Source organism: Falco peregrinus, chromosome 4, assembly GCF_023634155.1.
Source record: "Falco peregrinus isolate bFalPer1 chromosome 4, bFalPer1.pri, whole genome shotgun sequence".
NCBI lineage: Eukaryota > Metazoa > Chordata > Aves > Falconiformes > Falconidae > Falco > Falco peregrinus.
This window is the reverse complement of record NC_073724.1, coordinates 99,393,328-99,536,493: the sequence shown is the minus strand read 5'-3', so window position 1 is coordinate 99,536,493 and position 143,166 is coordinate 99,393,328. Positions and strand designations below refer to the sequence as shown.

At 43.6% G+C, this 143,166-nt stretch overlaps 4 protein-coding genes and 1 long non-coding RNA gene across 13 annotated transcripts; 3 read left to right on the top strand and 2 right to left on the bottom strand.

Annotated features, from left to right (window-relative positions):
* The first annotated feature begins 3,299 nt into the window (after positions 1 to 3,299).
* Positions 3,300 to 8,655, top strand: GTF3A (general transcription factor IIIA). 2 transcript variants are annotated; one of them, XM_055802273.1, is made up of 9 exons: positions 3,300 to 3,588; positions 3,966 to 4,066; positions 4,580 to 4,676; positions 4,866 to 4,954; positions 5,904 to 5,977; positions 7,223 to 7,306; positions 7,710 to 7,939; positions 8,034 to 8,090; positions 8,349 to 8,655. In XM_055802273.1, exons 1-9 carry the CDS (start codon positions 3,397 to 3,399, stop codon positions 8,508 to 8,510), a joined length of 1,086 nt encoding a protein of 361 aa, XP_055658248.1. In that variant the 5' UTR covers positions 3,300 to 3,396; the 3' UTR covers positions 8,511 to 8,655. The 2 variants fall into 2 exon arrangements, with proteins under 2 accessions (XP_055658248.1, XP_055658247.1); XM_055802272.1 differs by having other exon boundaries at positions 3,302 to 3,588; positions 8,031 to 8,090.
* MTIF3 (mitochondrial translational initiation factor 3) lies at positions 8,550 to 14,066 on the bottom strand. 2 transcript variants are annotated; one of them, XM_027781561.2, is made up of 4 exons: positions 13,948 to 14,066; positions 11,538 to 11,998; positions 10,129 to 10,241; positions 8,550 to 8,851 (listed from the first exon to the last, which is right to left on the bottom strand). In XM_027781561.2, the coding sequence occupies exons 2-4, from the start codon at positions 11,995 to 11,997 to the stop codon at positions 8,687 to 8,689; spliced, it is 738 nt and encodes a 245-aa protein (XP_027637362.1). In that variant the 5' UTR covers position 11,998; positions 13,948 to 14,066; the 3' UTR covers positions 8,550 to 8,686. The 2 variants fall into 2 exon arrangements, with proteins under 2 accessions (XP_027637362.1, XP_005244739.2); XM_005244682.4 differs by having other exon boundaries at positions 10,129 to 10,274; positions 13,948 to 14,065.
* Positions 14,067 to 14,724: 658 nt separating this feature from the next.
* Positions 14,725 to 43,632, top strand: LOC114011166 (uncharacterized). Of its 2 annotated transcripts, XR_008746862.1 has the most exons (5): positions 14,725 to 14,993; positions 21,831 to 21,885; positions 23,641 to 23,711; positions 41,300 to 41,429; positions 41,839 to 43,632. It is a non-coding gene; the product is annotated as an uncharacterized LOC114011166 (long non-coding RNA). The 2 variants fall into 2 exon arrangements; XR_003552993.2 differs by lacking the exon at positions 21,831 to 21,885.
* Positions 43,633 to 51,939: 8,307 nt separating this feature from the next.
* LNX2 (ligand of numb-protein X 2) lies at positions 51,940 to 117,234 on the bottom strand. Of its 5 annotated transcripts, XM_055801445.1 has the most exons (11): positions 116,521 to 117,234; positions 109,377 to 109,485; positions 80,663 to 81,184; positions 71,592 to 71,830; positions 70,316 to 70,515; positions 66,322 to 66,693; positions 64,649 to 64,795; positions 62,178 to 62,355; positions 60,177 to 60,405; positions 58,513 to 58,671; positions 51,940 to 54,316 (listed from the first exon to the last, which is right to left on the bottom strand). In XM_055801445.1, the coding sequence occupies exons 3-11, from the start codon at positions 81,061 to 81,063 to the stop codon at positions 54,181 to 54,183; spliced, it is 2,061 nt and encodes a 686-aa protein (XP_055657420.1). In that variant the 5' UTR covers positions 81,064 to 81,184; positions 109,377 to 109,485; positions 116,521 to 117,234; the 3' UTR covers positions 51,940 to 54,180. The 5 variants fall into 5 exon arrangements, with proteins under 5 accessions (XP_055657420.1, XP_055657419.1, XP_055657422.1 ...); XM_055801444.1 differs by lacking the exon at positions 109,377 to 109,485; XM_055801447.1 differs by lacking the exons at positions 109,377 to 109,485; positions 116,521 to 117,234 and adding an exon at positions 94,140 to 94,229.
* A 105-nt stretch (positions 117,235 to 117,339) lies between these two features.
* LOC101923171 (uncharacterized) lies at positions 117,340 to 136,820 on the top strand. Of its 2 annotated transcripts, none has more exons than XM_055801448.1 (3): positions 117,340 to 117,519; positions 126,931 to 127,005; positions 135,442 to 136,820. In XM_055801448.1, exons 1-3 carry the CDS (start codon positions 117,494 to 117,496, stop codon positions 135,710 to 135,712), a joined length of 372 nt encoding a protein of 123 aa, XP_055657423.1. In that variant the 5' UTR covers positions 117,340 to 117,493; the 3' UTR covers positions 135,713 to 136,820. The 2 variants fall into 2 exon arrangements, with proteins under 2 accessions (XP_055657423.1, XP_055657424.1); XM_055801449.1 differs by having other exon boundaries at positions 117,386 to 117,519; positions 126,935 to 127,005.
* Positions 136,821 to 143,166: the final 6,346 nt, after the last annotated feature.

The following is a 143,166-nucleotide window of genomic DNA, read 5'->3' as shown; positions in this document are numbered from 1 at the left end:
GGAAATATCTGGAAGGAAATACTTGTTCTGAACTTCCATGAACTTCTAGACAAAATGATGTCGAGTTCACATTACCATCACCCATTGAAAATATCAATACGCTGTCGAAATCAAAACATTTGAGTGCAGTACATGATTTTTATCTTTTCAACTGTTGGTATTGCACCCCCCTTACAGTCTTGGAAGTAACCAAACAGACAACAGTATATTCCCTTTTTGACTGTGTAAAAATGAACAACTACCACAAAACCTTTGCTGTTTTCGTGCTTTGAGTTATCTATTGCTGAGACAGGGAAAAGCTGGTTTCAGCTATGTTTGCTTTCTCTGTGAGAGAGGATCTAATATATTGCTGGTACACACACAGGTCTCTTCCTAGAAAGATGAATTGTCTTACCTGTATGTGGAAAACATTATTGCTTTCACAATCACATAATCCATTGGAGTGATTATGGGTCATAGGTTTCCAACACATCCACCACAGCAATATTTTCACATTTCTACTAACAAAAACCTCAAAGTTTCACCTTTATAAGAAATGCCAAAATCACTTACTTGCTGTATTCCACTTCCATCCTACCTTAAATGTGACAGCTCACCATACTTAACCGAAGAACTTCCCCACAAACTGCAGGAAGTTTCCTGACAACTACTGCCAACATTATTGAGCTACCCAACACCATTTCTCCACTTACTCTGGAAGGCAGAAAGTCTTTTTTTGTTTTGGTTTGGTTTGGGGTTTTTTTGACATGTGTCTAGAGTCATTGCAAGATTGCTGACACCCCAATTGCAGTCACGGTCACAAAACTTGTAGGGACCAGGTAAAACCACATAAATAGTAGTTAGCCTCATCCTTCAGCCCCAACCACTCTGCATACCACCTCCACTGCTCCAAGCCAAAAGACCTTAGATATGGTGCCTCAAACAGCCAATATTTAGCTTGCCACAAATCTAAAGGAAAAAGTAGACTTCCAGTTTGCAAACTCTCTCATGTGGTGGAATAGTTCCTGCAATTCCACAGCTACTCTGTAAGCACATTTAATTTATCTGCACTGCAGTACACATTAAAATAATTTCTGTGTAATGTTCATAATCATAAGATCTTTGGACTTCAATTGTGCTGCATAAAGAGAAACTACTTTTCTTGGAGAAAAGGTAAGCATGACTTTGCTTACAGCAGAACAACAGGACTGGGAAATAAAACAGCCTTTGGTAGAAAAAGATATGTGGCCCATTCACTCAGCAGTTCTTCAGAGGGAAATGAGTGTTCACAGCACTATGTGTAGTATTTCCTGGATTGATACTTAATTCTGGGTAGATCCTGCCCACTTAAGGAACAGCTTTAATCAGAGTCTGAGGGATTTACTACCCTGTGGGGTTTTTATGTGTGTCAGAGCGAGCTGTGTGTTGGTTTTTTCTTCAGGTAACGAACTACCTCAGTTTTCTGGTTTTTTGCTCCCTTTCAGTTTCCAGATTATTAAAATTTAACAGTGGAAGTATGGACCTTGTGTTGGAAACATTAATCTTCAGACTTAATTTTTCTCTATTGCATGTTTACCTGCTAGAAGGTTCACCTTCCACCTCCCACAATGCAAAATGGTAAGATCAAATCTGAAAGGGACACCACTGCTCCTTCCAGCTCCACTAGAGGACTCTTCAAAATCCTCCCTCTGGAGTCACCTCAGAAGACTTTAACAGCACAACACAATGAGGAGCTCTCTGGCCTGGAATCATCCTCTATTTATATATTTCCAATATTGGATTAAAATTCCCAGAGGACTCTGCTGAAATCTCTAACTGGCATTGCATAGAGCAAAAGCCTACATGATTAATATTTGTCCCTTGTCTAGCCAGTAGTGAAATTTTCCAAAGTTTTCTCCCTTGCAAGCTATTTCCTTGCCTGTGTTAGAGAGGCCTTGGGCAATATTGTGTTTCCTCATGCAAAGTCTCAAAAAAAGATGTATATCTTCTTTTTTATATTTCAGAGGTGGGTGGGTTATTGCAATTCTGAGACAAAGAAAAAAAACCCCAACAACTTTTTCTTCTAAGTGTTTTGGTTTTAGTTAGTATGAGCTGAGATATTTTCAGACTGACTTCCCTTTCAAAAATAAGGCGATTTCTGGCCATTGCTTTATGAGGGTCTGATTGATTCAGCCCTCCCCTTAATCCTGTTACAGGTGAGTGAGGTAAGAGGCATCTCCCAGAGCCATGGGGATCTGCTTCTGGCCAGCAGCTTCCCTCCCTGAAGCATGCTGTGGCACAGCCGTTCTGTAACCCTTCCTTCAGCACTCCTGCCATCTTCAGGTGTCCCTTCTCCTGTCCAGTCCCCACGCACTTGATTCCTAGTCCTTATTCCTCTGTTTCCTCCTCCATTTCCCTAGCCTGCCCCAAGCACCGCCATCTGCTCAGGCTTTTCCAGCTCTCAGAACACAAACAGAGATGGAGGAATAGGAGGTTTTTCTCCCCAGGATGGTTTGCTCGTCACAGTCCTGTTCCAGCTTTCTCCCCCTGTCCCTCACACTTCACTTTGTGTGGAGAATTGCAACAGAGGGGGAACATCTCCTAAAATAAAGCTCAGACGATAGCTCAAATAGCCCAAAGCAGAGCAGGTGATGTGATACCTCAGTACAGCAAGTCAGGTACCAGGGAGGTGCTGAGCAAGACACCACAGCCCCTCAGCTCAGTGAAGCCCCATGTCCCCTTCCCCTATCTGTGACCTCAGGCAGCCCGAGGGAACAGCACGCCCACAGGCCAGGGTGGCAGGCCACCGCTGCCACAGGATCCCGGACAGCAGGGACACCTCCGCTTGGGCTGCAGATGCCTGGGCTTTGGGGCAGGTGGTAGGGAGCGTGCAGCAAGATGCTGGGTGCATAAGAACGCCCTGGCCTGGGCCAGGGGCCAGCTGGCACCGTGCGGTCCTGTCCGCTCCTCTGGCAAGGCAGGGACACAAACCAGAACTGCCGGGTAGGACCTTGGCCTGGGACATGACATGGCACCTGGAAAAGCTCCCTGGGGAAGCAGCTGAGCCCTTAGGTCCCTACAGCCCCAGAAGGGCTGTGCTGTGGAAGGACCCAGAGTTAGGCCTTTTGGGCCTTCACACCGGGCAGCAACGGGGGTGCTCTGCTCTCTGGTGCATGAGGTAACGCAGCCGGGGCCTGGGCCGCTCCCGGGACAAGGCTCTCGGGTGCGGGGAAACTGGCGCTGTGCGGCTCTGCGGGCGGAAGGGCGGCCGCGACCCCCGCGGGCTGTGCGTGCAGGGCGGCGGGACGGCGCCCCGCCAAACCGCGCATGCGCCCGCCCGGCGCCCGCCCCTAGGCCCTGCGGCCGGCGGGAGGGAGGCGGGAGCGGGGCTCGGGCGGGGGACGTTCCCCGCTGGGAGCCGGTGCCGGGCCCTCCCGCATGGCCGGCGAGCGGGCGGCGGGGGGCGCGCAGGAGGGCGGGGGTGCTGCGCGCGCGTCCCCGCCCGCCGCCGGCGGCAGCAGCGGGAGCGCGCGCCCTGCCTGCCGTTTCATCTGCTCCTTCCCCGACTGCGACGCCGCCTTCAACAAGGCCTGGAGGCTGGACGCCCACCTCTGCCGGCACACGGGCGAGGTGAGCCCGGCCGGAGCTGGGCCGCCGGCGGCGGGCTGAGGCGCGGGGCTGCCGCTCGGGGTCCCGTCGGCAGGGGGTGGGGGATGGGGGATGGGATGGGATGGGGGGGGTGGTGTGACTGAGGCGCGGGGCGGCGGGCGGGGGGCGGCCTGCGCGTCTCGGGGCCGGAGCTCGCCCGGGGCCCCTGCCGGCGTTGGCCCCCTGGGGGGGCTTGGGTGCCCGGCGTCGCCTCATGACGGCGGCCGTCGCGCCGTGGGGGTCGGGGGGTTGTGCCTGCAATCCCGCCGCCGGGGCGGCCTGCTGAAGGGAGGCAGCCTTCTGGAAACAGCCCGGCCCCGGCGGCTGTCACCGCCTCAGAGCAGCCCTCTCCCCTCCAGAGGCCGTATGTCTGCGATTACGATGGCTGTGGTAAAGGTTTCACCAGAGATTTCCACCGCGCTCGACACCTTCTTACGCACACCGGGGAAAAGCCGTTCGAGTAAGGCCGAACTTCTTCAAGTGGGTTACGCTTGTCCTCATGGAGATGCAGGGGAGTTACAACCGATGTGAGGGTGGCATAGAGCTGCAAGCCTGGTTCTGGTATCATGTGTAGTGCTGTAACAGCCTGCGAGACGTGGGGAATCTCCTGAGCCTAAAACTCCTGTCTGGCAGTGATCCGTTATAGATGCTTAAAGGAAGGGGCAGATCTCTCCCTAGAATGCAGAGTTAAAAGAAGGATGGGCAGTTATCTCCTGTTACTAAGCCCTTAATAGCTGCATGTCATGGATTAGGAGCTGGGAATTCCTATGTGTTTTATTGAAAATCTCTTATGCTGTGTTTTCATGTGGCTTTTGATTGTAACTTAGCCTCTGGCTTTTTTGTGTCTTTAAAGCAAATTTTTATATTTGGGTTGTGAGTTTCAGTTATTCCTCATGTATTCCTCTTGTGCAATGATTTCTGTATCTGCCAGTGAAACAAGTCACTGATAATAAAAAATGCAGTTCATTTGCAGGTGCACAGCTGATGGATGCAATCAGAAATTTGGAACAAAATCAAACTTGAAGAAGCACACTGAGCGCAAGCATCAAAATCAGCAGAAGCAGTATGTGGTGAGTAATTCTCTTTGATACTGTAAAGTGGAAGCTAAACAAGCTCCTTTTTATATCTAGTGAAATACTTAAACTTGTTGTTATGCTGTACTTGTGTGAGTTCAAATACTGTGGCTGGGATTTCAGCAAACACGTGTCAACTGGGCTGTCATTATTTGGCCTCTAATGATAACTTAATTTCCTAAATAGTGCGACTTTGAAGGCTGTAACAAGTCTTTCAGGAAACATCAACAACTTAAAGTTCATCAGTGTCACCACACCAATGAACCTCCCTTCAAGTAGGTGGATAATTTTAATAATGAACTTTTAACAATTCCATTTAAACACTGCAGATGAGAAAAGGTGCCTTTTCTCAACCTTTTGATTGATGTGGCATTTTAAAAAAATGAAATTAATTAATCTGTCATGGCCACAAGTACATTTCTTGTACTAGTCCTTTGCTCAGTAGCCTGTTTTGAGCAGCAATCTTGGTGCTCTGGAACTTGAGCATTCCAGACTTTTTCTTAAGGTTTATTACAGTTTCACAGGAAAAATAAACACACCACACACCCCCAATTTTTTAGTTCACACACTCTGAAATACAGGCATAGGAGCTTGCATGGTAATGAAAAATGCAGCTACCTCTGTTTTCCACTAAAAAGCAGTGGCTTGGCTAACACTGAAGTGAGCAGTAGCTTAAAAAAGGTAGAGGCTTGGACAGCAGTCTGAGAAGCTGTGCCTTGCAACTCTGTTATTTACATGACACATCAGTATAGGTCTGATGAACGCGAAGTTCAGTCTTATTTCTTACAGGTGGAACACACTTAACAGGAGTGTTCTGCTTCAGTGCACTAGTATGGCTGGGTAGCAGGCACAAAAACACTGTCAGTGCTCTGCTGCTGCTGCTCTGGCTGATAGGTCTGTACAAGCCACTTAAACCCCTCCACTTTCTGTTTTATGTTTGAAGAGCCTGCTGTGTAGGGATGATATGGGGGCTTGATTCTTTAGCTAAATCTTAACTTGCTGTAGATGTGGAAATTATAGTTTTAACTCACAAGGGGAGCAGAGTCCTGTATTATAAACACATTATGGAATTTACTTTTACAAGGTGGGGCGGAGGGCGGCACAACAGATCTCTAGGCATGGGGAAACTTGGATTATTTTGTCCACCTTAATTGTTCTTGACTGAAAGAACAAAATACGAGTGGATGCAGTGAAAGAAATTAAACTAGTGGGTTTTATACCTAGATGTAATAATGAAGGATGTGGAAAGTGCTTTTCTACTCCAAGTCGACTAAAGCGGCATGAGAAGACACATGAAGGTAATACGGTTTTTCTTGCTTCATTTATGTTTTAGCAAGCAAAAAGGACTTCTACCAGTACAGGGAGTATAACAACCATGAAAATATTCTGGGCTTAGTGATCCAGAGAGATTAAAAAAAGAACAGGGGTTTTGAATAGTCAAATGAGATACAGTTGCAAGGCATTGCAGTCTTCACTTACAGTGTACTTGTGGCAGGCTGAACAGAGTTTGGGATTCCTCCAGTCACTTTTTTTAATGTGCTTCCTTGTCAATAATTGGTCTTCTGGGCAAGGGCTAATGGTTAAGGCACTAGCTTACACCTCTAGAGGTTAGGATCAGTTGCCAGTTCTGCCACAAATTTCCTATGGAGCCTTTGCAAAACATGTAGACTTGCATTTTTAAAGTTATTAATGTACCTGTGTATAAAGGTATGTGAGTGGAATCATCAGGGGGTTTGAGCTATGTTTGAGCTAATCCTGCTATACTCCTATCCATTCTTCCAGTACTATTGACAGCTAACCTGCTTCCCAGTGTTAGAAAAAAAAACAAACCCAAGGGACTAGGAAGAGTATCCAAAAAGCTGTGATTCATATTATGTTCCGTTTTTAAGACATGAACTTGTTCATAGTTGTTTGACCTTTCCAGTCCTAGGATTTAAATAGTGTTGCCTTTCTGTGGTTCATTTAAAAACTATCCTGTCTGCTTGATAGAATGGTAGAGTCTCTTTAGACTCTGGAATACCACTGTATGGTCAAGATCTTTTTTTTGGGTTTTTTGTTTGTTTTTAATATGTGATAGAAATATTTACACAGAAATAACATGTTACCAGTTATTTGCATCTATTTGAGTGAAAGTGAGGAAGTAGCTTTACTGAAGCAAGGAGAGAGAGAGTTTCATAAAATCATTCAGGCTAGAAAGGACCTCTGAAAGTGATCTGATCCAGATCCCTGCTCCTCTGCTTAAGGCAGAGTCAGACCAGGTTGCTGAGGTCTACATGAAGTTTTGAATGTTTCCAGGGTTAGGGATTCCACAGCCCCTCTGGACAACTTGTGTCAGTGATATGAGGTTTCCTCGTTAAACCTGTTAGGATTTTCTCATGTTCTGATTTGTGTTCAGAACGCTTGTCTCATCACCATGCAGTATGGCAGGAGAGGAGGAATACTGGCTTTTTATTTTCAAACTCCAGAAGTGGAGTTACCCCATGTAAAACTGAACCATGTTTGTCAGAACCTTTGCGATTGTAAACATCTGTCCTGTCCAACAGGCTATGCATGCAAGAAAGAAAATTGCTCATACACTGGAAAAACTTGGACAGAGCTTCTGAAACATAATAGAGAAAGTCATACAGGTAAACTCCAAATGCTTTAGTAAACAGAACTTTTGATAGATAGGAAAAAAACCTGCTATTTTGAAGAGGAGTCCTTACTGAACTCATTTCTTCAACTTGTTGTGCCTAGACAAACTTGTTTACTAACACTTTATCAGTAAAATGGTTATCAGTCTGGCTAGACCTTTAACTGATGAAAATGCTGCTCAGTATACTAACTTTGCTTTGTGATCCTGTTGATGGAAAACTGTATAATACAGGATTTCAGATCTGGATAATTCGTGCTGCATTAATCTCTTCCAGTCTCTGAGTTGCTTGCATTTCGTGTGGATTTTAGCATTGTTCTAGAGGACTACTAGGTTTTGATTCTGAGCTCCTGTAAGCAGCTGTTAACTTATACTCTGCCTGTCTGTCTCCCACTCAGAGTCAATAGTTTGCAGTGAGTGTCACAAAACCTTTAAACGGAAAGATTACCTCAAGCAGCATCAAAAAACACATGCTGTGGAGAGGGAAGTCTGCCGATGCCCAAGAGAAGGATGTGGGAGAACTTACACAACTGTATTTAATCTTCAAAGCCATATCCTCTCTTTTCATGAGGAGAAAAAACCATTCTCTTGTGATTATCCAGACTGTGGAAGAGTGTTTGCAATGAAGGTATATATTTTTTAAACTCTTCAAATCTAAATCACATAATCTGAAAGAATAAATGTAACTTTTTTTTTCCCCCTGCCCTTTGTAACTGTAGCAGAGCCTAGCAAGGCATGCGGTTGTACATGATCCTGAAAAGAGAAAGCTGAACTTGAAAGTAAGTTAATACTCTTGAAAAAGTCTTCTCAACCATACCCTGTCACTTCAGAGGAGGGTAAACATTATGTGTTTTAGAATGTGACTTAAAGTCAGAAAAAGGCCAGTGATCCACTTAATTTGGAAGATTCTTGATTTCTGAAGCTCCTTTAAATAATGCAGTGCTGGCCTATTCATTGATTTCTTCTTTCCTCACCACATTAGTAGTCTTTGCTCCATAGATATGTTAAGTTGCTAATTCTGGATTTATTTCTGCCAGGCAAAGCGTTCTTATCCTAAGAGGAGCTTAGCCTCTCGCCTGAGTGGCTACATTCCTCCTAAAACACAGCCAGGAAAGGATGCAGTTGTGACAGAAAGCAAGACAATGGATAAACCCATGGAAAATGAAATACCAGCTGTTGAAATTCTGACTCTGCAGTAAAGGTTAATGGAGACAACATTCTTCATGGAATGACCAGCACAAAGCTCAACAGTAATTTATTTAAAAATAAAAAAACAACCACAAAACTATAAACAATAAAGTTAATGTTGTTTACACCTTTTCATAAAGTCACGGATGCAACTCATTTAACTTCAAATCTTCATTTTCATCTTTCTTTACTGTACTGTTTTTCTGTCTTCCATCTTCCGGTATACTTTCAACTCTTTGTCAGACATATGTCTGAAAATACAGGTACTAACTCCTTCTCTAGTAACTTTTGGCTTGGAAAGATAGGTGGCTTTCTCCGACACAGTCTCCAAAATCTTATCAAAAAGCATGAACTAAAACAAAGGAGAAAAATAGGACTAAATGCACAAACACATGTAGAGAACAGCCTGAAATATTTTTCTAACGGCACAGGTTTAGCTATTAGTTGAAACAAGCTAGCTGCTTTAAGCAGTTCAGTTTGTCCTCTCCTAACCATTTGTTCTTTACTCATAAGCAGGTTTAGGAAAGTCACCAGAGGGATTCAGCCATTTCCTAGCACTTGGGTTGAATTTGTGACTTGCCTCGTTTTGCTGTTTAAAGGTGTCTGTGAAAGCAGACTGCATCTGACTCTCATCTCCACCCTCCTCTTCCACTAGATTCAGGCATATTATTAAAGGGCTTCCCTCTTAAGGGCAGTATTGTTCTAAGGTTATAGCAGAATGTGGTAATATTGAACTGAGTGGTGCACTGCCTTCATATAACAAGCTGAACACTTAAGCTCGTGATTAAGCTTTTAAATTTAAGGACAACCTAAATCTGGACCGTGTCATGAAATGTCCTGCTCCCTCCCATAGCCAGTTCTTCCTCCTGCTACTCTTTCCCTGTGAATTCAACCAACTTCCTATAAAAAGTTTTGTTCCTTTTGGATGAAGTGATAACACAATTTTTTCCAGCAACTTGTAGAGAGAACGAAGGAAACCTAATTCACTACACACATTAAAAGGGGGGGAAAAAATTGCTTACACGGAATCTTTATAAAAAAAGACATCTATGCAATGACAAGTCTCAAGGCCCTGCATTTATATTGGTGAGCAAGTTGCCACCAGCTCCCTAACATTTTTATAGATGTTTACTTTTCCAGTCTTCTAGTCTTACTAACTTTAGCCCCAGTTGCACAAATGGATATTCAGAAGGACAGTTAGGTTATTCAAATAAACCAACTAAAATACAGCACAATTTTTTTTAAACCATACCATTAAACTTTTCTGTGGGTGAACTGGCTTAAGGCATAGACAGGAAAATTTCACCAGCCCAGTTAATAAGGTGGTTGCTGCAAAGGAGTAGGAAGTGCTCAGACTTCACTGTCAACGTCAGTATTACAACTTTTCTTAGTTCTTAAGAAAGCATCGTATTTGAATTGCCTCCACGGCACTACTTTTCTAGAACAGTGGTGTTTGAACAGATGTAGCTTAAGGTGAGGCAACCACTACCTTCACAGGACCTAGACCTTCACTTATTTTAGCAGTACATGATACACTAAAAGACCATGGCAGTACTGAACGGCGGAAGTTAATATTAAGTAAAGCTAGATAATGAAATTGATTGGTCCAACCTTCAGGAGTCCACTTACCATGTCTGTATTGCTATCTTTTGCTTGCCGGATGGTAACTTTGACATGGTATTTCTTTTCAATCCACTGTGTTATTTGTTTTGTCTTGGTCTCTAAGTCATTCTTGGCAATAGCTGAAGAAAAGGATAACTCCTTCTGAACCACCCCTGTTTAAAACAGAACTAAAACTGTTGGCTTAACATCTGACAAACCTGTGTTACTTGCTTTCTTCCAACAGCTTATGGTGCTTTGTCTACTTAACACCCTTCCCCATGCTGCTTTCCCATACACAAAGCATCCCGTCTCGTCTCAGCATGCACTACACTCACCTTAGAAGGTGGCTACTTGGTATCTCACACTTGCTGACCTAATTGGGAGACTGAGTTGCATGCTTGAGGCACGCAGGGAAGTCTCTTCATGGTCAGAAGAAAGTGTTTTTATTTTAGTTAACAGTTTTGTTCATACCACCCACAGTGCAGGTCTAACAAAGATAAACAGGTAAGCATTGCGTCTGGAATTAGAGACTTAGTGTGTAAATTCCTACGTTCTGTGCGTAGTATAGCTAAATGCAGAAGATCTGAAGTTAGATAGCTCTTCACCTTGAGCCCATTTTCTTGACTGGTGAAGTGCAATATTGAACTGGAAGTACAATGCCTTGTAATATATTTGAAAAATTTGTGGTCTCTTCCTCCTTAAAGATTCTCTAAAGTAGTTACTATTTGCATAATCTTTTTGTAGTTGCTTGGAACAGAAAAACTCACTACCATGATAGTACTGTCCTCTAAATCAGAACTCTACCCAAAGCACAGATACTTTCGTTAGTGCGAGGATAAGGAAAGAGGATACAAGGTCAGATGCCTTTTTTAAAACCTCTCTGTCAAACTCAGTTTGTTAACTGCTGGAGCAGGGCTGACTTAAGAAAAAACACTAAAAAAGCATTCAATATTGAAAAAGTGGTTCTCTTAGTCAGTAGAAGAAAGGGCTCCAGACTTTGTCTTCCTAGCAGCAAGCCAGGAAGAGAATGTTTCATTGACTACTGGTGACAAAATTATGTAATTGTATTGATGTATCTGCTGCTCAGTTTGTAAAAACTGCCTGTTGCTTTATAATAGAACAGAAATTCAGTGTACCAGCATCTAGTTATATTCACGTGTATACATATATATATATGTATATTAAAAAAAAAAAAAAAAAAAAAAAGCCAGCAGATGCCAAAATAGTAAATCCTGAGAAGGCAATAGAAGGCTTCTCTGGAAGACTAGACTAATCCAAAATTTTATTTTTACCACTGCAAATCCTTAATAGCCTGGACTGCAGTGACATTGCTTTGGATTTACACAAATGCAAGTAAGAGGATTCATCTGCTGGAACCACTTTTAATGCAGCATTTTTCAAAGCGCTCAGTGTTGTAGTGTCAACAATGTACGTACCTGGGTTTGAATTTTTTTTTTTCTTTGCACGTTTAAGCTGTTCTTCGTGAATCTGCTGCCCAGTCATTAGTCTGTATACAGGAGGTTCTGCATTCTCATGAAGAAGAACTAGTTTCAGGTCATGTTGATCCATAAGTTTGAGTGCTTCTGCTCGGTGCATATTTCCCAAGCTCTCTCCATCCTGGTTGATGACATGCAAAATCCGATAGGGAATTCTTCGCCCAACACTTCCAAATGCTGTTTTCTTTTTTGTTTCCATGTGAGATTTTTCAGCTGTACAAAATGGTTGAGGAAGTCCAAACACAGTTGACTTTCTAGGGTCAGGTACCACCATCCAGAATGGAGAAAATACCCTCTTTTGCAGTGTTTGTGTCAGAAAAGTACCAAAGAATCTTTCTGCATATCTCTTCTGATTTCTAGTTGCTTGACATAAAAGTTTCATTGTGCAAAAGGCAGTCATTCTGAGGGAGCAGGGAATAAGAAAAAACAAGTTACCTCTATCAGTCTGATGCTTCTAGTTATATTAGAAAGATTTTATTCCAGTTCAGTAAACACCAGTCCTTAAAACTCTTTTGAAAAGATTTATGGTGTTACTGTGCGGAATGAGCAATCAACAGTAATTTTACAATAAACAGAGAGAGGGCTTTAACCCAGAGAGTCGTGAGAGAGGAACAAAATTTATAAAGAGTTGATGTTACCTTCAGAAAGCATGCACCTAAGTATCATTTTGCCAGAATCATCTAATAGAAACACCAACGATGGTATTTTTATTATTCTTGAATGATGAAAAAAGCTTGCAGGAAAAAAAAAAAAATCAGAAAAACAAACACAGGTAAGATTTGCCTGCAATACATGGACTGGCAAATAAGCAACAGATTCACATGCCTAAGATCCCCACTTGCAAATTAAAATTTAGATAAACTGTCACAGGCATCTATCCCAGCATGGTATTCGTGAGGCTATAAACTTTCAAAACAAGCCTCAAAAGCACAGAATGGTCAGGGTTGGAGGGGACCTCTGGAGATCATCTGGTCCAACCCCCTGCTAAAGCAGGTTCTCCTAGGTCAGGTTGCACAGAGTCACATCCAGGTGGGTTTTGAACGTCTCCAGAGAAGGAGAGTCCACAGCCTCTCTGGGCAGCCTCTTCCAGTGCTCCGTCACCCTCAAAGGAAAGTTCTTCCTCATATTCAGATGGAACTACCTGCGTTGCAGTTTGTGCCCATTGCCCCTTGTCCTGTCACTGGGCACCACTGAAAAGAGCCTGGCCCCATCCTCCTGACATTCACCCTCAAGGTATTAGAAGACATTGATAAGGTCCCCTCTCAGTCTTCTCTTCTCCAGGCTGAACAGGCCCAACTCCCTCAGCCTGTCCTCATAAGAGAGATGCTCCAGACCCCTAAATATACGAGTGCTTGAAATCTGAAGACTCATGACACTAATCTGTGAGGCATTTATTCCATTATATTTGCCCCCTCATTCTTCCCTGGTTCATGGAACTTCCCCGGGGAATTTTGGTGCACCTGACCAGTATTTGCATTTTGTTCACAACTTTAGAAACCGCCCATCTTTTAACAGCTGTAAAAACTTTAGAAATAAAGAGCAAACTGTCAAGCATTATCTACAGTTTTGGTATTCCACATTTAAAAGGCAGCAAGTACAGGAAAAGCTAAAGATGGCACAGGAAACCAAAAACGTGTCATTACAAGAGGACTTGACAGGAGCATGACTTCATTTGCCTAAGAAGGTAGTATGTGACTCCACTCTAAAAATATATACATGTATACGTATCTACGTATGACATTGCATAAACATGTCTTCACGTGCATACATGTACCTGGGGAAGATCCCTCTGCATGGAAGCGCTTTACTTCGTGTAACGTAGCATTTCAGTGTGTCCCACTGCACAGCCTGTGCGTTGGCAAGGCCCGCTGACTTTGCTGGGGCTCTAATGCACCGGCAGGCTACAGCTCCCGCACACCGGGAGGTGCGGGAATAGCAACTATCCCTGCACTCGCAGGACACGTTTGCTGCACGCGTGGGTGCCTCGGTGCCTGCGGCTCCCACGGGGGATGTTTTGCACCTCGCAGGAGCTGCTGCCTCGCGTAAACGCGCGCTGTACAGACGCCGTTTTGGTTTCACGCGTGGGTTTCTGCGGAGCGCCCGGGAGAAGGGCTGTGCGCGGGTGCGCAACACGCCCGGCGCTGCCTGCGCTGCCGGCCGTGCCCGTCGGGGAGCCCGTCCCGTGGGTGCGTGCGGTGTGACCGCCGGTGTCACCCTGCGGACCTCTGCGCGGCGCACGCGACCCGGCGCGGCTGGTGCGCGGCTGCAGGCGGGCCCTGGGGCGGCAGCACCACGGCCCCGAGCCCGCCGGGGCCTCGGCCCCGCATCGCCCGCGCCCGGCGGCTCTTACCTGCCGGACGGGACGGGCCGAGCCGAGCTGGGCCCTGCCGAGGGCCGAACCTGGGCCACCGGAAGGGGTGGAGCTTGGCCCACCTCTCCCTCTTCCTCTTCCTCCTCCCCCTCCTCCTCTTCCTCTTCCTCCGCCCGCTCCTCCGCCTCCTTCCGCCGCCCGTGCAGGCCTGCGCGGGCTCGCGCGCACGTCCGCGTGCACACCCGCGCGTGGCCCCGTGCGCGCCGCCCCGCGCCCCTCGCCCGACCGCTGCGCCTGCGCGTGCCCAGCACCCCCCCCCCCCCCCCGTCCCCGCCCCCCAGCGGCCGCGTGCCCGCGCTCACCGCCCGCACGTGCGGTCGACTGCGCGGGGGCGGCTGGCGGCGCGCGGGGTGCGGGGGCGCGCGCCGGGTGTCCCGCGGGCGCACCGCGTGCCGGGGCTCCGCACCCGTAGGGCCGCGCCGCTGCCCGTGCGGCGGTGACAGCGCTGCGGGCCCCGTGCGTGCTGCGCGGCGGGGAGGGCTCTTGCAGGGGTCAGCAGCGGGTGCGTTTGCGGCGGCGTGCGGGAGCGCCCCGCAGCCGGGGCCGGACTGGGTTTGGTCCCGTCTTCGGTGGCCGCTCCGCCCCAGCTCCGCAGGCTCCTTCTTCCAGCTGGGAGGCGGGAGGCCTGGCCTGGGAAGAGAAGCTGCAATTCGTGTGCGGACCTGGGTCCCCAGCCGCGCGTAACGCGCTGAATGAGTAAAACCCTCGGCAGCGGGAGCGGGTGTTGTGCTGTGGGGCGGCATGTGCGGGGCGCGGTGTGCCGAGACCTCGCCAGGAGCCCCGCTGTTGGTGTCCCTTGTGGGATGCTGTTTGGCCAGGCTGAAAGGCTGCCTGTCTTCAGCACTTGGTCCAGAATGAAGCCATGGGAAACAGCTGGGCGGGAGGCCTTGTCTGCTGTCCTTGCTGCTCAAAAATACCAGGACTTTTTAGCTGATTTGCTTTGGGCCATACCCAAGTGACCCTTCTCTCCTTCCTTCCTGCCCAGGAAGAAGAAATGCCATGAAGATCTGAGCTGCATCTGTTTGGTTTGAAAGCCTTTTATTCTTAACTGTGCTCTTAGACCGGTTTAATTCCACACACTGGTTGTTTTGGTACAGTCATTTTGGTACACCCATGCAAAAATGTCTGTCGTTGCTTTGTGCTCTCCATCTTCATGGAAGACACTGTATGGTAATTGTGTGCGAAACCAGAAAACTTTACTAAATTGGTTCACAATCTGAAATTCGTATCGCCTTATTCTCATTAAGGCTCCTTGCCTGCAGTAATGAGTATGGGAAAATACCATTAAGAGAACCAGCCAAAGTAGATGGTGAGCTGTGTTAACAGCCTGACTGACAACTGTAGCTTCACCTATTCTGTGCAAGCAGCGCCTGGTTTTTCCATCCTCTTTTGTTCCTTTCTTCATTTCACGCAGGCTTTGTGCCTTTACAGTTGTAAGTTCCTTGGGAACAGGGATTGCCATTGCTTGTGTCAGCAGAGTGCCTAAGAAAACAGGATCTCAGTTTGATGCTCTCAAAACATAGATTATTGAAATGCTACAGTATCCAGCTGTGGAGAGCAAAATATTCCACAATAAGAAAAGGTGAGACAAAAAAGGTTTCTACTGCTCTTTTCATGGTCTGGAAATCAAGTGTGGAATTTGAATAACCGTGAAGGGAATTTCTGGCAGAGCTGAAGCCTGGAGAGGTTCTTTATTTTTCATCCTCAGCTCTGCAATATGCATTAGAGGAGAGCTTGTCAGTAGCCCAGCTTGCAGTTCGCTGCTATTGCCCCTCTGAGAACCATCCTCATAAGGCAGATAATTTTCGGCAGTGTTAGTAGGAGCAATAAAGCTAATAATCCTCTTCACTGTGATAAAAACTACCTGCATAAAAACAAGGTACTTTGGAGTGTGCGACTTGCATTCCTTTTCTCTTCCCTTTATTTAATTCCGTTAAGTTTAAACCTGATGCTTGTTTTACTTCATGCCTTTCTAATTAAATTTAGTGTGCCAAGAAATAGTGCAGCCTTCTCATGCTGTTTGTCCTGAATTAACTTGATCTTTCTGGGGGTTCATTGTACTCTTTTTCCTTGCCCTTTGTCTCATTTGTACTGTTTACACTGTAATTGTCTAGCGGGCATGTTTTTTATATGTGCCTGTCACAGTGGGACTGCAGTCTTAATTATTTGAAAGATACTATCATAATAAATGCAGTTAATAACTTTCTCCCTTCTATTTTGCCTGATGCACATCATCCTCTGCCCACCCCTAACAATATTCTCAGTCATTTATTTGGTTTTTAATTCCTAAATCTGCATCTGTCTTTTTTTCCATTTGACATTTAGTTAACCCAAGCTGGTTAGCAAAGTAGTTATTTTCACTTTATTATTTTTTGTGCCAAATCAAGGCCTGTTCTGCTAGACCTCATGCCAGACTGTAGATAGTTTGTGCCCCAGAGAATTTAAAATGCAAATATATGAGAAGGAGAAAGGATGGTGTATGGAGAGATTTCTTGCCTTCGTACATGAACAGCGTAGTGATCTGCCAATGTGGAAGTTATTCACGTTGTTAATGCAAGACTCGAGATGCTAGTGAGAAGCTTCCTTCACATTCACAACTGATGGGGGGGGGGGGGGGGAGGGCGTGGTTTGATTGCCTCCCGAGGATGTTGGAAACTGGTTCCAGTCCTTCTGTGTTTTGGGGTCAATCTCCCCGTGAAGCTATTCGTTCTGGGTACAGTAAACTGCTTGCAATGCCCAGCAGAGAGAGGGAGAATGCACTTAGCTGGATGACAGAGTGCTCACCTGGGGACCCAAGGCTCCAGTTTAGTTTCATTCAGACTCCATCATTCATTTTGTGGGAGGAGGAAGCAAGCTGCTGAAGTGCCTTACGCCTGCACGGAGCTCGTACCTGCTGGCTTTGGGTGGAGGACGGATCTGACTTTGGTTCACAGGGAACATTTTGCTGCTTTCTAAACTGGAGCTGTAATTTCTAATGCCTGGTCAAAAAAATTTCAAGTCCAAACCAAGATCATCAGGATTTTTTACTGATATTGCTGGGTTTCTGTGATGCCCAGGGCTCCTGGTCATGGACCAGTAGCAGCAGGTGGGACAGCAGCTTTTTTAAATCTTATTACTAAATCTGTGATTAGTCTGTTACAGACTTGTGCTTGCAAAAGTCTGAGCATCTGGAGGGCCACTTACCCTGTGCACCTCTGTTTTCCTGTTTTGCTGTATAATTCCCTCCTTCGCAGGGCGTTTCAGTGGGGAAGCTTTGGGAAAGACTTGGAGAGAGTCTCTTTCTCCTCCCCACCCTTGCTCTTTAGCAGCAGCTGGCATGGCTTGCCGCCACCTACCTGCCAGTTATAACTGTGGCCATGTGGCTCTGCAGCCCGCCGGTTCAGAGAGGGGCTGTAACCTCCCCTATGCACTCCTTAGTTTTCCTTTTCCTCTTAGTGTTTGTAAAGGCCTTTAGCATGTAACTCGGATGAAAACCTCCCTTGTGCTGAGCTGAGCATTGCCGTATGGCAGAGAGCACGTCAGAGTAAACACATATTTAAAGGACACAGAAATTCTGGGTGTGTAGTAGGTCCAGATTCATGGATTCTGCAGCAACTCTTTTAATCCTTTTCCATTCTAGCTTTTGAAAGTTGCTTCTTACACACGCTTCCTCTATTTTTATTCTAGCAAGAGACAGCAAAAAATTAAAGCAAACGCAGAAATTCTGTTGAGTGGTAAATGGTCTCTGCTAAGTGGTGCCCTCCACAGAATGTGCGAATACAGTTTAAACAGCTACAGTTTTGTGTGGTTTCTGAGATCTGCTCCTGTTACAGGAATTAAATCTTTTGAAAATGCATGCTCTGCTGTTAAATTGCTTGGTCTGATTTACCAAAACCAGGCAAAGAACTGATTTTGTTCCCTGAAAATCAAGGCTGACTGAATTTATTTAAATGTTAATCATAAAGCAAGCCTGTAGGTCCCTGGGGTGAGACACAATTAGAGTTAAAACTTCCCAGTGTAGAAAGGTTTTTAACTGTCTAGTTTTACATCTTGACTGTAGGGAGAGGAGTTTCCACTGTACATCTAAGACATTGTTCTACAGCCTTTGCAAACTGTTGGGTTCAGCTGCAAAGATTTTAAAAGCTGCTTTTGTTGGCAGCCTAGGACACATCCGTGACCTTATTAAAGTGGAAGTGAAAGCTCTCCTCTTTTTTTTTTTTTTTTTTTTTTTGCGACAGTAAATCTACTAATTTTACAGTCAGTTGAACAGCAATAGATTAATTTGTTTAAAGTCTGCATTCACAAAGAAAACGTGAACTTTGCTGCCTTGAATACCCGAAACTACAGTGCGATATTTAAAGGGTAGAAACTATTACAACTTGCCCTAGAATGGTCCAAGCAGTTCCTTGTCACCTGCTTCTCAGCACAGGTGCTGACCTCCCCGTCTATTCTATCCCTCCTGACAGACTAGCAGCCAGGCTGGGGCTTTGTGTGCAACAGAGAGCGCTTTTCCAATGACTGGGCCTGCCAGTTTTCTTCAGCAACCACAGGAAGCAGAATAAAGAAAAGGTTAAGGGCCACCGCAAGGGTCAGAATGGGTTAAATTTAGTTAACATCAGAGGTTATAGCTTTTAACAAGACCATGAAGGAAACTTATTCGAAGATGCAATTTGTTTCTTCTTTGTCAACCATTATTTTTTTTTACCCTATTGATAGTGACAGCTTAACAAAGTTTTTATATGCCAGGGTTTTCATCCTTTAGAGGATAAAGAACTGTGATGCAAAAAAGAGATGCAGGTGGAAGACTTTATAAAGCCTCCATGATTTTCAGATTGAGGGTTGAAAGTAGGCTCCCTGCGTGGCTAAGTCAAAAATAATTTGTAAATCTTTAAAAAAATACAATTATGGACAGAGAAGTTGCTCCCCTCCCCCCCCCCTCCCCCCAGTGTAACTTGCCAAGAGTAGTATTTTATCAGAGGCTTTACAATCTGACTGGTTTTGTATGTATTTTTTCCCAAGGTAATCTTATTTTCTTTTTTATCTCCCTCTAAAGATGATAAAAGTCAAATGCCCTTAACAGCAGTCTTCATCGTCTCCCTTCAAGATTTTTTAGCATGTAACAGATGATGCTAGTTTTTTGAGGTTTTTTTCCTCCTAATTTAGTGAAGAAGCAAAAACTTCAAAATGCACACAGTGGGTAGCTCCACTGTGAAGGTCTCATTCAGCTTCTCGGAATGCAAAGATGAGTCGAGTTTAAATCTTTCTGAAAAATATTGAAGAAAAATAATGAAAAAAAAGTTCTCTAGGATTTTTCACATGTTTATACACAACAGCATCTTCTGCCAATCCATCTTCAAAATTAATTCATAAAATTACTATTTTTTTCTTGTTTTATTCTGGTACAAAGTAAAGAACTGAAATCAGAATTTAAGACTGATAAGAATTTTTAAGTACAAACTATGCATTTTGATAGTTTGGTGGTGTTTTTTTTTCTTTTTAACATGTTTTCCTGAAGAAAAAAAAACTCTAATGCGATCATCCTGTCTTCCTATCCATCTGTCTTTCTGCAAGTTCTCTTGGCACAGTTTTAATCTCTGGGACGTTTCAGCCCAGCTTGGCAAAGAGATAGGGGCCTCAAACATACTGTACATTTATAATAGCTATAAATATTTATATCTTTCTAAATATATAATATATATAATAAATAAGTTTTCTGAAAAATCAGTGCTTGAACCGTGGAGACACCCTCAAATTAATGTCTTGTTCTGGCAAAAGAGTTTGTCCGGTTGCCCCGACAGTGTAGGTGTGTGGCTGCCCAGTTCACCCACAGGTGTTACCAGATCAGCTACAGTCAAGGGTGTCTGTTGCCTCGCCAGCCACCCAGGGCACTGTGCAGTGATGTGGGAGGCTGGGGGAGTGCTGCAGGGGGGGATGTAGGGACAGGAGAAGGAGCTAGGACATTTTGAGGAAAGCAGAGATGTGCTGGGGGGATATAGATATCTTTAATTTTGGTATTTGATATTGTAGGTCTGCTGTAGGAGTAATGAAGAACTGTGGGAGTGATTACAGCGGGAGCTGGGAGACAACACGAACCTTGACAATTCAAGTACCCGTTAGTTCAGTGCTCCTGGAACAACTTTTGCTTACTTACAGGAGAGATTCCATCTGATTTGTGGTGTTTCAAGCCTTGGTCACACAGACTGCGATGACTTCAAATTGACTTGCAGTTGTGTTAACTCAGGCTAGCGCTGGGTTCCCGGCTCTACAACTGAGAGCTGGTGTTGCTCTCCAGAGGGCTGGATTAGTCCTTTGAGATGCACATCATCACTTTGACACTTCTGGGAGAGTTCTGTTTGAAATCAATGAGTATGAACTTTTTTGTCGGCATGGAATAAATTCTTCCCTAAGGGACAGCTAGCAGATCTAGGGAGTCTGTTCAGCCGACAGGCAGGTGTATTTGTACTGGTGTGGTGTATAGATGTGTATAGACACTTGACTGGCAAAGGACTAGAGAAGGGGAGTAGGGAGCTGGAGAAATACAGGACCTTCTTTGTCCCCAAAGATGGGGAAAATGGCATGATCCAGCCCAAATAGCTGCGGGCTGTGTATCCTCTCTCTTTGGTCCATGCATGCACAGGGGCAGCCTCTGCTGAGGAGGTGGCTTCCTATGGCCTAACTGCAGCGAAAAACAAAGGAGAAAAAGTATGGCTCTCCACAGCCCAGACAAACTGGCCTGGAAAAACACAACAAAACCTCCCACTTACCGTTCTGCTCACAAGCTGCCACCAAAACTCAGCTGTGAGGAGAATATGAGCATCTTTTTAAAAATGTAAAACTGACTTTGCCACCTCTCCCCACTCCACCTTGTAAGCTGCTCTTACAGGCTTTAAAGCATAAATTTCAAAAGCTTCACAAAGGCAGCAGGCATCAAACGGTCCAGGCTGAGTGGAAGCTTGGGGAGAAGAATTGCAAAGTAAGTTGTGTGGGTGATGGCTGCAGACACACCAAAGCAAGGTTATTCATTCATTAGATGGCTGCAGACACACCAAAGCAAGGGTATTTGTTCATTACAAGTCAGTGATCATGGCTTGTTTTTAATGATGGAGCAGCAGAGAGGAAGAGTTAGAGCAGCCCAAAGAGCCCTGGATTCATATAGCCTAAATTTCGGCTACATCACGCTTGTGTTGGCTGGGTGGTTCTTGGCTGGGGAATCAGGAGATGGGAGTTTTCGCTGCAGTGCTGTCATGACCATGCCCTATGACCCTGGATAAGTCACTTCATCTCCATGCTGTTCCTCTCATCTTTTTGCCCACTTAGAGTCTCTCTCCCTTTTTTCTTGCAGGGTCTTTCCCTAATTAACCATCTGGACCGTGGCTAGCAGAACAGAGCTGTGCTTTCAGGTTAGGCACTGCTGCAATCTGAAGGAGCAATAAAGAAATAGTGCGCTGAGCACCTCACTAGGACTCTCCTGTTACCTCAGGCTTCACCAATAACCTTACTAGAAGTCCTTCAAAAGACTGAGTGTTCCTGCCTACTGCCCAACTGCTTGCTTTTTGTGTAACATCTTGAACGTGAAAAAACATCAGCTGTGATCCATGGGTTGTCAGAAAATAATGATTTATAGTATTTCATGCTTCCTGAATTATAGGTAACATATTTTTTCTTCCTGTAATTTCAGCGGTAGCACTTCACTGTGCCTCATTTTTGTCAAACTGAACTCTAAAACAACATGCCGCTATATATTTTTTATTAATTTGCATAGGTTTTCCTTAACTTTGCTCTTTTGTGGAGGTGCAGTTCATGTGTCTGAGACTAGGGACAAAGCTTCCTCCAGAATTAATTTCACAGTACCTCTGAAATCTGCTCTATTTTATCCCTATAAGGATGGGGACCACTGTCAGGATTGCTGGCTCCACAATAGGATCTCAGCAACATTGGGTATGTTCTCTAAGGTCAGCTTTCCCTGTAGATGCTTTTCTACCTTGTCCAAGATGTCAACATCTTAAAAAAAAAGAAAAAATTACAGTACCCTCGGGGAAAAAAATATCTACATCCTTCAGAAACAAAGCATTCACACCAAGCCATATCTGCCCTTGCAGCTCTTTCTGTTCCAACAAGAATTCAGACTGGATTCCTCCAGGAGATGCATAAGGAAAACTCATCATCCAGAGTTTTGCATTTCACCCTTTCCTGCAATGCTCTGTCTTTTGGTTTTGTATCAGAAATGCTCTTAGAGAGCATCTACAGCAGAATTCTCACTGCTAGGCCAGCTTTGAGTGTTCTGTGTAAATGGTCTGATCCCAGACTTTGTACATTGGTATATTGTACTTCTGAACCCCACAGTGCCTTATCTACCTCGTGTTTAATTCCAATACTCTCCCTCCCCTTTCCCTTCTGCCCTCTTTCTGCATGCTATAGGGTTATGGGAACAAGTTTTTGGCTCCAGGAGGAATGACTTTTCAAAGACAATTTACTACTTAGTGATACAAGTGTAGAATCGGAGAATAATTCAGGTTGGAAGGGACCTTAGGAGGTCATCTACCCCAGTGGGACACCAAGAATTTTGGATTATGACCTCAGCTTGGGTGAAAAAATTCTCATTTATCTGTGAATCACTTCAGAAACCAGCAAGACCCAAGTGATTTTCAGGTTCTTTCCTTTTACATTTTAATGAAGGATTGGGACACTTAACGTATTTCTTAAAAGCAATTACAGTACTACAAAGTCAGTCCACTGAAATATAAGGAACTAATCTGTATTTGAGTAGAAGGTTGAGAATTTATTTGTTAATTTTAAAGCACTTTAATTGTGCTGAGACATCTTCACATTCCAAGCAATTTATGTATTTATTTGGATTCATATGCCAGTGATACTTACATGGTATCATTCCATAAGTTATTTACATAAATTAAAGGTGGATGATGGAGCCACAAGAAATGAGTCTCATTTTTTTCTATAAAGAACAGCAGGAGGTGATAGTTTCAAGAAGAGATTCAGAAACCAGCTCTGCATTAATACATAGAATTGTACTCAGAAATCAAATGAATTGTTCCTATATTCAGCTAAGACCAAGTAACTCACAAACAGAGATGGTGTTAGAAGGACTGAGAAGACTTCATTCATGCTGTAAAGGCTCACATGCATTCGTTCTATTTCAATTTGTCAAAGAAAAATCGTTCTGCAAAATGTACTAATGAGAAGTTCTGTAAGCATTATTGACCCTAACATGATCTTAAAAAATGTTAATTCACTAATCTGCAGTTTTATAGTGTTTCCCCATGTTCAAGGTAGTATAAAATCTGTGCCTGGCCCTAACAAGTAAGGGAATCAGCATACACAGAGAAATTGTATTTTCTTGTCTGCTTGTTTACAATGAAATAGACCAACAGAGCTAGAATTATTTTTTGAACACCCAAATCTCATACTTATTCATCTGAACAAACATGTTTCAACATGCCACTGAAAAGGATAAGAGTTATTGTTAGCTGTTTCATGTCTGGGTAAAATTAAAGTGGGAAAAATTGCAGTAGCTTTTCTTAAATGGCCAAAAAAGGGAAAAAGTTCAAAGCAAGCCTAGAACTGGGCCCGTTGGTGCTTTATTTAGTGGTTCTTTTTCCATTAGCTCACCCTGCTTTTGTAAACTTTGGAAAAGAGTGCTGTGTTATAACACTAACATTTGCTTTGCTTTTACAGTTACATATGTGGGTAATGGAAAACAACTGTGCTTTGTGAGCTTGAAATACAATTAACTGATGCTCTAAAAGGTAAATGTTTTCTTCTAATTATGTCTAAAAACCTGTCATGAGCCAAGCAAAGTGATTTATATAGAGTAACTGTAACAAGGCTATCCCACTGTTTCCTTCTGTTATTTTAAAAGTATTAATTTTAGATCCTTTGAAATCTTTTCAATAAAATTAAACTTTGGAAAAAATGTAGCATTTCATTGAAGCCAAAGGCTTTGCTCTTGGATCCTGGCTCAAGAGGAGGGAAAGGCAGGTTCAAGTTTTCACTGCATCAGCTTCATATCAAAATTTGTTATCTCATGTTGCTCCAGGCTAGATATGTCAACCTAATTTTCCACGTTCCCATACAGTCCTCCCCAGCCATTTACAAGCGGACTGCAGGACAAACAGAAAAAGCATACCAAATTTCCAAATGTGGATATTTTCAGTGAAATTCAATTATTAGCTTTTGGTTGGCAATCAAGATATTTTTGCACAGTGAACAAAGCTACTGATCTCCTTGGTTTTTAAAAAAGATTTTGTCAAATTATAGATCTCAATGCTTTGATATAGAAATGCCCTTCAGTGCCCTCTCCAGGCTGGGTTTTCTGGCCAGATTAAATTTTGCAAAGTACACCAATTCTAAATTTAGTAAATTGTACCTCAGCAGTTAAGCTGAGCCCTGAAATGAACAGGATAGAATAGAACAGAATAGAATAGAGTAGGATAGGATAGGATAGGATAGAATTAGAATAGAATAGAATAGAATAGTTTCAGTTGGAAGGGACCTGCAATGATCATCTAGTCCAGCTGCCTGACCGATTCAGGGCTGACCAAAAGTTTAAGCACGTTATTAAGGGCATTGTCCAAATGCTTCTTGAACAGACAGCCTCGGGGCATCGACCAGCTCTCTAGGAAGCCTGTTCCAGTGTTTGACCACTATGGTGAGTCAACCCACCCAACCCAAAGGGTCCCCACTTTGAGTTTCTCAGAGAGTTCATAATGGCATGTCCCCAGCAAAATGTGTTTTGTTTTGGACACAGCTCACTGGGACAGAAGGGTCAGAATATTCCGTAGATGGAAGACATCCTTTCAGTACAAATGAAGACCTGTACAGTTTTAAATCAAAGTTTCCCATAAAAACAGTTTCAGTGGAAAAATTTTGGACAAGCCCTAAATAATACCAGCTCCAAAAGTTTGCCAGGAAATAGTGCAGAACAACATTGTTTAGTGACCATATAAGTACTTATCTTTGTTGAAGTCTATATGGGTTGGAAATATCTACCGTAGACTGAACAAACGTAGAGTGTTAGGGTGGTGTTAGTTCAATCACTAGATTGCATAATGTAATTTGCATAATCACTCCCATACCAGTAACTACTCGATACCTCCGCAGTTATGATGGTAGTTTTGTTCAATGCATAAAAGAGGAATTACAGAACCTGCTTCTCCACTCTTCTCGGTTCGCTGTCAACAGGGAAAGGGCCCATTATCTGGGGCAGGCACACAGGGATGCACACTTCAAAAAAGGGTTATGGTCTGTATTCATTATATGCAAATTTGCTGGAGCATTAATCTGCTAGGCATTAACATAATATCAATTGGTGCATCAGGGTAATTCTCATCTGATCCAAAGCATTCCTCATGTAAGCAAAACAGTTTAGCTACACAGAGAAATGATGAACTAATTCATTTTTGATCTAACCATATCAAAATCAGCAAATATGAACTAGAGTTGAACACGACCTGATCATACATGCAAAAAGCCACTGCCTTACAGGCAGTTTATGCATTTAAATAATCAAATTAAACAAGACAGTCCTAAATGCATCTTGCTTAACTTGATTATTTATATAAGCAGCCATCTGGCATGAATGACACAGATGAAGTTCTTCCTTAAATTTTTCAACACCAGAACTGTTTTGCATCTTGTACTTATTTCATGTAATTTCTTTACTAGAGCATCTTTATATAGAGACTGGGAGTAGAAGTTAATAGAAATTATAATACAACTACAAGCAGCACTCACTACCTCTACAACTTGATACTAATCAGCTGAAGGGAGTACATTAGCATCCCTCTTTATACAATTACTTTAGCCACGGGAGAATCCATATGTTGCTAGAGGAATACAGCTGAAATCTATCAGGATTAGAAAGCAAGGAAGGCTATCATAAGAAGGCTGAGTAAAACTCCTAGCAGGCTGAAATAATCCTGTTCTGTTCTCTGTTTGTGGTCAGCGTCCTTGTTTCATTAAAAGTATTTTTACCTTTTTGAAAAAGAAACACTTTTTACTATTCTTTATTAAACAGAAAATGCTTTTGGGGTTGCAAAGCATTACTTAAGGTCTGATTCTGAAGGCATATATATGTAAGAGCTGCTTTGCTCATAGGGACTGTCCTACTGACTTTGAAGGGATAAAAGGCTTGAGAAAAGTTACATATGCAGGAGAGTGCTTGAGAATGGGGACTGCTGATGGGCTCATTGGTAAGTACCTGTGCGTATCTTTGCTTAGAGCTTTAGGTAATTATAGTTACAAGAATTATACTACAGTAAAATCAGTAAGAGCCAATCATGTTTAATTGGGGTGGAATGTTTTTTACAATGACCTTATGTAGAGTCTCTCTCTTATGAATGTGTCCTGTGCTCTGCAGTATCTTGAGAGGAGAGGACCCTCAATTTTGATACTTGTGTAATATATGTAGGAGTAGTATGACCAGCAGTTGATTCCTCTCCCTTGAGGGATGCAGGCCTGTGGAGCTTGACCTAGTTTTCAGCACATATGTTCATCTTGACAGTTGAGTCTCTAAGAAATTCCTAATACTCGCTTTTACCATGTGCCTTCAGATCCCACCATCTTTGCTATGTGGCTCTGGAAAGCCCCTGTGTGTGGATGTTGCTGTGGTATTCACACCATGCATGTTGTCACCTGAATAATGGGCTTCCCTGCCAGCTGTATTTCACTGTGCCCAAACCGACTATTGCCATTCCCCTGCCTGGCTGCTCCCACTCTGCAGGTGGAGGACTCCCCATGCAGAGAAGTTGCGGGCAGTATTGGCAATAACAGCTATATTTGCATTTACGCCACAGAAGTGTGGGCAGAGAGTTGTTAAAATAATACTTTTTCCTCTGTGTCAATGTGCAACATATGGTGAATTTGTAAAGAAAAGAAAAAAACTGTAAGATGCTTAGCATGGGAAACTGTGTGTGTGGGCAAGGTAGCTCAATGAGGAGCTGAGATTTCTGGATTTAGTATTTGCCTCCTACCCTAAAAGCTTTAAAAGTAATTTAATTTCTCTATGCTGCCATTTTCCCTCCCACCTGTTGCTTTGTAAGGTTAGCCAGCAGGCTCTCCAAAGAGTTTTCACTGTGTTTCACTTGATGTTCATACAGTGAAGTTCATCACAGGGATACGGCTACCGTGGCATAAAAAAGGACTGTCCATCACCTGAGCCATAGTCCTTGACTGCACAGCTACTCCTCACCTGTGGGACACACAAGGAAAATCTTTTAAAGTAAACCCCAATGAAAAAAGTTCAAGTTAACATCACTGGTTGGTTCTGGTATACCCAGAGCTTACCACATTCACCCCTGGCTCACCTCACGGAAGAAACTTAGTGGGCCAAGGTAACTCCGTGGTACCCTGAGCCCTCCTGGCCAGGCAGGCTCTCTGGGTGCTGCTGTCATACAAGCAACTAGGAAAATACCCCGAGGAAGGACAGCTCTAGAAAAGGAACCGAGTAGTATTGCTATACAAATGCAGTTTCCTTTTCCTAGGTCAAAATACATTTCACATTGGAGTTATGCAGGAATGGGTCACTAGAAGAACGTCTCCTTCCTTCTGGTTTATCAGCTTCAGATTTCTGGTATGTTTTGAATATATTTTTCTTCCTGCAGCAAAGATTCTGATATGGGAGGAAAATAACTTTGGAATGAGAAACCTGCCATGTTATTCTGACATTGTCAATTTGATCTTAATGTAAATGGAAGAATGAGGCATCTTTTCTACTGTGGAGTTGGAATAATCTTCCTTCCTTCCCATCCTGCACGTACATGCACCCTCTAGTGCTGCTAGCTGCAGTAATTAGCTCAATGTGCTAATGACAGTTTCCAGGGAGAACACTGACAGGATTAATTAATGGGTGAATTTCACTTTAGTAAATGTATAGACAATTTTCTAAATGCAGATGGCACCGTCCACCCTGACAGGGGCTCATCCTAGAGCTACTTAATACAGTAAGTGTCTGGGGAAAGTGTTTAATTTGTAATATGCTTCATGATACTGTGTCAGGTCTGCATGGCAGGTTTTGGGGGGGGGGGGGGGGCACAGGGGCGGCTTCAGCGAGTTGCTGCCAGAAGCTTCCCCCACGGCCCGCGGGCCAGTGCCAGCCGGCTCCCAGAGGGACCCGCCGCTGGCCAAGGCCGAGCCCACCAGCGACAGCGGCAGCGCCTCAGGGGCTGCGGATTGAGCAGGGGGTAAAACCCCCCTGCGGCAGCGAGAGAGCGAGCGCAGCAGCCCCGCAGCCCCGGGCGGTGCGGAGGGGCCGGGGGGCTCCGGGCGCCGCAGCAGCGGCTCCCCCAGCCCGCGGGGCAGCCCCCGGCGGGGCAGGCTGTGCCCCCAGCCCACGGAGCCCGCGGGGGAGCAGCTCCCCCCCGCAGCCCGGGCAGGGGGTGCCCGCAGGGGGCCGGGACCCGCGGGGGCCGCGCCGGGGCCGGCTCCGGGCAGGGCCCGTGGCCCCGCGGGGAGGAGCCCGGGCCGGGGCCGGGCTGCGGGCAGGGCCGGGGACCCCGCGGGGGCCGCGCCGGGGCCGGCCGGGCCTGAGGGGCTGCGCCCCGCGGCGGGGCCCGCGCTGGGGCCGGGGGTGAGGAACTGCAGCCCCTGGGAAGGGCTCCCGCTGGAGCAGCCCGTGGGGAGCCGCCTCCCGTGGGGGGGAGCCGCCTCCCGTGGGGGGTACCCCGCGCCGGGGCCGGGCAGGGGGCGAGGACCCTCCCCCGAGGGGCAGGAGCGGCCGGGACGGCGGGGGCGGCACCGACCGTAACCCCCAGGCCCTGCTCCCCTGCGCCGCTGGCAGGGAGGAGGGAGAGGCGTCAGGGGCGAAGTTCAGCCTGGGAAGGAGGGAGGGCTGGGGGAAGGTGGTTTAAGATTCGGGTTTATTTCTCGTTACTCAGATTTGATCGGCGAGAAATGAAACTAATTTCCCCGAGTCGAGCCTGTTCTGCCCATGACGGCACCTGCTGAGCCATCTCCCTGCCCCCATCTCAGCCCAGGAGCCTTTTGCTGTATTTTCCCTCCCCTGCCCGGCTGAGGAGGGGGGTGGCAGAGCGGCTGTGGTGGGCGCCTGGTGTCCGGCCAGGGTCAACCCACCACAGATACTCATCAGAAGGGAAATAACGCTTACATTTGCTTCCCAATGCATTATTCATTTCTCAACAACTTGGAAATGTGGTGTCCTTTTATATGATCACCTTTCCCAGACCTATCCGTTGAATCACAAGAAAGGAACGAATGTGCAGTGTCATTAGAGCAGAGTCTCAGGTGTTTGTCCCGTCAGCCTGCACCTCCTGTAAGTCACAAGTTTTATTTTGTATCATAAAAGGAAAAGATAGCAGGAGGACCCTCACTTTGGTTGTAACACAGGCTAAAGACTGTGACATACATTAAAACCTTTGATTGCAAGCACCAGTCCTGACCTTTCAGTTCCAGGGAAACTTGGACCCTCATGGTGTTTGCTAGTGCTTATGGTCCAAGCTCCTCCATGAACATGGTATTTAATAACTTAATTTTGCCACACAACATTCCCAATCTTAGTATGAGGACAGAAAAACAATGTTCTTGTCAGTCAGATCCCAGCAGATTTCAGGATTTTGCAGTTTAGTTTCCTTCTGGCAGAGTAATCAGCAATGTAAACTGTGCATTACTCTTTGACTATGCCTTTCTTATTTATACATAGATAACTGTTCTTTGAACAGAGATGTGCACCTACAAACATACCTTCTCTTCCTGAATGCTCAAGCCAGCTGCCAGTGTCCCAGTGCCAGGTACCAGTTGTAAGTGAAGGATCGACCCTAGTCAGGGACCTGGGGGCAGAGAACAGTGCTTGACGTCTAGGACGGTGATCCTAAAAGAAAGGGATGGAAGTGTGAGACTTGGGAGAGATTGGCCCCTGACAGTGCACACTTACAGAAGGATGTACAGGCAGAGTAAGGAGAGATTCTTCCTTGGTGTACCCTTCTGGCTTAGGAAGAGTTGTATTTGTGTGCATTCATGTACATGTTTGTAAGCATGAATGGATATGTAAGTATATACTTGTAGAACCATGTATTTCCATTTTCTTAAGCTAGAGGTTGCATTACCATCTTTGTTTGTAATAGCACTTGATTGTTTTGGGGTTTTTTTCTTATGCTGTTTGCATCTGTTGGTTTAACCCCAGCCAGCAACGAAGCACCATGCAGCCGCTTGCTCACTTCCCCCTCTCCCCTGGTGGGGTGGGAAAGACAATCAGGGAAAAAGGTAAAACTCATGGATTGAGATAAGAACAATTTAAAAATTGAAATAAAATTAAATATAATAATAATAACAACAATTGTAATTAAAAGGACGGGGAGAGAGGAATAAAATCCGAAAGGAAAAAACAAAACCAGACCCCAAGTGATGCACGGTACAACTGCTCACCACCCACTGACCGATGCCCAGCCAGTCCCTGAGGGGTGATCCCAGGGCCCTGGCCAACTCCCGCAGTTTATATACTTAGCAGACATCCCGTGGTATGGAATGTCCCTTTGACTAGTTCAGGTCAACTGCCCTGGCTGTGTCCCCTCCTGATTTCTTGTGTCCCCTCCCGATTTCTTGTGTCCCTCCAGCTTTCTTGCTGGCAAGGCCTGAGAAACTGAAAAGTCCTTGACTTAGTATAAACATTACTTAGTAACAACTAAAAACATGGGTGTGTTATTAATGCTGTTCTCATACTAAATCCATAATGCAACACTGTACCAGCTACTGAAGAGAAAATTAACTCTATCCCAGCCAAAACCTAATCCCTTTTACAACTCATCTGTGCCTTTATGTATCTCGTGCCTTGTGACAATTTCCAAAATCTAAGTGAAACAGTACTTCTCTGTTTCTTTTAAAACTTACTGTTGAGAAATAGCAAATAGTCATTCTCTTTTGCTTTCTCAATGTCATTCATAATTTAACATATCACTGTCTTCATTCTTTTTCTGAACACCAGTGTCCTCATATTTGCAGTCATTTCCCATAAAAGTCATTCCGTACCTTTAGTATCCTTATCTCATTGTTTGTCAGTTCTAGCACATGCTTTTAAGGTAGGGAGACCAGAACTGTATACAGTATTCAAGGTCTGAGTACATCCGTACTATGTCATAATGGTGTTTTCTATTTTGCTCTCTGTTCTTTTCCTAATAACTCCTGACATCATATTTACCTTCTTGACCACCACTGAGTAATGAGCTGGTATTTCAGAGAGCTATTCAAAGATCTCTTCCCTGGTGATAATAGCTGATTTGCAGCCCATCACTGAGCATACATAGTTAGGATTGTTTTCCCCCACGCACATTATTTACCATTTATCAATGTTGAATTTCATCTTCCACTTTATCCTCAAAGTCACTCCACAGCATAAAATCCATCTGCAGCTTTTCATAGCCAGTTGTCATTGTTACTCCCTGACAATTTTGCAACATCAGCAAACTTTGTCACCTTACTATTCACCCCTTGTTCAAATCACTTATGAAAATGTTGGCCAGCACAGCTCCCCAGTGATTATCTCCTTCATTGTGAAAAACTGCCTCATCTTTTCCACTTTTTGTTTCACATCTTTTAACCACTTTAGATTAGTTATTAATCCTCATAGGAGGATCTTTCATGACAGCTCCATTTCTGTAAGAGCCTGCGTGAGGGACCTGAGCGAGAGCTTTTGGGGAAAAAAATAGTTACAGCACAAAGTTCCTTGTGCACAGAGGAAAAAGTACTCATGAAGATGGGTAAAGCAAACTTCATCGTACCTGGAAGGAAGATGCAAGCAAGTGGGAAATTAAATAACTGAGGCGATTCTTTGGATGAAGAGATGCTCCGTGGGGCCAGGGTGTTCTCCCAGGCAACCAGGGCATCTCAGTCCTCGCAGAACTTCAGACCCTGACTAGAGAAGGCCCTAAGAAACCTGATCCAGGTTTTAAATTGTGCTTTCCAATAGTCAGTGCAAAGTCCCAAATCTCCATCCACAGCACCTGTGACTCTGGATATTTTATTTGTCAAGTTCTTCTGTAACTGTCCTGGCCAAAGGTAGTGTTGCTCTAACCTTCTGTGATGATCCCCATGTGCAACCCAAATCATGTCTTTGAGCAGCACCTGCATATGAAGTCATTTCATGCCCCTCATTTTTGATAGCAAATTATCTTTCTCCCAGACAAATCTGATATTCCTTGTCATTTATTACTACAAATTACTGTAATTGGAGATAGTTTGCTATTAACGGGCTGTAAAAAAGGCGAATCACTGTTTAATTCAAGCTGCCATTTTGTGATTTAGTCATGACTTGCCCGTGTCCTTCAGGCCAGCAGCAAAGGTGTTGTATGAACTGCTCTGTCTGGAGAGTGCAGTGAGCTCCCCAGGTGGAACTGGGGCTCGAGGGTGCAGTTCATCACCCTGGTACACCTGGTAATGGAGAAAGTGATTTATTTCTCAACTGAAAGGGCACAGCAACGTAAGTAGATAAGCCCACTGAGGAAAGAGCGTCAGCTTTTCTTTGATTCTCTCACTGCTCTCTGTGCACTTGCTGTGGCAGTAACTCCCCTGGGCTTGGTGCAAAACCCTTGAGCCAAACCTGAACAGCTGTATGCTGTGTTCACCCCCATCTTACTCCTCCCTCGGGGCCTGCCACTTGCCTCCAAACTCAAAGCTTTGCTCAAGCTTCAAAGATCTGTAGTCTCAGGAGTCAAAAATATCTATGTAAGTATTGCTTATGTTCTTCAAATAACTAAAGTGGTAATTTTCAGCATTTCATTTACAGTGCTTGTTTATTATTTATTCATAGAGCTTAGTTTTGAAGATAAAGTCATGGACCACAACATCACAAAACAGTTCCTGTTCCATGTTCATCTCCTGAGTCTTCATCACAGAGGGAAGTGTGACAACGTATATTGCATACTTCCTTTGTCTTTATCATACCTTAAATAGTCTTAATATTAATATTAATGCCATACATAGTCTAAAAAGAAACCCAGACTCCTTTAAGAAGTCTTACATCATTAGCAGTTCAACAGATTGCGCTAGCTAAGCTTAAAGGGGGGGTTGAAAAATGATGTGATTATTGCTGTGAAGTCTTTCGTGGATGCACACATCCTGCTTTGGTCTTGACTTGCGCTGCTCAATGCTGTTACTGTACGAAGCAGCCTCAGCAGCTGCTGTAAATTGCATTTCTCTTGTTTCAGCCCATGCTATGTCATACCACCCATTGAATTGTGCAGGAGCTACATCTGTGCCGTGAATCATGACTGAAAAACTGATCTGGCTTAAAAATAACTATTTTGCAGGTTTCTTCAGAGGTGAGGCCAAGAGCCCTGACTCTGTTCACAGTGTGCCTGCAAAATGGTTGCTCCAGAGCCAAGGTGTAATGCGGTACCAGGTGGGCAAAGGAATGTGCTGTGGGACTGAGGGGCAGAGATGTATGGCTGCTCACTACAAAGCCACAGCCTCACGTGGAGACTGTTCTCCATTATCCACTGCTCTCATCTTCTTCCCCTGCCCTTTCATTCCCACCCACCATGCTACCACCTGTGCTATACTGGCACGTGTTTTGTGACTGCTGAGCCAAACAGCTGAAAAATGCCTTTGCGAAAAGGTGTGTTATTTCCCATCCAAGTAAGTGCAGTGGTCCTGGTCACGCGGTGCTGCATGAATGACCGTGCTGGCACAATTGGTGGCAGACTAGAAGCAGCAGCAAATGCTGAAGGTGGGCAACACCCATGCGTGGGCAGGTATTCCTGTGTAGCTGGCTGGTAGTAACACCCTCAGCAGTGGCATTGACTTTGCAGTGGTGGGATAGATGACACTGTCAAACTCCAGCAACAGCAAGAAATATTCCTCAGTACTATGACAGTGTCACTGAGGTATTGCAGAAGTGTTTCAGGGGGGTGGGGGTGGGGGCAGAGGGCTTGCTTTGTCTGCTGACTAACGGTGGAGGTGGCAGCACAAAGCAGAGCCTGTCTCCTCAGAGGAACACACATGTCCTGGGTGTGTGCTGCCAACATTGCCAGAGCCTGATATTAAAATAATTCTTTGTTATCATGCACATTTGGAGTTATGCACAATGGTAGGGTATTGGTGGGTCCCCATCACTACGCTGGAGCCCAAGAGCCCAAACACACAGGCAGAAGAGTCGGTGGCTGCTCCTGACCATCAGAGACTCTCCATGTACATGTAGTTGTGTCCCTCATGTAGACTGCACAGCTGTTGTGTATTAAAATGCACAGGTCAAATACCGCAGTGGCACGCTGATGTGTTCATATTAACACCTTTCCTTCTGGTCTCCAGCTAAAAGCCTTTTCTAGGATATGGGACAGAAGAGAAAGTTAATGCTGTTCAGCAGGTTTCCACGTCAGTTTTCCACGTGTGCACCTTTCCTCTCCTCATTGTGGGTCAAAATAAACCAATGTTCCAGCATTCCCTGTGAGCTCAGGGCACACATGGCAGGCAAGCTGTGGAAGTTGACAGCCCATGACTGCCTCTGAGCCCTCTGTCTTGGTAAAGTGACTGTCCCCTGTGTGTGTGCCATTGGGCTCTGCAGGGGTGGGAACCAGCAGGTCCTTCCTACACCCCTGGAGAAGGCAGGTCAGGGTCGTCTCTGGCATGGCAGGAGCTGCTCGTCTCCCCACATGCCGGTAAATCACATCCAGTTCCTTTCCTTAATCTGCTGAAGCAAGCCATACCATTCCCACATCACCCAGCACTGCCCCAAGAGTGTCTTGGACCAAGTAATTCTCAGTTTACTTTGTCCAAGGTTTGTCCCAGGCTGGCTGTAAATCGCACAGGTTGAGTGTGTCTTCCCCCAGATCTCTCTCAGGCCAAGAACACCCAGGTGAAAAAAGCACGAATCTTCAGAAGTGTCCCCAGCCCTGAGGGCAACAGAGCCCTGGTGGCACCTAACATGGGTGAAGTGCTGAGGCATCCCGGGCATGGCTTGGCCATCAAGGGCACAGGAGCTCTACACGATAACAGGACACTGGGGGGAGGCTCAGACAGCCCGTTGCTGCCTGTGCACACAGGGTCAAATGGAAAGGCAATGTCCTGTCATCCATCGGGATGAAATACACTCCAAGGTAAAGGCTTTCCAAAGATACTCACTCACAGGGGCAGCAAATCTGGACTGTAGCCTCCAGATCCTGTGTGCAGCCTTCTCAGGAGGCTTCTCTGGAGAGGGCCGTGCAGAGAGCAGGATGCATTGCTGGGAAGAAAAAGCTCCACCAGTGTAGGGACAAAAATTACTGGCAGGTAATGCATTTACCTTGGGGGCAACTGTGTTCACTAGTTGTTATTTTCAGTTGGTGCTATGGAAGGAAACACACTTCCGTCCATCTTCAGAAAAGAATGGTGGTGGATTTCTCCTGGGGGAAGGAGGGGTGCTTAGAGAGAATTAAAGGGACTGCAGCTCTTCCATCAGTGCAACCTGGCACACAGTGTGCTGTGAGTTGTTTTCCTGGGAAAAAGGCTGTGTCCCTGCATCCAGCCTGGAGAAAGATGCAATAAGCAGCTATTAGTATCATGTCTGCAGGTCGCTGAGCGCTGCAGTGAGCTGGTTGTCAGCTCCGCACCAGGTTCCTGCCGTCTGCGCTCTTTGAGTGAAGAAGCCCTTGAAAATCCATCCATTTCTTAAAATGGAGAGGTTTGATGAGTTCATCTGACAATAACTACGTAATAGGACCAGTCTGATGGTGTTTGGTTTGCTGGTACTGTATTGTTTCTGTGCTCATAAGCTTCCATTTTTAGTAAGCTGCACATTTGATTGCTTTGGATTTTGGTTTGCTGCCGCTCAAATTACCGTGCTAGCCCACACCTCAGAGTGGCTTGTGCCAGGCTGCTTGCAGACTTTTAAGACAGTCTAATTGCCCTGATCTTGGCATACTTAGATCAGGGCTTAATGCTCTCTCTGCAAGCAGGGGGAAGGGAAAAATACTTGTGGGGGTGGCAGGAAGGGATTTCTTCATCACTACCCAGGTTTTGCTTCTGGGGTGTAGAGGGAAAACTTAAACCCAAGTCTAGAACAATCGAAAACAATGACCACATGATTTTCTGGGTTATTCAGGCTGGGTTCTGTTGCAAAGCACCAGCTTGATTGGCAGGAGATCTGATCATAATTTTCTGTGCTGGACCATGTCAGAGGTACCCATCAGGTGAATCCCAGGGGCTTTTGGGGAGTTGCAAAGGCAGGGGCAGGAGGGCAAAGCCAGCCATGGCAATGTTGCTGCTGTCCTGTGTCTCCTGCTAAAGCATGAAGAAATGGGGAAAAGCTTTGTTCTTTCTTTGTACCCTCACCAGCATGCCCGCAGCTTTTCCACCGTCTGTCTGTGCCTGTGTCTCTTTCCATACCACACATACACAGGTAAAAGCACGTTTGGCAAGAGGCAGGGTGAAGGATCTCAAAAGCGCATTCCTTTCCCTACTTGGGTCTCTTATTGCAAAGATAGTGTCAATTTTTATTGCATAAAGTAAAGGCTAAACAGCATCCATCCGGGAAACACCAGAAGCCAGGCCTGTAGCAGAACAGCTGAGGTGCTAGACGAGGAGCTGGTCGCCTGGAGAGCAGCTGATGCTTTCTGGCTGGCTCTGCTGTTCTGCACCAAGGGGGACCTCGTGTTTGTGACTGCCAGTGTGGGACGGACCTCGAGCTGCCTTTATCGGAGACAAAGGTGAGTGTGGATACCTGTGGGGTTTCATCAGTTTGTAGTGGAAGGGGAAGAGTTGGTATGTGAGGATGTAACTGGCTCCTGTGATAAACCTCCTTTCCTGCCTCCACCACACTGCTGTGCCTGCAGAGGACCTCACAAAAAATCCCAGTTTCTCATAAATTTCCCAGGGTATATTTTCTTTACAGAGCTAAAAGTCTGGAAAAATCAGCAAATGCACACAGTTGTGCTATTTAAGTGTTTTCCCCATCACAGTCCTTTTTGGCGTGTGTCTTAGGTGCATGCCCAGGTGAGCTCCCTGCTGACCTAGCTTCAGCCTGCAGATCCTCCTCATAAATTTGGATGGAAGGGAACCTCAGATTGCTGGGGCAGACTGCCTATCTATCACAGGCTATTACATTTCCTTTGCTTCTGTCTGGAGCCCAATTACTTGTGTGGAAATACAGGCATCTGGCCTTGAGCTGCTATAGCTATTGCCTTTGGCACTGAGAGTTAGTGGTTACGCACCCTGGCTGGTGGACGCCTGCGCTCCAATACTAAGCTGAATTTGTGTGGCTGCTGCTTCATTCCTTGGTTCCTGCTGTGGCTTTCTCCTCTATATCATACGGTCCCTCTGCAACCCCTGTTTTCTCTCTCAACAAGTTCATACAATTTGTAGCAAGGTCAGCTACCAATATCCTTTATAAACTCTTCAGGTTTTTCACAGTAGCATTTTCTCCAAGTCTTGAAGTGCCTTTGTGTGTGTGTGTGTGTGTGTGTGTATGTGCAGCTTCTGAAATGTTGAACACCTTCCAAAATTGCAGAGGCCAGAAGTAGATACAGTGTTAGGGTCATCAATGTGCATGGTTAAAATATCCCCTTCAGCCCTGTTTGGATCTGCAGGGACTGCAGGAGCCCTTTAGGCACACAAGGGATACGTTTTCCCACTTTTCCGTTGAGTCCTTCCTTGGTCACGGCCCTGCTGTCTTGCTCCCTGCCCTACTTCTCTACATCTGGTTCCAAGATTCAAAAGCCTTTTCTTTGTAGGGCTTGGCAGACTGAGAAGTCCAGCTTATGGTGCATGGCTGTCCTGTGCCTTCCACTGGTCCCTGGGCCACCTGGAAAGGTGCTGCTCTCTTGGCCACCCAGAAGGCCGCCAGACCCCATTGACTTCCAGCGAAGCCACCACATTCCGCACGCTGACAGCTGCTTGCTGAGGGGTCAGCGGCTGGCTCGTCACTCCTTTCAGGGGTGAAATCTTAAAAATAATTTCTAAGAAAATCCTTTCCACATCTTTTAGAAATGGAGCAATGCAAGAATCTGGCCAGATAATGGAAAATGCAGGAGAAAGCATAAGGGTCAAAGATGGTAACGAGGCAGAAAGCAAAGTGAAGGTCCCAAAGGCTTGGGCATACATCTGCGTGACTGAGCTCGCCAAGCCCTGCTGTGTGCTGGCTGCTGGGCTCCAGCTGCTCCTGGGCAAGCTTCTAGGCAGTGGCAAGGTGAAGCAATGGGTATAGGCAGGGACAGGGGCCCAGTCCAACCATGACATCTGGCCTTCCATGAGTCGGGGAAAGAACAGGGTCAGAAAACTCCTGCAACCCAGATGGGATGGTGTAACCTGGCCCAGCACACTCACCTGGCTGGGTTTTACATCTGTCCTGGCAGCCTGAGTAATTGCCCCCAGGAGCTGCTCCAGCATTTCACACATCAGGCCCTGCTCTGAGTACTGAAGCACTCACTCAGGAGGTTACTGTAAAAAAACATTGAAAATCATCCTGGAGCAAAAGCTCATGGGACCTTTGCTGTTGCCTGTGCACCCCTGTGCAGCCTGAGCACCTTCAGCCTTTGGCAGTAGCTGTGAGCAGGGTGGACGGTTCAGCCTTCTTTCAACTGATGGATGCATAGTCCATTGCAAGGACTTGAGCCAATTTTGCACTGGTGCAAATGGATGCAGCTCCTATTAAGTTCAATGCAAAACCAGGCGTATAAACCAAAGCTGAATTTCGGCTGGAGTCTCTTTATTCTGTAATAAATTCCTAAATGGATTGTCAGATTCGATATTCTCTCATAAATGTCTAATTAAGGAAAAAGAGAACCTCTGCTTCATAAAATCCCTGACTGATAGTACTAATAAAATGTCATAAATGCAATGAATGTTGTGATAATGCTTTTAGAGACTAATTGCCTTTCATTATCATTAGCACAGAACTGATCAGCACCCAGACTAAGATGCCGCTGTGCCGTGGTGGCATCGCTGGATGCAGGGCAGGGATGGCCAGGAGGAAGAGGAGAAAGGAAGGGCCTTCGTGTCAGTGGCCAGGTTTTGTACCTTCCTCACTTGTCCCTGGGCTGGAGACCACCTTGTGGCCCCGGGAGCAGGGAGCCCTGTCCCCAGGCCCTTAGGAGTTCACTGGCGGGGGTTGTCCCTGTGCATGGTCTACCCTCTGTCCTGCAGAGCGTTACCCTTGCAGCAGGGAGCTGAGTGTGAGGATTGGGACTTCCACTGCAGCCATTTGGGGAGCCCCCAGCTGTGTTCAAGGTGAGGAGGGGGCTCCTGGACCAAATTGTATACCCGTGGGCAGGGATGCAGGCAGAGCTTTGCTTTGCTGCTCCCCTGGCATCCCACCAGTGTGCTTTCCCTGCATCACACGCTTGCCCCCACACCCCAGCCATACATGGGGCTTAAAGTTGGAGATGGTTGTGGGGAAATTATATGCAAATATGCAAATTATTTCATTATGTTGCTGGCATGAAATGACATGCACAGAGTGGATAAAAGCTTGGCAGCTACAGAAATGGGGAAAGCGAAAAGGAGTTCAAAGAGGGATGCTAAGCTCCCTCATCTTCCTCTTGCCCTCCGCAGGAGCAAGCTGCAGGAGGAAAAAAGCCTCCAGGCTGGCCTGGGAAAGCGTGACATCTCCACCTAGCTTTCCATGGCTACCTCCATCACGCTTGGTTAATGCAGCTGAACATCAAAGCTTTGGCCGGAATTTATTCACATATCAAGCCACAGCTGTGCTGCATTTGCAGTACGTGCGTATTCTTCCCAGCCTCGTCTAGTAAATTGTCAGTGGTAGAGAGGAGATGGGACCAGGAGCTTCTGTTTTATTTATTCTCTAAAGCAAAAAGTCAAGACCGGCAGTAAAAAAAAGATATTTTTCTTGCATGATTTGTTGTCTAACACAGCAGTGCTGGGTGTCAGGGAGGGGTAGGACAGGACATGTGAAACACCTGGAGTTACAATGCCAAGGTTGTAAAGTTTGGAAAGAATATGCGTAAATCTTCCTGACACGTATTTTCTCACCCCTGCCTGGTGTCGTGCTGGCTGTTGGTTAGATGGCTGCACGATCTGAGGCTTGAGGCTGCCAGCACTGACCTGGCATCGCTCCTGCCCTGAGCACCACAGCTGACCGGGGAGCCCGCCTGCTCCAAAACCCTAACCCCAGCTGGCTTCTGGTGGCTGTGTCCAGCCTCATGCTCGGAGCCTCAGCAATTAGATCATTTAATAAACCATCTCATTTCGGGCTGTTTTGTGTAAAGCATTTTACCTGGCTTTATTTCTCACATTGCTTTGTATTCCTTCAAACTCCAACCCTGCAAATCGATGCGGTGCCGCTATTGTTGCCTCTAAAATGTTTACTTCTGGCTCTCTTTAGGACCTAAAAGGCTGAAAACTGCATCGTAATTGCCCAATTAGTCCTAATGCTGCGTAGTGTTGACTGTTTAGTTACCATATATTGTGTACAGAACTAATTGTGGTGAAAGTAAATGAATGTGAAGGAAACAAACAAGCTACTAGAAAATAATTACTTGGAGTGTTTCTTTTTAGTACCTGTACAGCAGATTTCATTATAGTCAACAGCTTCTAAAGCTGCTTGAAATAGTGGTATTTGTCATTTTCATAGAAACTTGATAATGACATTAATTTATCTTAATGGTCTGTTCTATTGTTATAAATAGTAAAATTAGCTTAAATTGTCTTGCTTTTGCTGGTTTTGGATGGCTCCAAAGGGCCCCACAACAGCAGATGAGTAGATAATTTGGTGTGCTTGACAGATTTCCAATAATTTGTTATGTGGAACATGAGGTAATGCTAGTACCATTAATGTTCATTTTCCTCCAAATTCATTACTGCCCTTTTCCCTTCTATCTTTTTTAATGTCTGGGCCATTTTTCTATATTTCAAGTGGAGCTACAAAGCCTATTCATATTCAGCTATAGTAGCTATTAACATTCTGCACATAGAGAACATCATGTAGAAAAACAACTCTTTATGAAATGATGAGGCTGGTGGCTATTTATGCTGCAAAGTAGGTAAAATGGGTTGTTTGCTGGTATTAGGGATTGGCTGTAATTAAGTCAAATGTAATTTTAAAGAAATTTAAATGTTTTCATTTTTATAGCCAAGGTAAAACACAATTCAGGGAAATTCTAAGATGGTGTAAATGCATTAATAAAAACTATTTTCCCTGTTTTCTACTGCTTCTGTTTAAACTTCACTGAGGATTTTATGCACGGCTAGTTATTTGCACAATATTTTCTACCTAATTTAAACCTAATTAGTCTTGGGAAAGTATTAAAATTAATGGTACTTTTATGTGGGTTTGCTGATACGGTAATGCTCTGAACAAACAGAAGAGCTTTCCATCAGGGAAGCATTATTTTGCCGCCTTCTTTTCTTTCTTTTTACTTTTGCATTTAACCAACGTTGGCATCCTCTTCCCCTCCAGGTGCAGAGATGCAGAGCAATAGAAGGGGAGGACGGGGATGAGGTTTTGCTGTCCATATTTCACCAGAGCGTACACAGCATATATAAGAACTCAAGGAGAAGCAGTGAGACAGGAGGCTGACTGCCATGAGGTGACTGTGGAGGGATGCCCAGCAGCACGGCCACGTCGCGCCATGTGGCAGGGGAGCAGGGGCAGGCCAGGAGGGGAGGTGGGCTTTACTCTGGGGGAGGATGCCCTGGTGGTACCTCGCTGCTGAATGGTGGTGGTGGTGACCCTCCATGCAGCCAGGTGGGAGAGGGGTGGCCCTGCAGGCACTCCCTTTCTGCTGGAAGGCGCTTGGTGAGATGTAGATCTTGGCAGAACAACGTGAATGCTTCCACCAAAGTACGTTGTTTTGATGAAACTTCAAAGAGAAAGCACTCCTGAGTGATGAAAGTATTTTTGAAAACTGCCATTTCATAAAATCTCAGAGTTGTCTTTCAGGAAACACTTCACTGAGAACATCCTTTACTTATGTATTGATTTTACATTATTTTTAGATTTCACAGAATCACAGAGGGGTTAATGTGAAGGGAGCTCTGTGTGAAGGTCCAGCCCCCTGCACAAGCAGGGCCACCTCAAGCTAGTTGCCCAGGACCGTGTCCAGATGGCTTTTGGATATCTCCAAGGTGGGAGCTGGTATTTCTTCAATTTAGGTGTATCAGGCAACATGTGCCTCTGAGAGACCACAAATTAACATGATAGTCAAAACAATGCATTTTTTTAAACTTGCCTTTTAAATCAGCTCCTGCTTATGCTTGATGTGAACATCCACCCTCTAAGCCCATGTCCCAGCACTACCACTTGGCTGGGACAGTGTAATGATGGGATGCCCTCTCCCAGGTTTAACCATGCAGGGTGGCCCTCAGCGAACCCTCTCGTCGGTCAGCGGGCGCAAAAACCTCAGGGCTGGCTCAGCCATTGCTCTGGCAAACACCTACGTGGAGGGATCACCTTCCTGGCCTCCCTGCTGCTCATGGAGGCATGATTAGAGAAGATGCTTGGCCTCTGGGTGAGTGAAGCTGGCTGAGATGGGCCTTCCCTACAGCTGCCAGTGAGCTGGATGGGCATTTTCTCTCCATGAAACTGGGTACCCCAAAGGTGGGTGCCCTAACACCAAATGGCATTGCTGCCCGGCTCCCTGCAGCCGACAGCAGCAGCCAGCAAGGGTGAAGGCACCTGTGTGGGGTGGCTTGTTCCTGATTTATGGAACATTACCCCTAAAGAGGTCACATTTCCCTGGCAGCCACAAGACCACAAGCTTTAAGCTGGGTTTTGCCTGAGATGCATAGTTTCCAACCCAGGAGCGCCTTCCAGGAGGTGGCTTGAGGCAACGGCTCCCCCAGGAGCTCCCCCTCCTCTCTGAGGATCCCACCCCTTGGGACTCCTTTGGTGCCCCATTTTTATGTTTTACCATGTGTGCTTAATGTTGTCTGATGCCTCCTGCATCCCATGAAGAGAGATGAAATCTTTGTGGATTAAATTTTCCTGACTGCTCTTTAAAAACAGCCTCTCTCAGGTGCTTTACATCTGACGTACTTTGGAAATATTCCTCCTCCTCCTCTCTACTGTAAGATTAATCTCACCTACCCTTAGACACTATTGTGTGAAGGTTGGCACCTCCCTTTCAAGATGGGGGGAAAAAGGCTATGCCCATAGTGTGAGTCACCTGATTTATTTTAGACAACTACATTAGGATGAGATGAACAGCACCTGAAAGTGCCAGCTTCTCTCCATTAAGGAGAAAGGGATTCCAAGCTCCCTGGTATAAACATTAGGTATCAACATGACATGTATATGTGCCTGGGCAGAACACCTCTGTCCTCATGCCTCACATCCAGACTGTCGGTGGGAGAGAGATCTGGTGGAATTCTCCTCCACCATGAAGGTCCTGGGTAGCTCAAAGATTCCAAAACTACAGCCATGTTTTACTTCAAGATATGAAAGTGTAATGTAATTACAGGTTGCTGAGTCTTTCCAGACTTCCAAGGCTTATGTTCCTCTCCAAGTGTGGGCTGAAGGTTACATGCAGTCTACTCAAAGGTCTGTTTTGCTGTTTCTGTTTTGTGTATATGAGATTTAAATATTTTTTAAAAAAAGGTGTGCTGGTCTTATTTTTAAATTCTGGGGATGCCGCTGTGCACGCTGAATTCTAAGAAAATCTTTTTGTCTGTTGCTGCTCCTGTGCTGAGAAATACATTGACTTGACTGAGCATTTATAATTAAAATATCTGATATTCAAAGCTTCCAAAGACTCACCAAGTGACAGTCAGACACACCTGGCTGAAGCTGGAAATGGCACATTTTACTTGTTGTTTGCAAGTATCTGTCACAACATGCCAGGTTTGCTCCTTGCTCCCTGGTTAGCTTTTATCTGTTTGACAATGAAAAATCATGCTAAACAAAGGGGAAATTTGCATCGCGAAGATGCACCTCTGTGCTCAGCCTTCCACCCTTGTGATGAAGTCGATAGCTGTTTGTTTCAGCATCACAACCCCTACGACTGGTAAAAAGAACTCTCAACCCCAGGTGAGCAGCTCCTTGTTCTTTGCTGTGGATGGGAGACAATGAGAAAGCAGCATCCAAAGGGTACAGCTGATTGATGGAACGTTTACCCTAAACCAAGGAAGATGTCCACCCGGCTGTTCATTTGTAAAATAACAACCGAAGAATGAGCTGCAAACCTCACATCTTACTCACTCCAGTTGCCTTTACCTGGAGTGCCCGAGAGGAAGCTGTGTCCGGGGCCTGGGGAAGACCCTGCCTGCTGGTGGCAGCTGGTGGTGGCATGATGGCAGGGCTGGCCCTCACAGTGGCTCTGAGCAGGGGGCTGGCAGTGTTGCCACTGAAACCCCTTCTGGGGCTCTAACACGTGTGTATAAAGGTTGATTTGCTTTGGGGCTCTGCACAGAGGAGTGAGTTTGTTTAGGGAGCAAGTTTTTGGTTTAATTGTATTTCAGGTCACAGGTACTTGAACGCTCCAGCCATGGTCAGCAGCAATAGCTGAGGAGCTGTGGCTTCTTTTGCCACAAAGGCAAAGCCAAGCCATTACAGAGACCTCTTGTTGGTCATCCATGTGCAGCGCAGTCATGTAGCCCATGAGGCCGTAACACACACAAAGACCTGGACGTAGTTGATCTATTTGCTAATAGGATGAACTAATTATAGCAATAAATGATGGATTTTCTAAAAGCAGACAAATTCATTAGACTGGGGCAGGTTCTCCTCTGCCACGTGGAAGATGGGGGTGCAGCAGCAGCCATCTGCCAAAAGATGTTTCTGCAGTGCTTCTCGACCGGCTCCACTCCTGATAAAAATTCCCTCCCCCTACCTTCCTTGCCAACAAAACCAACGAGACACAAAAATAAAATGAAGTAAGTGTAGGCAGAAGCACAGCTGCAGGACACCTTCGAAGCCTGCCCTGGGGTTGAACCACCTGTCCTGGCTGTAGCTTGCAGCAGCAGTTCAGGTCCAGGGTGGCGGGGTCAGTCCTTCCCAGATCTTTGTACTTTGGGGAAGGTAGGCTATATAAACAGTGAGGGGAGGGTGAATTAAGAGAGAAGGAAGCAAAGGAAAAATGAGCATGAGGGGTTTAACCTAGCTAAGACTGACTGACAGCTGTGTGAGGAAGCAGAGCTGTGCCTCAGGGAGCTGCGAGTCTGGAAGAACAAACAAGTGAAATTCAGCCTTGCCCAGGCTGGACCACCCAAAAGGCAACAAACTTTGAAAATTATCTATAATTTGTTACCTATAATATGTAGGTAGTTACAGTTAGTTTCATGGGTAATACATAATCTATAAGTCGTAAAAAAATATTATCTATAAAATATGCTAGAAAATGATCTACAGTTTCCCTGTCCTGAGGTTTTGATGGATTACACACCCTCATTCCCAGCCACATCCAATCTGGCTGGGAAGCAGGATGCTATCAAAACATGCCCTTGTGCAAGCACTGCTGTGGCAAGTGGCTCTGGGCTCAGACCTGGGGTTTCAGAGCATGTTGGTGGAAACTGGTGCCACCCAACCCCTCAGAGGTACCCGAGGAGGCCACCGCAGTACAGGTTCACACACATGGCCATTGACTAAAGGAATACTTCCCTGTGAGTATGTGTCCCAGGAGGCTCAGCTGATGAAAAATAATTTTCTATGATTTATGTCTCACTAGATTTCTGGCAGATCGTGGATTTTTTTGGGGGTGGGGTGGGTGCGGGTGGCAAAGCGTTCCATTCAAGAACCTCCTTGCGAAATACAGTTTCTTTAGATTGCAGTTCAGGTTACTCTGGACAGCTGAGAGATACGCCCTGAGAACACAACTGTTTTGGTGTCAGGGAAGGTACTAAAACTCGCCTCGATTATGCTAGTGTCCAGGGGAAAGGCAGTGAAACGGGCAGCAGCCACGCAGGCTGGGGGATGGCCCGAGGGGAGGACGGCTGGGGCGGGAGGTGGGTGTGCTGGGGGCTCTTCTTGCCTGGCTGAATGAACCAGGACTGGGGAGCCAGCCCTGGAGCTGGCCTCGGGGAGTTGCCGGTGGCACTCAGCGCCCACTCTGCTTGAACGTCATGGTGCAAAGGTGTTCACTGGGTGAGAGATGAAAATGTGGACCAGGATCCAACTCTGCACCTCCCATGGTGAAACCAGTCCCACTGAGGATACTGGAGGTCCAGAGCAGGTTCAGACCGTTTTTCCTGTGGAGCAGATGTACTGCAGGGTGCCACCCTCTCTCTCCACCACTACCACCCACATGCCACCAGCTAGCCCTGCCCGCTCCTACAGTGCCACAGTTCACCCAAGAAACATTTCAACACCTTTGGCCCCAGTCAGCAAGTCCGCTCTCACAGCAGCTGAGAGTAGCTGCTCAGACTTCTCGGTCACTGGTTGTCTCCTGTAACTGGGAAGCTTCTCCTGGCGCTGGCACTGGCTGTTGCAGACACTGTTCAGAGGAGTAAGGGACAGGGTCATGGGTTTCCAAGAACACCGTGGCCAGTGCTAGAAAGCAGCAGCTGCAGCATGGCCTAATGGTGATCACCCCTTTGGCATCCACCCCTGCAATGGCCAGTGCCAGGAGAAGCTTCTCAGTTACAGGAGACAACCAGTGACCGAGGTGTTGAAACGTTTCTTGGGTGAACTGTGGCACTGTAGGAGCGGGCAGGGCTAGCTGGTGGCATGTGGGTGGTAGTGGTGGAGAAAGAGGGTGGCACTCTGCAGTACATCTGCTCCATAAGAAAAATGGTCTGAACCTGCTCTGGACCTCCAGTATCCCCAGTGTAGAGGAGCAGTGGGACTGGTTTCACCATGGGAGGCGCAGAGTTGGATCCTGTCCATCCTCAGCCTGGTTCACATGCAAAAGGCATCAGGGAAAGAGGGACACTCGCTTTTCCACTCACCTGGAGAGTGATGCCCTAGACACACCTCTGCTCGGTGGGTGAGGAGCTATGCAAGGAGGCTGATGCAGCAGCAGATGTGGGCTATTGCATCCCTGCCTATGGGGCAGGTTAACTGGGATGTAGGAGAGGAGCTGGCTGCTCTCTCAAAGATCAGTTGTAGCTCACCAGCCACACGCCAAAATTTGCCCGTTATCACAGCCTGAATTCGACTGAGCTGAGTTGGAGATGGGGTAACAAATTCAACAAGTCTCAGAATATTTGCTCTTCTACCCTGCGTGAACTCATACAGATCTACTTCTCAAGGTTTATGGTAAAACCCATTCATGCAGCTCAGGCCAGGCTGGAGCTCTTTTCTGCGTCGTTAATTCCTTGGCTTGTTTTTCTTTTTCCAAAGTTCTCTGCAGGTCATTCCCCCCAAGTGCAGCAAGGGATGGAAGAGCACATTGAAACCATTATTGATAAACAGTTGCGTCTCAAAGCTACACAGAGCCATTATTTCACAAAGATGTGAACAAAATGGTTTTGCATTGTGTGAATTATTTTCCTATTTGAAACACAGAATTTCTCTCAAATAGCTTTAAAACCCATATTGTAGTGAAGCATCCAGTTTGTTCCATTAACTACTCACAGAGTCAACTGCAGAACCACTGTTATTAATTTCAATGGAAAGCTAAAATGCAGTTCATTTTCTGTAATTGCAGGCCCATCACCTAAAGACCCAGGAAAAGCTTTTAATCCAAGGCATTTTTAGAAGGGCATGATTACATCACATATCTTCATAAGGTGCACAATTACCAGGGCGTCAATCACAAAGAAACACAAAGAACCAAACTTCCTGGGCTGTTAGAGACATCCCCCTCCACCGTCCTGGGGCTGCTGGGGTGTGGGGTGCTGGGGTGGGTGCCGGAGGTGGGGCACCTCTCTGGGACCTCGCCATGGTGGGGAGCACCAATCCCAGAAGCTGTCCCAGTGCCAGGCTGCATCCCCAGTGCTAACAAGGCTGGCAGTGATGGAAAGCCCCAAAGACCCCTTATGCCTCCCCATGCTGCAGCCAGCACGCTACCTGTCAAGAGGATGATGCGGAGCGAGCCTGAGCCTGGAGGAAGCATTAGTGGGCTGCAAGATGCCTTGGAAAAAGCAGCACTTCCAGTGTTGTAGGGGAGTGGCCATGCATCACTGCAGCAAGATGGTAAACAGGGAACACGCAAAAAAGTCAGAAAAAATGGCAGAAAGCTTGGGAAGAAAAATCTGAGGGTAAATGCTATTTTGTTCAAGGATGAGAAAGACTTTGTGAGGTGCAGAGTACTCAGCTGAATAGAAATTCACCCCAAAGGCACAGGAAAACCTATTGCAGCTGGATGGCTGACCCAGGATCCCTGAACGAGCTCCCCAGGATGGGATGAGGGCTGCAGTGGCATGGTGGCTTCTGTCCTGTCCTGGCTGCCCTCGTGGACATCATCCCATGCCAAGCTGCTGGCTACACTCACACCACAGCCAGAAGGGACTGCGTGGTTTAAATCCAAGGTCTTTACTATGCTGATTCTATTAAAGAAAAAAAAATTACATAGCACCTCTGGCACGTCTGTGGGAAGAGGAAACGCCAGCTGGAGGGAAGAAGAAAGGAAAACCTTTGGGTTTGAATTATTGCTTGACTGTTTCGCTCAAGGAGGGACAGCCATGATCACCTGCCGCAACTGAAGCCTGCTGCAGCCTGGGGGCATATCGGTAGGACTTGCACCCACAGGCAGAGTTTCAGTGCAAGGCCACCATTTCCAAGCAGGATCCTTCGTCCTCACAAACTTGACTTACGGAGAAAACTCAGACTGGTGGAAACCCATAGATGCCGGAAGACCAACTCACTTTGGCGTCTGACATGCATTAACAGCACTTTCCCCTTGGCTCTTGGCTTCAGTCCTCTCCCGCTTTAAGCACTGATGGATGCTGAGCAGTAGCTGCAGCAGCAGAGGGGCGAGAGAGCTCAAACTGTTTCTTTCCAGGGCTGCTTCAACAGTATGGAGGACCCACCTCCCGCTGCATCCCACGAGGGACCATTCAATTGATTGCAAAAAGAGCTGAGTGTACTCAGCACCTTGGTGGATGAGGACTAAGGTGGGTGATAGGGATGGCAGAAGTAGCTGTTTGGGAAGCAATTTAATTAATAAAAAGGTAAGAAACAAAAAGGTCAAGTCTCGCCTCTGCTGTGCTGTATTTAGTCTGCACGTGTACACAAGACTTCAGGCTCCCATTTTTGTGGTTTTGTTTTTTTTTTTTTTTTTTATCTAGCTCATTTCCCCAAACATGGTAACATTTTTTAACTTTAGTGGATGACATTTTGTAATATGTTTAAGGATCTGTAATATTTTATGCTTGTAGCCTTTTTTGCAATTGTTGTTCCAATATGGCACTGATGCTGGTATTAAAGTTTAATATGATTAGAAAGCTCAATTGTATAACCAAGGGGTTATACTCTTTATCTGTTCAAATCTGATTAAAAAGCTTCTCTTCAGTAGCTTTCCACAATCGCTTTATAGCAAAACCTGGGAGCAAAGCCACCAGCACTTTGGTTTGTCCCAGATTAAAAGAAATACCAAATGGGTTCCTTAATTGCATACCTCATTCATTACCATACAAATCTGGGTCCAAACTGCAACCCTGGCTTATTTGGCTTTAGTGGAGCTGCTGGCTGAGAAAGGGCTTGTGCAACTGGCTGGATACCCAGGCTTGCCCTGAGGCTGGTTGAGGTTCAATACTGATCTGCTTTAAGGGCAGGGAAAAAAGCTTTTTGGGCCTGCTGCCTGGAGGTTTCACCCCCATACACTATGCTCTGGGGGTAAAGCAGAGCTGCTAGATGAACCCCTTACTGAGCAGAGACTATTTTGTGTGCTATGGATCCACAGCATTAGGCAAGCCTAGCTCTGAGACTGGAGTTAGAGAGCGCTCCTGATGTGTCCACATGAACCTTTGCAGCTGCACCTTCAAAGGTGGGGATGGCTGTTCTGCTGACTACCTCCCTGCAAAACACCAAGGCTGAGACACCATGACCGCTGTCTCCTGTGTAGCCAAAACTGGTATGCGCCACCGCAGCACGCTTGATGTGAGATGTAAAGCAGCCTGGATGACGCTGTCTCTTGGCTCTAAACCGGAGTTTCCACAGCTGGTTGCTGCAGCCAAGGCAGGGCAGGAAAGGTCTGGCAGCGGAGTTGAGGTGTTTAAGCCAGCTACTACTACTTGAGAAGGAGGGTGAAATGGGGCAGCCCCTCCTAGATTAAATATTTGCCCCTAAGTGTCGAGGAGAGGCTCTTCCCTTCCATCTCTTGTCCAACTCCTGTAATGGGAGCAACTGGCTCTCGCTCCCCCTTTGGCAAAGCAAACCTGGCTTTCCCCGCCGAGGAGCGTGCTCTTTCCGCTTGGCTGTGCTTGCAGCCCACAGATTCCTCCAGCATAGTTTAACAACAAAACCAAGCCTCGAACCCAAACACATTCCTTCTCAAACAGCTTCAGGCACAGTGAATGCCATGGCCTCTGATGGGACTCTCAGGCCCCCGGTTTCTGAGTTGTCTGAAGTTTCCTGCATCACTCTGCAGAAGGGAGTTCACCACCATCGTATCAATTGCAATGCATCACCGACACGGGCATTGCACCCGTCTTGCACTGCTAATATTCGGGGGACCCTTCCATCCAATATGGCAACGAACAGAAGGACAACACCAACATTTAGCCAGGATTAAGCCTTCTTACCTATATAACATTATTTGACTTGTCCCAGAAGCATAAAGTCTAAAGCCTTCTCCATCCTCTGGGCGATAAGTAATCTATGAACTGTTCTTCAGTAGCTGGACAGATTTACATCAGGTGCGATGAGGTCGCTGCAAATCATTTTCCGTCTCTCCTTTTTGTATGTGTTGGATGAGATCCACTTTTTAGGTAAGTAAGCTTGCCTAGAAGTTGTCTGAGACAACTGGGATGTCTGTGTTCACTGACCTTCCTTGGTGTTGCACCATCTTCTTGGGCTGTGTGGCATGAGACACATGGCCTTAACTCTATGTTTGCCATCACTGCTGCCCTGCCTGGCATAGTCATTCTTTTAACTCATCAGAATCTCCTACCTTGGCTACTTAACAAATTTTTATGATCCATTGGAAGTAAATGGTCAAGTTTCTTAACTAAAAGGAACTTCCGATATTATCTGACTCATGCTACAGCTGAGAACCAGGCTTACATTTTCATTATACCCACCCCAGATCTATTAGGGCATCTGCAAATAAATTAATTCTTAAATCTTTTGTGATCTTGAATTTACCCCTCAGTTGTTCTTGACTCTAAATAGGAAGTGTAAAGTGACAAATGAAATATCTTCAGATTTAACTTCATTGGCATGCTGTGAAGCAGAAAAAAATGTTGCACATTTTTCACTGGAGACCCCCAGGGTTGGTTGGGAAAGGTGTTCCTCCCACAAAGCTCCAGCACACAGATGTGTGTGGACCACCACCTCACTCAACAGCTCTGTGCACCTTCAGCTGCAATAAAGAATTCATTAATTTGTAAATCAGAACTGATGGTCTGGCTCTTAACTTACAAGACATACAAGAGCTAATTACCTACTGGCAGACGTGGCTGGTTTCTTCTGTGTTTCTGTACATACGCATGGTTTTGTTTTAAAGGAACTCATCTATTTGTAACACACTAACTGCTGCAAGGAGTTAAGAGTCCAGGTTCTGGGCAACTTTACTGCAAATCATTAAGAAATTGCTTTTAGACTCATTCCAGCTTTACAGATGTCTAAAGATAGAGCCTACTTGCCTGCAGGAGATGGAGATGGGAACTGATTACCAGGAGGCTCAAGTTTCAGCTGTAAAAATGATGTTTCCAGCAAGACTGTCTCCTTGCATCAAATCTCTGCTGTGAAAACATCCTCCAGCTGACTGGTACCAGCTGGCGTCGAGGGGGAAAGAGGAAACACTGTTTGTGGCTAAGTACCGTAAGGCACAGATCTTACCTCCACTTTAGAAACACTTCTCAGTGCTGGAACTACCAGTTAAACAGCTGGTATGTTACTCTGGTGGGATGAGGATGCCCTCAGACTCTTTTGGTACATTCACTAACTGTAATTTATGATAAACCACAGCAGGAAAAAAAAATAAATATCTTTAAACTGAGCCTGCATTGAGCTACCCATAGCTTTTGCAAAGAGTGAGACAATACTTTGAATTATTACAATGAGTAGAATGAACTTTTATTTTCATTCATCCTTCATTAATACCATACAATTAGATAGCAATATCTGGAGAAAAAAAAATATCGTGAAATAATTTAAACCAGAAGGCACAGAAAACCAAACCCAACTATGCAGCTACAAGAGAAAGGGGGAAAATGATTCAGGAAGGGAATTAATTCAGAAGGGTTTTATCGCTAGACATTCTGATCAAAAGCTACAGCACACAGAAACAAAACCGCACAGTTTAAGCTAACCCATGCTTTTGTTACGTATACATATAAAAGAAAAAAAAAAAAGAAATCTAAGGTTTTGGATGAAAAGTATAATTTTAAAAATAAAAAACATTAAGTCTAGTACATGTGTCAAAGTCGTCCCTAACATCTACACTAAGATGTACTTTACAAAAAAATCTGCAGTGAGAGCAAAGCATACAGTTCAACAGCATCTGGCGACAGGAGGAAACTTGATCTCGAATCATTTAAAAGTATCAAATCAGTTTGGCGTTTGCTTCAGGAAGAAAGATTCTCAGTACAGTAATATACTGTAGAGGACATTCTTCTGTATTTTAGTATTATGAAATTAAACTGATTGGATACATTACAGAGAGGAATAAAACCACTTCATTCATATGAGATTGTTACAAATTTTTTGCAAAACAGTAACTTTATTTCTTTTGAAAACAAAGCCACTGGAATTAATGACATGCGATAATATGCCCAGATATTACACCAGCTAAGTTTGAAAATAAAGTTCATGCTTCACAATTGAAATACGCTGTGATTCTCAAATACATTCTCTGGTAATTAATAATACAATACAGAGGTCATTCATAAAATCAGTTCAGGTTGGGAACCTGGTTTATAAATTAAGTTCTTTTTCAAATATGCAGAACACTGACAACACACAGGGTTAGCGCCAGGTCAGCACATTTCTTTCTGCACTCCACCCCTCTTTTCTTAAACAAAACGGGTGCTTAGCCTGCAAATACCATGGAAAGGCAAAGTCTAGAAGTTACAGGTTGGTTTGTAAAAATACTAAATACAATCCAAGATAAACAGTATTACTCTTACTGACAACTTAATAGCAGGTGCTCTCTAAAGGAAAAAAATAATCCTGAAATGCAAGAGAGATCGTTTCACCATTTGATATCAAGGCATTTGCGCATTTGTCAGGAGGTGACAGAGTAAAAGTGAACTTTGCAGCGTACTTTGCAGTTGGACTTGAATTCAAAGAGCCTTCCTTCTAGCCTGCCCACCTGTAAACCATAACATATGGGTTCTCAATAGCTTGCTTTTTTCCTGGAACTAATTCTCTCATTTAGAAAGTACAACTCAAAGTATTGTTTCCACACATGAACAAAGAGAGCTGACAACTACAATAGAAACAGTAAAAATGACCTTTGTAAAAATGTTCATCAAAATTCTCTGACATAGCAAAACATTTGTTTTTAAAGTAAAGTCTAATACTGCAAGCCATTCACTCAAAGGTGACCTCGGGCACGTGTACTCTTGCCAGCATTGCAACAGGAATTACTTCCACTTTCTTGTCATTATAGGATATAAACTCTGTAATATATTAAAGTTTCCTAACAAAGAGTCCAATTATTGCACTTTATAAAAATTCCAGTAATATCAGGCTTTTGTCCTACTTTTCTATGAACACTGATGCCCTGCAAGAAAACTCTGGGGGACCAAGAAATTTCTGATGAGTAAGATGGATTACTTGAATCAGTCTGGAATACTGAATCAAAAATGGAAAGGCTTACGAAATGAGGAGATGTACCTTTGGAAACGGATTTTGATTCATAGCAGCAAATAGATGTGTCACTCCAGTACTGACACACATTCTCTTTGCGAGGAAGAACGGGCACATGGCTATTACGTTTATATATATCACATATAATTTGAGGACTGTGCAGAGAAACCCAAAGAACCACTAAGTTCTTCTGCTGACTCTACAAGCCTGACGGGGGAAGCTCAACGACAGCCATATCAGAGTGGGAGTTTCTCTGTGAGCTCGCATATATTTGCATTTGCGTCAGCAACAGATATAGCAAACAGAAATGGCTATTTCAGGATGGAAAGATATATACAGTAAGTCTGAGAGGCCCGTAAAAACCAGAAAATACAGCAGTTTTGGCCCTGCTTATAACCAGCTGTATCAATAGGGGAAAAAAGATAGAGGAGATTTTTGTGCCAGCTATCTAGAAAAAGACACTGCTTGAACCGAAGTGATTCACAAATCTATATGAGGCTTCCAGGCCAGCAAATCACGGTTAAAGTTACTTTGTTTCTCTGCTCCTTCAGCATGGGAACCAGTGCAGAATGGCTCATTCCAACTGTGGACAGTCCATTTACAGCAACAATCATATCACCACACCTAAAAAACACAAGAAGAAAAAAAAAAAAACCAATGATGACTACTGCTCTGCAGTAACTACTATAAACCAACAAACAGAACTTCATTGCTGAGGTGACAGGTTTGCATCAGGTTGAAAAGCGTAGCTAAAAAACGCAAAGGGGTTCAATTCTAAGTCTGTTTTACTGCTGAAACTCATCTGGGAAATTCCCAAATCACTAGATTTCAATTCTAACACCAAGATAGTTCTGCATTAAGAGCTGACCTGTAGGAAAACATGCAAAGAGAGATTTGGAAAGATCTAAGAGACAGGAGGAGATAATGAGATAGCACGTGCATGACAGAAGCATTTCTGTTTGTTTGTGTGGATTATAACACATTTACCCCAAACACGCCTTTACCGTAGGAGGTGTAAGTAAAGATACTTATGGTTACCAACTGCATTCCAACCGAGAACCTTGTTTTCAATGGCTTACAATTTTGTCAAATGTAACCACTTGGCTTGAAATCTCCCTCAGCAGATGGTTCAACTGAGAAGCTGTAGCATCTCTGTGCTTTGAAGCAGGGAACAGAAATTTGGGAGGGTGATGTTTGCCTGCCTTGAGAAAGTTGACCTTGAAGGGTTAGGTTTCAGTTTTTACAAGCTCAAGAGAAACTTCGAAAAGCATCTAAGTTCTTCCTCCGCTGAGCACGCTCCATCTCCAGGCATCTCTTCTCTGCAACTTGAGTGTGTGTTTGGCATCCTCCAGAGCAGTGGAACATGACTCTGGAGATTCAACAGGGCTTTTCCTGAAACTGATCCTCCCAACTATCGGAGGCAAAAAGATGCTCTCCTGAGCTCTTCTGGTGTCCTCCACCAGGGCAGAGCAGCAGCAGAAGAGGCAGCATGACCCAACACCAGTCAAATGTGCATTCAAGTCCCTCTCTGCCTGAACCAAGGTACCCCATCACCCAAACCACAATGCTACAATTCACTGAGTGGGGTCTCACTCACCCAGCCTTTCTGCTGAAGTCATTTCACCTTCTATAAAATCACACTAGACAGATCGTGTAGACAGAAAACTGTCTTAACTATTGAACTGTAAAGTTATTTATTCTTTTCCTCTCTAGCCTAACAAAACATCTAGATAATATAAACAAAACAACAGCTTCAAAAAGACCTGCCCCATGATAACTCATGGCGCAGGTTCTAAGGAGCACACCCTGGTTTACGGCCCATTTTTAAGTCCGTGTTCTCAGTGAGACGGTAGATTCAGACAGAGGGTACTGTATCACAATATTACACAAGAACATCTTTTTAATTCCTTACAAGGGAGTAAGTGTGACCACAACTAGTCTTCCACTCCTCTTAGGAATGATGCTTGAATTTCCATTGGTGGGAAGATGTCCGGCATTATTTAACATCTTTATTGGCAATGTCGACACTTGGATCGAAGAGGGACCTTGACAGGCTTGAGATGTGGGCTTCTGCAAACTTCAACAAGGCCAGGTGCGAGGTCCTGCACATGGGTCAGGGCGATCCCAATCACCAGTACAGGCTGAGTGGGGAATGGACTGACAGCAGCCCTGAGGAGAAAGGCTTGGGAGTGTTGGTGGACAAGAAGGTCAACATGAGCCATCAATGTGCACTCACAGCCCAGAAAGCCAACCGTACCCTGGGCTGCATCAAAAGCAGCGTGGCCAGCAGGTCGAGCGAGGGGATTCTCCCCCACTGCTCTGCTCTCATGAGACCCACCTGGAGCGCTGTGTTCAGCTCTGGGGCCCCCAACAGAAGACAGACATGGACCTGTTGGAGTGGCTCCAGAGCAGGGCCACAAAGATGCTCAGAGGGCTGGAGCACCTCTCCTGTGAAGACAGGCTGAGAGAGTTGGGGTGGTTCAGCCTGGAGAAGAGAAGGCTCCGGGGAGACCTTAGAGCAGCCTTCCAGCACCTAAAGGAGCCTACAGGAAAGCTGGAGAGGGACTTTTTGCAAGGGCATGTAGTGACAGGACAAGGGGGACTGGCTTTAAACTGAAAGAGGGCAGATTTAGGTTAGACATTAGGAAGAAATTCTTTCCTGTGAGGGTGGTGAGGCCCTGGCACAGGTTGCCCAGAGCAGCTGTGGCTGCCCCATCCCTGGCAGTGCTCAAGGCCAGGCTGGATGGGGCTGTGAGCAGCCTGGTCTGGTGGGAGGTGTCCCTGCCCATGGCAGGGGGGGTGGGACTAGGTGATCTTGAAGGTCCCTTCCAACCCAGACCATTCTATGATTCTAGACATTAAGTCCCCAGTCTGAAATTATTTACTTTGTGTTGAACTGGGATCTTTCATTTAATCCAAACTGTTCCATAGTTAGTAAAAAAAGATGTTATTTTGTGTTTGGCCAAGCTATTTTTTAATTTATTTGTTTAGTCATTTGTCCTGGTTTCAGCTGAGATAGAGTTAATTTTCTTCTTGGTGGCTACTGCAGGGTTGTGTTTTGGATTTAATGTGGGAACAGTGTGGTCAGGGACCTTTTAGTTTCTCAGGCCTTGCTGTCAGGAGGGCTGGAGGGGCGCAGGAAACTGGAAGGGGACACAGACAGGACAGGTGACCCGAATTAGCCAAAGGGGTATTCCATGCTATGGGACGTCATGCTTGGTATATAAACTGGGGAGGTTGGCCAGGGCTTTTGATCATTGCTCAGGGACTGGCTGGGCATCGGTCAGTGGGTGGTGAGCAGTTGTACTGTGCATCACTGGTTTTCTTCCCTCCTTTACCTTTGGATTTCATTCCTCTCCACTTCTCCCTCCTTTTCCTTATAACCGTGATTATCATTATTATTAATGTTCTTTTGGTTTTATCTCAATTGTTAAACTGTTCTTATCTCAACCCTCGAGTTTTGCATTTCTTTCCAATTCTCCTCCCCAGCCCCCTGTGTGAGGGGGGAGTGAGCGAGCAGCTCAGTGGCACTTAATTGCTGGCTGGGGTTAAACCATGACATCATTGAACTGAAAAATAAATTACCGTCAAGGCTCTAGGCATAAGTACATTTTTTTCTTAAGTTACTTTGTAAGTAAATCTACATGTAAAAATCACGCCATAAAACTTCAAGTTGCATATTCTTTACTGCCACCTTCACAAAAAGTCAGTTTATGAACAAGAGAACCTTTAATACGAATTGTAAGTCCTAGTTCTGAACTAATCCTACACAAGGCTAAGATGCATATGGATGCTAGACCTGGGGGTTGCATCCAAACATAACGTGTAAGTAAAATCATATAATCTTTAAGGTCAGAAGGGACCTCAGGAGGTTTATAGTCCCACCATCCGTTCAAAGCAAGGTCAGCTGTGAGAACTGATCAGGTCTCTTAGGGCTTTATCCAGCTGGGTCTCAGCAACTTCCAAGGGCAGAGACCACGCAACTCATGCCACTGCCTGACCGTCGTCATGGGGAAATAATTTCTGTTTATAACCAGTCTCAACCTCTTTTGTTCAGCTTGTGCCTACTGTCTCTTGTCCTCTTGCCCTGCACCACTGTGAAAAGCCCAGGCTGTGTCTCCGTGATAATCTCCTTGTAGGTACTGGAAGGGGCTGTTAGCTGTCCCTGAAGCCCTCTCCTTGCGGTGCAAGCACTCCAGCTCCCACCATCTCAGGGGCCTCTGCTGAACTTGCCTCATTTTATCAGTGTCTTTCACACCAACTAATGACTCTCAGGGCACTGGGGTTCCTTAACAGTCTTCTCCGAGATCTTTTTCATCTGCTTTCTTGCCCTTCTGTTAAAGCAGCAGCACCCATCCTCCGTACCAGAGTTTCCAGCAGGGGCTTCAGAAGGCTATATGAAAGGATAAAGCATTTTTCCCCACTTTAAAGAATTAAGTTCTAATTTTTTAGCTGTTCTCTAGGAAGACAAAAATGTTACAAACCAGATAGCTCTGTACATACACATTTCACAATGTCTCTTGGCCTAATGGAGAGTTCAACAGAGAGATGGAGACAGCAGGTGACGTCGGCACTGCAGATGGGGAGAAGCACAGGAGATGGCAGAGGTGCCAGCACAAGCACCAGCTCTGACAGACACCCTTTCCCCAGCAGAAACACCTCGCACTTCCCTGCATCACACTCATCAGGCAGGCAAAGCACTGCTGGGTTACATGATCCCCCCAGCACAAAATGCTACAGTGTATTTCCTTCAGCAACTATTTGCACCACCACACAACTATATAAAATTGTTTATTATTATTACTAGTATTTTAGCTTACTTTAATCTTCCATCAAAGTACGCAGGAGTTCCAAGAACAATCGTTTTAATGAAGAAAGGCTGGTTTGTGTGGTTCTCCTCATAGCCACCAACGATGCTGAAACCCCAGCTCCCTAAATTGCTCCGCCGCAGTACAACGTCATGGCAGCTATGGAGGCAGCTGTGGAATGGAAGCACAGGGTAGCAAGAGAAAAAGCCATGTATACCACAAACAGATATTTTTATAGTAGGCACAGCACCTGCTGTCTCATCATTACCACTGTGCTAAGCGTGGAAGAGACGGGGAGGGATGGCACTTAGACTTCTGTTCCCAGAGTAATTTTGCAATATTCAAACCGATTACCAAAAAACCCTGCAATCTTGAGACAGAAAAGGATTTTAAAAGATATAATGCAGTGCTAGAATAATTACTTGAACACAGTTAACTCTGTAAACTGACAGTAATAGAATGGCATTTCAGGGATTTCACAGGTGGCAAGAATGTGGGTGGAAAATGGATACCTGATGTGTTCAGTTTGCAAGTCAAAAATGAAGTGCGTTTTACTTCCACCCCCAGTCAGTTTAGGCTTTTTCTACTTTAAGTAAAGACCTAAAAATCCATGCATCATCTTCACTACCTCTGAACTGATGCATCACCAGTAATGAAAATATAAATGATTAACCATTTTATTACACAGAATGTAAGTAATTCAGATCACACTTCACTAACTGTACTGGTAGATGTTATGTCCCCCAGGGAAAATTAATTCTTGCCAATGAAGCTGGCAATGACTGTAATAAAAAAAACCCCACACAACATAGAAATCAACTTCTGGGTAAAAAAGATGCCAAGTTCTTTACTGATGTACAATACCCATTTAAGAAATAGCAGCACAATGCATAGCATAACTTTAGGAGCCATGCATGGGCATCTGTAGTATATATGCAATAAACCACTGCTGAAGCATGGAAAGGAAGTACATTTACCAAAACTGGAAGCTGTTTATTGAGATTAGGTAACTCTTTAACACTTGAATGGAAGAGAAAGTAATTGATAGTAAAATTCAGAAAATATGTGAAATCTTTGGAGGGCCAATGCATGGTTCTGTTATCTTCAGCTGCATTCTGCTACCAATATGCCCGGTTCTTGTTGTGGCTTTATGCTTAAACTACAGACCTGAGCCTGGTAACTCTACCAGAGGGAGAGGAATTAACCTGTACGCCCTGACTGAAGTTAACACCACCATTCACTGTAGCAGGAGCTTGTCTTGACAGTAAGCAATGCCAAAATGGCCTCATAGCTGTAATCACAAGAGAGTGAAAAACAGAAGAGTAAAAATGAAACAACTGATGTTCAGCACACTGCAGATTAGTCAAGAGGAGGGAGCCTGCTGCAAATCTTCCAAGATTTTTTTTGTGCTTGGCAGAGATGGTAATGGGTTCTTGGGAAAAAACCCAAACCCAACCAAACAGAACAACATAAGGATTTGTAACTACAGGTTCATACATGTGCAGGAGACCCATGCCAAGAGTCCTGTCAGAACCTACCAATCCAATATAGCGGAGATAGGCAGGCAGGCAGAAATAAGGGCAGATGTGCTGCAACTAATAAGGTCTCTGCTTTTGTATCTCTCTTGGACTTAGCTTGAAACAGGCAACTAATTATTTTATCGATTAATTCCGTACCTTGGAAGTCCCAACCACATGACCCACGATGGTGACCAGCTGGCATCGTACTCATTTTCACTGATGGTACTCAATTGTTCTTCATTAGCCTGGGGCTGTTCTTCTACCTGGACTTCCAGGGCTTTCAGGGCAACTACAGAAGAGGCAGCACTAGCTTTCAGCATGGCCACCGCCTCGCTGTGACTTAGGTTAGTCAAATCAATGCCGTTGATGTTCAGCAGCACATCACCTGTTCAAAGGTACAAGTGAGAACACATCAATCTGTCAATCGTTCCTACCGAAAGCACCTCCTGCACCAAGGTTTCATTTAATCCTGTATTTTTTGGAGCTGAGACAGTCTGAACTAACAGCCTGGGAATGTGAATAGCTCCAAAGACTTACACTGTCAGTTTGAAACATTAATGTATTGAACCATTAAGCTGGATCAGTATAATTTATTTCCACATAATGCATCAAATACTGTAGCTTCTACAGTATATCACCCTCAAAATTTGAGACAGAAATTACCTAAGCACCTCACCATCTCAGCTGCAACTGCTGCTGCAGAAGACACTACATAACTGCTTCCAGTAGTGGATTTTAGATCCACACTAACTTTAAAAGGGAAGGAAGAATGATGTAAGGAACAATACAGGCACCACAAAGTAACCAACTCTTGTAGATAAGTGAGGCTCCACGGAGTGTTTTAGGTCTTCTGCTTTTTCTAACTTGTTGCTCAGGAGAACAAAATGGAATTAAAAAATTACTGGAAAGATTGGTAGAAAAACCAGTCCATTAAAAGAAAGACTGAGCATCTCTACAAAGGTATTCTGGAAAAAGTCAAAGCCACTAAAAGATTTGCCACAATTTTTATTATATTTCAGAGTATTTTTAAGAGATCTCAGAATGAAAACAAGAATGTTATTTACTGCCCAAGCAGTGACAGTTTCCTCTTCACACAGTGTCTCACTCACCAATGAAAGCCAGAAAAAACAAAGCAAAAGTGCAAACACTCAGGTCACATTTGGAACAAGACTAATATATTAAAAACTTTTTTCCTCCCAGAGAAAGCTGAAGTTGAGGTGCAGCCTCACTTGAAATCACTTTAGTTGCTGCTGTGGCTACGTTAATGTTACACAATGAAAAAGCAATTGCGATTCCTCTAGCGAGCGTGTTTTCGTAGTAGTACAGAAAAAGAAAGCATACGCGTTGGTATGTGGGTGTAAATCTCCCTCTCTTAGAAGCATATAAGGATGCTCCCACACTGTTCTTTTTAAATTTGCAATCTGTGAATTTTCCTAAATTTCGTGCCTAAAACAATCTGTAATTCTGCGTACTCTGAATCGCAGAGATCCCACAGGCAGTCTTTGTTTCACATACAACACAATATATTTAAACCATCAAATGCTTTGCTATTATCAGGCAGGACTGATCACCCACAACCACCTAAGCCTCCTGGCTCCCTTCTGCAAAGCTGAGGAACAAGGATGGGGGCTGTAGCACCCCTGAAGACTGGCAAACCCGAGCCGTCCTAGAGGATAAGAAAGCATTCAGAGGCCAGGATCAACACTGATGTAGCTTTGGGGGTAAACTTAGCACGAGTGAGCCGTGGCCTGTCATCAGACCATCTCTGCTGTTCAGACACTATACTGAGGATTTATACTATTCCTCCAACAGAGATGGGGCTCAGCCCACCAAGTTAAACACAAAAACTGCACTACAGTACAAAGCACCACACCAGACCCTCAGCTCAGGGGATTACCGTCAGCTTTAAAGAATTTAACCAGACATTTCCTGGTCTTATCTGCTTCCCCTGCTATCGTTCTCTAAACATCCCTTCCTAGAAAAGGTAGAAGTGCAATACTAAACAGTGGATTTCCATTATTGAATCGTGAGGAAAACCATCCATCAGCACTTCCCTATGCCCGTGAAAAGACTTTTTGACACCACCTGACTCCAGAGAACACAGTCATCAAAAAGCAATCAGAGGCCACCCATGCCACCAGGGAAGCCAAGCCCCACCTCGTTTAATCCTGCCGTCTCTTGCCAAACACCCATGAGGCTGTACACTTGTCACGAAGATGGGCAGTTCGCCACTTTTGCTGCCTCTGCCTCCTGCCACTGTCATTCCCAGAGATTCATGTGGCTCTTTTTTCACAGTAATGTGCTTTTCTTGGCATGTAACACACTGGGAGAGATCCTGTTTGACAAGGATAAATAACATTGTTAAAAAAACCCAACCAAACAAAAACCCAAAACCCAAGCGCACACAATTAAATACACCCCAAAGCTATACTTTGGCACTTTAACAGAATGGTATAAAAGGACTAAGTAGTGGAAATCGGCTTTGGCTGGATTTCTTCCAGGTCAGAAGAAAAAAACCAAAAAAAGCCACTCATGTAGATTCTTAAATAGAGACAGAAAGTTTATAAAGGCCCATCTTGAAAACCTCACTCCAGTTTTTCTTAGCATCCTACACTGGAATGGGCTAAATTTTAGGGCTACACTACAAAACCGTATGGTCAAAAGACTGGACACAAATGAAAAAAGTTATCTTTTGATGTTTTGGTGAACACCAGCATTATCTCATTTGTCAGTAGAGTATGGCCCAGAACTACAAAGAAGTTCCTAAGAAATGAAAAACGTGTTTTCATGATGACAAAGGAAGACCATTTAAAGCCCATATACATCATGTTGTCTTTAGCAGCTGGTATGTAGAATCTCCCAGAGCACAAAGTAATTAAGGCCAATCAAAGTATTGGCTAGTAATGGGTGCCTTGTACAGACTCCCTAATGATGACAACAAAGACCCAAACTTGAAGCGAGAAGAGATCCTATATTTCATTTTCTAACACCTGAATTATAAAGTTTGGCCTGTACCAGTTTCACTCCATCAAAAGGATCTAAATGTGAATCAAAGTACATTTTATTTGCTGAAGCCTTTCCTCTTCAGGATATTTAATGATACATTCAAACCACTGCACACGCAACTGTAGTAGCACCTTAAATTTATCAGAATACTTGCAAGGAATCCAAAATAACAGAAGAAATAAGCTGGGAGATTCTTCCAACTACAAATATTTATTTACTCTCCTGCCTTCTCTTGGAAAATGGCAACACTGCTTTCTGCGACTTCCAGTGCCCCACACTCCTCTGACTGATTGCTGCTTGCGTATACATGTTAATCACGTACGTAGCTGTAAATAAACATATCACAGCTTATAAAGACAGCTCCTTCTTAAGTCTTCAGGCTTTAGGACTAACTGGCTGGTGCCATGCAATTATATAAACATCTTTTAAGCCACAAGACTTCTAAGCCAACTGTAGGTTAATGAGAGAGAGGCAAAGATAAATAGTATGACACATGGGAAATCTCCACTTGTGGTTATGTGGGACTTCCCACTTTGGAAGAGCCCATGGATAGTATTGATACGTGAGAGAAATCAGCTCAGCCAATGCATCAACTTTGGAACTGCAATATGGACACAACCCATGCTGGCAGATGGAAAAATCAGTTCAAGTTCTCTGATACAGATGAGCTCTAATCATTGTGTTGATAATGGCCTAATATTGTGGCAAGTACAAATGGCCAATAACTGTATTCAGAAGCCTCACCTCTGTCCCTCAGGAGGAAAACAAGCTTCCTAGAGCCTCACTTGTTCTTCTCTGAAATTACACGAACTTCTAAAAGGAAACACTATCAACACATAAATCCTCCCAACAGAAGTATGATGTTAAACAGTGATGCCAACAGAGTGGAGGAGGAAAGGTGGCTTGGTTGACATGGTCAACATGACAATTATTTCACAAAATTAAACTTCTCAACAGTGAGAACTCGTATTTTTCTAACTACAAGAACACCTCAGGCACAAGCTTTATTTCTGCAGGTCTTTCAAGTAATTTGCCACAAGCTTCATGAAAACCTCTTCACTGTGCCTTCCTCGCTCTGCTTGATCATGCAGAACTCAGCAGTCTTGCGGTCAGCACTGGTGGCTCACGGAGGAGATGACACATCCCTCCAACGTGCATTTTATATACTGGATGGTGCGCACCACACTTTATGGCCTTGCTGGTTGCAGCCAGCACAGAGGCAACAAAAAAATAATGATCTTGAATGACAGCTCTCCCATGCCACAGTAATACATGAGCCACCGTCTTAAGACAAGGTCTAACAACTTACAGCCATATGAGCTCACAGCACTTGCTTCTCTCACTACAGTCAGCAAATAAAAAACCCAAACCTGTTGCATATCTTTTGTTACCACTGTAGACATGATGCGGGACTTGAGCACTTGGAAGTTGTCATGGGGGTTTTTTTGGTTTTTTTTTTTTTTTGGTTTTTTTTTTTTTGGTTTTTTTTTGTTTTTTGGTTTTTTTTTTTAAGTAGGTAAAAACCAAGGTATAACCCTTTCTTCCAGTCTTGCCTTGCTACACACTTAGACCGTCACATGAGTAAAATGGTATTGATACCTCTTAGAAGGAGAAACACCAACCTTATGTGAGTTTGGTCTGCTGTGAAACAGCTGGTGGGACTGGTGTTGGTGTGGGTTGCTGTTGTGAGTCCCAGTGTCTCGGATAATATTGACTGTCTGTGACTTCAGGGGTCTAGAGATGATCAAATTCACTCTCTCCCCACTAGCCTGTTGAATATATAAAACAAAGTAATGAAGTTGGTAGAATATTGACTATTAGCAGAGAAGGAGGAGAACTGATGATGAAATATGAAATAACACAATAGCAGAACTTGTTTTCCAGTTCCCGAGTGTGCCACAAACTGCTTAGACTGCGCAGTCCCTTACTTGCTTTTTGCTGCAATTCTCCTCAGAATGGAGGGGATATTAACACTCCTCCTTCGCCTCTGATGTTAGATTTACATCAGCTGGAAATCCTTTGCCAAAAGAACTATTTCTCACTTTGTGTTATCAAGCTTCAAACATTAAAAATCACCCAATTCCATCTGCAGTCTCTGCAAACTTCTGCAACATGTAGCAATAAAAGAAAGAAATGCCCACATGATGGCTCCAGGGTCTGCAGATCTTGGTCAAAAGCTCTGAGCACCTCTGGTACTTTCCAGGGAGACTTCCAAGAAAGATTGTTATATATGAGCAGACCATCAAATTATGGATTTTGGGGAGTATCGTAAGACTTAGTTACCAGATGTTAAATAGAACATCAACTCTTTCTACCACCACAAAACCACACCTCAGTAGATACAAGTTACCCAGTGTAAAATTCTGACCACTTCACTGTATCCAAAAACTGGGAAACTACAATTCCCGAGATTGTTGTTATTTTCTTTTAACTGCAAGGGAAGCTCTTGAAATGATTCCTGAAACAAATATTTACTACTCATTTGCATCAGAGTTCTCTCTGTGGTGCTGAGTTAAGCAAAGATGACTGCACTAGACTGCAAGAACCTACTACTGGCCTGTTCCAGCTTTCCTAAAACCAGCCATTTTCACCAACATCCCATCAGCAAGAAGCAGCAATGTGCTACAGCTGTTTCCTTACAGACTGGGAGAAAGACATGGAGTAAAGGTTTTCCTGTGGGAACAGGGAAGGGTCACGCATCACACTGCATCAAGCTCCGGGTAATATTTGTGTCCAGAGCACAGCCAGACATTGGGAGCAGCCCTTTCTTCAACACTCAGAAAACAAGTTTTACTGTGCAGGACTCATGGAATACCTATTTTTTTCCCTTCCCAGCTCCTACCTATTGCTTATACAAAGTCTGACAAAGCACTTTGCTGTTTTAACCCCACTCAAACACCGGCAGATCAATACAAAACAAAGCCCACTTTCATAGAGCTTACTGAAAGATTACAACTATTGTACATACATAAATATAATAATAATCCTTTCTTTTTTTTCCGAGCAATAGGCTACATGGTACTGTCCTTGCTCACATGAGCAGTCTTCTAACGTTCAGGCTGTATGCCAGGGAAGACTTAATGCACTTTTCACTTCTGAGGAGGTGAAGTTCACCTGCTAGGTGTCAAAGCACACCCTGTTTTGCACTCGTATTTCCAGAACATAAATCACAGCAATTGCATCGCTGCAGGCTTTTAAGCAGTACACAAGCTGTTCTGTCTGGGACAGACTCTACCCCAGGTTTTGCAAAAGAAATAAAGCTGAACTAAGAACTCAGGTAGGGAATGCAAATTACCTGTATAACCTGAGCAGCAAGCTCAGGTGTCCCATGCTTCAAGTCATGTCCATTAATTGCAAGTACACGGTCATTGCTGCAGAGCCTGCCATCTTGAGCAGCCAACCCCCCTTCTAAAAGGTCGAGAATAAAAACTCCCGGCTCATCTGTTCTGCGTACAAGTTTAATGCCAAGCTGCTCACTGGAGTCACGTTTATGCAGTGTCACTTGAAAGCTGTCTTCCCGCAAGGAGCTGGTGGTGTCCACGTGGTTGTGTGTGCGGCTGCCGAACCGCCTCTCCCTCAGCACGGTGAGGTGCAGCACCGAGCAAGGCTGGGAAAGCACAGCTCGAGCGTGGTTGTGAGACACATTGCTTATGTCAAAGCTATTGACCTGCAAAACACCACCAACAACAAAAATTAGAACAATATTTTCAAGTATTTAATTGTTCCTGGTTACGGAAATAAAGTCCCTTCCAAACTAAATTCAGACCTCACTTTCAAACCAGACTTGGAGCAACATATGTATCTGACCCTACCAGGCTTCCTCTCTCACCCTTCGATACTCTCCTGCCAAGCCACTTTGTCTGCTCAATATACAAACCTATTTTTAAGTTGGAAAAGACCCTTAAGATCATCGAGTGCAACCATTAACCTAACACTGCCAAGTCCACCACTAAACCATGTCCCCAGGCACCACATCTACATGTCTTTTCAATCACCTCCGGGATGGTGACTCAACCACTTCCCTGGGCAGCCTGGTCCACTGCTTGATAAGCCTTTTGGTGAAGAATTTTTTTCCCAATCTCCAATCTAAACCTTCCCTGGCACAACTTGAGGCCTTTTCCCACAAAGGTGAAAACATCTCTCTAACAGTGAGCATCCTCTGTCATCATAGCCCAGGGCTTTTGTTCTCCTGGTCTCGTACACTTGTCTTCCTTAGACCTTTACATTGTTCATTCTCCAGGACAAGAACTTTGCATGTGCTTTCGGTGTCAAGCCCAGCATCACTTAAAACTATAAAAAAAGTTATAAAAAGAATACATCCAAATCTCTGAAGAAAGCTTACGTATAACAACAACACGCAGTACTTCCACGATGTGGAAAATTAAAAAAAACCTTGAAATCCAGAATAATGAAACTGTTCATTAAGACAGTAGAAAAAGGTTGTTGTACTAGTTCTCAGTTCTTAGCATGAACTTAGATTTTCCACCAATTTCAACTAGGTCAGAGTTTCAGACTTATAACCTGTATTACTCAAAAGATCAGTTGTAAATGAAAACCAGATTAAACTTTCTCTCCATATAAACAAGAATTGTGTTTGTTGTGTGGCCCACTGATACAAAGATCAGTCCTCTTCAGTCACTTCTTACACTACAAAGTTAGGATAAAACTTGACAGTGCAATGAGATTTAGCAGAAAACATGATCACCACAAAAACCAGCACAAAAGCTGTATTTGCCTTGTTTGTAAGAAGGGGTTCAAATTTAACACTAAAACGTCATCCTTTAGCATGTACTATTGTGCCCGGATGGAGGAACCCCTGCTCCATAATTTCAGCAGACAGAAACTAACACAAAATGGACTACACTGACCTGCCTTACCTAAGCGTTTTCAGGCTCCCCATGGCAAGTAAGTAAAAATACAGACTTGCAGCTTCCCACCATCTAATAGCAATATTAACACTTTAAAAAAAAATAGGAAGAGAAGGACCCAGAAATCTACGTACAGCAGCTGCCCCATTTACATCATATGCATCTGAGTTGAGGGGCTCTGAGAGGTCAGTGCCAGACCCTTTGGCCCTGGTGGTGTTAGCACGGTGAAGGGGTAGCCGTACCCTCTTGAGCCACCACCACCTCCAGCCCGATGCCCAGCATAAAGCCACTGCTCCTGGCAGCACCGCAAGCTCAGACACCAAACCACAATCGTGTCCTGGTCTGCTGCTGCTCAGAGACAGGCTGTAACCTTGAGCAGAGGGAAAAACAGGCATAGCTAGGAGAAATAACATTTAGAGCTGCCACCCGCAAAACCCACTAGGGCTCATCCGTCAGAGCCCTTAAATTAAATCTAGTTTTATTTTTAGCTGTCGCTAGCTAAGTAAATACATAAAATATGGAAGCATCCAAAGGGCACAGAAGAATATATGCAATAAAAAGCAAATCTTCTTTCTGCAAGGCAGTTCACAATTTCAGAATAAACCAGCCTTAGCGTTTCTTAGGGAAAGGGATTCTCATTAGAACATGTTTTACATGAATTACAGTCACAGTCCAGCACATTAAAGGGACAGTTTGTACAGCACTTTGAAAATGTTAGGCACCTATCTATACCTTGCAGACAACATATGCTTTTATGTAGCTGTTACTAAATGCTGTTCCCTCAGATCTTAAAAAGATAATACTTCTTGTTTGACTGGGCAAGAAATGCTGAGTTTCACCTCACAGTCCTTCCTGGCTTTCTTTTAGTACTTTAATGCTCATAAAAGCCTTTGAAGACGTTTTCAGAAAGAGCCGACTGAAGCGTGCACGCTGAGCTGCATCTAACTCTGCACTTAGCTACAGCTGGCAGAGACTGAGCCATTTTAATATTACAGCTCAGCACCTGCAAAGGTAAATTCAAAGCAATAAAGCTACTGTATCTTCCAAAAAGTTTGGCTTTTACCTCCTGTACCTCTCCCTCAGCATGGCAGAAGGACTCTCATGGATGCTCCCCTAGCATATGACAGCCTCAGTGCCAGCACACTGATAGGGAAGGCTCACTACAGCTTATAAATGCTATTTATAATCAATTTACTGCCACTTATGGCTTTGGAAACTATAATTGACACCTGCCCAAACAGCAAGAGTTTACAAAGCTTCACTGGAGCTCAAGCTCCCTATTCTGGCAATGAAGGAGAGCCCCTGAGTATTGAAATAAATTAGGCAGCATCCAACCAGTGTCTGCAACTTCTTGTTAAAAAGGCAACATCTTGGAAACCTCTGGGTTGCTTTCTTGGCCAGGCACTAAGCTAACACTCCCAAGAGAAGAAAAAGGCATGTTTCTCAAAAAGGACTTTATTTTTTGAAGTGCAAACTAATTTCATTCCATGGTTAACTACAGTATTTAAGCTACTTCTATTGGCTTGATTTCAAAAAAAGTGAAATTAAAAGGCTGACACTACTTTTGGACTGATCTTAGGTTTAGATCAAAAGCAAACATTGTTACTGAAGTAATTTTGAAATGATGGTAATATATTTATTTCAGGTGGAATGATTAAAACCAGAAAAAAGCTGGATGACAGTCCTGTGTATGTAGAACTCAGTGCCATTCTTAAGAGTCCTATAAACAGACCCTTCCCCTAATACAAAATTAAAAATCCAAAATTAGTAGAATTTGACCTTTTTACACTGCCTGTGCATGAACACTTAAAACCGTAACAAAATTATGCACTTAATCATAACCAACTTAAAGTTTAATTTCTGGAAAAATATTTAGAGCACCTTGCTTTGAGTTATGACAGTGAAGAAGAATATCACCCACTCTTTTACACACACTGAAAGATGCAGGTCAACTGCCTAGGCTACTGGAAGGTAATAGTGACCAGATTAAAATAACAGTTTAGATGAAGTCAGCCTTACAATCCACAACTTGCTTTTTACACAGGACAAATTATGCCAACTTGTTAGCAAGAAGTAACCTTGGGTTCCGTCGGAAAGCATGCATTAAGTTGAAATAAAGCCCAAGTTCTACAGTATTTAAAACCAGAAAAATAAACCCATATTTTAAACGTTGATAAGAGATGCTAAGAAGGGAAAATAATTCCAGGGACTGGTCCAAGCAATAATGTAAAACATGACAGCCAAAAGTGCTAGAACAACAGGCTGTACTCTGAATATTAATTTGCCTTCCAACTGATAATTGCAAAGCTAACATTTATACAACACAGTCTGACAAGGAAAACCTCCTGTCTCATTTAACAGGTGGTTCTGCAAGAAGTGAATGGAAAACAGGCAGACAGAATATATAATTAGGTTCCATACTTGAAGTATTTGGTCTCCAGCAAGAAGTCTTCCATCTCTGGCAATGATCCCATCTCGATAAACCTCTTGAATGACAATGTTGATCAAAGGCGTTTCATTGCCACCCACTATGCTAATTCCTAATTCGATATAAGGATTGGACCGATGGATTTCAATAGTAGTGATCTCTCCTTCAGGCAAGGTAGGTGGCTGTTGATTTGCTGCCATTTATTTTTAAAAAGACAGATGATTAATATCCTTTATACCTCATTCACTTTCAATAAAGCAAATCACCAAAGGACAATGTAGACAGGCCACAGGACAACAGTTTAACAACAAACTAAATAAGCACAACTGGATTAGTTCCACTACTTGTTGGAACACCTAGCTCGTTAGAAACAACTCTCTAACAACTTAGTAGCATCCATGCTTCCTGAAATGGGATCACTTGGACTGGAAAAGAATATTCTTGAACCCTTTGGATCCTGTCCTTCATAATAAATTTCATATACTTAATTTCCAATTGGGTCACTTGTGATGTCACATTTGGTGATGATGATAAAAATGTGGTTTAGGGGTTACCCTACAGCACATGACTTGGTCATGTCTCTTCATCAGCTGGTCTCACAGCTGCATTAGGAGCTGCTGTTAAGTTACTGGGTCAAGAGAAGGAGCCCATTTCTGAAGCAAACATGGAGACAACTAAAGAGGAAAAAGGGGGATGGCTAAAGGATGGCAAATACAGAGGAGAAGGAAGGGGACAGGACCACCTTCCTCTGTGGTAAGGCTCAGCACTTCCTCTCTAAAATCCCAGATGCTAGAGGTGTTACTGCTCGTTCGGTGCAGATGGATGCAGGAGTTACTCAGCTGCCTTTTTGCTCGAGCAGGACAGCACTCCGTGTGTGGGAAGGCTGCTGATCCAGGCATGGGGAAAGGGGGAAGAGGGGAAAAGAAATCTCATCTTAGAAGTCAACTTTTGTAATTTTACAGAAATTATACTCTTTCCATTTTGCTGCGAGGCCAGTGCTACTAATAGATTAATATGAACTATTGCACCATGGCATGTTTAATGATGATACAGCAGCATGATATCTGGCACGTGCTCTGAGATATTTCTTTCCTTCCTAATTGTGACCTTATCCCAGCTGCACACTTGCACATAACTGAAACCCACTAGTATTTCTCCAGGAACTGCAAAAGAAAAGAGCAGAAGATGATGATGCACACTCATGGCTGGTAAGAGACAAGCTCTGACACATCTGGTAAAAGAGACTTAAGAAGATAGGTGATGACATACTGTCTGCTACTGTGTTCTCCTCAAACGGTGGATTGTCGATGCTGGGCTCGTCTGTCCATGTGGGAAGGGCAGGCGAGGTGAAGCTCTGTTCGGCTGGCACTACTCCCTGATCTGAATCCGGAGATAAACTGCTAGGTTGCTCCATCCCACCAGAACCACTCTCGCCCTCTGCTTCTGCTTGCAGCTTGCTTGTTTTCCTTCTCTCCAGAGCAACTCTTCGATTAGAAGCCCCAGGACACCTGTGAAGACAACGTTTATACCATGCTTCAAGCCTGCAGCAATGTTTGTAGCACAAAATGCCCAAGTACTCCATCAAATGAAATCAGTCTTCTTCAAAGGCACAGCTTTAAACTAACTATAAAAAATATTAAACACTTTGGATTTTAAGCCCAAAATATGGTTTTAGTGGACAGAACCCCAAAATAATACTGCCACCTTCTCAAAACTACTACATAGCTCTTTGTCCATAAACTAAATGGACTGTAAAACCTTCTGAATGTGGACTTACTCTGTTATTTACATTCCAGTTTCTGGAAGATCATCTTGCTGAGAAGATTAAACAGGACTGGCATAAAATTCCACAGAAGAGAAGCCCCGTTCAAAGACACATTTGGAGACCCACTGAAGCAATATCCTTTTACCTTACCTTAGTAAGCCAATAGAAGGAAGCATCATGTTTTCCTGGAGTCATTTGGGGGAGGAGAGATATGAAAATTTACCTATATTGCAGTCTAATTGTTAAAATACTGAAAACAATCACGCTTGTCTAGGAGTTCATATGAAAAGTTAAGCAGAAGTAACAGCTCTGCTCATCACCTCCCCTTGAAACAGTAGAAGGTGTTTCATCCTCCTCCTGTCTCTCCTTTTCTCTTCCTGACTTCACACAGGAGATGTAATTTGTTACTTTCCCTCTTGCAACAATGCTCCATCAGCATTTGGTGCTTTTCACTCTAAACTCATTTCTGTGAGTTCCCGTTATTCTTAATGCAGTAATTTTTTATGCTTATGTTTAAAATCCTACAACAGTTATTGCAAAAAAAGGGCTGCAATGTTGCAAATTCACAGAACGCCTTCATTTATGGTCTTACATTTATATGTAGATAATTGGATGTGGACATCAATCTTACATCTGTCTGTGTGACAGTTTTGCCAGTGTCTGATATGTCACTTCTTACAGTATTTGATGTCCTCCTTCAAGTTCCTGCTTCTGGAGCTGCTGACCACCTAAAGATGCTTGTATTGTAGCAGTGTCAGAAAAAAGGAACCATGTTCTTGAAAGGACTCCCTGTTTTGGAACTTGACAGATTGTGCTAACAAAAGAAGAAATGATTTATTGTTGCAACAGGAGAAGAAATGTGTTAACAGAGTAAAAGACGGCAGAAGTCTAACGGTGTGCTAACTTGTTAAACCAGAATGTTTTGAGAATCACAGCTCTGTTCTGACATTCTGTGAACAGGATTTGGTAATTATATGGTTAGACTGTTTCAGCATGAGGGATTTTGAAGAAATGTTAACAAAGTTATTCAGCTCTGAAGAATGTTGGTAAAGACATCTGTATAGCTTTTGTGACCCTCACCAGTGTTATACATACATAAGGTGATATATATATATATGTGTGTGTGTGTGTATATCTTAATCATTATATATATATATAAAAGTAATTATATACATGTTTAGAAGAATAGCATAGGGTAACCCAAATGTGCTGTGAAATATGCATAAATACATAAATTAGAGACAGTTCACATGATGAAATGACACACGTAAGAGATCTTTTCTTGGGGCTTTCCCCAAGGCTAGTCATCTTATTCTTCACAGTTAATAAAATGCAAGCACAAAACATGAAAATTACTTGAAAGATTTTGCTTTGTGAAAAAGTTTATCTGATTGTAATGATGGAACACAACCCTACTGCTTGGTTTTGCCAAGGTACTAGTCACTACACGAAATCACTGGCATAGTGGGACTCATCAGCTAAGAAATCTGGCCAGTCTCTGTCTGTTCTGGTGGCCAGAGACAACACAGTTACAGGTGAAACTCGGCAGGAAGTTTTTTATCATTGACCACTTCACAACGTAAAACCTCAAAACAAGAATCCCGAAAGGCCAAGAAACTGAGAAATGCAAACCCTTCCATCAGAATTTCTAAAATACTTTAACTTGATGGGTTAGGCTCACACTCCCCCAAATCTTAGCACTGACAGCTGGAGAAAAAAAGACCAATCTCCAATATCACTCACTCCTGCAGCAACATGGCAAAGGGTAAATGCTCTCGTAGAAGAAACCTCTTATCTATTGGGAGCTCTGACAGATGCGCTCTCCCACACTGATCTGCAAGAGTTTAGGACAAAGCCACTCCAAGCTGCATGTCCTTGCTGTCCCTGAACTGCTCTGCTATAGGAGTTGTGATTTTTCAGCAAAAAGGTGAATGAATAGCTCAAAACTGACACTGTCAGAGGACCATGCTCCCATCCCACTGAGTTTAGCCAGTACAGTCCAGAATGAGTGGACTAATTCTGCCAACCAGATACTTCCTTAGGTATCTTCTACCAAAACACTGTGCTGTTGACTCTTACTCAGCCAGCTCACAAGGCCTGTGGATCCCAAAGGACCTGGTGTAGATGACAAAGCAGAGCTTGGATTTATTTTTTTTTTTAAACTGTATCAAACCAGGATGGAACAAAAATCATCCCTGGAAGTGCCCTATTTCTGTCAAAGCCTTCCAAACCACAGTGAGGTCCTCCTCCACCCTCCTTCAGAGAGCACATTCCCCCATCCTTACCTGGCAGCTGATGAAAGACGTTGCACAAAATAAAAATAGATTTGAGGTTTATTTTGGCCAATGATATTTAATTATCATTTCAAAGGCTAATATCAAGAAATGTAAACAGCCTTCTGAGCACACCTACTCAGCTCAGTGGAATCCCTTTTGTGTAGCTTTCTACACGGCAAAAAAGGAAAAAACCTAGATTCTTCCCCAAACTAATCAGTAATTGTAACAGACTATGATTTTCAGCCTGGTATAGCGCAGCTACGTTGCCAGGAAAGTAGTTGTCTGGTGGAGACATTAATGCATGGGGTACCAGTTCCTAGGTCTTTAAACACGATATACCACCTACCAAGCAGCAAAACCCAGGACCGGTATTCAAGCACATCTACAAGGAGATTTTTCATTTCCACTTGCAATATAAAAAGATTTTATTGGCAGTGGGAATGTATCATTCACAAACAGCAAAACCATACAGCAGTCGTAACACTTAACCAGTGCCGATAAATCTCTAAAGGTGCACACCTTCACTAATACTGTTTTTGTCAAATATCTGGGATAAAGAGCATTTTGGACCAAATCTTGTAACAAGTTATGTACACAGATGGGCATCTTGGGATCAAAACAAACATTGAAGCTTGTTTTTATAGGTACAGGAATCCATTCTTATACAATAAATTGCATAAATAAGGGCTGAAATGAGACCGAAATGTGTCTTACAGGAACAGCATTTCATATCTCCCTACAAAGCCAGAATATCTTGGTTAGGAATGAGAAGAAAGGCAGGAAGATTTTTCTAGAATTTCCAGAAATTATTTCATTTCTTTCATGAATCAAGATGCTCAAGAGTAGAGATACTGAAGCAACCAGCTACAGCAACTGAGTGATATTATTTATTGGGAAACTCGCAGGGCAATTGTTCTTGGGTTGTAAAATCAGCTTCTGCTTATGTTCATTGACTCCCTTGTCTCTTCCCTTCAGCACCAGATTTTGCTGAATTCTGCATGGTGATAAAGTGTAGCTTTTACCTTCAAGTCCTCTCAATCCACATCAGACAGAGCAGGTTTTTTTGTTTGGGGTTTTTTTGTTGTTGTTTTTGTTTGAGGGTTTTTTTACAGCCAAGTCCACTGTGATTCTCATTTAAAAGCTGAGTTCTTGGAACACTAGCAGCAATCCCTCTCTGAAGATAAAAAGAGCTTTCACACAAAATTAAGATGTAGTTTACAGTGTATTCTGTGGAATAACAGTAGGGGTTCAAAAACCACATTTGCTCACTGACTACTGAAAAGAAAGATTTCATTGTAACTTATGCTGTCAGCTTCTGCCCAGTCTAGAGGTCTGATAAAAGCAAACACACCAAATAGCCTCAAACCAGTCACACTAAATTGTTTTCCAAGCAGGAGCTGAATTTCAGCAAAGACTGCAGAGAAGCAACCTAAATGCCTTTGCTATTGCTCATAAAACTTTGCCAGCAAAGTGACCTTAAGCACTAATTCTGGCAAGATTTACAGCCGCAATTCAAAGTAAAACACAGTGCTGCTTTGGAAGGTTAAGTATTTGGGTCTTGGTTTTTCTTTTGCCAGAACAAAAAAAATAAAAGGGGGGGGGGGGGGAGGGAGGGGACCACAAAAAGGAGGCAAATAAGAGTCATCTTGGTTTGGGCATCAGAGAAGACTCAAGAAAAACAAAAAAAAAGAGTGGTTTTGTTGCACATTTCTTTCTCACATCCAATGATCTCAGCAGCCTACAAGAAGCCAGGTGGCTTCAGAACAGAGTAAACCACATAAAGATCCTGTACCTTTCCAGGAATGGAAAGAGTCCACAGGGCATGCAGAAACTCCGAATCTGTTGCCTATCCACTTACTAGGTGTAAGAAAAGACCTGCCAGAAGAGGGTTAAATCCTACAGATCCTCTTCACTTCTCCTGGTGCTAACAAAGAGCAGGGCAGGGATAGCGCTTGCAGCTAACATGGGACCAGGTGGGAAGAACAGGACTTGGCAGCACTACCATAAACACCAAAATAACTGGGACTGCCAAGATTTTGAATGACAAAATTCTTTGTCTATACAACTGATTTTCCGATGGATCTTGTTAATCTAAATCCATATATTAAGCATGGTGACTGACACACTGTGAATAGCTCAATACTTTCTTCAATTCCAGAAAATACAATCCTATATAAAGTGTGAACTTAATTTGACATAAAATTTGCTATAAGGTTGGCCTCAACATTAAAGCATTTGGGAAAATGAATGGCTCCATCCAAAATGGTAACTTAAACTACCACAGGAGAATATAGGAGGGAACAACTGAAGCCCAACTCAAAAGCAATACATAAAACACAATACCTAACCATCTCACTAAAAAGTTGTACAAATTTCAGAGTATGTTTTTGTACAATGGAGTTTCTTCAGGTCTGAATAATCTGTAAGAATGAACTGAATTAAAATCATACACAAACTCAATAATCCTTCTGTCAGATTTCCTTCTGATAAATACACCTTTGATATTTAGAAGTGGAATTGGCACCTACTTTACCAAACATTAAACAAATTTTCTGTACCAAGTGACTGGGAAAATTTGTACAACTCAGCATTACTCATATATTTTTGTCCTTCAAATCTAATTATGTGCATTGTGTTTAACTTTGAAAACCACAGTTCCCAAGCAAATGTGATGAATATGTTCTTTATGCAATGAGGTATCATGGAGTGAAATTAGTGACCATGAAGTAATCAAGTTTGTGTCTCATGCCTCTCATCTCCTTGCTGGAGCAGCTTGCAATAACTCTACACTCTGAGATGCCTGGTGCATGCGATGACATTTTCTTCCAGCTTTTATGTTCAAATGGAGATGATTAAAAGAACACTGGAAAACCTGAGTGTGAATGTTTTTAGACAGTGAGAACTAACCAACTGCATTGTATTTCTTAAAAATACAAACTAGTTCATGTAAGGGCTTGTTGAGACTGGTTTATATTAATCTACGCTGAAAATTATAATAAAACTGGATTTTATATTTCTTTCCCACTTTAATGATCAGTAGTAGAATTTTACTGGATTCACTAATCCATATAAAAACAAATCCGAATTACACAGTTGCTGCCATTGTTTATGTCAGCAATGATAATTTACAGGTGTTCAGATGTTTGCAAATAAAATTAATTGAAAACGTAAATCATCATATACTTAAAATGCGTATCGACATCCCAAGACAACAGAAGGAATAGAAAATGAGCAGCCCTCTGCAACTGAAAGCTTTTTTGCAGCTGACAAACAAAAGCTAGTGACTCAGCTCACTTGGACTTTGTAATAACTTTGTGCATCATGTAAATGAGTATTTCATATATACCCAAAGAGAGCATAGATAAGTGTTCCATGTAGAAATAAATTACGTAGCCCTGTTGTAAACAGCCCTAATATCATTCAAAGAGATGCCAACGAAGGCAAATGCACTGAAGAGGTGAGGGATATGACAGTGGGAAACCAGAAGATGAACCAAATATGTAGCAGGTGTCTTGCTAGCATTTTGCCTTTTATTAAAATCAAACTAGTTTAACAGTATGATTATAAATAGAACAGTTAGGCTTCCTCACCACCCTCATGTCATCATACATATCAAAAATTACTTGCCTGGATGAAACAAGCAAGAGCCTAAGCTAACATAGAAAACATGTGGAGGAAAAAAAAAAAAAAAAAAGGCTCCTCCACTCCTCCTTAGTCCCCACACCTCTCTGATGTGGACACTGAACATGTGTACATTCATGCTGTGGGTACAACAACCAACAAAACCCCAGCAACCCCAGGCTCACCACATCCTGCACACCCAAGGTCCTCCCAGGCTATGAATCCCTGGAAGCCTTCAGGATGTAAGGAAGAAGAGGGCACGCTGGAAGTACGCGTGTAAACAAACTGCTCCCAAGGCAGGTGGCAGCTGCTCTCTTCCCTTTCTCTGCAGAGCACCTGCCTGCATGCCTACCCATACCGCACCTGACTCCCAAACAAACTCCTCCACAATGTCACCCTTCACCTGAGGACAGTCTCCAAGAGTCTCCAGATGGACAAAGACTGAGACTTGGAAAGAAGCTCAGCGCGTAGATCCGTGCAGCTCTCAAATGAGCTTTTCCACCTGGGTGGCCAGCAGCGTTGCTGGACTGGACTGAGGGCTGGCGGAGGGGGCACACAGCTATCACTGCCCTCCTTTGGGGGAGCGGGACAGGAAAGGAAACTGCTCCCCATTCCACCACAGCCACCACTGTCCCTTCCTCTGGGCCTGGGGTTTTGAGTCCCAACGTGGAGGGGTCTTTGCCTAAAGAGCTGGCACAGATAAGACTAGCAAACCATGAAACACCCCCATGGAATGGGCAACCACTGAAGTTTATGGAGGCTGGTTTAAAAAAAACGTAAAGAAAAGGGGTGGGGGGAACAGTATCAAATTGAATGAAAGCAAAGCAGGTAAGAACAAAGCCCATGATGAAGTCATGGAAATGAAAAGATCTCATCTCAGCCACTGACCAAGGAGACCAGAAGAATTAGGACTCCGATAGGAGTCCTCTTCATGAAGAGCTGCCACACAAAATGCTTGTTTTTACAAACGTAGCTGACAAAAACACTCACGTGTTGAACTGCATTTCCCTAGTGCCTTTTGCCTATGTACAATGGATATGCTCAATGCTTATTCTTCTGGGCTGGATGCTTTTTTGCAAGGACAATTAGATATTTTTCTGAAACTTCCCTCTGCAAAACAAACATAGGCTTCCAAATAGCATCAAGTTGTACACAGGGAATATTTTCTGGTAGCCGACGCTATTTACGTGAACTGGATCCTTTGAAGTCAGACACATTGCCTTTGAATACATTATTTCCTTCTTTTTGCAATTCTTCACCATACTCCTCTTACAATTTCATAAATCTCTAAACAGTTTAAAATTAGTTGGTATAGATATGCATAATATTTTTTAAGCCCCGACTCATTAATTCCACCGTATTTTAGATTTAACATACATAGTATGTCCAAGTCTTTGTTAATGACTCATGTAACTGAACAGCTCATGATTAAAAAAGCTCTATCTGTTTATTTACTGAAAATATTCTCCAATTTATAGAGGCAACAAAAGATGAAAAATGCACTTCTCAAAACAAGTTTAACATTTTCCATTAGAAAAGTGGCATTGCCTTACAGAGAAGAATGAAACATCTTCATATAGCAGGGTACCACACACATGGTATGGAGGCAACTCCTTTGCTGGAAGAACCAAATGCACTAGTCTGCAAAATATGAAGTATCATTCTATCTGAATTTGATAATCATAGAACACCAGGTTGGAAGGGACCACAAGGATCATCTGCTCCAACCTTATAACCTTATCCCTCTCTATCATGACCTCCTTTCAATGTTTAAATATTTAGGGCAGGACAACATAAAGCAGAATTATAAAAATATTAACAATGCAAAATAAGGTCCTAAACATTTAGGTGCAGGTAATATTGAAATGTATCTCTCTGACACAAAATCACTCATAAAAGCTGCACCAAAACTTCCCACTGGTGTTAAGTGATGAGTTTCTACCTAATTAACAGGGTGTTGGAAGTGTACTATAAGCAATCAAAACAAACAACCAAAAAATCCTAGAAACTACATCACGTTTGCATGACATACCATCAACCTGTTCAGTAAACAGTTTTATTTTCTTTTTTAACAGGGAAAAATAGGTCTTGCAGGAGTCTCCAGGGATACCCTGTCCATCCGCCTATCTCAAAGCAGAATCAATTCTGCTGTAACTGTTCCTGAAAAAGGTTGGTTTAACATGTTCATAAACACTTCTGAAAGTGGAGAATTCACAATCACCACCCAAGCAATCTATGCCACTGCCAGACCATTATAAAGCATTTTTTCCTCTAATCTGAACTAATCTCCTTTGTTCCTATTGCACCACTTCCCTCCTCTCTACAGAGTTTGCGCATCTCTCATTTTTCCCCTCCTTCAGACTTTTTTCCCCTACCATAAACAACCTCCGTTTTAACTTTTTCTGCTAAATCATTTTTTGAGACCTCTAATGAATAATTTCGTTCTCACCACAGCTCTCTCCAAGAGTCATCATGCTATTACTGGTGCAACATCCAATATGGGATCCAGTGCTGTAGCTGTGCACAGTTACAGACAGACCATTTCCCACAGTCTTCTACTGTAAATTTAAAAACCACCACCAATCCTCTCTCCACTCCTGCCCCCAGTTTCTACTGCTACAGAAACTGGCCTATCAAGTGTGTAAGGAACATGCAATGCAAGCACCAGTACTGCTCACCTGTTTTTGAGATGTGCCGCCAGGTCACAGCGTTGCATGACTTCTTGACACACGGCAGAGAACGGGCACAAAACAAACAGCTTGTCTAACAGTTTATGAACAAGAATGCTGGATTTTTTGCAGAGTTTAAAATGGAGTCGTTTTCGATCCAGCGGACAGAAATCCTTCTCTTGCAGAAAGTTCCTTAGGCACTTGTAGCAGAAAGTGTGTCCACAGGGAGTGTCCAATGGCTGCAACAAGGGCTGAAGGCAAATGTGGCAGACCAAGTCATCGTCCACTTCATTCTGGTAGTTGTAGAGGTGGTTTTCCCTTGTCCAGTGCTGCTGGCCACACTCGAAGCACAGAGGGTTCAAGGAGGCATTCTGCTCCACCGAAGCCATGTCATCACCTGTAGTCCCCATTGTACAGCTAAGAAGGCTGACGGATCCTCCTCCTCCTCATATGATGGGGTTGCTCACATAATGCTCAGAGGGAAGCAACTTCTTTCAGGGTGACTTATGCTCTTCAGCCAAGTGTCATTTTCTGCAACAAATAAAGAAATAAAAATCATTCATTTTGCATGAATTATGACGGTTCTTGTCAGAACTTTAGACTTCTTCGGGGTTTACCAGAATATAACAGCTAGATAGATTAAGAAAATACTCCTGTTTTCTGTAAATTTGTCATAGAAGACAGCAACAAAAAAATCTGGAAGTACAATTCCTTTTGCAACATAAACGTGTTATGGCTTCATAACAGCTGCTGCACTGCACAGTTTTCACCTGCAAGATGACCAGTTTGTGACAGCAAGGACGCCGCATTATGCAATGTCACAGCAGAAGCGTGCAATTAGCATCTAGCACAAAAATACCCTATTGTGGAATAATGGTTATATGACCAAGTAATTAAATGTGTTCTTTAATATGAGATTATGATTTTAATCTGGTCCTACTCTTTTTTTAGGATTTTGACTATTAATGTAGAATATAACACATTAAAGTTCTAAATACACTGCATTAAAAGTAACAGCAACAAACCGCTTACTCTGTTCTTTCCATTAGTAATATTGCATATGTGTCACCACTTACCTTCAGGTTTTCTCTGTGGGTTTCTACACAGTAGGGGGGACTGATTCTATCCAGTACACCACATTTGATGTAGTACAGAGGCCAGTAATAAAAATATGCAATAAACTAATCATATGAAGCTATTGGTTCCAAACAACTAATCTGTTTTGCTTTTTATCTAACAAAATCACAGCATACTCAATGTGGTGATAATAGTGTCAGTCAAAGGACTGTAGGTCTGTCACTGTAGGATTTACTTTCTGAACCTTATAAGCTATTCAACTTTGCCCCTCTTAAAATAGCTGCATGGTCAGGAAACTGTGCAGCCATCATTCTGCACTTTCAAACACTAAATCCTTACTCCTCCCAACCTTATTTACCCTTCTCTCCCTTAGAAAACCACACTGCTTGACACCCGTAACAGGATGATCTAGAAAACAAAACAAATGTTCTCACATTCTTAACTAGATCTCCTCATTCATTCATTAATTTTGGTAAATGTTCTCATTGGTGGGGGGGGGGGGAAATCAAATTTGGGCAATGCTTACTTTGTGACTAAATTCTTCATTGCAATTCAGCAAGCAACACTCATGACAGACACTTACTGTATTCTAGCAGAGTAGCAGCAAGCATACAGAGAAATGAAAACTGCTAGTCTAGGTACCAGCCCATCATCTTTATTTTTAGCTGCTGAAATGTAGTCATAAATATATTCTGAAATTCCTGTGAAACACATGCATTTCACCATGTCTCACTTTTAAGAGAATCCCTGCTTTGGTTTTTGCCCCTTAACCTCACACAGCCAAGCACAAGACTTAGAGCACATTTTACAAGGATTATTATATCCTTTGACGCAAAAAGGATTAAATAGTAATTTGTAATCCAGGCTTCTATTCTGCCGTGGAAATTGATGCTCATCATTGCCCTGACTCGTAGTAGATAATGTGCACCTTCTGGAAAGGATTTCACAACGGAACAGCATAGTGGTTCTTTGTTACTGCAGACTAAGAATGCAAAATAAATAAGAACCCAAAAGAGATTACTCAAAAAAACAGCCTTAAATGTATTATGTAAGAGCTCAAAGATTGGATAGCAGAGCACGGGGCCCTCGTGCTCAAACCGCAGCACTCTCACTCTGTGTTCATGCTACTGGATTAACGCAGTAGGGATGAGACCCATCTAATGGCTGTTCTTTATGTAATGCAAAATAAACCAGATAAATGTTCTAGAAAAACACTGCAGTGATTTGTGACTTTACCAAATTATTTTGCTGCTTAGGGCACCAGGAGTGGAACACGTGGCACATGCCATATTGTACTTGGGGGTACCTGCAACACCAACAGGTATGGCAGAGGGAAGGAACATGCAAAACAGGCAGAGAAAGACATTTGTGTGTTGCCCAAACACTAGACACACTCCTATACTAGTTCTCTTCCTCCTTCTCCAAGTAACCAAGGTCCCAAGAAGGGAGCAAGTCCTACATCAGCAAGGCTACAGGAAAACCCAGGGACCATTCTGTGCCCTGCCGGTATGAAGCTCTGGTTGTGGACCCCTGACAGTGAGCATTCACCTTCCCGAAGGCTTCTAGCATTTCTGTCCTTTGAAGTCTGTGTGACTCACATGGCAGTCAGCTACAGAGCACCAGGCAGCATCAGGCAGTAAATGTACCCATGAAATACTCTGAACACGTACTTGCTACAGTCAGATACCTGCACCCCCCTTTTAGAAGGTTGTAATTAAATCCTTTGTGTGTTAAAAACTTTTTAAAATAGCTTACTATAAATTTTGAACAAAAAGTAAAATAAGAAAAGTTATTGAGCAATTAGGCTTTCACTGCCATGTTTTCAATTATCACGACAAGCATTCCTTCTTCGGAAAGGTACATCCAGGGGCAAGCTTTGTTTGCTTAAACCACAAGAGTTTGTCCTCAGTGAAGCACAGGCAGTTGCTCTCTGTTGCCCACCACTGAAGGAGGTGAGCAGGCAGACCTGTTCCCAGGACAGCCCCATCCCAGTGTCTTAACACTGCTGGTGCAGGGCCAAGTGCCCTGGGCTGTGCTTTGCTGCAGAGGTGGCACTTCGGGCCAGGGGCAGGCTGTTTTGCTGACCATTGCCATTGCCTCTAGCTGCTTCTCAGCGCTGCCAGTGCCCCGTTAGCTTAGATCATCAATAAATACCATATAAACTAGCCCCACCACCTCTTCCACAGCTGCCAGCAGAGCTGCGAGAGAAACAGATAGTGGATTGCAAGATGAAGATTCAAAAAAAACCCAAACCCAACCCACTACCACCACCCACACCACCCACCCCCAAACAGCAACAACAACAAAAAAGAAAACAGTGAGGTTTCTTCACTTTCACACTGCTGTCTGCTTCCTTCACTTCTGTGCTGCATTTGGGGCAAGCCTGTTCCATGACTAAGGAATCAATCACCAGGATTTGTATTGATTATATACCACAGCTGCCTAATCATCAATTCCAAGACTTTTTACAGGCTGATCCCAGTGCAAAATATTAACTGATTTACAAAGTCCACAAACGCAGTATTTGTGGTCTGAGCAACAACTGAGACGGCAGGCAAGGTCTAAATTTCACTGATGTAAAAGCACTATATCCCTGAAATCCACAATGCTGGAGCACTGCCATTTCTAATACCCTACTTCAACCCTCGTTATGCATCCCTTATTTGCTGTATCTCTTATCACTGCAGATCACCAGGTCCACAGGATGGTATCAGCTCGGGAAAGCTGCAAACAGGAAAAATAATCAGAATTATACAAAACATGAAGAAGGTAAAAGAGCCAGCCAGGCCTGTTATTCAAGTCATATAATTCCCTAGGAAATAATTCTCCTGGGACTTCATTACAACAGCCAAACAGTGCAGGTGGTGCCCTGCTTTCAGTTTTCAATCAGATTCTGCTTGGGAACTGGGCAAGACTGGACATCCAACTGTGCAAATTTTTATTTTATTTTTTTACATGGAGTGAGCATGCGAGTGACTTTATACTAAAAAAGACAGCCTTATCCTTAGGCCTTCTCTAGTTCTGACTTACTGATTCAACTAACATTCTCTGGAGAAGCTTGACACATTTTTACAAAATCGTAAGGTGTCAGGCTTTATACCTACATCAGGTTTCACGATGTTTATTCCTTTTGTCTGAATAGGCACTGTAAAAAAACCCAAACAAACCACAAGCAAACTGGAATTGCAGCAATAACTTAGCCTTTTTACTATGGTTGTCTTTTTTTACATGTCACAAATAATTAACACTAGTTTAAGTTTGAAGTTAATGGAAATATGTATTTTGCAATGAATGCCCTCACAGATTTAAGTAATCTATTTCTAAATTCTCTTATCAAAATCCTGGAGATTTAGAGCCCATTAGCTGACTGTTCAAAATTTTACAAAACAATCTGACTATACCCCAGAAGCAAACAACTAAAGAAAATACTCGTTTTACCAACTGATCTCTTCCAAAATTACCTTTAAGATACTACAATTTCCAATTTTCTCTACTACCCTATGCAATTCCCTCAACCAAAAGCAAAGGTCAAAAAAGCACCCTTTGATGAATGACACCCCTGTTCCTTTGCTGGACTCGGATGTCCCTGTATTCTAAAACAGCTGGGATGCACATCTCTCAGTTCTGTGGCTAACAACTCTTTACACCAGAATGGACACCATCTCACTGAGATGTATTTAACCACTGAATCGATGCTTAATTTCTACTGTGTAGCTTAAACAAACTGCAGGGGAGAAACATCCACCTGTATTTCCACTTGATCCACGGCCACCGACTGCTGGCTGCTGCTTCTCATCCCAGAGGGCTCAAAATTGCTTCCTCCTGGCAGCACAAGAATGCCTCAGCATATCCCTTCCTTATCCCTCCACAGTGGGGAAAGGGAGGATATGGAAAGAAGTTGTAACAGCTACAGTGAAGGTTTCACATGACCCTAAACTCAGGCAGTCCTTTCCTGGTCAGTCAGATTTGTACTTGCAAGGCAATACGTAACATGTATCGATCAATAACTCCAAACAACAGTATGGTCATCACCCTGGATTTCAGGAATGGTTGGCTTAATTTTAAAATGCCACAGGATTTCTGAAGTCTGTTCTCCATGGCCATGGCACCTAAGTGCCAAAGCTAGCTAGGAAGGATCTCAGAATACCCAAATTCCGCTTCAAACATCAGGGCTATGAACAGGATCTCTTGGCAGCCAGGGGTGGATCAACACAAGCCCCAGGAGAGGGAAATGAGAGAGTGTTACATCCATTGCTTAAAACCACATCATAACTGATCAAACATTAGTTCTTAGTTCCCAGTCCAGTATCCTTCACAGGAATTAGAGCATCAGGCTGATGATTCACAACTGTTTTCAAAGCAGACTTTAGCTCGAGTGGAAGAATAAAAGATAGCAAAAACTGTAATAAAAAACATTTTGAGAATAAATAGCTGGCGCACAGCACAAGAAGGGAAAAGTTATTCCACATCTTCCAGTAAGAGTGACCTAGCTCATTAGATACTATCTCTGTTTTAATATTAAAGCCATACAGCAAACAAGTGAAGCAGAACTAGAAACTTCTATTGACCATACAACATCCATATTAATTATACCGGTATCTGAGGGCTGCACTGTCTTCAAACACAAACCCCAATTTGACTCTAGTTCAAGTTTATGAGACAGTAATCTTGATAGACTCTTCCTCTTTTGAAAGCACAAACAACTGAAAGTGTTGTCAAAAAATGGAATCTGACAGCTCAAAGTCAGGAAAAAAAACCTATGAGAAATGGGCAGAGCACAGCAATTAGACTGGGACAGATTTCTGCTAATGCTGCAGCCACACTGTCACCGGATGCCAATTATCCAGTACACCTATTTTTGTGCCAAGAAACAACATTTTTTTCCATGTTTTTTTAAGTTGTTGAGCAGAATGATTGGAATTTTTACGTTCAAACAAAATAATACCGTGCCTGAACAGTGACTTTGTTCTGCTGAAACACAACCAGGCAACGCTGGGCTTGCAGTAACACCATCTCTCTGCAGATTAATTTTTTTGCCTCTGTGCTTGCCTTTTTGCTCCATCAAAGCAATGCCCGCAGAGCGAAGGTGGCAGCCCTACACCAGATGCTGATGTGGCATCATTGCTGCAAATGCAATGGGGTTGCAGGTGATGGTTTTCCCCACCTCAGGAGTGTGGGTTTTTACATGCAGTATCGTAAAAAAGATATGCACACGTGCTTCCCTTGCTGGGTAGTTCTGGAGTATGGCATTTTTCCAGGCTGAAAAATCCCTCCCTAAATCTGGCGAACAAGGAGTGTTTGGGAAAATGAACAGGACCCTAAGCTGCGTTCGATATTTGTGGAGTGTCGTGTTTCCATGGCAACGGGGGGCTACAGGCTTTAATTACTGACAGGACATTAAGGGCCCCCGCTGCACGGCATGTGCGAGACACGCTGCCAGGCGGGGGGAGCCGGCAGGAGCAATGCCTGCGCTGCCCCCTGCTCCGTGGCTGCCTGCAGAGGTCTGGGGGGTCTGAGCAACCATTGCACAAGGGAACAAAGAGATTTAAAGAAAGGGGAAACCAAGGAAGCAGAAGACCAACCAACCTTAGGAGTGGTGATGGATGGTGCCCGCCTCCCAAAACCAGTGCCTCAAACTTGGGATGCTCAACATCATAGGATGACAGAAGAAAAAATAAGGACACAGTGCCCAGAGATAAGTGGCCAGAAGGTTTTGCTGAAACATGCAAAGATCATCCTGCAGCCATTTTCTACAGCACAAATGGAATGGCTTCTATTTTGGGACCAGGAGATTAAAATAGCTTTATACTTTAGTCAAATCAGTCTTGAATGAGACAGGGAAGATGAGGATTGCGACCCTACCGAGGTCTCTGCAACAAAATACCCATTCTTTATAGAAAATACAGAGCTACATCTGAAAGACCATCCCAGAATAAAAGAAAAGGAGACAAGAGTATGAATCCTTACTGAAGGTACATCTACACATCTACAGATTAAACTTGGCTTATTCACACTGAACGAGGGGCACTGAGAAAGAAGGCAGCAAGACACACAAGCCAAGCTAGATGTGAGCCACCCAGGTTCAGATGTGGCCTGCACAAAGCCTGAACCCTACTGGAGGAGAAAGAACTTGAACTTGCACCCCCTCCGCTGCACGCACAGCAGCCACTGCTGCCCACCCTACCTGAAGCCTCGTTCACAGTTATTTGCCCTTCTCTGCCATCCTGTTTCACAAGAGAGGCAGGGGCCACCTTTCCAATTTTCAATAAGATCCATTTTCTGTGGGTACATTCGATTTTCTGCTAAGTGGAAAGAGAAGGGCCTGTTTCTGTGGGCTAACCTTGCTTGGTGTCAAGAGGCCACCCCACCACAGGAACCGCAAACACAGGATGAGTGCCTGGGAGATCAACATGCTCACAAGTCTTTCAATAACCTAGCATGTTTGCAACTTTTAGTCTTAAGCATGCAAAAAAACCCTGCACAAAACCTCCATCAAGCTCCCAAATCCCTTCTGGGATTTCTGTAGCAGTAAAAAAAATAAATTACAAAAGCAGCAAAATGGAATGAAAGTGAAAATAACCCACACTTACCTGCCAGTAGACCCGAAGACAAACTTCCTTCTTAGTGCAGAGAATAATGAAAGCAGTATGTCATTAATGCTGTTGTAACAGGTAGAGTTTTATATCCAGTGGGAACAAACAAAAAAAAAGTACCCCAACAGTCAAAAACCCACGACAAAGAGACAATTAGCAAGGCTTTCTTATTACTGACGGAGCAGAGGAGAAAGGCAAGAAAGAGTAAAACATTTGTTTATCCACCATGGTTATTTTCTGCAGTGCAATCTGTCCACCAGCCCTTGCCATATGTGCCACCCTTTCCTGTTTGAAGAGATGAAGGCAGCAGAAAGCTGTCCATCAAGATGCTAAACCTTCTGGAAAGCCCTCCCCTGCGCACTTTGCCCTGAAACGTGTCTTTCATGGATGAACAGAAAACACTTAACTAGATTAAACGTAGCTCGTTCCTGGATATGCACAGAGAGAATTTGACTTGATTAATTCAAATTTTAAGGAGTTGAAGCGATTCAAAGAAATTAAAAGAAGGAAGTGGTGAGCTGTGTTCCCTTTTTCTGCTCTTCTGTATAACCAGCCCCCATCCCTACGGGTGTGCATGGAGAAAATTCAGGGAGACAACACTTGGATTAATCACAAAATGGCTTTGATGACAGACAGAAGCTGGGGGTGGAGGGGTAGAAAGGATAAAAGAACTTTCTGGGTAGTCAAACTGCAGGACTAACTATTTTCAGGGAGAAACACCAGCCCCGTCTCTTCCTTCAGGCATGTGCCACCTTTCTTAACATGTTACAGCTGGTTTCATCCATCAACCACAAACCAAGTGATGGCGGAAAGCTATTTTGAAAGGTAAACTATGCTGTTACTAAGCAGTACTTTAGCTCAGCCACATCATGAAAAAAAACAAAGCTACCCCCTACCAAGCTAACAAAAAAGAACAATCTCTCTCTAAACAAGCATTTCTAAGATCTGTGTAAAATGGAGCCAAAAGGACACACTTCAGAGATGGCTCAGATAATCGATAAGCCACACACTGTCTGTGCTCTGCAGGAAAGCAGGCAGAGCCCTCTGTGGGAGCAAGTGCCCATCAGCTGTGAGGAACCCATGACAACCCATGGCCGGAGAAAGAAACCTGAAAGTATGGGAGAAAAGAGTGCAGAGGATGGTCTAGACAGAAGGTCTGTGGCGGCTTCAGCCTCCAGCCTCAGCCTGCCAAACAGCACCCTGGCAGCTCAGGTGCATCACTTGAAGAGCTAAGGCAATCCCCTAAACTGCCTTAGCTCTTCAAGCTGCTCGTTTTCTCCTTAATGAAAGAAAACAAATATCACCATATCAGGACTCTCAAAAAAAAGAAGAAACTAAAAGTCTTCTTAATGCCACAGTCAAAAGAGTGTTTAACTTGGGCTACCTACACGCAGGCCAAACCAGCCAGGAGACCTGACGTGGCCATGAGCAGGGATACTGCTCACAGAGGGACTGGTTCACCTGCAGAACTACCCCACTCGGCCTGCAGCCCAGTATGACCAGGCAGCAGGGAAAGCTGTGCTGGCTCCGGCCACCCCTTGGCAAACAGGTGACTCGTCCTGAATGCACTGCCATGCCTGAGCAGTCCCTGCCTGTGCTAGGAATGATGTTAGGATGCAGTCCACGAGCTGTCACTTGAATTAACTCCACGACAGAAGCAAGTTCTTTGATTCTTAATGCTTCAGATTGATGCTTGTGCCTCTCCCTATTAACTCTGCTGAAGATATTTCACTTTGCTGCTGTACGTAACTTAGTTTCCACCTATTTTCTAGGGAGAGCTTTCCTTCTGATATGTGTAAAAAGGCTATTTTCAGAGCCAGCTGCCTGATCCAGCTTTGAGCACACAGGAATGCTAGAGCATGACCTGTCCTCATGCTCTTTTATATTTATTACCTTCATATTATTTTGTAGGACGCTTGTCAGAAAATAAGAATATTACGTTGAGATCTTCTGCTTATGCTCTCTATATGTACATATACTACACCTCAGACAGACATACCCTGCATACTACACAGATACTGAAAATAAATGGTTCCATGCATCATCAGAATTTACATAACAAGAACATGTTAGATCTAGAAGCTGTAGTCTTAAACATACAAATATCTTAAATAAAACCATTTGAATATTTTGTATGTAAACAGGTCTTTACATACACAGTAGACTAAGTACTTGATCTGGGGCCTTCCAGACAGGAATCAGAGAGGGAAGTGGACGTTGAGTTGACTATGTAAAGTCAAGTCTGGTTATACAAATTTGACAGAGAGAAAAAAATACAAAGAGAGCACTGCATTTGTTTTTAGTCCAACTATAGGAATCATATATTTTCCACTTCAGCCCTTGTAATTCTACAGCCATCAAGAAAGAGTGGAGAGAACATTTTTTGAATAAAAATAAACAATTAAAAAACCCAAACATTTTTCCTAAAACATTTATCTATCCCCTAACCATGTTTGCCAGCTGTTTATTTTAATTACCTTTCCTATTAGCCTGGCTGACTGCATGTTAAATATATATGCAAATACATACACACACACACACACACATATATATATATATATTAAAAAAATAGAATATGAGCACCTATTGGATAGGGAGGCTTTTACAGTGCAGTTATCTATCTGCCTGAGGTGCAAAATTTGGCTGCTACAGTAGTGTCCCCTGAACCCTGTTAGAGCTCTCAGAAACTCCTTCAGTAGGAGCACTGTTCAAAAACAGTCCTTTAAGATTCAAGTGAAAATGTTAGCAAAGACACATAGTAACACACGGTAAGCCAACAGGTCCTGGTATGTATTCTTAAATGAGCGACAGGAGCTAAATATTAAGCAGCAATCTTCTGCCTCCCCCTTGCAGAATGAATAATGTGGAGGAGTGAGCGCCAAACTGCTGTTACAGCACTTCTGGCCACTTTCCTCGGTAGTCTCATTCTCTTTGTTTAAAAAAATAGAGTTGTAAACAACAGCACACAAATGAAAATCATCACCTTTAAGTGAGCAGTACAAATTAAAATAAAATCAAAGAATAAAAAAAAAAAGACACTAAAGACACGTAAGTGGTAGCACCTATGTAAAACACCAAACTGGTAGCCATATGCAGAAATCATACGTAACAGATATATTAACTATAAAGAAATAAACTAGAATAAAATTATCCCATAAAAGTACAAGAGGGTTAAGTGCTCAGAGAAGGCTACTAGTCCTACAAGCAAACAGGAGGAAGGGTCAGGAGACGTTTGCTGCAGTGGGGAGGCATCAGGGCTCCAACTGCTACACTCGTCTAGTGAACAAAAGCTGAGTCGTTAAAAAACCAAAGGCCTAGAATTATGAAAGAAAAATGCAGTTCAGTTCTCAGATACTTAATAATGAATTTGCAAAACATATAGAAGACATTTACTCACATCAGTAGGGAATTCTGGTTCACCACATTTTGGGAAGAGAGTGGGAAAGGAGCGATGCGCTGAAGAGCCCCGCCAGGTAGGACATCCAGATTCCTAACTTCAGGCACCACTTTTCTGTATCCGTGGTCAAAATGGTTCCAGCAGTAGAGGCTGACAGAAGCATGCTACATTGGGAAGGAGCCAAACTTCTCCTCCTCCTCCTCCTCCTCCCCCTCCCTGTCCAATCTCTTCTCAGCATGCTGAAATTTTGCATTTGAGATTCTGTGGGGGATGATACAATTTTCATTTCCTCATTTATTCTATGTATTCAACCCTTAAGAGCTACCTCTTAAAATATCAGTCTTGCTTTGAAGGCTACTACTTCATTTAGCAGTGCTTTTGGAAAAAGGTCTTTAAGAGGCAGACGATTCAGCCTCCAGAGTATCCGTCTTCTTTGCACTCCCTAACCACAATGCTCATTTTCCCAAACCAAGCACTTCTCAACAAGTTAGGTTAGGTTCACAGAGATAAAAAATTGAAACTCTCATTTATTTCCATACCTGTTTTTTTTTACTCCCAACCCATGCTAAATGCTTTCACATGTTTTATGCCAGATACTTATTTTTAAAGTTTATAAACTTTTTTATTATTGCTATATTGTCCAAGAGCCAGAAACCATCACAGACAATGCTCCTACTGCACTGGGAGCTGTGCAAATGAGCCCAAAAGATTATGCTGTCTCTGAGATAAAGACTCACATTCCTATGAGATAGGCCTCTTTTTCATAAATAGGGAGCAGTGCTGCACACCAAGACGATGAGACCCCAGAAGTGCTACGCAAGGTCCAGTGCTGCTGTAGACACCTGCCTACCTCTCGTACAGAATAACAGCAGCAGCAGCTGTGTTGTTAAGGCCAGGTGAGCTAAATGCAATGCACTAGCATGCAATGGATTATTTGGAAATAACGTACTTCCAGGTTTCTCTGCCCCTATCAGCAACAACTGGGATTCAAGGAATTAAGTCAGAAATTCACCTACAAACTGCCAGTTCATAAAAACCAGATCTTGTAAGAAATTACTCAAACTTACTATCACGTTCAGAGCAGCCCAGCAGCTGACAGGAACAGGGTCTAATGGGTCAAAGAAACTATGCAACAAGTCATCTTCACCTGGCAGCATCACCAAAAAGCTAAGGAATACCCAGAAAACGAATGCACAGTTTATCCTGAAAAGGGTCTCTTCTGCATCAAGCTTGTAATACAGAGAAGTCAGACGGAACAGCCCACCCCCTCCCCACCCCCATCCCCCAAAAAAAAAGTCAGCTCTACAGCTGTCAGCTTCTAGCTAGACACAGACATTTGAGTCAGAAAATCAATGTTTCAAAATTCTGTAAGGACCTGTTCAATATTGCAATAAAAAACAATCTTGATTTTCACTGGTTTTGAGAGTTAAAAAGCTAGTAATTCCAATTTAATGAACCAAGAGGTGGGCAAACAGGGTAATTAAAAGCCTTCATCCTGTCCTTTCTGTGTGCAATCTGAAAACCAGAGGTGCAGTCAAGAACATGATGAGATTTTCAAAGGAGACATCTTACTTTAACAGCAGCAGACTCAACTACAAGCAACACTGTCTCTTACTATCAGTCATATGGGATGAGAACACAGAAACAACAAATAAAATCTCAGGCAACTAGTCTGCCTCCATGGATTGAGTGAACGTAAACAAAACATACAGGGGAAAGGAAAGAGTCCTGAAAAGGCCATCCTAGCTGGACAATTTTAAGATGTAAAAGGTAAAATCTTTCACAGAGCCAAGAAGTTACACTAGAAAGCTGCTGCAGTATTATAGCATACTTTGGCTAAAAGGAGTAATTTGCATACATTTCCCTTTATAAACTTCAGAACTGGAAATATATGAACTCGAATTTACTGTTTGTCTATACAGACCAGTTTAACTGAACATGAAGTTTCAATAAGGTTAAATTCTGAACTGATACTTACTTTGTTAAAGCATGCTGTGTTGCTTTAGCTTCAGCCAATCCCTACTTCTAAGTGGAAATAAATATAAAGCCAGCGGAGTTTACAAAGTGTCTTGAGTTTTTTTCACTAACTAAATGAAAATAAATCACTGGACTTTTCCCATATGCCATAAAAGATGGATTATTTTTTTTTTCTTTGTATGCTGGATTTGGAGAACAACACATCTGTGGGACTCCAGCTTGCTGGAGACCCATGTTCTCCACTGCCCTCCTGGCTCCCTTCAAACTCATCAATGTAACCAAGCGGATGCTTTGGCTCAGAGATTCCTATTTAGCTGCCAACTGGAGGTCAAAGCATGCAATGAACTATCCATAAAACCTTGTCCCAAATATTACACAGTAAACACTGATACACAGCATGCTTAGAATAAGAAAATACACAAATAAAACCACTGAACCTCACCAGCCATTTCAAATCTTCAAAGATCTTCCAACAGCCAGACCCGACATCTCACTTGCTCTCCTGTTTTTCTCTCTCCCTCCTTCCCCTCCCCACATCCTGGAAAAACAGTGGAACAAATTATTCTTCTGGGACAAAAAATTCTACCTGAAAACCTTACATACAGTTATTTCAAAATACCTACACACTAGAGCTCTTAATTTTTATTTTTCTAACAAGAAGTCCTGAAAGCAAATAGATTTAGTAAAAAGAAGGAACAAACACATGAATGACCTGTTTCACGTTCTGCTTTTCAGAAGTCTATCATCCCTTTTTGGTTTTAAAAAAGTCTTAACCAGAGGACTTGTGTTACTTAAAGTCTGCATGCACGGCACAATGCCCAATGAAATGAGACACCTTTTTTGCAAGGTAGTTATAACGTCTACCTGGAAGTTTACCAGGGTTTCTAGGATGCCTGTTGGAAAACCTTATGCATAACTGTACAACTATTACTACATACGTATCCTAGGAGACCAAAGAGCTTTCACATTTAAGAGCTTATTTCCCAGCCACACTCTCGATACACATCTCATGCATTTATAAATAATACAAATAGCCAGGAGAAAGGAGGACATTGGTTTAACTTCAGCCAGAACGTACACTGACCTCTGCTTACATCAGCATAAATGTTTCATTTTATTTCACTTCTCCTTCTTTCTCACCTTCGGACTATAAAGATGTCAGAAATCTCACATGATTCATTAAATGTGTTTTTAAACTTGAATTTTACAATGGAGCAAAGCTAAAGTTTTTTAATCTTTAAAAATTCATATACATACATGCATGCATATCACCAGAAAGAGCCTTTGTATTCATGCAGGTGAAAATTTAGATTCCTGACCACATTTTGCAAAGCATCAACCTGTTAAATACAACGTATCAGAGAACGATATAATTTAGGAAGAAGCCTCAGAAAGAGAAATGCAAAAAACCAAATTAAACAAAAATCACAAACCAGCTAATTCAAGAGAGACTCACTTTATACTTCAGGTTCGAATAGCCTATACATTTGGAACAAGCCAAATCAAAAGCATTCCCTTCATTTCTTGTTTGTAATTCTTGTCACAGGGTCTAACCTGCAATTAAGCGCTCGGCACCCAGCTTCTGAAAAAGAGCATCTTTAAAATGCCGAGTGGAGCCCCAGAAACACCCAGGTACGATTCCTCAGCAGCTGGCACTGAGAATCTGTTACAAAACCTCCAACACAGAGCATGACAGTGCCTTCCCTTCATCACCTTTTTAGTCTACATTTCTTACCCTTCCATCCCAGTGGAGGCGAGGAGGGAGCACAGCATACCTGCCCAACATAAAGGAAAAGAAGAATATACTGTTGTTCTCCTGGAGGAGGGGGTATCACATGACAAGAGGGAACTTCAAGGGAAAAGGTTGTCGGCATGCTGGTAAACACAAATTAATTCACCGGTGGGTAATTAAAACAGGACCAGCCCCTCCTATAACCACTAAGCAGCTCTCGGGGTTTGATTTACTTAAAGCAGTAAATTCATCTAATCACCTAATCTCACACGAATACAAGTGAAGCCCTGATAGCTGTGACTCAGTAAATACTAACCAGAGCAGAAGCCAGCGTAAAAGATCGGCAGGCGCTCTCTTACACTGTGTCCTTTTCACATCCTAAACCTAACATTAAAATTAACCACAGGCTAAAATGTCGCCAGCTATTTCTCATGAATGCATAATGAAACGGTGCTACTACATCTAGTGAATCACAGTTTTGTAAGCACACCCGGCGAGCATGTGCAGGTATCACACGCACAGGAAAACTTAAAATAGCTCCATGTATACAGTGGCTTTACAACACATACAGGACATTTCAAGTCTCCGTCATGCTCTACACGTGCTATAAGTATTATGTAAAGCAACACCATGTTTGCAAGAAAAGCAACAAATTTGATTATACAACATTATTTTTCTTTCCTCCTCTCCTCTATTTAAGAAAATTCTGCTTTAAAAAAAAATTAAAATGAAATGTTGAAACTGTTCTCAAAACTGTACATACTTTCTAAGAGTCTCAATTTCTGTATAGTTTTATAATTCAGTACCTCACTACTAGAGGTATTCAGCGCAGAAAGTCAGTTTTACATCCTGAAATTACTCTGCTTTTGTAAACATAAAAAAAGAAGAAAAAAAAATATTCTGTTTTTCTTTCAAATTAATTGACTTCCTGGTTTTTTGAATACTAGATACAGACTGGACTTCAATAACTCCACTTTCATGTGGAATATTTAAGTATTACTTTTCCATTATACTGGACATAATACAAATGACACGCTGGAGAGTCTACAGCCAGCTAAATGTGACAGCCATCGTATCCCTCAAGCCACCATCCTCTCCCTTCACATCCATGAAGTGGATGAAAGGCTGGCCAGGCTGGATGGGGCTTTAAGCAACCTGGCCTAGTGGCAAATGTACCTGCCCATGGCAGGGGGGTTAGGACTAGATGATCTTTAAGGTCCCTTCCAACCCAAACCATTCGATAAAAAAACCCTAAACCTACAACCATCACCACAAATCAGCAGTGACAAGTACTCTCCAGCATCGAAGGGCTCAGCTTGAAGTCCCAGGGAAAGCTTCAGAAGACTTCAGGGTGGTCTTTATACCACCCTCCACTTGCGAAAACACGACTGCAAAGTAAATTACCCATCTGAAAAAGTACCAAACCTGGTGGGTTTTTTTCACTCCTCTTGGCTTGCCATGGTCTTAAACAAATAGGCTTGGATAAACAGCGCAATGAAGAGGACTGATACCCTTCTGGTTCACAGGAGAGCTGCATGGCCTAGAGGAGACATCACCCCTGGTGGGGCCACCAGAGCAGTTAAATAAATTCTCTGATCAGGAGCAAGGCCTGTGCTGTTCCTTCCTGTGAGGAAAAAGCTGCAATGCTATTTCAAAGACCTAGATTGCGCTATGGATACTTTTGACGTCTGCTGTAGACATTTCCAATGGCACTACAATGACAATGCCAATTACATTTATGCTAGGTGAGAGCCATTTTCTTTGGGTTTGAGCATTTGCCTGTAATACACCATTTCATCAGGAGAATCAATATAAACCAATCCTGGCTACAGTGTTAACACACCAGTACAACACCTACACGGGCTTCCTTTAGCACCCAAGTGTCATTAATTAAAATAAAGTCATGGCTGGAAATGGCACTTGCTAAGGTAACAAGATTTTTAACATGGGGATCTTAGCTGTACTGTGAAACAGCATGGTGAAACACCACAGAGCAAAGGAAGGGGGAAAGGCTGAGCGAGCTGGGCAGCCTGTGTAGCCTGGAGAAGAGAAGACTGAGAGGGGACCTTATCAGTATTTACCAATATCTTGAAGGTGAGTGTCAGGAGGATGGGGCCAGGCTCTTTTCGGTAGTGCCCAGTGACAAGACAAGGGGCAACGGGCACAAACTGCAAAACGGAAAGTTCCATGTGAATACGAGGAAGAATTCTTTACTTTGAGGGTGACAGAGCACTGGAACAGGCTGTGGAGTCTCCTTCTCTGGAGACATTAAAACTCACCTAGATGTGACTCTGTGCAAACTGCTCTAGGAGAACCTGCTTTAGTAGGCAGTTGGACTGCATGATCTCCAGAGGTCCCTTCCAACCCTGACCATTCTGTAATTCTGTGAAAAACAGAGCCCCTCACCTTGCCCCACAAAAGCAGCCCCGCAGCCCACCCCTGCTGCTGCAAGGTTCCCTCTGAATTTGAATCCCAAAACACTAGCACTGCTGTCACTACCGATGAAGGCAGAGGACAGCCAGGAGCTGCCAACAACAGGCTGAACCAAAATTCTGAGTCTGAGCCCCAAAACTGTCTTCAGGAAGCATGTTCTCCTCCTGAGTGATGAACCTATTCCCTCCATGGAACTGAAGTTTAATGCACAGACTCCGCACTTTTAGCTGTACTTTGCAGCAGGAAAATCAAGATTTTAAGACGATTTCAACTAAGTGTGCCACAGAACTGCAATGAGCAGCTGAATAATAACATTTTATTGGAAAGAAAGAAAAACCCACCACAAAACCCCATAATATACTAACCTCAAGAAAAAAAACACACATATTTCTGAAGAAAGTGGTAAACAACTTTTACCCTCATTAAGAAGTTGAGAAATATGCACACCACCACTAAAATATAATTAATACAGAGTCTTCAGAAGAGTCCAAAGGAGCAATTTAATTAACCACCTGCTGATTTCATAAATGACAAGAACACACAAAGGTAATGGCACCTTATAATTGAAAATGTCCTGTTTATTTAGCTGAGCAATTGTACTGTTCTATGTCATGCATTAATATGAGGAAATGCATTTTGAACTCATGACATTTTTAACTTTGTAAGGTCTGACAGAACAACATACTGCCCGTGATACAGTCACCGTATACTCCATTAATTCAGTGCTTTTACCTAAGAACCTCAAAGTCACTGACAACCATAAAGGTCTTAACCTTTATGAACTCTTGATGGGCTTTTTCCATGCCCTTTTCAAAAATGCAGATGAGTTGGGAGGAAAGAACCCAATTTTATTGGTATCCCACTTCAAACTAACTACCACCTCATGTAGGGCCTTAGTTTATATCTGTGGTTTTCCCACTTTTCATACAAAGGGATCCTCTGTAAGCTCCATGAAATATATCTGTTGACGACTTTGTAAACTCATTTTGCAATTTCTCACACTTTTCCTTCAGCTGGGAAAAAGCTTCCTTTCAGCTACTACGTCCTTTATTAAAACTGAAGAGAAGCAGCTTTTACTAAGGTAGGAAAACAAGGTAACAAAATATGTGAAAGGCTCTTCCTCATCATTTCCATTGGACTTTTCAGAGATAAAGCTCAACTGAATTAATATTCCTTCTTGCTTTCACAAAACTGAAAATGCCTTTGTGCTGCCACATTACAACCATCAAAGTCTATTTGACTGAACACGAAACAGAGCAACATCTGAATTTATGAGCTGTCCATCTCCTTATCCAATGGACACACGAGGAACATTCACTTATACCTGCTTTGGGACATACATAATTTAAAGTAACAGACTGAGGAGATTCTTCAGGCATAGCAGTCTCCACCGGAAACTTGATCGCCAGACTCCAAGACTTTCCCTACAGCATTCAACAACATATCGTAAAATCAGTAGTTCGACACTGCAGCAGCAGCAGCATGCAAGCATAGATGCAGCTGCCTCATACATCGGTCTCAGTATCTCTAGTCCCACTTGTCCCCCCTATCAGCAGCCCTGGGATGACATCCATGACTTTACGTAGCATTGCCTTCCCCCTACCTGCTACAAGAAAAACATTCAATAGAAATGGTGCCATTAAATGCTGATCCCAACAGCATCACTGTGTAATGTTATCTAGTTAAAGCAATTAGCTTGCGTGTACACATTAGATACACATTCCTGCAATTTTGCATCCAACAGTGAAATCTTTATTTATTGGTATTAGCTAGTCATGTTTACTGTTCCTGAGGGTTTCCCATCCATAAATGTTTATGATATTTACTCAGTCTGTAGCAAACCATTACTAGGCCTACCTAGCTGTATTAGCCGCCTGTCAGTGATGCCACCAGATATGTAAACATCTCTCTAAACTGATGAAAACTCCAATTATTTTATGCACCATGGTTTATTTACCAACTAGATGAGGAAAGAAGGGTTCTTGAATAAATACCATAAAGCACCCTCTAATAATTTTTGTAACTTTTGTTTTAAATCTTTCCCCGTATCATGTGTTAACTCTTTAAGAGCACTCACATTGGACATCGGCAGGTCCCAGGTACCACCTGTGAACACCGCCTCCGGGCTCCTTGTTAGCACGCCCTCAGGTATCCTTCCTCAGAGGACTCTTATGCAGGCGACTCTCACTGCAGGACCGAACACTGAGCTGTTTTCCAATGGTTAATCATGATGACTGCCGCATGTTTCCGGGATCCACTCAGCTGTGAAAATGGTTTAGATTTTCTGCTTCTAAATGTTATAGAAAATATATTGCTTAAATTGTAATGTATCAGTCAACTGCCCGAAGCTTCCAAAACAATCTGGACTGCTCAATATTGCTGATTTGTTTCTAACAGTTACTATTGCAATAAACTATCAGAAACACTCCCAGAATCACAGAACCATCAGGGTTGGAAGGGACCTCTGGAGATCATCTAGTCCAACCCCCCTGCTAAAGCAGGTTCTCCTAAAGTAGGTTGCACAGAGTCACATCTAGGTGAGTTTTAATGTCTCCAGAGAAGGAGACTCCACAGCCTCTCTGGGCAGCCTCTTCCAGTGCTCTGTCACCCTTAAAGTAAAGAAGTTCTTCCTCGTATTCAAATGGAACCTCCTGCGTTGCAGTTTGTGCCCGTTGCTCCTTGTCCTGTCACTGGGCACCACTGAAAAGAGCCTGGCCCCATCCTCCTGACACTTGCACCCTCAAGATATTGGTAAATACTGATAAGGTCCCCTCTCAGTCTTCTCTTCTCCAGGCTACACAGACCCAGCTTTCCCAGTCTTTCCTCATCAGGCAGATGCTCCAGTCCCTTCATCATCTCTGTAGCCCTCCAATGGGCCCTCTCCAGGAGTTCCCTGTCTCTCTTGAATTAGGGGACCCAGAACTGGACACAGCATTCCAGATGCTCGCCCTCTTCCATGCCACTAAGGTATTTTGAAAGTAAATGATACTGCCTTTTTGAAAGAGCTCCGTTTACCCACCATACTCCTCCCTAACAACTGCACTCAAGGTTTCTCATGTGTTCTTACCTGCAGTAAGAGCACACCCATAGAACACAGATTTCATGTGCTAGGTTAACTAGGTACAAGGATTAGAAAAGAGGCTGACCACTGCTAGAGAAAGGCTTAATCATACAAATTATTTGTCACAAGTTTCACATCCCGCTGCTGAAAGCTCTCAAAGATAAACGGTGTTTGTGTAACCCACCAGAAATCATCTGGGATGCGGAACAGGGGAAAGGAACAGAGAGTCCTCAGCAGCGCAGGAGAGCTCTGATTTTTTCACAAAATATCAGACCTTGCCATTGAAGAGAGTGGAAATACCAATCTTGAAGGTGCCTTCCTCAAAACCTGCCTGTAGGAACTCCTGTGCTCAAGTTTGTTTCTTTTCGAGTGAGTTAAATGCTGCCTATTTTCCCCTACTGCTAGCCGGGTTATTTTTTTCCTTTATAACACCATTCTCCCAAGTTTTCTGCTACACAAGTCTGAAGAGCCAGAGATGTGGTGGTCTGCAGCTTGTTTATGAAACTGGCCCTTACTGTCCCCCCGTGCATCCTGGAGGGGCAGGCAGCAGCTGGACACCCTCCCTCCTTCTTCTACGGAGATGCAAGATGGATGCAAGCAGATAGGTTATTAAGTGATCAAAACACATACAGAGAAGTAATTCACTTTAAATATTTCACAGGGATGTAATTAGTTTATTAATTGCATCTTCTAGATTAATTTCTGCTTCCATTAGGTCGTGGCACAGTGAAGTGATTTAAATCAAGGGATTTAATAGCACTTTGAATTAGTTTAATAATGCTAAAGCTTACTGGATATATTCAAGTATTTACCTCACAAGAGCTACCTTTTTCACTGTTTTATAAAATTAGTTTAAAATCAGATGTATTTTGTTACCATTCCTGGTAGAGAACTGTATTTAAATTTTATGAGAATAATGGAAATAACTAATACCATTTCATGTTTAAATACAACTTAAAACTTTAAACTTAGAAGTATTTATTTAAGCAAATTATACTGCTTATCACTAGGAAAATTAGATTCTTTCAGTGCAGTAATACTGCTTTTTTGCCTTCCTGCCCTCACTGCCACCAAAGAAGGCTTATGTTTGATTTCCTTTCCATTCACTGGTATTTCACCGCAGAACATAATTTTGGAAGTGGCAGAGCCTTGCCTGGAGCTGGAGTTACTGCCGCCAAAAATCTCCTCCTTACAAAATTTCCTTTGCATTCTAAAAATTAGGATCAATAGAAAATAAAGTACAGTCAAAAGTGATTTTCAGGTTTCTCTGCACATTAGCAGCTAACTACCTCAACACTGATGATGTTTCTGCACAGGACTTGCTTTCATACAGCCCACTCAGACTCTTAACTTAGCAGCTCAAAGGACATTTGTTATCTTTTAGCAAATACCTACTGCTATTTGCATTTCACAGGCTTTCCCATAGCTTCTGGTTGTAAGAGCAACCTTCAGGGTGGCTTCCACTAGCACTATCTCATTTCACATTTCAACAGACCAGGAGAAGACAGATGCTCAGTTTTCCAGGCTCAGCTGAGGTAACTTCTAGCTCACAAAACCAGAACTTCTTATGCCATCTCCCTATATGTCTACGAGCATCGCAGCTAGAGGGTTATTTTTAAATTGTCCTATGTATGTGTGTTACCTGTTTTAATGAAATCAAAAATATGAGAAAAGTATTCAAACAAAATATGCAGATTACCTGCTGTAAAACTAACCTGGCAAACAACCTTAGAATTCCCTAAGGGCACCAAATGTCCTTAAGCTAAATTCTCTGAATTGAGAGGAATCCACTCTACTGCTACATAATTTCTTGTAGAAGAATTACATATTAGGAGTTGAGAATAAATTTAGTTCTTTCCACGCCAGGGCCCGCATTCGCTTTGTGGCTTTATAAACTCCAGAATTGCTAAATACACGCAAGCCTCATATAAATAAATAATAAAGCACCGAGAAAATTTTTCTTCCAGAATTGCTTTGCAGTCTAACTAGAATGATACTTCTCCTTCACTGCAATATTATGTTGTGGTACTAACTCAAAAGTTCAAACCATTTTCATTTCTTTATTACCAGTAGCAATCTAGGAAATCCTGCCATCAATAGTAAATCTACATGAAGTCGTACTCCTCTGGTACATTTTGTGCATAGCAATCAGTTCGTAACACGATCTTGTGTTGTTTAAAATTCAGTTTATTCTTCAATTACTCTGCTAGCCGGCTCTAATTTATTATATTTTCTGGTACATTTGATTTTGGATATTATGACATCCTGGCTCATGCCATTAGAGAGGAAACATAAAATGGTGAGGATGTCTAGGGACAGCTGAAAGTAAGATAGCAACAGCCTGGAAAATTAACAATATCACTGTCTCTGTGCTCAGCTAGACCTCTCCTGCATTAGTGCTAAAAAAATTTGGCAGTATTTCTCCAATGTAGAGCTGACATCCAGGAATAGCATCAGAAGCACCATAAAACCTCAGCTAGTGCAGCGGGCAGCTCAGGTGGTTGGGAGGGGGACGGCAGCCTCTGAGCCCACCGGGGAAGCTGAGCTGCAGAAGAAAAACACTGGCCCTGCTGCTGCTTGGAGCCCACCAAAGAAACCAACACAGTGCTAAATGCCACCGATACTATATACATTGTTTCTTACTTTTTAGCCTTGCAGTGTCTCAGTCCTAGCTACCATTTCTTTCTCCCAGCACCCAAGGTGACATGAGAGGCAGCAGCCAGAAGCCTTCTCAAAGCATCTTTCTTGAGAACCCCAGCAGAAGGGAGGGCTTCACACCCCCCCTCCAGCTTGGCAACCCGACTGCATTAACCTTCAGGGCACACTGCCAGCCCCACCTGCTTACTCAGGCTTTTGCCAGCAAGGGAAGCTCTCACCGCACTGATTTGTCCTTTGAAGACACATCCTCTATTACTTACTTCTTACTTCCCGCTCTTACATTTGGTGTCCGAGCTCCTGCATCCAGAGGATGGATGGGCAGTCCTGATGGGGGAACATCAGGCTCCTGTATTCACATCTGACTTTTTTCCCTACAACTGATTCTGACAACTTCCAACATGAAACATCCTCATGTGCCTGCACAGCTTGCCCTGTCCCAAGAAATTCCACGTTGGGTTTTGAAAAAAAATTGTATTTCACTACTTTTGTCTGTTCTTCAGAAAGCTTGAAGACAGCTTGCCAAAACAACACCCAGGAGCGAACACTCTGCAAGGAAATCCAGGCAGCTGGACCCACGAGAGGCTGCCAGCATTGGAAAGAACTTGCGGTGGGGGAAACCTGGCTGGACCCAAATCCTCACTGATCATTTTTGACTCCAGAAAAAAAAAAAACCCAAGCCACTACCTTTCCCCTATAAAGTCTTATCCTGTCTCTAAGCAGTCTTGCAGCTCAGGCAGTACTGCCAGCTCCTTCTAAACCTCATAAGCAGTAAGCATTTTACTAATGATGCAGTTGCTGCAACTGTTGCAGTCATTTAAAAAGACAATGTCAAAAATTACATGTAGCAACATTAAAACACCATGATTCAGGTTGCAAGATAATTTACAAAATTAAGAAATGCCACTTCTTAGCTTACCCACTACCTTTCAGGTTTCCCCACTCCTCCTGAACCTGTGCTGTAGCCCAGTTTGTTTCTCTGTTCAGAACTTTTTTCCCTAGCAGCCCAATCCCAAGCAAAGGATGGACACAAAGGGGAGTACAGCATAAGGGATGCGTAAGTATTTCCAACATTAGGTTGCTTGATTTTACACTTTACAAACCCCACTGAAATAAAGTTATTGGTGCATGAGAAATACAGAGTACAATTTTAGCTTGTGAAGTCTGACAGAGTCAGAACAAATCAGATCAGACCACACTTAGATGGGATGGAGAATTGGGATGGAGGGGCTCTTTCGTCCTGTTAAGTGCTATCCCATACCCCAGTGTAATGAAACATCAACACGGTGATGAGACAAAATTGCTCCTCTCATTTTGGCGTATGGGTACCAAGAAAACATATTGACCAAGTTCTTTAAAAGCACACGACAACTTCAGCTCCAACCATTTTCTCTTTCCAATCCCATATACTCTTAAGTAACTTGTCCATGCTTATGCTGCAAATCAATGCCCGCGCTCCAGTGTCTCCCTGCACCTGCTCCCATTACCCTATGTTTGAAACAGCCAAGAATCGAGACCAGAGACTCGATTTCACTTCGCAGCATGCAGAGAATAATTATCAATAATTGATTTTGGTCAACTTCACCTGGGGCACTGCCTCAGGCATGCAATAGAGACTTACAGTACGTACCAAGAAAAGGAGGATTTGTAAATAAAATGATTTGATAATCTGAAAAAAACCCTCAGTAAACAAAGGAATTTTACAGATAATTGTATTAAAGATTAGAGCTGTTTTAAAACAATGCAGAATGTATTCAAGAATATCTGGGAAGAAAGGTGGTAGTTTTAGAAGCAAAACCTTGGGGGAAAATATTTTCCCCCCTCAAACAGAGAACAGTAATTCACTTTATTAAATCCTAATCCTCTTCAATTCATGTTAAAGCAGAGCATTTTTTCCAATAAAGAGTTTTATCAATCTATTTAAATGCAATTTTATACACAATTAAATATGTCAATAGATTTTAAACCAGTTTTAATATCTGATTAATGATTGGTTATTCCATCTTTTTTATTGCTTCCATTTTATTTCATATTTGAGAAGCAGGCTAATTTTACGTCAGAAAACTGAGTAAGTTTATTATTAAACAAGGTTAGAACTTACCCTCTGGATCACTCTGGATTGCAAAAGCAATCTCATGTCTGTCTTTTTGTATGTACCTACTCATCAGCTGGAAAATTAAGAATAACAACTCCTTCTATCTTAGTAAATGAGTGATGGAAAAATAATAACATGTTTTCCAAATTTTAGTTGTGACAATTTACATGAAAATCCTCCCAATACAACTCAAATTGTTCATGACATTTTCTATAATCAATAATATTTAGACAGATCTTGTATTTAAAAAATGCACTGTTGAAGCTCCTCACTGCTCTAACTGCTGACTGTACCAGAAAAATAAAGTTACTCCACAATTAAGAAGTAAAAGCAAAAACTACAGAACTGAACAATAATTAAGTTGGTAAAAACATACTGGGTCTGGTTTCTATAATGTCTTTACCTACTGTATTTCAGCTTTGTTCTTCCATAAAATATGCTTAATGTTAGAATTAAATCTGGAAGGAATTATAAGTTAAGATCTGGAAAGAAAGAAAGAAAAGAGAAAAAAAAATGTGTTGAGAGAAAAGAATAAGTACAGGGTTTGGTTTTTTCCTTTTTATACCACTTTATTTATTTATATATAGAAATTAATTTTATATATATACACACATATATGTAAAATAAGTTCAACGACAAGTAGAATGCTAACCAGATTTGTATCAGCAGGAACTGAGCCCTTGCAAAGCAATCCCATAAGGGATGCCTTGCTGTAACCACATCATCATAGCTGTGGTGAATTCAGCAATTTCCTCAGGAGCAGAAGCAGGCAGGTCTCTCATGCCCACAAAGGACCCTGTGGGGTCACCATTGCAGACTCAATTGAACAGTCAAGCTGTAGGGATGGCTAAGTAGGCCTCAGCATGTGATACATCATCTGAAAAATAGTATATACAGGGTAGCAACTGCTCCTAATGCATACGGTATATTGCAGCGAAGCCCCTTCTCTCCTGCCTTTCAACTGAAAACCTGCTTAACAGGCTTTCAGGTATACATGGCTTCACCTACATCAACACTTTAGAACAAACCATCTTTATCCTCCAAGCCTGAAAAAAATTGCAGCAAATGCTGACGTTACTATATGAAGTAAGTTGCCTTCACTAAACTTGAGACTTTAACTTAAAGACAAACGATACCTGTTCTGAAACCCGTATGGTTCTGATTATTTGTAGGAGGTAACACATCAAGCTGTACCCAAAAGTTCTTCATCAAATATCTTCTGCTTCATAATAGCATTACAACTTCCCAGCTCCACAGCTTTTCAAACTTTTCAAAGTATTTCTTAGGAAAGCATTACACTTCCACAGCATTTCTCAAGTCAATGGCACACATCCCTTACTGCAGAAGAAAGAACTGTAACAGTTTCATTTCACACTCCAGTAACCCAAAATTCTGCATTACCGCTCACTTTAGTGTTAATTTTCCCATAGATTCTCTTTTTCTGCTTACATGGCAAGACAGCTCAGGTCAAGTGCACAGACAAGCTGTGCTGCTGATTCTCCTTTTTACCACCACAAAATCACCTTCACTTTTGCTTCACCAGAAAGTTATTTTCCCTGCAGAAAGCAGGAGAACCACAGTCAATAGATAAGTCAGCAGCTATCAGTCAAAATGGATTTCCAAGCGGGAAAAAAAACTTCCAAAAACTAAAACTACAAGTATTATTTATGCAAGATCATGCCCACACTGTATAAATACACCACGACAGGTATATTTGCTGCTGTACATGCAGTGAAGCCTAATTCAGCTTGTGTCACTTCCAGCTATAGACACACACGTATCAGCAGCTATAGAGTATAAAACTATCAGCGCTGAACAGACATGCTGAGCTATCCCCCAGGTAACAGGAATGAAGAGCGGTTATTTCACTAGACAGGGTAGGCAGATACCCTTTTTTTACTGATGATTCAAAAAAGAAACACATTTGGTGGTTGTCGCTGAATTCTTACGAAGCTTTGTAATGTGTATGTCAAGATCTAACTTACATACCTTTTTAAGACATTTGGATGAAATTCATGACAGACCCACAAGTATACAAACTTACCTGTATTTTTAGCCTATTATAACCTGGATGAGATTAGCTTTACCATTTAAAAGGAATTAAAATAGTTAAGAAGCGAACCTAAATTCTGAAGGCATTCAATACTGAATGAATAGCATTTTATACTGGTTTAGTATAAGGCAGGAAACCCTGTGATTTTTAAAGCTTCAGTCTTCATTAAAGCAGCAACGACAGCTTAGTAACGGACTATTTGTAAAAACAGCCCAGGAATTGACTTGTACTAATTTTTAATTAACATAAATGCAAGATCTAACACAGACACAGAACTATTTTACTAATTCACTGAGTGAGCATTCATTAGCTTCTGTCAGTAACAACAAACGGCTGAGAAAACTCCTCTAGAGCGAACAAGACATAAAGCCAAGAAAAAGAGGCTGGGTAGAAGGAAATCCCCATCAACCTGCTCTGGAAGAAGCTTGACTGAAAAAGTTTTTTTCAAAAGTTTAAAAACCAAGTTACTTCAATTAACAGTTGGGGCAGCCCCACAGAGCAGTAGGGGTTTTGATGATAGCCACAGTGCATCCATACTGTTATCAAGGGTATAGTTACACCTGTATGAACGGAATGGGGTTTATAGCAAACTCTTTGAACATGACCAGAAAGTTTATACAACACATCGGGATCCATGGTGTGTGTGATGTATCGATCAACTTTCACTGACAGTTATTTGTCTGGTTACAAACAAATTTTGAACAACTTGAATAAAAAAATATATAGAAGAAAACAACGATATGGGACAGGGGAACAGATCTAATGAAAAGAGGCAAGAACACAAGGAAGGGTGGACTACTGGTAAATAAATGCATGAACGTGGCAGTAACAACAGGCATCCTTCTCTGCATGAAGTGGCAATACAGCTGTTACTAATCTTTTTTCTATAACTTTTAACCTCCAAACATGTAGAAGCAACTTAATATGGTCCACGTTTAAGTATTTAATCAACTGCAGATATTCAGAGCACTATCCATGAGACACATACAGATATTAACATCTCCAGTGTCCTCCTTGAAATGTGACTGGGTCTAGGTGTAGGCTACCCAGCCATAAGATGGACTTCAAAAGTACTGTTTTGCACAGACTGTTACTGAAGGCAGTGAAAGAACTGTGCTGAAGTCAAAAGAGCCTTGTGGGGTTGTGGGTTTTCTTGTTGCTGTTGTGTTTTTGCTGGTGTAGCAGGTAGCGATGTCAATTAGGGGAATGGACGACATCACCACACTCACAGAAAACCCCAGTATAGGCTCTATTCTACTGCCGTAAGAGTATGTTGCTGATACAGCTCGTTTCATCTGGGGACTAATACAAGGTACACAGACAAAAGCACACTCATGTTGTGACAAAGTAAAAGGTATCAACAAAGAAGGCTCTTGACACCAGCTAAGCCTTTTTTTTTAAATGAAGACTTTGTTCAGGAATGTCACCCAAAACCTGATGGCCAGAAAATTCACAACACGCCTAGATTCTGAAATGTTGCTTTGTGTCAGGAAAAAAAAAAAAACCAACCACCAGCCATGGGTTGTTCCGTTCAAAGCAAACATAACATTCCTGTGGCAGAACAAGACAGTTTATCTGAGCACAATATAGCAACTACTGAAAACTGCTTTCCATGAATTGGGCTCAGTACACAAGTAAGCGACATTTTACCTCCATCAGCTTTGCTTGAATTTCCATTTGCTTCTCTTGTGCCAAAAAACTCTGCTGCACCAGCTGTCTTTTTCCTACGTATGAACTCAAAACGAGGATTAGCACCGATCTGAAGAACAAAGAAAGCCACAGGAAGGTAAGAGCTTAAAATCCTCCATTACTAGCATTCTTCGGCCTTTCAGGGCCAACATTTTGAAAATGACACTGCGTAAAGTGAGGGCTGTCTGTGGAGGAAAGCTTGGATTCAAGTAAAAGTTCTACCTACATGATGATTACAACCGCAGAAGTTGATAAAAGCGTCAACATACAGGAACACTGACTCGAACCCCAACTGTGCTTATTCCCAACTGTTTCCTAACCTGCCAGACCCCCAGAATGCACAACGCCAGCATCCTGACACCTTCCACTTACAGAATCATAGAACCATTTATGTTGGAAAAAACCTTTGAGATGATCGAGTCCAGCCGTTAACGCAGCACTGCCAAGTTCATCACTAAACCATGTCTCTAAGCACTGCATCTCCACGTTTTTTAAACACCTCCAGGGATGGTGATTCCACCACCTTCTCGGGCAGCCTGTTCCAGTGCTTGCGCAACCTCTTTGGAGAGGGTCATGGAAACACATGGTGGCAATGCAATCTCAGGGGTTGGGGTGGGGAGCACAGCGTACAGCACACTTCAAAGTCTCTCCCACTGCAAAGAACGTACCAATGCCGAAGTAGGTAGCTTGCTTCTCGTTCCTCCCTACTGTGCTGAATAAGACCTGACAGCACTACATCACTCCAGGCAACCTGATCCAAAAGTGCTGCTTTGCCTTTCTGCAACTACTGGGCTCCTCCCTCTGCCCAGACACATACGAGTTCTCCTGTAATGTGCGCCACTTTCCGTTGTGCTCTATTGCTAGAAAAAAGACAATTAAGTCATAATTCCTTTTTCTTCACTATCTACAACTACTTATTACTACCATATACAACATTTAAAAACCGGATCAGTTCATATATTGGATATGCTCCTTGATCAAATTGCATTTTGCTCTACAAACAAGTGTTCTTCATAAAAATTCCATACACCCTATCAAACAGCGGTTAAGTGTGACAAATCTCTTCAATGAAATACAAAACCACTTCCTTCTCCAAGTGATAGAGCAGCCAACAAGGAGAGGTGCTATGCTGGACCTTGTTCTAGCCCACAAGGAGGGGCTGGTGGGGAACGTGAAGCTCAAGGACAGCCTTGGCTGCAGTGACCATAACATGGTGGGGTTCAAGATCCTTAAGGCAGCAAGGAGGGCACACAGCGAGGTTACCACCCTGGATTTCAGGACAGCAGGCTTTGGGCTCTTTGGGGATCTGCTTCGTAGAATAGCATGGGATAAAGCCCTGAAGGGAAGAGATGCCCAAGAAAGCTGGTTAATATTCAAGGATCACCTCCTCCAAGCCCAGAAGTGAGGCATCCTAGCAAAGAAGAAGTCAGGCAAAAATGCCAAGAGGCCTGCATGGATGAACAAGGAGCTCCTGGCCAAACTCAAACACAAAAACGAGGCCTACAGAGGGTGTAAGCAAGGACAGATAGCCTGGGAGGAATACTGAGAAATTGTCCGAGCAGCCAGGGATCAGACTAAAAAATCTAAAGCCCTGATAAAAAATCTAAAGCCCTGATAGAATTACTAGCAACAAGAAACGCTTCTATAGGTAGATCAGCAATAAAAGGAAGACCGGGGAAAATGTGGACCCTCTCCAGGAGGAAACAGGAGACCTGGATACCCAGGACATGGAGAAGGCTGAGGTAATCAACAACATTTTTGCCTCAGTCTTCAGCAGCAAGTACTCCAGCCACACTGCCCAAGTCACAGAAGGCAAAGGCAGGGACTGGGACTGAGACAATGAAGAACCACCCTGCAGATCAGGTTCAAGACCATTTAAGGAATCTGAAGGTACACAAGTCCAAGGGAACTGATGAGATGCATCCACAGGTCCCAAAGGAAGTGTCAGACAAAGCAGCTAAAACACTATCCCTCACATCTGAGAAGTCGTGGCAGTCTGCTGAAGTTCCCACAGACTGGAAAGGAGGAAACATCACTCCAATTTTTAAAAAGGGAAAAAAGACGACCCAGGGAACTACACGCCAGTCCCACCTTGGTGCCCAGCATGGAGTAGGTCCTCCTGGAAAGGCACATGGAAAATAAGGAGGTGATTGGTGACAGCCAACATGGCTTCACCAAGGACAAATCATGCCTGACAAATCTGGTGGCTTTTTAAGACAGGGTTACAGCATTGGTGGGTAAGGGAAAAGCAAGTGACATCATCTACTCAGACTTGTGCAAAGCATCTGACAGTGTCTTGCCTGACATCCTTCTCTCTAAATTGAAGAGATGTGGATTTTATGGATGGACCACCCCATGGATAAGGAATTGGCTGGATGGTTGTGCTCAAAGAGTTGCAGCCGACAGCTCGATGTCCGAGTGGAGACCAGTGATGATGAGTGGCGCTCCTCAGGGGTCGGCATTGGGACCAGCGCTGTTTAACATCTTTGCTGGCAACACGGACAGTGCGACTGAGCGCACCCTCAGCAACTTTGCCGGCGACACCGAGCTGTGTGGCGCAGCCAACACGCTGGAAGGAAGGGATGCCATCCAGAGCGACCTTGACAGGCCTGAGGGGTGGGCCAGTGTGAACCTCATGAAGTTCAACAAGGCCAGGTGCGAGGTCCTGCACATGGGTCAGGGCGATCCCAATCACCAGTACAGGCTGAGTGGGGAATGGACTGACGGCAGCCCTGAGGAGAAAGGCTTGGGAGTGTTGGTGGACAAGAAGGTCAACATGAGCCATCAATGTGCACTCACAGCCCAGAAAGCCAACCGCACCCTGGGCTGCATCAAAAGCAGCGTGGCCAGCAGGTCGAGCGAGGGGATTCTCCCCCACTGCTCTGCTCTCATGAGACCCACCTGGAGCGCTGTGTTCAGCTCTGGGGCCCCCAACAGAAGACAGACATGGACCTGTTGGAGTGGCTCCAGAGCAGGGCCACAAAGACGCTCAGAGGGCTGGAGCACCTCTCCTGTGAAGACAGGCTGAGAGAGTTGGGGTGGTTCAGCCTGGAGAAGAGAAGGCTCCAGGGACACCTTAGAGCAGCCTTCCAGCACCTAAAGGAGCCTACAGGAAAGCTGGAGAGGGACTTTTTGCAAGGGCATGTAGTGACAGGACAAGGGGGAATGGCTTTAAACTGAAAGAGGGCAGATTTAGGTTAGACATTAGGAAGAAATTCTTTCCTGTGAGGGCGGTGAGGCCCTGGCACAGGTTGCCCAGAGCAGCTGTGGCTGCCCCATCCCTGGCAGTGCTCAAGGCCAGGCTGGATGGGGCTGTGAGCAGCCTGGTCTGGTGGGAGGTGTCCCTGCCCATGGCAGGGGGGTGGGACTAGGTGATCTTTAAGTTCCCTTCCAACCCAGACCATTCTATGAGGATTCTATGATTTTCCTCTGTGGAATGAAGGAAAAACAGCCAGGCAAAAACAACATCTATCACTCCATCTCAAAGTAAACCAGCTCTGTCTGGGCAAAAATTAACTTCTATACACAAAATTGATCTGACACAGTTACAACCTCACATTACTTTCTTACACAACTTGGTCTCTTTTGCTGTGATGACAGCAAGAAAATTCTAGACATTATTAACAAAATGCCACAACCTCAAAGTAACATCACAAGTTGCTTGCTTAAAACAAAAATGAGGTTGCAAATATTGAGCTACATTACCGCAAGCTTCCATTTTTAAAATAAAAATAGTTCCCACTAATTGGGTAGAAAAATTGTAGAAACATAAAGCAAATCAGAATCTTGCATGTTCACAAGTTACCTTGTGATTTTATATCAAACAACTGCATACTTGAGCTGTTTTCACCGTCTAATGCACAGCTCGGTGTGAGAGACAGCAAGAAATTTCCCTTCTCTTCCAGCCCCGAAATTACTTGTAATAACAAAAATTGAAATAAGCATCTAAGAAGATGTAAAGGATTGACGTATTTGCAAATTTATATCACCATAACCACTGTAGAAATAAAAGACACTCCTGTAGTATTGCAAAGCACGTTGCAATGATGAAGTCAGCTCAGGTACAGCACTGCTACCCCCTGTAACGCAGCAGCAGGGCCGGGAGCACCTCCGTACGTGTCTGTAGATAAACCAATCCCCAGTTCCCAAGCAGAAGTCAGCTACCTACGCTATCTCATGCCGAATACAGAACAGTCAGTATAAAAACACATCACAGGTTTATCCCATGAACTTTGCAAACATAAATCCTGACCCTGAGAACATTTACATGCAGGCTTAACATTAAGCCTGAGAACAGACCCACTAAATCCAAAAGAAATACTTGGGTGTTTAAAATCAAGCATATGTAAGCACGGACACCTACAGAATTGGGTTCAAAAAAACCCAGAGAAGCACACACCACTTTATTATTATTTTTTATTGCTCCATAGACATCATGACCCAGCAATTAATGCTGGTATTTTAAAGATTTTTCATCTTTGAAAGGCACTACACTTTCTAAACAAACTCCACTGACCTAATAAAGCAATTAAGCAGCATGCAATTCAATAGTGTCACATTAAAATTGCTTCTGCAAACCAAATTAACAAAGAGTTTTCAAATATCAGAGATGAGCCACTGCTGTATCAAACAGGCAACCAGTTTGGTGCCTTCTAAACCAGGGGCATTTTAATACTGAATGAATGCTGTTTTCTTCTTAGTTACAGCTCTTAATATCTAATAGCTCTTAAAACAAGCAGCATCTTGCTGATCTGAAACAGTAATTTATATTAATCCACTGTCTAGTACACATCATATCTTTACACATTTCACTTTGATACTGCCATCATTTCTTCACAGTTGCTTTCAACTATATCAAGACATTTCTTAAGAGTACAGAAAAACAGGATAAAAAAAAAAAAAAGAGGGGGATATTTTGAAGTATTTTCAAGTAGACAGTTTTAACTAGTAGCTAACAAACTTCTGCTGGTTTTTAGTGATACAGGCCCATAAATACATACCAAGATTGAGACTGACAGGCTGTTCAGCACAGGTAAAGCCTTAGGAAAAAACAAAGGTTCACCGAGGTCATTAGCACTTGCATGAGAGCTGACACCAAAAAATGCCAAAGCTTGCAATGTCAAAGCCAACATTTTTGCAATTATGCATGACAGGTTTTAGTAAGCTTATTTTTTAACCTGTCATGAAGAACAGTACTTTTCCACCCAATTGCCTGCTTACATTCCTCTTGCATACTTTTATCCCTAAATTGTAGCTTAATTTTAACTTTTTTTTTTTTAAATAAAAGATTAGAGTCCTGTATTAGGAAATCACGCTGTGTTTACAAATCTCAGACCGAGTTCAAGGCCCTGGCTTCTCTCTTGCTGAAGTCACCAGGCAGAGGAAAGGGCCAGTATGGTTAGAAATTCAATACTGAACTCTCATTGCAAAATTATGCCTTTCCCCCTTCCCAATATGCCCAGATTTTAGAATTGTAATAACACAAGCATTTTAAAACATAACATTACATACTACTATTTTTTTTTTATTAAAAAAAAAATCTACTGGGGCACAATGATGTTCTTTGCAGCCTGCTGATTTTGGAGTTAATCATTTTATGTTGCATTGCGTTCAGGAAAGAGGATTCCTCCCTCAGTGAGCTGATCATTTAGAAAAAAAAAGTAAATTATAAAGGACCCTATTAAGTCTTATGGTTCTAGCAAGTACGCCAATACACCTTGTTTCCATTTTGAGGAAATTTGTTTTAATAAAGTCCAGGCAGCAGATGGTACTAACATGCTTATTTTCCAAGTAGTAGAGAGTACTAACCGAAACCATCTGATGTTTCTTCCTAAGCCTCCTTGATCTGCTGCTGGACTGCAGCTTAGAATGAAACACTGTGAAGCCGAAAGGAATTGGGTAGGGGAATAAAAAAAACAAAAAACCAACAGTAATTCAAAGCGTTTATTTAATGAGAGCCTAGCTCAGAACAGTTTCTCTATTGAACAAAGGCTCAAAAGCATTTATTTGAAATTTATTTCCAGAGACTATCAAACATACCCCAAAGCTAATCCCTAACAGACATTTCTTACTTTGCACACAGAGACAAAAATAAACCCACAATATCATGTAATTAAAAAAGGAATTAAATGAAGCTCAGAAGTACTTAATAGTGGATTTCTACAGAAGTAAACAATCAGCACTATGCATTAGGAACACTGCAAGAAAAGTCACAAGGGACTGTCAGATTTTTCACTACCACAGCCCCAGCAATTCTTTTCTCAATTAGTTGACCAAGCACAAATATTCTGTCATGAGCAATGATAATTTTAAAAGCATGCCTTGTTAAAAGTTTAAAAGACACGAGGTATTAAGTTTTTAAACCACGTTTTCCGCGGCAAGAGCTAACAAATGGGGGGGGGGGGGGGGGGGGGCACGACACGGAAAGTCTGGGTCTGAGCACCGAGAACTCGAGCTAACGTGTTGAAATAGCTGCCGGGTACCCAGGCTTCAGGGACATTTTACGCACCGCCACGAGTTCCTCTGGCGCAGCTGTAAAACACACAACCTGAAACCAGCCCTGCAGCAGGGGTTCGCTCGCAGCTGTTCCCCGCCTCCCCCGCACGCAGTAATCCGACCCCTCGGCGGGCAGCAGCACCGGTGGGTTCGGGGACCCCAGAACCAGGCGCCTGGGGGGCAGCGCCCCAGCCCACCGCCCAGCTTCGCAGAGCCGCGCTGCGGGGCCCGGCGCACCCCCCGCCCAGCCCCGGCGGGCACAGCCCCGGCGCCCGGCGGCAGCCGCCCTCCGGCGGAGGCCGGGAGAAAGCCCCGCTCCTCCCGGGCGGGGGCAGGGCCAGGGGCCGCGCTCGCAGGCGCGCACACCTCAGCCCCGGGCGTCACTTCGCGGGCACCGGCCCCTCTCCCGTACTTGTTGCCCACGCAGGATGGCCCAACCCGGTGCCCGCGGCAGGCCCGGCCCCGCCGCCCCCGGCGGGCAGCCCCCCGGTGCCGCCGCGGCCGAGAGGAGGAGTGGGGGGCGCGGCCGCCGCCCTGCCCAGCGGCCCTCCCGCCGGCGGAGGGGAGGCTGAGCCGCCCGGCGCCGCGGCGGGGCAGGGAAGTTACTCACCGCCGCCGGCTCCGCGCCGCACTCTCCTCAGCCGCCGCCGCGCCCCTCGGCCGGCCCGGCTGCGCCCGCCCGCCCGCTCCGCCCGGCGGGAGCCAAACTCCGGGCGGCACTCGGCGGAGCGCGTCTCCGCCGGGCCGGTGCTCCCGCCTCCGCCCCCGGCAGCGGCGCGGCCCAAGTGACAGTCGCGCTCCGCCACTCCGGCGGCAGCGCGGGGCCGGGCGGCGGGGCGCGCCGCAGCCTATGGGAGCGGGGCCGGGGCGGGCCGCGGCGGAGCCCCGGGCCGGGGTGTCCCCGCCACTCGCCTGATCGCAGCTCGCCGCCGGCAGCGGGGGCGGCGCGGGGGGGTGCGGGCGGGGCCGAGACGGAGGAGGGGCCGGCCGGCGAGCGGAGCCCGGCCCGGCCCAGCCCTGCCCGGAGACCTGTCCCCGCCCGCCCGATCCCTGCGGCCCCGCTGAGGCGCAAACCCCGGAGGGCTCCGCCGCTGGCGGGAGGCGGAAGCGCCGCTCTCGCCTCTCCGGTGCCACCACCGAGCCCGCTCCCGCCCGCCGCCGCTCAGCCGCGGGCGAGCGAGCGAGCGGGCGGCGGCCGCCCTGCGCCTCCTTCCCCCGGCGCAGAGCCTGCAGCGCTCCTGCCGCCGGGGCGGAGGTTTGCGGTGGGTCCCGCCGGCATGCAGCAGGGTGGGCGGGGGCCCACCGGGCCGGCTGTCGCCCCCGTTCTGCCCTCGGGGGGGGGGGGCGGGGTCCGGCCGCGGCCGCCGCTGCCCGCCGGTGCCCCGGGGGGTGTGGCGGCAGCCCGCTTCGCACCGCCCCGGCTCCTCCCCGCCGGGGTCCTCGCCGTCCGTTGCGCCTGCCCCACTGCTCCGCCCCGCCTCGCCGCCGGGCCGCCAGCGGGGTATGGTGACGGCCTTCGCCTGAGGAGCCGGGCCCTAGCGGGAGGAGAGCGGGCGCCGGTCGCTCGTCTTCGTCGCGCCGCCATGGAGGAGGACCGGGAGCTGGAGAGGTGACGGGCGAGCGGTGGCGGGGGGTGTGTGGCTGAGTGACCCCGAGAGCTCACGGCCTCGGCGGGGCCTCTCCGCCGAACGGGGCCCCGGCATCGCCTCCTGCCCCGCGAGGCCCGGGCAGCGTCGGCCTGGGGCCGCCAGGAACGGGCCCCCTGGCTCTGCAGGGCCCTCCGCGGCGCCGGGGCCCAGCGCTAGCGCGGCCGTGCGCTCCGGAGCTGGCTGCGGCTGCGGGGCGTCCGCTCCCGGCGCCGGGCCTCAGCCCTCGGGCTCGCCGGGGCAGGAGGCGGCGGGGTCCTGGGTGGAGCGGAGGCCCCTGGGCCGGGCCCGGCCTCCGCCGCAGCAGCGCCGGGCGCGGTGAGCGTGCGGCCCCAGCGGTGTGCAGCCTGCAGCTGGCGTGCACGGTCGCTTCGGGACAGAACTTTGAAGCCCTTGCGGAGGCAGTTGCAATAGAAAATCTTCCCCCCGTGATGGGAATACTCCATTGTTACAAATAATAATAAAAAAAAAAAATCAACTACTCTTGTGGTGCATGTTGGTACCATTTAGAAACAAGGCTCAGAAGTCGTAGGCGGTTCATCTTTCATCAGTTACCATTTGGTACGTGGTAAAATTTTGTAAAAAATCAATTCCTACAAATTCCAGTTTTCAATGTTGGAGATGTGCCAGTTGTCTAATTGTTAAAAATGCCCTGTTCCTTGTATGGAATAATACAAAATGCTTGGCAGCTATTTTGTAAAAAAACTGCTTTCTACATGGTATTTCATTGGTATGAGAGGATTCATCTCACTGTACATACTGAGTGTTCCCAAGCAAACACTGAGGATTAAAATGCAGATGTCTATAATTGGATACTCAGTCACAGTAGACCTCTCTTAATTTTGCATTAAGAATAGACTTGAGTGTTTATATTGCGTTTTTTCCTGGTAATAATCCTACTTGTAGTTACTGGGATTTTTAGTTTTTAAATTTTTTGAGCTTATTTGTGAGTAACTGCACTTTTCTTAGGGCTGTTTAAAAACCTGTTGCAATGAAGTGATGGCCAGGAGCTTTCTGAACTGTTGTTCTCCTCATGGTTCTCTCCCTTAACTTTTAAGAAACCATTTGTGAGAGTGCTTGTAGAAAATAACTTGTTTCTGCTTGTATCCGGCAAGTGTTTTAAATGGGCTAAGAGCGTTAGCACTGGGGTGGTAGAAGAGCTAGAGAGCATAATGCTTTCTAAGAGGCCTTTAATTCTTGGTAAGCTACTTCTGCGCTCGGATCATCAGTTTAATAATTAAAGCTTCTTTCTGTATATGCATGAATGTTATTTTTGCTGGTGCCATTCCAAACTTAAACCTTTTTTGTTTGTAGCAAGTCAAAGCCATGTTACTGTTCTGCCATGCTGTCTTCTGGCTGCTCTTGCTGTGCTGGGGACTTGGGGTCCTCTGTGTGGTTCAGGGCATGGCCACTCACTCTTTGGCTATAGCTGCCTGCTCCACCGTCACCTTCTGATGTTCTCCTTAACAAGAACCAGATTCAAAGTTTTATCCTGCCTCATGGCTTCAATCTGAGTTAGGATTTGCTATTCCTTTTGTGTGGCAGCATGGTAGATAATGAGGATGAAGCTTAATTATTTATCGAGTGGTACACGGTAGTGTTTAGCTGTCCGATGTCTTCAGTCCATGCTACTGTTCATCTCATCTCCACACGTGTTTAATTGGCTCTGAACACATTTTAAGTACCATATAGTATACTTAATGATCATTGCTTTCTGCCCTGGATCCACCTATTATTAGTTACTTTTTCATACCTTTAGCTGTAATAACAGCTGGGTTCGCTAGAAGCACCCTGAATTCAGTTCATGCTGCATGCATTTAGATGTCATACTTGTGTGTTTCTTACTCTAAATACACTTCCCCATACAGTCTTCAAGAATATAATACAGACCTGTATTCTTTGTTTTACAGACATTACTTCTTAGTTTTGTATTCAACGACCTGTTGATCATACTTTTCTGTGAATAGTACAGCAGTGGTAGTGAAGGTTTCTAATTTTTAGGCTGTATAATATGGCTTTAGCATACAAATAACAGCATTTATGTTTTGTAGCTACAATAACAGCTTGAGATTTTTGTATGTGTGTTTTTTATTTAACTTACCACGGAGGAAAAAGGAGTGTAAGGAGGGGTCTCTTAATCTGGCTTGTTCTATTTCATCCTTACTGCCACATTTTCCTGCTATTATTTTTCAGCTTTACTGTGTCTGATTCTTGCTTGACATTGTATTTGTTTTCCTCACTTTTAATAGGAAGTGAATGCTTCCTAGAAAGCTGAATACCAACTCACAAGTTACCATGATGTTTAGTAATCTGGATTTTAAAACTCTAAAAACTGTAAATACCACAGGTATGTAAAATAGTAGTATTTGCTACATTCTACTGAACTCTTTCCTCTTCTCCATCTCACCCAGTAACCTTTGCTGGAAATAAGAACTGACATTTTTTCCTGTGAACTTGCTGGTACATCAGTGAAGACTCAGAGTCTTGAGATACAGTGTGATTCTAAGAAAATTCTAGGCTAAATTCTGTTAATATATATAATTAATGGTATTGCGAAGATGTGACCCAAGAATGAGAGGGAACAAAAATAATGTTACAGGTCATCTGCTAGGAACTGTTTAGTCTATTTCCCCACAAGCATGTGTATGTGCTTTTCCTAGTTTATTTCAACTAAATATCCACTGGGATATTACAGAGGTCACCATTTTCATCTACAGAGGTCACCATTTTCATCCCTATCTAAAAAAAAAAATCTTTCTTCCCCCTCTCCTTCCTAAATCGTCATCATGGTTCTCTGTGTTTGAAGCACAGAAAAGATGTCATTTCTCTGCGAATATAAAGGATGTGGCTTTGTTATACTGTGTATTATATGTCAAAATCCTTCCATAATTTGTCTTTCAACAGCTATAAATATTTCATAATATATGACCTTGGATACCATACCTTATTAGAAGTGCCTACCAAGCTTGTTTGGAGCATCATTTACTTGGGATTAAGTGTTTCCTGAGGAGATGCTGCTCTGAATCACAAGGAATGCTGTAATTCTGTAGTAAGAGGCCTGTAGTTGAGTTGAGAATCAATACTCTAATTTTGTTGCACAGGCATCCACATGACACTTTTTAACAAGTGAGCTTTGGGCCATGGAGAAATTAATTAATATTCTTACTGTTGTTTTTAATAGTTATAATTGAAGTGCCAGGATTCAGTATGCCATTCTTTCCCATATTCATGGAGGGAAAAAAAAAAAAAGTGGTCTGCAAACTAAAATTGGTATTTGAAATGGAGTGGTATGTTCACTACTCAGGCTGGTGAGAATATCAGCACAGAAATGTGCTGCAAATAGCACTCATGGGACTGACAAATAGAATATTTAAATAACTACGAAACCTGATCAACAAAGAATGAGAGCGTTCACATACCCAGTGTGGAGCATCTTTGCCTTTGAACAAATGTTAAGAAATTTGTGGCATGTTTGTGCCTTTTTTTTTTTTTCTTTGCTCTTAAATGTTGTGGCTTAGGCTTTGTTCTCAATGTTCCTTTTCATCAGTTTTCTTAGCAAGTGTGAGCAGATCAGACAAACCAGCTTGCAGGAGCCAATTGTAAATAACAGTGGCCTTCATTATTATTCCTTTATTGTAGAAGGCAGTATCTTCAGTCCTTTACTTGACTGAAGGTCTTGATATTAATTATTCAGATGTAATCAGAATACCAACATCCATTCTATTTCCAGTCCCATGCGTAGTTAAAAATAAGTTGTATAGTCTGCATAAAACTACTTCAAGAAAATTGATTTAAAAACTTGCTAATTTTTTTCCTGGGCTTGCAGCTTGCTGTCAGGAACTAGAGTCCCTCAGGAGGTAGGTTTAAGCGTGATTTTGGGGATCACAGTAGCCAAGCAGCCTGACCTTTGAGCTTGAATGGTAGTGGTATAGACTGCAAGGAGTTACTGATGCTATGAAGGTCTTTCACAAAGATGTTTGGTAAAGGAACCCCTTTGCTGACTCTGGGAGGTGTTGAATATGAACGCTGACCTCCTACTCCAGGTCTGTACACTTCAGTAGCTGATTGCATGCTATGAAGCAATGAAGTAGATATATTTTCATTGGAGCTCCCACCAGGATCTTTAATGAGATGATGGGGTGGGTGTAGATGGCAGACTTTATTAGGTTATGTGCCGAAAGCTCCCAGGCATGCCCGCGGTGGATTAAAGAGAGACCAAGGTGGATGGGGGAGCACAAGTAGTGCCTAGCCCTGGCTTTTTCCAGGCCAGTCCCAGGAGACACCAACCCATCAGAGGTCCATCTCTGCAAACCCAGAGGTGCAGGTGGCAACCCACAGCAAGGACTCAGAGGAATGAACATGTTCTCTGGGCCCCTCCTAGGGGTGGTCCCAGGAGACAGGCTCAGCCTGCAGGTGTGACACCCATCAGGATGAGTCAGTGCTGAGGAGTGCCTTTGAGACTTATTGTAGGTGTTGCTGCCTACTCATGTGGGATGCAGGAGAAAAGCATTGTGAGATTGCATAAGGCTTACTATGGGATGTGTAAGGGAGGAACAAAAGGTAGGGAAAGGAATAGATTCAGGTGACTTGGGGAGAAGCAAGTGTGGGGAAAATGGAAGAATAAGAGGATAAAAAGGTCTGGTCGTGTGTGAGAAGGCTGCTGGTTAGTACACTTGTCTGACCGTGCCCTGCACCTGTTCAGTGCAGTCTGTCCTGTCTTCCTGTTAAATTCCTTTCTAACTCTTTCTTGGGTGAGGGACTCGGTGTGAGGGGAGAGGGTGTACATCAGTGCTAGTGACTAGAGTCAAACCATGGGGTCGAGGGACCATGTGTCCATGGTGCCAGCAACTGGAACAAGTGTAGGTCTGGATCCCAGCCAGAGCTGGGACCCTGGGCTGGAGGGCTGGGAAGCAGGGACACTTCATGGAGTGAGTAAAAACCAAGTGTCAGACACTGGAGTGGGGACCTATTTATTTGTGCTGCGGTAGTGGAGCAAGTGTGGGCATGTTGGGGAATGTGTGGCTGCTAGTGAATATCCAGCTGAATCAGCTGGTGAGTGGGTGAATGAGGTGGGAGCTGGGAGGTGAGCCTGTATCTCTGAGAGTGAGCCCACGAGAGGAGCTAGCCTTTGGAGGCACTGAGGAGTCCTGGCTGGAGAGACTGCAGGGTCAGGGGTCTCCAAGGGCGAGACATGTGTGACCATGTGCGCCTGTGGGTTTCTACAGGCAAGACTACAGTGGGGTTGGGTGCTGGGGGACCTGGGAGTCCCAGCCAGCTCTGTGTGACGATCTGTACCAGCAATGGAATTGGGCTGGAATCTCAGAGGCTTCTGCACCTGGCCAGAGAGAAGAGTGGGATGAAGCTGTTGGTGTGAGTGCTCTGTGTGTCAGTGATCAGTGTGGCCAGTGGTGGGGGTGTGTGTGTGTGTCTGCTGGGAGTAGATTTTCAGCCTTGCTACTGGTTGGACCTGTGCATGGGGCTGTGGCTGCCTGGCTTCTCGGCTGTCAGATCCAGCATGATATGTTTTCTCCTAACAGAGTGGTCTATAATTACAAACATTGGGTGGTCTCTGTAATGACATGGTGCTTTGGTTGTCTGTAACTGTATCAGACATACCTCTTTATTACCAATTAGTCATTTTTCAGTCTGTCTGTTTGACCTTTTGGAAAAAATGATGAAGCTCTTGCCCTGAGTGAGGAATAGAAAATATCTCTGAGTTTGCCTGACTTGGAAGCCTTTAACGTTCTCCCTCTTTGGGCCCACGCATTTGTGATGCAAGTTGTTAGGATTTATGCAACGGGAGCTTTGCCTGTAACCTTGGAATATAAAGTCTAACCCCCAGAAATGTAAATAGGTCTTGGACCATACTCTTGAAGATAAAAGTATCACTGCTTATACCTTCATGTTACTGTAATTCTGCAGCTAAGCTTGATTGTTCAAAAAAGACTGGCACAGCAAGTTCTAAGTGGTGTTTCCTATAAAAGGTGCCAGAACGATGACAGTCGTCTTAAATGTGCCCATCCCTAATTCTCCCTCCTGTCAGTCCCCTGATGTTTGGGTGGTTCTCATGTGAAAGTTGCATACCGTGTTCCCTTTGCTCGTGCTGCTGTTCTTGGAGCTGAAGCTGGCAGCCACAGGGCTGTTTGTATTGTAACCAAGACATAAAAATGAAGAGAATGAGCAATGCGGAGTCCCAAGAGGCCTCTAAAAGCAAAAGTAAAAACCTTGTTTGCATAGCTTTTAAGCCTTTGGCTTACTTGTGTAGAGGATATAAGTTCAGTGAGTGGAAACGCATTATTTCAAAGGGGATCTGAGCATTTTTTTTAATTTGCCTGTGTGAATCGAAAGAGCTTTGCTAAGGTGCAGTTATTAAGAGTGATGTTGAAAGACCAGTATTAGGAAGTGGTGTTTGGTAAGAAAGGAAGGTGTCAACTTATAAGGCTACTAAGATGGGCACCATGTTAGTCTGATCTTTGATACAACTAAAGCAAAAAAAAAAAAAAAAAGTCTTAACTACCTCAGGGTTTATAGTTCGTACCTAAGTTAATAGAATTTGTGTCACCATATTTATTCTGATGTTTCCCCTAAAACTGAGTTGTAGCTGTTTAAAATACGTGTGTGTGCTTTATTAGTGCATTGTAGCTCAGACACTTTTGTTTATGATTTTAATTATAAAATAATGGCAGATTTTTATAATATAATAATAATGACAGGCTTTTAGTCTGCCTCCTGGTCAGGTTTCTCAAAACAGAATCACTGAGTTTGGTAACTGTGGTAAGTAAAATCAGACTACTCTTCTTTATTCTTTCTTCCCTCTCATCTGACACTGCTGTTTGAAGGCTCGGGACAGGCTTTTATAAAGGCCACATGTTTCTGCTGTCCTCACTATAAACTAGCTCAGGCTGCTCAGATAGCAAATTCTGGGTCTGGAGAAAAAAATATCTTCTTAATTAAAATAATAAAAAAAACCTCTAATGTCTGGAGACCTGTGTATGGAACATCTCCCATTCCATTTCCATGAATGTCTGTGGTATGACTGGATATGCAACATATCCTCACAGTCAGATGTGTGCTTAAAAAAGGATTTGAATTACCCTAAGCCCAGCTGCTACTGAGATCATACCTATAACCTTATATGAGAGAGAGATTTTGTGAGGAACTGTAAACCAATATTGCCATTAATAAACTACTGCACAGAGAAGCAGTGCTACAATTTTTTGATGCGTTTCTCGATTGTTGTTTCTGTGGAAGTCTTGGACGCTTTCCTTTGCAAAGCCCTTCGAATGCAAACTCTCAAATGAAAAAGTTATGACCTGTGGGTATTTGCATGTTTGTCTGGCACAGATCTCAGCTTTTGCTGCGTGGAATGGTTTCCCCTTGGAACAAAGGAATATATATATAAAAGTTGATCAAGGATTATTTGTAAGTTTGAGAACTCGTGACTAATTCTGGAGGCTCATTTAGCAATCTTTAGCTAATTGCTGGAAATTACTATAAAGTGGGGAAGTAGTTCCATGGGAGCTGATTAGTAAGTATAAAATATGAAAACTATATATAAGCAGAACTGCAGAGTAACTGTAGAAAGAGTAGCTGCACCTTGGTGTACATTACACTCGCATTCATTTAGCACCAATTCATTTTCTATTGCCAGGGTAAGCCAAAGCATTCCCAAAAGCAATACAGACAGAAGAAAAAACGTCTGTGTTTATAAAATGTGACCAGCCTATACTAATGAATGAACGAGTCCACAATCACAAATGTGAAGGGGAGCCAGTAAAGGCATATGTTAAGACCATAACAAACTGAAAGTTAGATCTGGACTGACAGATGTAGGTTGCTGTGTGACTGCATAACATTTTCTCATTAGCCACTGAAGGAAATTCTGAGCTGCTTATTTTTGTTCCCTGTTATGCACATGCAGTGTATGTGTTTAAACCTAAGGCTTCTGGTGTTTTCTATGTAGACTTTTAATAACCTAAATGGTAATAAACCACTCTGTTAGGTGTTTAGAGCCCAGCATTAACTTGTTAGATCTTCAGATGGACCCGCCATGTAAACCACTTTTCTTCTCAGACCTGCTTCTCTATTAGGTGATGACTCAGGACTTCTCTAGACTCAAATTTGACTTAACAAAACTAATACTCGGGCATTTTTTAATCTGTGGCAAAGCAGCAAAATCCTGCTGTGCTGATAATACCATAACAATGTGTTGGGACATGGCTTCCTTGAAGTTTGAGTTGAAGTCTGTTGACAGTTACCTTTTTTGCACAGTCTAACACACACTTGTACTGTCAAGGTGATGATCGTGTTTCTGATGTAGTCCAAACAACCAGCAGCCATTCTGGCACATTGTAGCTGGGAGAGCTAAACACTAAATACCCTTTGTATTACCTCTTACCTTCAGTCTTACCTGTGTCAGTGTTGTTAACACTTAGCTTCGTTTACTGGATATTATGGTCAGGTGTAGCTTTACTTTTCTGTCTTGCAGTTATTCATGGTTGACTTCTGTAGTTGCTTACAGTTAACTAACCAAATTGTTAGTTTGTGCGTTCAATTTATATAATAAATGGCTTACATTATCCATTCATTTGTTTTCACATTAATTTCGACCAGGAACTGTAGAGAAATTACTTAAGTGTTATTTGAGATGAAAATTAAATTGTAAAGAGAACTGAAAGACCGACATTGCAGGAGTTACCTATAATTAGCATAATTAACACTCTCCAGTGATGTCTTATGCGGGCACAGTTATTTAATTGCTTTAGTGTTAGTCTGGCCAGTTTGTTCTAGAAGATGCTGATAATGTAGAAGTTGGTCATTTTGGATGGCAGCAGATCATAGTCACAAAGATGAGCTCTTCCACCGTTCACACAAAGCTAGTACAGTTTGACAACTGGTAGTTGCAGTGATTTTACTGTCATCTGACTGCTTGCTATTTTACTGGTGGCAGTTAACTGTGCTCAAAATAGGTCTGCTGTGGTTGAGAGACTTTAGGAAGAACCTAAGTGAAGTGACAGCAGGGAAGAGCATTCCTAAGGTGAAATAACAGGGGCTGTGCTTTTTCAGTGTAGTACACCAGTTTCACACACTTTATTTCTAGTGTTCAATTAGTGTTGCAATTTTTGTATTTGTAGTTGTACAAATATTGCATTTGTAACAGCTTTGATTGTTTTTAATATGTCAAAATGTTTCTTTAAAGCTTGGTGCATAGGGATCTGAACTATCTTATTAAGAAAGTCAAGGTGATTTTGGTAGCCTCTTTATTGCTTAATTCATTACAGTGAGGAAGCTTTCCGCTTAATACACATAAGTGCATAAGGTGACCAGTTCTTGTGTTCTGCAAGCAGTAACTTTTTACTTTTCCTCATATTTAGGAAGGCTGTGGAAGAGTTACTTAAAGAGGCAAAACGTGGGAGAACCAGAGCTGAAACAATGGGAGCTATGGGTTGGTAAGTTGTGCCAAGAGGAAATGAATGCTATGACTGATGCCTACATAAATTTTACATTTAATGTGTGACGGAAGTCTCTACCTTTTAATTTGCTTCATGTTTAAATAATTTGTCTTCATCTAGGTATGAATTTGTCTGGGAAAAAAATTGAGTCCAGATAAGAAAGAAGTTCAAGTAAATTCTGCCTGCATGAAATTTCTTGACTGAATGCATTTGAAGTCAAAGCAATTGGAACACTGGGAGTAGCTTCTGTAGTAGTATTGCCTTATAATAGATGGAATTGCTAAGTTTGAATTGGAACCTCGTGAGTCTTTAAAATACGGGGTAGCTTCAGTGTGCATGTAGTTACATACAGGCCATGTGTTACTGGGTTAGAATCTGTTTAAGTAAAAAGAATTCATAGCCTGAAAAAGCAACCTAAACCCTTAAAACAATAAAAATAATCAATGATCTAGTAGAGAATCCATGTGTAAACTGCAGCCAAAAATGAACTCGGAGTATAATCCCATTTTGGAAGGAGGTATTTTTAAATACTAAAAAACCTGTTAAAACCCAGGGGCTAATTTGTATAGCAAGTGGGAAAAGAATCACTGTATTTAAATCTTAAGTGAAATACAATATTAATTCTTCAAAGCAGTATTTCAGTTTTTACAGCTAGATTATCATGGAATGTAATGCATGTAATTGTAATTAAAGAAGTAATAACGTGCTGAGAAGAGTCATTCATCTAAAACAGCATATATGACTTTGATAAGAAGCTATTGGATCTAGGGATATTCACCCTAATAGCGCACCAGTTGACTGCATTAAACTCATTTGTAGATAAGGTTTGGCTTCCTCCACCAACAGTAGTGAAAGATAAGCCTGCACTGTTAATGAAGTCCTCAGCTGATTTTTGGGCTGTGTTTTTGTATCTCTGAAGAGATTAACTGTTTTCAGCAAGATGGTATTTTAATTATTTATGGTTTTGAAACAAATTTGGGGGTTTTTGAATATTTTACCCAGTATTTCTGCTAGGGATGCACTTTATACCCTTTATGTTAAAATAGTTAAATTGGTTTAATCCCCTAGAGTGGTTATAACTATACTAATAGAGCATGCTTTTGCCTTGTCAGTGTCCCAAATGGCCAGGTAAACCAGTGCAGATAATTAGTACCGTGAAGTGTTGCATGCATCCAGTTACTGTGAATTTGCAAGTTAATTCCAGGTATGGAGACTAAATATTTCAGTTGGGAGATAACCGAGGGTCCCTGTGCAACTTTGCTGCTGCTTGTGCAGTCTGGAATACCTGCCAGGAATGTGTATGCTTTTCTACTCCTGGCCCTGGCTACTTATTCCTTTCTGTAAAAGAGTAGTGGTCCTGCTCGGCTGGCTGTGATGATGGCTCAGGGTAACATGCAGTTTGCTAAAGCATGCCCAAGACCTGCCAAAGCAAGGGATACCCAAGGGTGACCTGTTCTTCAGAACAGCTACAGATTCCATTAAAGTGAAATAGTGTCTGGCTAGGCAGACACTTTAACCTCTGTGTTAAAGGTGTAGGAGGAGAGGATTGTCAAGAAGGCTTCAGGAAGAGGAAGACTTGTTGACATAGGGATTGGCATGGCGATATCCTGAATTGAGACTGTTGAAGTAAGGATGCTTTCAGCTGCAGAGGAACATGAGAATAGCAATACTGGGTCAGACAGAGGATCCGTCTCTGCAGTGCCCTGTCTCCATCAGCGGCCGGTACCCAGTGCTTAGGAAATGGAGCAAGAAAAGTACAAGAAAGTAGCAGTACTTCCTCAAGGTACTATCCCAGCTTCGGGCAGTCTGCAGCTCAGGATATCCTGCACTCAGAAGATTTTTATTTTTTTTTTATATGATGCTTCTCCAGGGATTTTTCCCTCTCTGAATTTATCCTTAGAGAGACTGGTAGTAATCCCATTGGTCACAAATCTGCTGCCTTAGAGTTTGGCATAGGCTAGTGTATAGCTGATGTAAGTGGCTGTAAGGAAGGTGTAAAGCCCCCCATAGGCAGACTCCCAGTAAGGCCTCGGTGTTTAGTTCTGCAAGTGCAAGAAACAGAGCACCAGCTGGAAGCTGCCACTGCTCTTTTCCTTTTAATATTTTTCATGCCCCATTGTGCTGTTCTGGTCCTTTTGAACTGGCCCAGCAACTAGGTATTGCATATATGCATGGGAGATGAGATAACCAGTAAGATATTTGGAAGGAAACTTAACTGTGCTCAGCTGAGTATCACACTTCAGCAAAATGCCACCAGATGTAACTGATGTTTCAGTAAATCCTGAAGGGCTTTAGAGATTAGATCCAGGACTGACATGTAACCTTGCAACTCTAAACTACTTGAGAGGAAGGTTACTGCTGCTCTGAGCTCTGTGGACAGCAATTGAAATGAGCAGAAGAGTTAGTTCGTGAAAATGTATGTTAATAGACCAAATCCAGGAGAGCATAACTGGTAGAAGCAAAGAGACAAGGTCATCACCAACTTGTCTAAAAGCACAGTCTTAACAGGTAAAACGCAAAACCTTCCTTCCTTGCCAAACTCAAAATGCTTACAGGTTTGTTTCATGAGGACTCAGCCCTTTGTCAGAGGAGTCCTGGAGAAGAGATGCACAAACCCTGGAGACATCTAGTGTAAGGCCATCAATCCTGCATGGGCACTGCATAGTTGAAGCAACTCGGCCTATGAAGAAAAGATTTGTTCTGCCATCTGTCTTTGGGTAAGGAGAAGCAGAGGCTGCTGCTGCTTGTACTTCTCTGATTACAGTTTATGTTGCTCTCCAGCAGCTGTTAAATTCTGGGAAATACATTTCTGGAGTCAGTGGCATTTGACAGGAATTGGTTAAAGGGAGGTGTGTGGGGGAGGTGGCATTCCCAGAGGGGGGGAACTATTGTGCATACCTTTACAAAGGAGTAGTGTCTCCTGGTGGGTGTTGATGGCAGCAAAGCTTTAGCCAGCAAGCCTCTGAACACTTGTTTTCGACTGCTTTCAGGTTCAAGCCACTGCTGTGTTGCTCTCCGGAGTGATTAGTTCTCCATAGCTCAAGTACACTGTTTGAAGAAGTTCCCCAAGCACCCCTGCCTAAATTTTTGCTGTCTCCTTGTATGAGATGGATAATCAGCTGCTGTTTGAGCCTAAATTGCAAGCATCCAAGCTAGCATCGATGACAGCTACAGAAAAAATGTAGAAAGCAGTCATCCTTTAGCCTACCGTCTGATACAAAGACTTAGCCTTGAAATACGGGACAGTGTCACTAGTAGGTATTTCTTCCGGTTTTGGAATGTTTTGCCAGTGTTACATTGTCTTACAAGCTTGCTGTGGATGGCATGGGTGGGTGCTGCAACCTGTAGGGGTTAGATGCTAGTAGGAGAAAGGCCTGTCCCAGGCAGGGAGGCTGGTGGTGGTATCAGGCAAGAGTTTATGCAGGAAGAGAAATTACCTGAGACTCTAGACATGGAGCAACTGTCAGTGTTGCCAGTGGGGCTGCATGAGCCATTAGTTGGTTAAGAGTCAGCTTGCTGGCCTCCACACTCAGGACTGCGCAGATTGACACTATCTAGGTCCAGGGCAAATTAATCCAAGAAATACTGGATATTCGTATTTGTAGATCTCTCATTATTGGCTTGAGTATTGACTTGTGCCTTGGATGTCCTCAAGATTCTTGTTCTCAGCACTGCAGTATTTCTAGTTCCTGCAGTGCTCCTTTTGTATGTACTCTATAGTGATTCTTGTTGGGAGTCTCCAACATCATTATGATACCACATGATGTAGATCCTGCTGACCATGTATCTGGTTTAAGCATTAGTAGAGCTAATCAGAAGTAAGAAAATGTGTGAGGGAAGGGGAAGAGAGGATCTTCTTCTGAAGGTGTCTTAATCCTGGAAATGTTGAGCAAAAGAGCAGAATCTCTGGCTGAATCACAGTCATGCTGCTGTGATGCTCAAACTTTTGAGATAGGATATCAGAACAGCTGTCTAGAAGTTAATATTTGAAGGGCCAGCTGGATTCAGGATGGTAAGTTGTGGACAAATAGTGTACAAACACTTGAAATGGTTAGATAAATTTATCCTAGATTCATCAGAGAGTATTGGATACAGATGGATTAATGTTGTAGAATATTTGGGGTTTTCCATCGTGTGTTTAGATAAAATCAACCTATAAGCTCGGCTTTCCTGAAGTGGTTTTTTTGGTCCTATGTACATAATTCATAAGCTTCCTTATAGCACTGGAGTTATGTCCTGTTTTAAGGGGTTGTTGTGCTTTAATTGAGAAAGGCAGTTACAATGCCATACAAGCTACTGTGTGGAAAAGTTCTAGAGACTGACTTTGTTTTCACTGGCATATAGGTCTGATCTTCAAAGACGATGGTAGCAAGTGCGCTAAGGCTGAACTGATTGTAATCTTCCCTGCTTACTTGAAAAGCTTACCTAAAATATGATATGGAAACTGGGATTTTTTGGGATAGTTTTTTCAGCACTGCCTCATAAGAGTAGATGAAATTGCAAAAAGAAGATACATTTTGAAAGCATGAAATTATTTTTAATCCTATTGCTTGTAAAGCAATCCTAAAATTGCTTTCATTCCTATAGATAGCTTTCTGTTCAATACCAAATCTGTTGAGAGTATTGCAGAATATAAAATAATGAAGATGAAACTGAAGCGTTTGAGGGCACTGAACTGCGAAATGCTGTATTGCATCTTGTCTCTGAATGAATGGGTGTTGCATGACTGTGCAGAAACACTGCAGTGTGATTCCCCTACACCTCTTCCATTTGAATGGGAAGAGGAGGAGAAACAGGGTACAAAGAGAGATTGCAAAGTAAATACGTTAAAATCTTGTAATAGGAGCACAGGTTCCCATCCGGCATCCTGCCAGCTGTATCTAGCTGCCAAGACCATAGTCCTCCCAGGTGTCCTCTTTTGTGAGTTCCCTTGTGAAAGGATAACGGCTTAGATTAGTTGGTTTGGCAAAACAACCTCTAGCTGCCTTTTTCCTCCCCCCCTCCCCCTTCAGTCACTCTTCTGTTAAATACTGTATTTTCCATGGCGTTTTGGAAGTGGTAGGAATGTACTTGTAAGTTCATCCGTAATGAATTTTATTTCCTGGAAAGATGTGATTTACTCTGTATACTGAGGCTTACTGTGCCAAGCTTGTTTGGTATGTCCAGTTACTCAGCAGAGGAGAAAAGACTGTGGTGCATGGCACTGTATTCTTGTGTCTTAAATGGTGTCAGCATGTTTAGCTGTTAAGAACTTGTATGGTACACTTCTGTGCTGAACCGCACTGCTACACATGATGACAGGTATTGACTGGAAATTCTGTTATTGCACAGATACTGGCTTAAAATGTCAAAAGTAGAGTTAAGATACTACCTGTGTTCACAATAATGGATTTCATCTTTTTTTACTTGCTCAACATGTGCTGTTGACTCTTCGTCATTGCATAGTGGAGAGATTTTGGGGGGTGGGGGACTTATCTGTGGTGGGAGACAAGGTTCTGTGGGTAAGAATAGCTTGGTTTAGCTTACTGGAGCACGCAAAGCAAAAAGCAAACTCTTACATTGAATGAATACATTGCTGCAGAAGTGGAGTCCATTTTGTAGACAAGACTGCTCTAGAATTGCAGGTTGCTTGCTTGCTTTGGTCATGACAGCAGCCGTGCTTCAGGCATGCTTCAGTTTGGAACTGTAATGTTCTTTTAACATTTTTGTCTGTTTGTTTTTAAAGAAGAACATTTAAAATCTGTTCTGTGGCACTGTTTACTAGTCAGCGGTATTGCATTCCACCTTGCCTAGGCTGAGCTTGCCTCCCAGCCCTTCCGAACTTAAATTGAGGGCAAAGCAGTCATTGAACTGAGCGTTGCAGGATCAGATGTACAGCGAGCCCAAGAGTTGTCTTTGGGGAGATCGATTTTCTCACCACTAGAAATGCTTTCAAAGGTATCAGTGGATTAATACAGATCACTTGTAATCTTCACAGTTCCACATATACCATGGATATATTTAAACATTATGGGCTTGTGTGTATGCGTGTGTAACGTAGCACGTGCCATACATCTAATTTTCTTTAAGACTTAAAGGTAGAATTTGTTTTGTTGAAGTCTGAGGTCAATGAAACTAAGGAGTACTGTTTCTCTTCAGTGATGTAACTTACTGCTGCTCTGTGAGAGGCCAGTGGCTCGTTTTTATCAGTGTATAATGGTGAACTAAAGGTGTCTCTTAGCTGACTCTGAAGCCCTGCATTTCTCGTAAGTTTTCATTCTTAGTATAGCTCAGGCAGCACTTATAGTGCCAAAAAGAAATAAAAACTTCATCAGGGTAAATTTATTTAGGGCAAATTGTCTCATTCTTGTGTCATATATATTAGTGCTTAATCCAATGCATTACCTTGTAAGAAAAAGCAAGAGGAAAGAGACAAATGCGAAATAGTTTTTGCCTGGATTGCGGCCTAGAGAAAGCTGCCCTCCTTGGTATGAAATGTTGAGGTTTCACAGTTTCATGCTGGCATAAGATAAACAGAGGACTTGAATGTTGGCTGTTCTGTACTATGTCTTGACTGTAACCTGTGCTATGGCGTGTTCAGCACCATGTTCATAAGTGATGTAGCTTGAAGTAGAAACCCTATTCTAGTGACATATGTTAGTTTTGTATTTTTACTTGGTAATACAAGTAATGGATAAATACTGTCTCCCTAATAACTCTAAAACTAGCTATGGTGTAGAAATGTGTCGAGAAATACCTAGCAGAAATAAAACAGTGTGGCTGTTTAATGTATATGTCAAAAATTGCTATCATAAGTTCTTTGAGGATTTAGGTTAAGAACAATTTCCAGTGATGTTTAGCAGGCAGACCTAAAGTAAAACACAGAATCAGAGTATCACAGAATGGTCAAGCTTGGAAGGGACCTCTGGAGATCATCTAGTCCAACCCCCTGCTAGAGCAGGTTCTCCTAAAGCAGGTTGCACAGAGTCACATCTAGGTGAGTTTTAATGTCTCCAGAGAAGGAGAGTCCACAGCCTCTCTGGGCAGCCTCTTCCAGTGCTCTGTCACCCTTAAAGCAAAGTTCTTCCTCATATACAGGTAGAACTTCCCGTGTTCCAGTTTGTGCCCGTTGCCCCTTGCCCTGTCACTGGGCACCACTGAAAAGAGCCTGGCCCCATCCTCCTGACACTCGCCCTCAAGATATTGGCAGACATTGATAAGGTCCCCTCTCAGTCTTCACTTCTCCAGGGTAAACAGGCTGCCCAGCTCTCTCCGCCTGTCCTCATCAGAGAGATGCTCCAGTCCCTTCATCATCTTTGCAACTTTTTGTAAGACAATGGTAAATGCCATGTCCAGTTAAAAGTCCTGAAGTATGATAAATAATCAGACATAGGGTCTTCATTGCAATTTCCTTCTTGTTCTGATACATCTGATTATTCAGAGGTGTCAAAGGTTTTTAAATGCTCAGGGTATAGTTTCTACACTTACACAAAATATTCAAGTAAAATAGATACCTTAACGTTGTGTTGTTAGGATTCATTGACTCCATAGTTGATTCAGTTAAGTGGCACTGTGATCTCTTTAACAGCTCTGCTTTTTTTCAGAGTAATTCCATAACTTCTCCATTATCATGCAAACTGAAAAATGTTGTGAAGGCAAACACCAGGATGGCTCTCACTATAAACAAAGTCTTCAGAGTGATTTCTGCAGAAATATACTTAAATTTGTTTTTTCTCCTTCCATTCTTTGAGATGATAAATAGGGAATAAGTAGACTATAGCTGATATCAATGAGATCAATGAAATGTACAGTACTTGTTTACTAAAACTAGCTCATAAGTTATGTGCAGAAATGTTAAGCTGCAAGAGGAGAAAGTCGGAAACAATGCAAAAGAGTTGAATAAGTATGCTTTCTGTTCAAAAAAAAGAAATAAAATGTTTTGTTTGGTGGTTGCCAGATACAAGTTAAAATTGGTATGCTCGTGTATGTGTTTTATCACTACAGCTGTTTGGGTTCTTCATGCAAATCTATTTTCTACTTTCTGACTATCTCAGTTTGTTGGGTAATGCTGACTTTAGTAGATTATTATCTTATAAAACATTCTGATTTGACCTAGAATATGTTACTAAATATTTGATTCCTGAATACTGAAGTTAAGAACTGCCAGCCTTAAAATACAGTCATCCTCTGCTTCTGCCTGCACGCACTACCTTGTGAAAATCATGTGGATTTTCACTGTGTTGAAGTAGAATAATTTTCATCCTATCAAGAGTAATATAAAAGGAGAATAGAGACAACCTTGAGCATATCTTTCTGTACTGAGAGTTTACACTAGGTGGCATGCAAGGAAAGCCAAAAGCACAAACCTGTCTTAAAATTATTGAAGTTAAAACAGCAGACTTGTTTCAGGATGTTTTTATCTTGTCTTTTGATCACTTTTAAATGTCTTTACAGGTTGAAATGTCCTCTTGCTGGTACAAATAAAAGATTTCTTCTTAATACCATCAAAAACACGTTACCGTCTCAAAAAGAACAAGACCAAGAATGTGAGGAAAAGGAGGACAATAAGGAGCCTGAGCCAAACAAAAGCAGGAAAGAAGAAAAACCAAAGAAACACAGAATTCACCCATATACACCCAGCTTTCAGTCCAGACGTAGAGTCAGCTACTCTCCTCCAAGGCACCGAAACAGGAACCAGCACACAAAGGATAAGCATGAAAAGTGATCAAGCAAACGATGGGGAGAGGAGAGTGCCGAATACATGGTGTTACAAGCTGGGAATGTCATTACGAATCGGACTGCAGGGATTGTCTCGCTTTTTCAGGAAAAGGTGCTGTTCAAAACTGAATTTTGAACAGTTGCGTGTGTGAAAAGTAACCTTGAGGTAGCTTTAGAAAACTGTTCTTTGGGATCTTTAAGAGAAAAGCAAAGTGCAGCATAAGTCTTTCAGCTGTTTTAGAACAGACGTTCCTTTCCCTTTGCTTCATTCCTCTCTCCCCTTTTGACTAAGCTTAGGGTCTTAGTGATGGAGTGTGATACACGTGTCACTGTCCGATACAACTCATTTAGTCATGTCACTCCTTTGGAAATAAATTTAAATTAAGCAGAAATCTATTTATTGTGTAAAGTTGGAAGAACTTCTTTGCTGCTAACTGATAAAGAAGTTTTGCGTGTTTGAGTTAGTTTAGTTACAGAATCTAGAAGAAGGGAAAGCTGGTCAGTGCCTGACCAAGCACACGCATTTTGTATAGGGTATAAGAATTTGCTTTCTTTAGTATAAAAAGAACAAATTTAAAATGGGCAGTGCTGGTTTTGCTTTCCAGGAGGGACTACCAGGAAAGACTGATTTTGCTTGTTATTGTATATTCACAAACCTGTCATAGATAATAATAAACTTTACCCCTAAAAAGCCATAACTGCAATAATTGTCTCTGTTTAGACTTCCCTCTGGAAGGAAGTAGTTTGAACAGTCTGTTGTCATGGTGCTTTCAAAACAAACCTTGAAGACAAAATTACCTGTCCACTGCTAGAAAGTTACCAAGTAAGTGTGTAATACTAGAAATACAGAGGTGATGCTTCAGTACAGTAAATACAGCCAAATGCTCACTCTCCAAGCCTGTGTGACAGTTCTGTAGTGGTACAGTTCTTAAACATGTGACTTGGGGCACACGAGATGCACGTAGTAATGTTCAACATCTCACTTGTGTTTGCGTTACGGTAACAAACTTCTGTGTGAAATATTTTGTACGTCGGTATTCTCAAAAACTAGTTGTTTTGAACATAGGTTTCCGTTTTTAAGTGTGTTGACAATAAATCAAAAATGCTCATTCGAAGCGCTTTGTGGAATTAATGCTTTTAATGGGTTTTTTAACTGAAACGGGCCTCTAAGGGAAAGGAGCATCAGGGCCCCGTGGTCCTTCGGTGTTGTGTCAGGGCAAGAGTGCCACCTATAGGCTAATCTATACCTTGTCTTGCTGTACTTACCTGCCTGTCTTGGAAAGAGCGTGTTAGCTAGGGGATGGGGAGACCAAAGTGGAGATCTGCTGTGGCTGAATTGTGATGCGTGAGCTGGGAATTACTCTTCTGAGTAATGGGTAGTTAAACTGGTGTTGAGTCCAGCGGTGGCTGCCAGGGTCAGTGTATCAAACAAAGTAGGATACTTCCACGTTACCACTGAGGAGCTGTGGCCAGTTTCTCTATTTCCTATCAGGAACCGTAACACTAGAACTCCCAGCCTTTCAGAAAATTTCCAACAATTTAAGTGGCATCGGTTGAAAAGTAGTATCTTTGGAGAACGTAGGGCTATCTTTGGTTTAAGTAAACATATGCTATTTGCAGTCTATTTTGCTGGACATTGGTTGTGTTCTAATAATCCTTTTCAGAAGGGCAGCTCTTCTAATACCAGCTGGGCTCTACTGCAGCAACAGTGCTGAAAGGATGTGGCTTTGCAGCAGAGAATTCATCTCACTGTTGGTCAGGTTTGGGACCAGAGATGTTCCACAGAACAAATCTCCATGAATTATTGCTGGTCTGGCTTGTGGTGATAATACGGTGTCCTGAGAGTTTGCCACACGCAGGCCTTCAAACACCCCTTTAGGATGAGTGCTGTTGTTGGTTCTACGTTAATTTAAGCCAGGCTTTCAGGTGGGGAAAGTGATTAGAGTGTGCTTTCAAAATTGACTTGGATTGTTGATGGGGAGTGCTTCTGTACTAGAAGTGCTCAGCTAGAGGATCTGATATGGCCTAAACCAGATAGCTGAAGAAAGCCTGTCTTCATCAGTGGTGATAGGTTCAGGTCTAATTCCACTTTTTACTTACTAAAGCACATACGGGAATTACTAATCTTTCATTGGTTCATTCCATGTTTTAGTGCTGTCTTTCATAAGTGTACATAATAAAAATCGCTGCTGCTTGTTAACTGTTCTTAAGGCAAATTTTCACCTGCTGATCACTTTTTTAGTAAGTAATAATTAAATAAATAATGGGGTGCATAAGGCCAGGTTTGTATTGTGTCTGCAGTTGCTTGTATTGTGCAGCACCAGCATCATGTCTGTAAGGTGTCCCTGAACCTTAAAGCTTGAACGTGACTGTTCAAAATGTGGTATTAACTGCTGTAACTCCAAACACTTGCTACTCGTGAAAGTGCCTAGTCCTTAAAATAAATAAATACATAACGAAATAAGTAGTGTGTCCTTGGTCTCAGCTTCCTGTAGTCGTGCATTGCAGCCTAGTTGCTCAAAGGAGAGGGGAGTGCACCTTATGTTTAATGTTGCTACAGTGAGAACTTTGAAGGTGTTCATTGTGTATCTGAGCTACTAATGTTGTCTTTGTTTAGATTCAGTGCATGTTGTGCAGATAACAAAGTTTATTCAGGCTATTCTCTTGCCATAGCCAGAAGAACTTCTTAATTAAATTTTATTATGTTGAACAGAAGCCTCCAAAATGTTCATTTTCATCAACCTGAGACTGAATGTAGGTCATAAAACAATGTGAAAGAAGAGGAGAAAACATTTTATGAATCGGCTTTATGAAATACTTCTATTAATTTTGCCTGTCAGGGAGATAGTAATGTGCAGTTCTTACATTCATTGTATGGCCTCTTCTCTATTGTAAATCCAGTTTGAATTATTTACAATGAATCATGGACATCTAAGAAAAGCACAACAGATTTCACTTATAACGTGACTTAAAGGCAAAAATAAATCCTGTTTTTTAGACTGATCCAGTCTAAAACAGAAGTTTCTTGAGGTGCAGTTGTAAGAGCGTTCCTTAGTGATTATGAAATTTCTACAGAAAACTAGTTAACAAAGGAGATGTAAATGTTTGTAGATCAATGGAATAATGTAGCAGGAGGGGGTTGCTTTTCCTGCACAAACAGAACTGGTTTTTGTCTTGTGGCTGCAAGTTGATCACCAAGAAGCCTGTTTCCTCTCCTGCCCTATTGGAGCTCTCATTAATAATTATGTGTTTTCAGTTAATTAAACTGGAACAACACAAAAGTGGACTTGCTTGGATAAGTAGCAAGAAAACATATTTCAATTGTGTTTGGAGAAGGATTTTATTCATTCTTATCAGTGGAGTCACTGATCCACCAAATCTTTATTCATGTGAGTGATCTTTGCACTTGCAAATAATCCTGTTGTAGCTCACTATCTATGAATGAAACTCTTGTCTGCATTAATATACACTCTTTGTTTCAGTGACTGTCAATAGGAAATAATCAAGAGTAAATGTTAAAAAGGGGCATAGCTCCAATTTAAAAAAAAAATAAAATAAAAATTTTGCAAACTATATATACATTCACAAACTTATTTCCAGGTGCAATAGTCTTAAGACAGAAAAAACCTCAAATACTTTTATGCCAAAAATTTAACAGCCTCTCAAAGTCTGAAATGAACACTCTGGATGTATCTTCCTTATTTATTTTACATTGGTTCAGTATTGCTTAGACTCTAAATTTACCAAATACCGTTTTAGGAACTCTCAGGCCATTAGCCCCCACCTTATAAAATGGTTGTAAAAGCCTGCATCTGCAGTGAATCTCAAAACATTGAATCTCTATCTGTACACGACAAAAATAAACCTTTTTTTTAAAGGAAAGCAAGAAGCATATGGTATTTTTACACAAAACTGCTGTTCATACAATAGTCACTGCTACACAAAACAATGAGCCTTGCGTTATGGCTGGATTGTTGAGTGTCCTGGTTTCAGCTGGGAGAGTTAATTTTCTTCTTAGTAGCTAGTACAGTGCTGTGTTTTGGCTCTGATGTGAGAACAAAGTTGATAGGACACTGATGTTTGTAGTTGTTGCTGGGTGATGTTTGTACTAAGTCAAGGACTTTTCAGTTCCTTGGGTCCTGCCAGCGAGAGGGCTAGAGGGGCACGGGAAACCGGAGGGGACACAGCCAGGACAGGTGACCTGAACTGGCCAAAGGGATATTCCATACCATGGGATGTCATGCTGAGTATATAAGCTGGGGGAAGAAGAAGGAAGGTGGGGACATCTGGCATTATGGTGTTTGTCTTCCCAAGTAACCATTATGCATCCTGGAGATGGCCGGACACCTGCCTGCCCGTGGGAAGTGGGGAATGGATTCCTTGCTTTGCTTTGCTTGCGTGCGCGGCTTCTGCTTTACCTATTAAATTGTTCTTATCTCAACCCCTGAGTTTTACATTCCTTTCCGATCCTTCTTCCCATCCCTCGGGGTGGGGGGGAGTGAGCAAGCGGCTGCGTGGTGCTTGGTTACTGGCTGGGGTTAAACCACGGCATTGAGCCGAATGGTTTAGGCTAAGGAACAGTGTGAGTTCTGCACAGTTCTCCTGAGAGCATCCCCTGTCTGTTATATTGCAGTCGCACAGGGCTAACTGCACAGATGTGTGGGAAGTGGCGTGGTGCCCTGGGGCGGGGTATAGTCCCCTGCCATCTTGGGGTAGGTCTCTGGAGTTCAGTTCCACATCTACAACTTCCCTGTAGGATCTTTGGCAGGTTTTCTCATTGCATTGGATACATCTGTACCATAAAGAGTAGGTTTTGTGTGGTCATAAGCACTGTAAGGCTGTTTCTCACCCACCTTTTGTCCTCTTGGCTACTCTGCAGGTGGCCGTCAGCTTCTCAGGGTGGCTGCATTTGACGAGGGCCCGTGGGCTTGTGCAGCCCTGTGGCCTCCAGACCCTGGGGGCACTGCTGTCGCGAGCCTTGACTGTGGATGTGGGCAAGCCATGGCCACCACGGCTTTGGCAGTGAACGCGGCAGAATCTGGGCTTACTTGCTTCTCTATAAATAGAGATTTGCGATGTAGGAATACACAGAAGATCGATACATAGGGATACTTTGAGAAAATCACATCACAGCCTCGCGTTGATAAAACCTCAGGCACCGTGTATCGCCTGTGAAGCACCGTTGTGCTCTGGAGAATGGCATGACAGACTCATGTTCTGCCCTCTCACTGTCATTGCAAGCTGGAACATGGTCACAGAAAGAGCATTACAAGGATATGACACTACAGTCACAAAGGCAAAAATCAAAACTGTCAGAAATTGAAGGCAATGGCATCTTTAACGCGGTGGGTGAGAAAAGGCTGTCTAGACCACAGTAGAAAACCAGTGTAACTGAGGAGTTAATTGGACTCTTTTAAGTCTGAAAGTAGAACCCAGAGAGCCAACAGAGACTCTTGCTAGCGAGCAGAAAGGACACCCTGCTGCTCTGGGCCACCCTCCCACCCACACTGGTTCAGCTTTTTGTGGGGGGAGCCGTGGCCACCCCATCACGCCCAGTGCATGTTCCCTTGGGTGGCAGATGCAGCACAGTGAGGGTCTTCCTTGGCCTCCCACCGATCCTGACCCATCTTAAGTCTGTGCTGAGATGGCAAAAATTCTTAATATTTGTCAGCTTTAAGGCTAAAGGCACAAGTCCTGGAACTTGGTGGAGTTGACTCTGACGTGTCACAAGCATACAGTAATTAACATAATAAAAAGTAACACATAGTACTGTAGCTACTTAATCATTGATCCTTTTACACTGTACGTTTAGCAGTTTCAGTAAAGCTCACCTAGTGGAGGTCCTTCCTTGCTTTGTGCCTGCGTGGTTGCAGCTCCAGCAGGTTGACTACCACGAGGCTCCAGCTTGGGGGCATTCAATTCCGTCATGGAAGATCTGGAAGAGGAACATGAACACAGGACCATGGTATGAAAGGGAGAATGCAGGGATGTGGCCTGGTGTTTCCTTGGGCAGTTGGCATGGTCTCGCTTCTCCCTCCGGCCGAGCAGGAGCACACACATTCACCTCCAGCCAGGCATGTCCCTGGTCCTCTGCTCGCCATGAAACCCATGGCCCAGCCAAGCTGCCTGTGCTTTCCTGGGGCACACAGACAGGAATGGAGAAAGTGCAGAAATTGCTACAGGAGCAATATTACACACAGCTTAATATCAGTTGTGTAAATACAGCCAAAGTCTGTGTTTGGGAAGCGTGGGTGGGCATTCTGCTTGAGGCTCTGTGTCCTCTGAATTCTCCAGCTTTTCCTGGAAGGGAGCTGCCTGTGTCTTTTAAAACATCCTATGAGGGATGAAAGTTTGCCCAGCACTAGTCATTCAAAACATCTGAGAGAAAATATGCTAGGAAGCAGTTAATCCATCAGCAACAGCAACGACAGACAGTTCCTGGTAATGAGCTGTTGTTTAAGTTCAATAATAAGAATATTAAGAAAGCAGTATAACACGCAAAGGAAAGTAAACCCTGCGTGAGCTATCGCTTTAGCTTAATCCTGTGTATTATATTCAAATACAGTTTTTCTCTCCCTATCGTATTAATAGACACCAGAGTAACAGTAAAAGCCAAAAGGAAGGAAAGCAAAATAGTTGACATCTGGATGTCTAAACTTGGACAACTCTGCCCAGAGCAGACCCTTAAATTAAAACATCACACTTCAGCATAATCCAGTGTGTTGCTAAAGCACCGGAGAGGTGGTGTGGCTGGATTTCGTGGCGTTGCTGGTTCAGTTTCTAACACTCCTCCAGCCAGTGCTGGGTGGTTAGTGCCTCTCTGAACCCATCCATGCAAAGAAGGCACTTGCAAAGTCCTTGGAGGATGGAATGCATTTTGTCTAGAAAATAATTTAACTCTGAGTGTTACCTCCTTCTTTCTCTCCTGGTCTCAATTTATTAAGCTGAGGGATGCCTCAGGGAGAGGTTAGTGAAGTTTCCCGTGGTCTGGCCCTGTGCCTCCCTCCCTGAGGAGCCCAGCAAGATGCTGTGTTGGACATAGCTGCTGCAAAGACCTCCTTCATGTCAAACACCTGAGACCATTCTGGTTAAATAAATCTGTGGGAGAAAGTATAGGCTCCCAGGAAAGTAGATGGTACCGTGTCAATGAGTAAATCGTCATCTGGTGTGAATCAGTGAGGTTGTGCTGCCGTCAGCAGAGCCGAGCTGGTTTGCACCAGCTAAGCACCTTGCTCTGCCTCCATTGAGGCACTGGCATGTAGGATGAAGGCAGAGGGAAGCCAGAGGAGTAGTGTGGGATCACCAGCAGCTCCTACCAGTCTCATTTTCCCCCTGGGGCTCATTATTTGGGAACTGCTTTCCCCAGCCCTCACAAATGCTTGTCCAGCAGCGGGATTTTGCACCACCTTTTCCTGTGGATGAAGACCGTGAGGCTCAAGGCAGGTTTTCCCTGAACTGCAA

Bases quoted from the DNA above. Each gene is read 5' to 3' on its own strand.
- GTF3A (XM_055802272.1), top strand. From the start codon at position 3,397: ATGGCCGGCGAGCGGGCGGCGGGGGGCGCGCAGGAGGGCGGGGGTGCT. The intron at 4,955-5,903 runs GTAGGTGGATAA...TTTTATACCTAG, and splicing joins ACCAATGAACCTCCCTTCAA to ATGTAATAATGAAGGATGTG. The intron at 5,978-7,222 runs GTAATACGGTTT...CCTGTCCAACAG, and splicing joins GCATGAGAAGACACATGAAG to GCTATGCATGCAAGAAAGAA.
- MTIF3 (XM_005244682.4), bottom strand. From the start codon at position 11,997: ATGACTGCCTTTTGCACAATGAAACTTTTATGTCAAGCAACTAGAAAT. The intron at 10,275-11,537 runs GTACGTACATTG...TGTTTTAAACAG, and splicing joins AAAAAAAAATTCAAACCCAG to GGGTGGTTCAGAAGGAGTTA. The intron at 8,852-10,128 runs GTAAGTGGACTC...CCTTTGTTTTAG, and splicing joins AAGATAGCAATACAGACATG to TTCATGCTTTTTGATAAGAT.
- LNX2 (XM_055801445.1), bottom strand. From the start codon at position 81,063: ATGGGGACTACAGGTGATGACATGGCTTCGGTGGAGCAGAATGCCTCC. The intron at 71,831-80,662 runs GTGAGCAGTACT...TTGTCTTCACAG, and splicing joins GCGGCACATCTCAAAAACAG to GTGTCCTGGGGCTTCTAATC. The intron at 70,516-71,591 runs GTATGTCATCAC...AATAAATGGCAG, and splicing joins GGAGAACACAGTAGCAGACA to CAAATCAACAGCCACCTACC.
- LOC101923171 (XM_055801448.1), top strand. From the start codon at position 117,494: ATGGAGGAGGACCGGGAGCTGGAGAG. The intron at 117,520-126,930 runs GTGACGGGCGAG...CCTCATATTTAG, and splicing joins GAGGACCGGGAGCTGGAGAG to GAAGGCTGTGGAAGAGTTAC. The intron at 127,006-135,441 runs GTAAGTTGTGCC...ATGTCTTTACAG, and splicing joins ACAATGGGAGCTATGGGTTG to GTTGAAATGTCCTCTTGCTG.